The sequence below is a fragment of the Phymastichus coffea genome, unplaced genomic scaffold, assembly GCF_024137745.1.
Source record: "Phymastichus coffea isolate CEN01 unplaced genomic scaffold, Cenicafe_Pcof_1.1 PCOF00069, whole genome shotgun sequence".
Classification (NCBI taxonomy): domain Eukaryota; kingdom Metazoa; phylum Arthropoda; class Insecta; order Hymenoptera; family Eulophidae; genus Phymastichus; species Phymastichus coffea.
This window is the reverse complement of record NW_026706880.1, coordinates 1,365,342-1,492,771: the sequence shown is the minus strand read 5'-3', so window position 1 is coordinate 1,492,771 and position 127,430 is coordinate 1,365,342. Positions and strand designations below refer to the sequence as shown.

Genomic DNA, 127,430 nt, shown 5'->3' with positions numbered 1-127,430 from the left:
GCTGTAGGTGTGAGGTACCGTTGCAATTCGGATAGGTTTGTGCTAAATTGCAACGACATTTGCACTCACCACAAAATGAACGGTCTCGACGACACAGCTCAGCAAGTGGGCGAATGAGTCTTGAGCCTAGCAGACGAAAACTTGCACAAGAGCTGAGCTCTTTTTTTCAGAGACCCGCTTGGGACTCTAAACGGCGCGTGCTTTCGCACTGCCTCGCTTTCCCCTTTCCATTTCTCTCTTCCACTGTTGCTTGCTCTCTTGCTTACCACCCGACCTGTCCAAGGGTTAGCCATGTGCTATCCCTTTCCGTTCACGTGCCACCTGCAAGACCCGGGAGGATCATATCCCTCGCGAGGTTCGTGAAGCTAAAAGAGAATTTCACGGCCATGATATCGCATAATGCGCTCGTGCACGTTCATGGGCTAGAACGTCGAGCTGCGATAAAAAATATCACGTGGAAAGAAAAGCTCGAGATACAGCAGCAGCAGCAGCAGCAGCGCTACAGGCCATCAAGTCGATTAAAAATTCTCAAATTGTTGTTGAGCGGCGACACCAAGGTAACACGGGTTATCAAGTTGATTCCGCGAAAAATAAATAATATCAAAGTAGATATAAGTTCAGTGACAGCGTCACTTGTTTGATGTAAAGGATGAGGTCGGGTGGAAATCAAGTATGTGGATTTTGAGATTTGGATTACACTTTATTAACTACTCGGCGCACGCAACGAAGTTGCTACATAAAACAGTCTAAGCTGTATTTCCTGCCGGTCTTAGATTCAGTTGCATACGTAACTGTCTCTTTCCATCTTAACTCGACCTACAGTGCCTGGAAGCAGCTTCCTGTGAGCTCTAATAGTTTTCGGGTATCACGTCTTGGAACTATCTCAATTTTGGCTATTACGGTGTCGACTACGCACACTACGTTCATTCCCGTGGGTCGAGTTCCAACAAGAGTAGGCGCGAAATTTTCGCTTATTATTTATTTCGCCGCTGAGCTATCTTAGTATTAGTCCAAGTTTTACTTTACCATTATGCGCACTTGAATCCAAACAAAGAAGTCCGAAGGCAGCGTCAGAGTTTTACTATCAAGTAAGTTTTACATGTTGGAGAAATCTGGACGTCAGACAATCGATAGTGTCTAAACACCTAGGCCGGATGGTTACGATAGACGATTACGAAGAAGAAAACCCGAAAACAGCAGCCAATCAAAGTTTCTAGTACAATAATATGTTAGGGAGGAGGATAGTGTTTTCGTATATCAAATGGCAACTCTCATACGATAACGACTAGTCAAAGTTTTCCAGTCCTCGACGGATCTTATTATTCAAAGAGCTAATTACTCTAATTGCACTCTCATCGCGAGCGCCAGCAAGCTCCTCACGGGGCTACTCTCGTACAAAAAGTCAAATAGAACTCGATCTACTCGATGCGTCACGCGGGTTGAATAGATGTTACTGTGGCGAGGCTAAACTTAATATCGTGACGTTTGAATTTTTAACGAGCGAGACCCTGTCGCGCGCAATTCGTTCATTAAGTGACACGCGGATATTGACTAAGACGACTGATTGCGTTGCGGTTGTTTATTCAAAACTGCAATTTCACCAAGTTAATTATCAGAATTACATTGCCTAATTAATTTAGTAGGTGCACTTGCTGCATTATGGACACGCATATCATCATTCTGTTATAAATGAAGTCGATTTCATCATCGACTCAATTACGCTCTGTATTTTTATGAAAAAATCGTTTATTTTCAACATTAAAACACCGTCAGCATTGAAAACAGAAATTCGATCAATTAAAATTGATTGGAATGAATTAAATTGGCGCTCTCGATGGCAAATTGATATTCTATTCAGCAGATGCAATCGAATATACCGCGAAAATAACAACATTTTAATAATCCTACGCATTTGGGTATCTAGTCTGCATATGCGCGATCGCCACTTTGCCGTTTATAAAAAAAAACTTGAATTTTGGCGCATCGAGCTTTTCGATTGCGAAAAAAATTTTTTTTTCGCAAAAGGCAACATCGTCGGAGATTTACCCATTTAAATAAAGATAGTACTCACCTCATAAGTAAATTTGTACACCGAACTATTGTACTCCGGATTTGTCGTATACTCTACTAGTGATGTTTAACGCGTTTCTCTGCATTTATTTTAATGCACGAATATAGATCTTGTTTTTATTGGTGAAATAGAACACTCGAAAATTCAATGTGCATTAAATATTTCTTTGAATTGATATGAAATATAGCCGACGATATTATTTATTAATAAATAAATATGTAGTTTTATAGGTACTCATGATATCAAAATGTCAATGAAGTTTTAAGTTTTTATCATCCTAAATTCAGTGTTAAGAAATCATCATTCAAAAGTTTGGAAAACACGATAACAATGTATTATAAGTTCTCAAAACATTATAGTTTTCTATAATCATATCTTTCACGATGTAAATAACATACTTCGTCATAGAACGTTCACAATTGTAATTCATGCTTTTTCAAACAAATTTTCTAATATTTCTGTAACTTAATAAAGACAAAACTGTACAATATTTTATCGTGATAATCTGTCAATTTATATCTATCCTTTTATGGTTAATTTTGTTCATTTAAAGTTAAACTTTCGCTTGTAGTAAAATTCAATTAATTTCTCTACTGAGGTATCAGTCGGTCATTATTTTGCGGTTAATATAATTCATATGAAATTCATGCTCAATATCCGGATGTACTTTTCAAACAATTAATTATTTACAAAAATCGGCGATAATCTTTCATAAACGTACACAACGTATATATATAATTGCCCAAAACAGCTGATCACGTAACTATCAGCCAATCAGCTCATAAATAAACTGACTTCACTTTATTAGGTTCACCTTTTTGCAAGAGGATTCAATTTTAACACTGATAAATCGGTCATATTGATTCCATAAGATATTTGTCTTTTAATATAATATTACCAAATATTGATTGCACTGTATTTTTTGCTTTGAAATTCTTTAATTATTTATTGAATAAACAATTGAACGAAGCTGTAATAACAGTTGTGGGTAAAGTCGATTCGAGTTACGTATTTGAATAATAAAAATGGAACATCGAGAAAAACAACATCAGCTCGCTACTCCCGCCTTTCCAACTATACATTACACGTGTCGATTTTTACAATGCTCTCAGTAAAATGTATCTGCTTAAGTGAGATAGAATGTTAAAAAATACGAACGAGAGAAAGTCGAGGAGTTGTGCCGATGAGAGAAGACGGATGGTATTAGTGCGGTGAGCGAGCTTTGAAAAGTCGACGGCAATCGACGGTAGTCGTCGACTTCTTTGCGTTTATGCAACAGATTTTTTGTCATCTTCTTTTTGCGCCTTCTGGCTTTGCCATGGGTACTGCCACTGATTATGAGTTCACACAGCGTGCGCGCTTAACGTGTAGCGCGCGACTTGTCACGTGCCTACAAACTTCTTTGATCTCGACAACAGCGAATTGCAAAGGCTCAAAAGAGTGAGGCGACGCCACACGCACACTTTTCCTCGTCTTTCGTTCATCATCTTTATAATCTCATTCACTTTACACACGGGCAGCTCTCTCATTACTATCGCGTTGTTTGAATCGCGATGATACGACTCTTTCTAATTGACGCGACTACTCACTGCAAATTTAGCCGATTTTAATCTTTCGCTCACCTAACGAACTTACTGCACAAGGCATTTTCTAGTTTTCTCATGAGGAACAATCGATCAAATTTTCTTTTATGTCCATTTCCATGACTGTAATCCGAATGCAAGTAAGCGCATAAGCTGAGATATAAGCAAGTCACTTGAGGAAGTATTTAGTTTAGCCATTTTACGTAAAATGTAATAAAACTAGAGAGTAAAGAACATAAATGCTACAAAACTTGTACATGATAAAATTTCTTGTCAAAAATGTCTAAATGTACCTAAATGCTTTGTTTCGACAAAATTTTTAATAATATTTTATTGAAACAATTTAGCTCTCGGTTTCAAGGATACTAAAAATCAAATTATCGAAATGTATTGTACAAATATTTTAGAGTAAATGTAAATGATGGTATTATTTTTATTTTATAAATTTTATATGTCATGGCTGAGAAAAGCTTAGAAATACTTTTTCATGTTGGAAAATTGAGATTATTACAAATCGATTACGCTCCGTGGGAAGTTGACGAGACCATTGTATCCCGAGAAAAAATCACGTGAATTGCACGTATGTATGTAAATACCTTGGCACGAGTCAAAATAGTCGTCGTATCGAATGGAAAAATTTGGTGACCGATGAAGTGTGAACTATATACATGGAAATTGAGCTTGCGGCTCGCTCAGAATATCAATTTTCATTTTGTTCTGCCTGTATTTCTGAAACAGATATGCCTTGCAAAACAACGAAAAAAAACTGACAACTTTATCTCGATCGTTCGTGTATTTTGATTCATTGTTTTAATGAAAATATTGTATATATTGTAATAGAGCCGAGTGAAGAAATAATGCACATGTAATTAAAAATTTTCTTTTTTCTTGGACTTTGTAAAATAGTTATTTGTAAATACTTCTTACAAATGATTTGGCATATATTAGCCGAGATTTTGTTTAGGAATCTCTCTTTATAAATTTTTTTTCTGAGTTTCTGCGCACAAAATAGTGCGTGATACCGTTTTATGCTACCATCAGTATACGTCTTAAGTCACGTGAAACGAAGCATGCGTTGACGAATTTGTGCGGTAGAGATTGATTTATGTGAGCTATTGTAATGTACTTGGAAATGGAAGGCTACTATCCTATTCGAATAAATGCAAAGTCATCCCCGTGATAAATTTGCTCGTTAAAGACATGTTTTCTTCCCAAGGATACCAGCCGAGTAGCAGGTCAGCTTAAACCTGTCAAGTAATGGCATGAAATTGTATGGTCGAAAGGCAACTTGAAAAGGTTATTTTCAAAGCAGTCGCTTGAAAACGCTCAAATGACGATTCCGCTTATGGGATTACGCTCTATTAGTGGAATTATTACATGAGGTGTCCCATGAAGCTCCAAAGAAAATCCATCAAATCTATCAAAGCCATCGTGACCATGACGAAGAACATGCTGCTTTTAATGTGTTTAAATAGCTCAAGTGATCAGCGATTGAGGAAGATCTCATACTCGTACACTATTGAAACAATCCGATAGCTCGCGTATATTGGCGCTGCTGCTGTTCTCTGTTTCTCTCTCTGTCTCTCTCTCTCTCTACATCCTCCGCTTTCTCGCTCTCCGTTCGCTCAGTTTTGACTATTTGTCCAGATCTAAGTGCTTGCCCCACGCATTCTGCCTTTTACTTTGTTTTTCCACTCGTTTTATTTACTCGGATTACAATATGTACCTCCGGCCTGTCTTTTTCCGCCGTTTTATTTCTTTTAGTATTCATTTTCAACTCGACTACGTTCGCTACGCGCTTCTTCTTTGTTTTCTCCATTCGAGTGTTTGTGTAAATCATCTCTTTTATTTCACATTTTCGAAAGAACAAGAAATTAACTTTTATAGAAATCATGCACAAAGGATACCTCTGAAAGTTTTACCTGCCAGTGAAGCAACTGTAAATGAGTTGTAGAGAATTTTGGATTTGCCATATCATTCCGTACGATGTAAATCACAATAGCAGCCAATAAACTTGAAACTCAATTCGTAATTTGAAGAAAAGATAGCAGCATCATATTGCATAAAAAAGTAGAACTGTATCAATGGATAATGTGATTATGTGAACAAGAGTTGCCGAAACCATTCGACTTGATAGTCACGGGTGACGTGATACATGGCGAAAATATACGACGAGGACTGGAAGCTCAGTTGAACAGAGCTAGAGTATCTTGAACGATCCTAGTCACCATAGAATGACGAAGAGGTTTTATCGCTGTAAGCTTATTCGTAATGCAATTGTCGAGGTAAAAATAAACCAAGCACTTGATACTTTGGTCAAGTTAACATTTCACGCGTGACATTCAAATATTATATCGTTGATCTCCTCTATTGCAATGACTACTAAAGTTTCTGCAATCTTTCTCAATTTACTCCAGTTTTTTTAAGTCAATTTTGTACGTTTTAGCTCATTTAAAATTTAATTTGTTTTTTTGAATGCACAAACTGTTACTTAACGAGTTAATAAAAAGAAGTGTTTGTTCATTGTTGAAGATTCTAACCCACTCAATTTCGAATTTTACGCGAGCAATCAGCACAACATGCACAAGGCTCTCTTAAAAAAAATTATATAAAAGTATATATAGCGAATGAAAATCGTTATGTGTAGATCTATTTATTCATGTATGTGCTAGTATCTCAAAAAACATCGCTTAACATCGCTATATTATATGTGTATATTCGTTGGTAATTCATATCATCGAAATCATAGAAAGTAAATTCAAATAATCATCTCAGCGTTACCTGCTTAAGTATAATAAGAGACAACACTCAACTATACCAATGTATACGTTATAATATACGTTACAAGACAGTTGAACTTAACTATAGCAGTAATATTTTTATATGTGAATTATTCGTATGAAATAATTTTTGAATAAATGAAATGATTTTTGTTTTGCACGCTACAATTGATTTCTAATAAATAGATTACTCTGTCAGAAGTGAACATCTACTCTATCAATAATTCTCGAGTCATAAAAACTTCTAGAGTGTGCATACGTACTTGATATAAAACCTTCAACAGTAACATCTGGCTGGAAAATACGCATCAAAATTTACCAAAATTTATTTCACTTCGAGGGTACCTCAAGCCACGTTAACGCGTTAGCCTCTGAAATGCTAGCTGACAATCCGTAATGATAAGTGGAGTATCTAGTCACTCCGGCCCGGAGGAATAGCACAAGCAAGTCGGTAAACAATTTACATGAGCATTGCATGATGGCGCGCGATCATGCAAGCACCTATCAAAGCGCTACAGTGTAGAGCTTTCGCTGCAGCTGCAACTGCGCTTGTAGTAGCCGAAATAACACAATATATAGTCACATATCTGACACTTTGTGTATGTCACGTTCTTAATACTTTATTGAAGCTTGTGTTGCATGAGTTGTAAGGTTCACGAGGAAACGATTGAAAATCAAAATAGACAAAGCAATCGAACAATACCAACGTCACCAACGTCACCAACGTTACCAACGACCACGTGCACGCGCGTGCGCGTAATCATGAATATACTTGCAACTATTCACTGAATCTACTGTACTTGTGGGAATCGATGGAGCCGAGGATGCTGCTGCTATAGCTAACTGAGCGTAGCGCGGGATCGCAAATCATATGTGATTTATTGTGTTTCTCTGTCCCTCTTTTTCCATAAAAATTTGATTTGAACGCGGCTCAACACTTTGCACCGGCATGGGCTCTGCTACTGCTTCTTATCTAATTAGAATGGACGTTGAAAAACGCACCGAATATCTGGACAACCTGAAAACATAGCTTTATATTGGTTAAAGTTTGTCTTCAATGATAATCATAAAAAGAGTCATAATTTGCGCTTGAAGTAAAGAATTTTGCCCCTATTACGATATCGCGTCTCGAGAGAACTACTTTGATGGCGCGTAAAACGACGGGTAAATGTGCTGAGTTGCGCTACGAAAATAAAAAGAAAAAAAAATAGGTGACAAAGCTGATTGTGCAAACCATTACGAAATACACTCACTGCACTCAACGTTATTATTTCGGGCCTGATGCTGAAAATGAGTAAAATTGGCTATGCGAGATTAGAATTTAAGTGAACGAGCCAAGTATAACACAATAACAATTGAACAATTAGTCTCCCGCAAAGCTCGTCTGATTTAAATTATAGTCCATTTGCTATATACGTTTGCACTTAGACACTGTCAATTCGCTTATAATAGTATTGTATCGCGAGCGCCTCATCGTCGTATATTTGCATTTGGCAAATAGCTCAGCCTTGGTATAAGTACAATAGCCGTACAATAGCCAGGTACTAAGTTCCGTTTCATAAAACATAACAAGATCTGTCCTGTTTTGTTTTACGATGAACGCGACGGTAACGGGAATGTTTACGAGCGTAAAAGGTTAAGCTCTCATCGACTGTGAACAGTAGTTGGGATCGATTCATGTTTTCGTTCATGGCATTGCACTGAGAACCAACTTTCAGTGAAAGACTCGAACTTTTACTGAAAGATGGTTTATAACAACTGTTATAATTAAAAACAAACAGTCTTGCCAATTTCGAATATTTAAGCCGTATGCTAATAAATAACTGATCATTATTTAACTGATTTATTTAACTAATCATTATTTTGATATCGTTTCGAAATTATATTGTATGCAGAAATCGAACCACATTTGATAATTGGACAAATTAACCGCATATCAGAGAGTTTGTTGGTGTAAGTCGATTACACATTACTTCGTTTATCTCCGAATGAAAATTAATAACTCAGTGATGTTTGTTATTGTATTACCATCCATTAGGCACACATCGCCATGAAATTAAGCCAAAACAATAACGAACAAATTAATTAAGGCGTCGTTCGTATTTTGTTATGTACACTTTATAGATAGGCCGACATGCCTTGAATTACTACCGTTCTGTCAGACCTGATTTTTATGTTCGATTACGTAAAGTAATCTATGACCGCAGTGTCGCACTACCGCAAACACCTCGACGCCCTCGAAGCAATCACCGTAAAAGGTCCGATTGAAGAGGAGTCGTTCAATATCTTGAGTTCTTTCATGTTTAATTTTCATCTATGTTATGTACATTAAACGCCAAACAAAGTCACCGAATCGCGACTGAATTACGAGTTTTAATCGAACGCTTTGGATTTGAAGGTATGCTTTGAAAATCTCAAATTTAATTCGGTCTTTCTACAATACAATTATTCTAAAGCTTTCTATATAATCTTCGCTTTCATTTTCCGTAATCGCTTCGATTGCCATTATACAACGCCTTCCAGTAACGTAAGTAGTTTAAAATTTGTAACGGCACCGCGCTTTATATGATAACCTCACGGTGTCGTTTTGAACTGAAAGTCACGAAAAGACGAGTCGTAAGTACGGTTTAAGGGCAGCGTTAGAAAATGATGAACGATACACATGCCACAAGTGACACTCGATGGTGTTACGGTAACGGGCTCGCTATGCTAGGGCGTTAACTCGCCGTGTGCCATTAACTCTCACTTATGGCACTATGCAGTCTCGTTATATACACTACGTCGACTCCATTATTCGATACTGGTTGTGTATAATCTATTTGGAGTTACTTGCTTATTTGTAGCTCGAATAAAACGAAAACTTAAAAAGACTTTTATTAGCGTTTCCTACCTACAGGTCTCTTGTAAGTGAAGAACTATTTGTGTGTTATTGAGCGAATAGTAGACTAATTCAAGACAAATCTTTAATAACTCATCGGATGAATGAGTGGACTGATTGACGCGAAAAACACTTCTGAAGATCTTTTGTCACTGTTATTTTTGTCAGAGAGGCACATTTTTTCTAGCGATAACTATGCGTAGAGATAGTCAATCGAAAATACGTAGATTTACAATAAGAGGTTTTTCTTAAAAATATATCTAGATTTAATTATGAAAATTGCAACTTGGTCATCTATATCAATGACTTTGCTCGTTTTTATAATAGGCCGATTTGTAACAGAAGTGATTTTGCAAACGCTATTGTTAAAAATTATTTTTCAAACAAAAATAAATAGTTATATTATACACGATGAATAATAATTTTGAGTTGTTTCTATATATATATATATATATATATATATATATATATATATGCATGTAAAAGAAAGATTGCAATTAATTTCTTGTTATTCAAACATCTACAGAATGATTTCTTCAGACGAGGCGGCGAAACATAATTGAATGATCAAACGAACTTACCTGGCAGTAAAATTCGATCGCAATTATGAGCCACCTCCTAGTCGTAAGAAATCACTTTCTCACCCTACCTTCCAAGGCGACTCATATAATTACGATCGGACTTCACTTTCAGGTAAAGTCGTTTGATCGTTCAATTTTACGTACGTCTCTAACAGCTGCTAAGTTTTCTATTGCCGTCCGAGCTTTGATGAGTCTTGAGCACGTAGCTTTTCTTTTGGGTGCAAATTCTATTTTGCACCCATTTTTCACAAAAACCGATGAATTTTTATTTATTTCAAGATATTTCGGAAAAATTATCCAAAAGATTAATTAAATCTATAATTGATAAAATATACTAAGTTATTTTTCTATTATACAATGCTAAACCTTACATAACTAATAGTAATAGTTACGGTGCCAATCTTATATTAGTATGAGCAATACATTTAACACCGTGTGCTGTATATCTTTGTTCTTGCCTCGTTGGGAATACCCGTGAACGTTTGTACATGTCCAGAATTTGAATCTTGGAATCTCGTACGAGGAACTTGCTCTTCTTCACATAGACATCGGCGAGTCGGTGAGAGTGAGAGAAAGAGAGAGAGAGAGAGGGCAAGATGCCGAAGCTAGAGAAACGACCAACGTGAGAAATTGACAGATCAGTCGCGACGAGAGCCGCATCGTAGCAACATATGCTCTCGCGTGTGAAAAATTTTGTCCGATTTCACTACGACTTATACTACTTAATGGTAAAACATAGTACAGCGAAATCTAAAACAATTATTAGAAATACGTATTTATAATAAGCAAATCCTGACAGACTCGCCATGGTGACAGTAGTTAAATCCAAAGCAGTCATGTCCTTTAGAACTAAGAAGACTCTTGTTACTGTCCTTGGGGAATAGCTATAAGATGCAGCAATAAAGGCCCGCACATCAATTATTAGTTTACCGTAGGTCGTCGTCGAGATTATACTCAGTGAGTGATTATCGCGTTGTCTCTTACTGGTTCCTTTAGTTTGCTTGTGTATACATATATGGTGTATTGGCTTAAGTGCTTGCGTAGTTTGATATAGGCGCCCAGTGATCATTCCATTAATATAGAGATCGCTTATTAAAATATTAATGCTATTAAAGTGATCGCATTTAATATATTTTTTCGTGTAAATGTATGTATAAATATGTATAAATAATGACCAAGTTCAACGTTCGTTGAACTTAATACTACTGCTAAGATGTTCTTCAAGTAACTATTTTTATTCACCATTTAATAATAAAAAGAAAAACTATTTGAAAGAAACTTAAAAGAAATATTATATTCAAGTAAAATATGTGAATTATATGTCGTTGTTTTTTAACGAAAGCTCGTATCATAATTTAGTCTTATCTATACTTACACCTATAATTAATAGTAATCTGGTAGAAAGAAAGTCTTTTGTATGTCGACGTAATTATAATAGACTGACTTATGAAATAATTAAATTACAATAGGAAAGGTCAGCCCTCGGGAATAACTAAACACTCATACGTTTTTTGTTCAAATATGTTTGAAGGAAGAAAAATTTGAAAAGTGGTCTGTTCTCAACAGCATTAGAAATGTACTTTTTGAAAGAACGAAAGGAGTTACGAGGTTTAATTATTTCTAATGCCTTGTTTTAAAGTGTCGCTTTATTCGACTACGCTATAGGTTGGATAGAATTTTTGTGCGTTTTTTTGCGAGATTAGGTAGAGGCAAATTCCAAAATACTAGCATAGTGTTGTATTTGAAGATTCCATGATGGAGGCAGCAACAAGCCGGTACCGACTGTCTGCAGTCACAAAGAAAGGGTACAGTTGTTTGCATTCGGTTAATTATGATGATGATGATTTGCGTCCGAGAATCAACATTCTCGCGATACATTTATTCCATATGCTATTTATTTTTCTGGCCCCTTTGATAACCCTCCTAAAATTACAATATTATCATTGGAAAACTCAAAATTTATGCTGAAGATAAGGTATCAGTAAACAAGCTCCAACAGCATCCGATGACTTGGTCATCCAAATACTCTACCATAACAAGCGCCTTTCTGTATATTATGTATACGAATAATAGTCTTTTCTATTCTTATTTTCAAGCACTCAATAAAAGCTGAGCAAGTGGCTAAAAGCTCGTCAATTATTTCGTGCTATCTTTCGCGACCACGGCGTATCATTTCATTGTCATTACGCGAACAAGTTGTAGCGTTTTAAATTGGAAACTTGTTTCCAACAGCCTGGAAACCATAGAGCTTGGTAAACCATTAATTATATAGAGATTTCAAATATCTGTACTTTGTTTCCACTCATCCGCAGTGTGCACATAGACACCGGAAGATGTTTATTCATGTCGAATCAATATTTCTTCGTACTCACGAGCAAAAGCAAATTACAATGATACCAAAAACATCAAGAGAGAACGAGAGAGAGAGAGGAAAAGAAAATAATCAAATATTAATCGTACACATGCTTTGCTTTCCTGTCCACACTGTTTGTATAAGCTCTGCCGCTCGATACAATTAAACAGTTTATGAAAATTGCTGCTGGTGTGAAAAGTAAAAGCCGGTTAGTGAAAATTAAGTAAACTATCCCGTTAGCAATTAAAATACAAAATTATTCAAAGTTAGGAAAGTCAGTCCCAGATTACACTGAAAAAACAAAAGAATCACCAACATGTCTTCAACAATGTTTCACTGGTTTGGTTTCGAGCCTCTTCAGATATTTATTGGTTCTTAATATAAATACATTATTTTATAGTTAATCACTATTTATTGTAATAAATAAAATATAAGTTTATTGATTGACTTTAAACAATTTTTTATTTTAATCATATAATATGAAAAGTGGAACGAACTACGCTTTATCTCGTTACCAGATTGTTTTCAACGCACAAACACGTAGACACTCGCGCGCGTGCACAAGCAAACTCTGAACAGCGAAATATAAGAAAACAGGAACCTCGGTCACAGTGACCAAGGGTGTGTGTATGCCAAGACAAAAATAACAGAAATGGCTTTGAAGGTTAAATAAGCCAAAAAAGAGATCTTTAAAAGCTGTTTAATCTCGTAAAGTGATATATGCGACTGTTTCACAATTGCCACTGAACTTTTCATTTTTTCAAATAAAAGTCAGTTTATTAAAACGTTATAGGTCGTTGATGACGAAACCTTTTCTAAAAATCTTATTTGTAGTTATGCTGATAAAAGTCGACTTTTATTGTTTGAATACCATACAAGTAATACAGTTGGTCGTCAAACGCCGCGGAATGTCATGAACTTTATTTAATGTGGTTTCAAGAAAATTGAGCAATTGTTGTATTTTCATTTTCCGCGGGCTGCAACATTTTGCTTAATTGGAGATTATTGTTTTATTATATATTATTTTTCGCTATTCTTCATAATTTTACTGTATATTCAAATTTTGATAAATTGAAATTTGTCAAACAATATTACAGAAATCCTGTTAGGGAATGGGAAGCAAAGTAGTTAGAATCAGAAGATATCGTTTTATTCGCATCGAAGACGAAATAAGACAAAATGGTACACAAGGGGGTTACTGACGCACGCTTGCTTACAAAACGACACTACTTGCCTCGTTAAGGTCTTTCGTTAGTATGACCGACGTTTTCGGCTTTTCCTTGACGACTCTCTCCGCTTCGGTCTCTTATTTCTTTCGTCTTTATAAATAAACCATAAAATTAGAGGTGGAAGCCTTCGTCGGTTGTCGACGCGTCATTTTTACGACGCTAGAACGGCTTCGTACTCGACCATCCGTGCCATATCTTATATTTATAGGTAATTATCGAGGCCTGCTCCACGCTTTTCTCTAATAAATAGATGTCTTTGAGAATGCTGCTTTTTACGCTTGTCATCCGTAGCAAATTCAGATCTTACAAAATCATTAATTAGCGTTAACAAAAAAGCAATTTAGCAACGCAACTATAATTCACAAGTAAAATAGACCGGACAATGTAAACGTAAGTACTGGATCTGTACAAAATAACGCAGTCATAACGGCTGCGAATAAAAGGTTAGCTGAAAATTTGTCTGCGCTAGGGCATATTCATCGGCATTTCAATTTTTAAAGAATAAGGCTGATTACCTGTAATTTTGCTCATGGCGCACATCAAAGCATCCTAGCAAATAATAAAATCGATGAATCGTAAATTAAAGAAAACATGAATTTTTACATCAAGTTAAAGCTTTTATATATTAGTTTAATTATAATCTATTCCACTCAGCTTTTGCGCACATTCCATTTGCCTAATAAAAGTTAATTGAAGGACAAATACATAACATTCTTGCAGTCTTCATGCACAGTTAGAATATTAAAATTACATGGGTTCTTCTCCCTTTCACTTAGACGATTGTAATTTTATTTTTAAATTAGTCTCCAACTTCTATCTACATCTTTGCAAATGCTGTGATTCTTAAACGATTGCGCTTCAAAGATCTAGTGCACGTAATAAAGTTCTATCTTCATTTATTTTACTGTAAATAAATAAATATATTCTGTGATGAGTAAAAAATTTCCAGATACAGATGATATTAAAGTAAAATATTTTTCCTCTGCAGTGTAATGTCTGCTATAAATTGAACTTAATCAAGTATATATTTCAAAGAAAAATGTTAAAAAGTATTGTCAATCTATGGCTCCATAAATTATACGTATACACTAGACTTCGCATACTTCCAAGCATGAGAAATAGAATAAGCATTCAAGTACGTACGCTTATCTTTTGCATACAAGTCATGTGCTTTTCTCTGAAACAAAGCAATAAAACCAACCCTCGTAGTAACGTTTTATCTCATTTCTGCCTCATAGCTATAGTTTATATTGTTAGTAAAATCACGACAAGCTATCTCTTTTCGTTGTAACTCAGTTATTTTGGGTATTTCAATTTTATATTTTACTTGCTGAAATTATTTGCATTTAACCTTTTATCGACCTCTATTAATTTAAACTCACAAATAAAAATCACAACTGATAATTATTGAAACGGATAATTTACGTAATATTGTTTATAAAAAGTAGACATTTTCAGGATAAAGTAATTATTCTTTCCTTATCATTGACAAAGTTTGTCTGGCGTTCGCCCTTTTATTGTGCTATGCGAGAGAATCGCTTTGTTACCCTCTGACTCCGGTCCCTTATCCCCTGAGATAATTATTGGTATATTAACTGTTCTTTCTCTGAATTACTGAATTACGCTTCAATTTTGTATCTTGACTGCGTATTGAACTGACATAAGACTGCATTTTCATGACCTATCTCTATTGATTATTTTAACTATTTGAATTATATATTATCAGTTATTCCTATCCTTGTTATGAATATGGATGAAATGAATCTATACCGAATAAAATTTACAACTTAAAATGTAATATGTTACTGAATACTTGTTATATCTCATAATTAATTAAATTATATGTGAAAATACATACAGTAATATGTTAAGCAAACTTATATTGATATTTTTAGAAAATCCAAAGTTAGTTTCTTAATGCAGTTCAACGTAATCTACCCAAGCCTCCAGATGTTGATGACGACGAGCTGTTTGATGATAGCGTTAACTGACACATCCAAGAGAGTTTTGACTTGCTAAGATTCCAGAACAACAAAGGCACGGTGAGATAGGAAAGGTTAGTTCAGACTTTTTTTAAATGCTAGGAATGATAAGAAAGTTAGCTCAAAAAAGATTGTCGTTTACAGTGCAAACAGTTGTCGGCCTTGAGTTGACGTACAAGATTAATGGCAGCTGCATCGCGACTGTGTCGAAAATAACGAACGCCGAGCGATGCGCTATTCTCACTTTGTGGACGTATAAGCAGGGATTAACGTGCTGCTCTGCTGAAGTGCCAAGATGGGCAATCGATCAAGTTCATTTATACAACAAGAAGAACAATAACGAAAAGCACAAAATGTATTTTTCTTAAATAAAAATCCTCACGAGTGGACAGACAAAGTAAGAATAAGCGTCATACTTGGCACTTTGTCCGAGCAAGTAATAAGATTAGAAATAGTTAGTGTTAAAAAGTTGGCGAGCACTCGGGGAAAAAAGTTGCTAAGCTTGTTACCGCGTGGCGCCATAAGACTCCGATAAGTAAAACTGTAATTTTACAACTAAACTTTTGACATCTGCTGAATTTATTCTCTGAATTGCAATGATATTAAATGTATCTAATTTATTTTACTATTGTGCCAAAGTTTCTTAGGCAGTATCAAACAGAAAATTATCCGTTTGATATTTGATCTTATTACGCTTGAACGTGCGAAAATGAGATGTTATCGTATGTTACAAACAATAACGATGATAATGTAACGGTCAGCAGATAATTAGTTTTCAAGCATATCGCCACAATCGACAGATTAGTCAATTGCAGTCGATCGCTTGCAAATTCCCATTTATTTTACTCGATGGATTAGTCAGGGGATCACTAGTTATTATATTATCACTAGCTATTATATCAGGAAGTTATTATATTAAAACGACGGTTGCTGTCGGAATTAACATATTTTTTTATTGTTGTAAGCTTCAATTGTAATTGCAATTTTAAACTCCACCTAACATTGCAATTTCGGATTCCGTTTCATTAGGTTCTCGTGCATTTTTTCAAATAAAAAATTATGAACGACGGGAGCAAAAATTGGTATCTTTCTCTTATACAGTGAAGCATTTAGAAAGGTCGTCGCTTTCGTTTATGTAGTTGTATTAGATAGTGCAATATATACTTTCATTGAGGCTTTATATTTTATTCACAGACGGTTGCACTTTGGTTGAGAGTCAGGTAAATAAATACCGAAATATATACTCTTATAAGAAATTTCATCCCTTAACATAATTTTAAAGTTGCTCGAATATCAAATATTTTTTGTGCGCCGTTTTAACCCAAACTTACTTTCTCTTTTTTCGTTTATTTGTTGCAACAAAGTCATTCAATTAGCAAATTGACATATGAAATACCGATGTCTTCATTAGACTAAAGCAAAATCAAAGTGAATTGAAGTGAGTTGAAACTCCACGACAAGCGTTAAAACAGATTATAGCATAGTCCAAGCTTTATCAAGATGAAAAATTCTAGTCGAAGAAAGTTGTACAGGTTGATAAGACCACAAAGCAAATAAGTGATTTACGCAAGTCGGAATAGCGAGAGAGAGAGAGAGAGAGAGAGAGAGACGAGACGAGACGAGACGAGAACTCGTGAAGGGACATTCTTCGCTTTCTTGAAAATCGATAGCCTTTGGATAGCGGTAATTCGATGTACCTGCGGCAGAGCTCAGCCGTGTGCGAGTTGCGGCTTTTGGAATCCCGAGAGGGTTTCACACTGCAGCGCCGGCGAATAAATTTGTATCCATCCTTGTGCGCGCGCGATTCACTCTCACTGTCAACTTTGCATTTTATAAACTAAAAAAAACGGACTCTTCACCGTGCGATACGCTGTTTTCTTTTTTCAACTCTCAGACTCTGAAAGAGTAACGAGTATTTTCACGAGTTTAATGAGCAGATGGATCCAATGTGGCTTTTCGTTTTTCCTTTAGCAACATTTCAGTCCCTATTAATTTTCACGTAAGCTTTCTTTTGCGCCCCTGACTTTTTTGTGAAAAATATGCTTCGGAGCTTTTTCTCGAGTATTTTATCTTTATCGTATACTTCTTTTTACTCTTCAATAGCAATTTCAAAAGAACATTTGCAGTTTCAGTCTGTTCGCGACTTGTAGAACAATGTGTAGCGTTTGCTGGGATATAATGTCTTCGGCAGGTACATTTGGAAAAGAGAACAGAAAATAGTGAGCTTAAGTCAAGCGATTCCTTATTGTGAGCTATGCTCTCTATCCCGAGTAACTGTTAACGCATAATTTATAAGATATTTAGACAATATTCCAACGCATCACCTTGTTTTTTCAATTGAAAATGAACAATACAAGTGATTTCTAAAACTTTGTAAAAACTTTGTTGGTATAAACAATTTGGAAATAACACAGGACATTTGAACAAACACTAACATTGCCTGGGTCGTAGATGAGGAAAACGCTAGGTGGAAAACCGATAACGCTTAAAGATCACATGTCTATTAATATGTATAGATTTCACATTGTCTCTCGGTCTCTTTTCACGACAAAGTATGCCGCGCAGGTGGTAACACTAACGCCAACTTTTCGAATATCAGATGGTGCGCGAATGTTGTCGACTGTTCACGTTTGTTTTGCTGTAGGTTGGAGATATGTTGCGCGGGCAAGAAGCATGTGCTGCTGAACGGGGCTTTTGTTCGGATATTCCGCGCGACAAGTGCCCCCGTTTGGCTTTTCTGTACGTGGAATCGCTACAATTATATTCCTCTTGACGCGCTGCGGGATAAAGATTGAAAATAAAAGCTTCCGTCACTCTGGCGCTTCGTGTCGCCAACTGATATCCGTTTTTTATTTATTTTGCTTCATCTTTCATGGATTTAGCTCTGCTTTGCGTTTACTCTTGCAGAAATCTACTTTTTTTTATTTTTATCCACGACATAACGGTTATTACGTTTCTTTTACGCGACAACGCTAATGCGTTCTTTTCTCGTGTAACATTTCTTCGTATAACATTTTTTGTTTGAGCTTTACCTAATCTTATTGTTGTGCGCGCAAGGGCAATTTAGTGTGAGCGAGAATTTGCATTTTTTCTTTTCGAAAGATGACAGCGTGAAAATGGAGATATAAAAGGCCGCTTTCTCATGGCTCGTTTTCTTCGAATACAAAATTACCCCCAAAATTTCAGTCCATTCAAGTATCATCTTACAATAAAGCGAGGTCGGCGATATCTTATAAGTCATTGAAATCCTTCAATCAATTGATATTTGTCTTTTATTTTGTAGTTTGTTTTAGTTTGGTTTTCAGTCAGAGTTACTTTTTGGCACTAGAGAAAGCTCATTAAAAGTTGTGATTTACAAAATGCTCTTGGTTCACAAAATACCATACCTTTGGAGCTTTCCATCTCGTCTTGTTATTTGTGGCAAATAAAGTTCCATTCCAACGTTCCACTCCAGCTGCATTTCCTTCGCAGAGATTACGATAGAAAAAGTTTATCGTGCAATTTATTGTGATTCCATAAAACAAATACTGCCTCTGAGATATCCGTAAAATGTGATTATTACTTGTATTCTTTAGATTGCGCATTTAGTAGCATGAAAATTTGGCCCGAGGAAAAGAAAAAGGACCAGACAAGATCTTATACGAGCCACGATTCAGTTATTGGAAAATTCTTCGTCGTCGTTCAGCTGGAATTCCGCGAATCGCCTGGCTGTGTGATAGTCGCCGTCGTCGTCGGAGAAGTCGGTCTTTTACATACTTTTTGCTACATATATACGAGTGGCTCGCGAGAGTTGAGTGAGACAAGGTGCGCGGAAAAGGTGCAAATCGTGCTTATGAAAAGCGGTTTAGTTCTTCTATCCCGCGTGCAGAATCGTTGAATTGACGCGCAAGCACTTGGCGTAAAGGGGATTGAAAGCGTTTTCGGAGCTTATGCTTTTTCCTTTCACTTGTACACGCATGCACACGTGAACGCGCAGCCGATGAACTGAAAAATTGTATGCGTCTCACGCGCTATGCCATTTCTCTTTTCATACAGACTGCGCATCTTCGGCACATAAAAAATTTCAAAGCAACTGAGTGAAAAGGAGTTTTTCTTTTATTTTGGCTTATTCGACGCACGACGCGGCTTATAACGAGAGCTGGTTTTTACACGGTCTTTTCGACCAGCCTTTCGGTAGAGAAAACCTGCACGAGAGATGAGATGTCTGCAGGGAGAAAGTTGCTGGCCTCTTGTACTGAATTTAAATTACGTTAAATGCATTTCTACCTCCATACATTTTTCCAGCTGCTCGATGCACTAGCGTAATTGCAATGACCAACAAATTTATGGAAAGAGTATCCAGAGGAATCCATTTTGTGGATTATTCGCTATGTATAGTGAATCTGCTGGATTATGATTATATACATGTACATTTTCCTCTGTAGGATAATTATTTCCATAATTAGAAATCAATTTGTAAGATTATTGAGCTCTTCAAAATTCTAATTCTTTACTATCAATCTTCGTTCTTGTTGAATGAATACTCAGAGCCAATTTAATCCACAACACAGCTTTTTATTACTGTTCCCTCTTTTATTACTAATTTTCGGATTATTTTTGGAATTGTTTGCAGGGAAGCTATATATTTTGGTTGAAAACTAGTGACGGTGATTATGTCACTCTAATGTAAAGTCAACTGAATTATCAGCTCCCGTGTAATTTTCTTTTACCTTGCAAGGTCTTCGGTACGGATTTTTCAATGTCGACATATATACATAAGTTTTGTGCTGGGATACATGATAGTAGCTTTAAAGTAGAGACAAGCTTTTACGTCGATGAAAATCAATATTAGACGACTACTGTTTAAAACGTTCTTACAGCAGTAAAAATTTTAATATATATAAGGGTTTCATGCGTTTTTCCTCGGCAAATTTACTATAAAAATAAGATAAATCTAATAATGTTCAATCAGAAAATATTAATATTGTCTCTGTAGATATAGCGTATCGTGAAAGTTTTTCAAAAAAAGCAAACAGTTTGCGTATAATTCTCCGCCTGAACTTTCTCGGTTTCATTCTGCTAATGGTAAACAATCATCCATTTACATTTGCAGATATCTTTGCGACTCGCAAACAACATGCTTACCGTTATGTATCCTATGGATTTCTAAATAAAAATAAAAGTCCAATTTATAACACAAGCAGCTTTCTTCGGTAAAATTTGGTCGTTGCCAAAATCAACAGACACGAGGGATTACGTATCAAAATGAACACACGATCAAGTTTTACAGATTGCACGCGTCAGCAATGTGAAAGTCTTCAACTGTTTGTGTTAACTTTGTCTTTCGTGCAGTGTGGAAAGAGTGGGAAGAGTTGTTGCCACAGTTAAGTTTTGCGAACAACATTGCCTCTTTCCCTACAGCAACTCTATAATTCAAGTTTTGTCAAAGAAAAGTGTAGAGATCGTTCGTTCGTGCTTCCGTATCGTTGATGCGTCGAAAAACTAATGCTATGACCGTTATAACTTCTCAATATCTTTATTCGCCGATACAGGAAAGCTTGATTTTGTAAACTGATTTTTCAATATTTAGTGAGATGAAAGTTATTTAAAAAAGCTCGAACACTTGTTCTCCCTCCCTCAAACAATAAAAAACCAAAAAAACAAAAAACAAAAAAGATGAATGTTCTGAATCAAATTAATCAGTTTCTCGACCGGACTTGTTTGGTAAATGAAAAATTCAGTGCTGACTCGTGGGTGAAAGCCGAATAAATTTTTCGCTTTAAAGGTTCTCGCTTTATTCCGGTTTACATGAACCTACGTTGTACAAGCCCAACATTGAACGGAGTAAGCAAATGAAATAGTACTAGAGGAAGCTGTTGAAGGAGATGAGGTTGCGCGGAAAAAGGCGATCCGAAGGCGTTTTAACAGAAAATTTATTTGACAAAGTGAGATAATTCGAAAGAGAAGGAAGCTAATCTTTCTTTTTTTTTTAAATCACTCTTTTTACGCAGGCAGATCGCAATGATAAAATTTGATGCGCATCGAGCAAAGGCTGAACTCGCAGTAGCGATGCAACTCCAAGCAGGCCAAAAAAAAAAGTTTGCCTGAAAAGAAAAGCCTGCCGAGGCTCAAGGCCATAGTTCGTGTGATTTTGATTGACAACTGTAATTTTTTCTTCTTTTAAAGCGCGTCACTCTTGCGTTTCTCTACTCTCTTTAAAGCAACGAGTGGCCTAGGCACATACGTTGATATGATTACACCTTCGATCTATCGCAGCATGTCGTGCAATCAATTGAAGTTGTAATCTACAGCTCTACCTCTTGTTCAAATTCGCATTTTTCAGTTTAAAAAATGTACCCATTATCTCTTACAAACTACGTTTACAGTGTTAATCGTTAACCGGACAATCTCCAGCACAGCTGCGTTATTATTTGGCTTGAACGACAACGGGCGTGCTTATTTTCAGCGTTTTTTACAGAAGCAGTTGGTATACATGCTAGCGCTTGGCGGAAGCAATAAGCGACTCTCCGCGAACAAACGCGCGTGAAAATATAGCGCCAAAGAATTGTCGAAAATGTGTAGGTTCTTTCAAAGAGTTATGTATGCTTATTTTTCTTGAACGTCTCGTACGCATAATGCATTCGAGGCCGACTTCGGTAACCGCGATGTTCTGTTAAATCAAGTAGCCTTGTAATGTCCAATTAACTTGCAAAATTCTATACTCATTGCAAAGAAGGAATGAAAAGTCGTACAGCCTTAAAGAAAACAAGCGCTCATTCGCGACTGACCCTCGGCCGGTAGCGGTAAAAGTGCCCTGGCATTAAAGTGGCGGTAATTAATTATTTGATGAAAAATTAGCCGAGTGGCCGAACAATAAGCGAGCAAGAAGGGTGAAAAAAACTGGAGCGATCCGTTTGTTAGGAGCAGCAAGCATCTGCGCGCCACGTGACTCTATCTGTGAAGCAAATTCCATGAGAAAGAAAAACAATGAAACAGAAAAAGTCAAGACCTCCTTTGTATTTGCTAGCATCGAACGCCAAAAATCCTTTTTTGTTTTTTACCGTTTGGTTTGCCACCGTGTACACAGCAAAATAAAGGCGCTCGTGGCTTGTGCGTCTATATGTTCGCTAAGTACCTCGAGAACTATATACGAGGACCTATATAGGTATATATAGCCTTTTTCCTCGCATCTCTCAAACAAATCTACCTATCTTCGCTAAACTTGACAGATACTGCAACCGCGGACACCGTTCTCGCGCAATATCCTCGTGACTGTGTCGCCATAACGAACAAAAGTAAGTGATCTTTTACTTTCTGCTTTCTTTCCTCGATATACGAGTGGGGCGAGTGGTAGAGACTTTACACTTGCCGGATGCGCAAGAAACGTTCGTTGCGCAAGATCGTTCCAATCGTATAGTCCTCTATCGCAATTGGCATCGAGCAAGGGATCTCTCTTTCTGACAATTTTTACATTCGTGTAATTGCGGTACTAGCTTGTCGATATCTCATCCAACCTCATGATTTATTTCTTCTTATTTTCCAGTATAAATGCTAAGCAAGGTCTCTGAATAAGGCCAGTAATAAAAATAGAGGTAAATACTTGACTCTATACAGTCTTTCAAGTGACAGAGATAAGCCTGATTATACTTTGTTGTCACATTTGGTTCTTTATCTGTCTTGAGCCATCGCGCATACGTACTCACTGCAGCTATAGTTCTTGCCGAAGTCAACAATGCGTTTGAGGATTCCGCGAGACACTATTCAACGTATAAGCCCCAAGGCAAAAAAGAGAAGAAGATAAGAGTCACGGTAAAAGGCTGTTTTATGAAAATGAGACCAGCCATCGGCAGCAGATGCCGAACATTGCCTTGCATTGAGAATTCAAGCCTTGCAACGTCGACTTTTAAAGAAATGCAGTTTTAACGAACTTGTCAAATCCTGATCGGATTCGATGTGTATTATATTTATCCAAAAATTGTCTGGCACCAAGTGAATATACCAAGAATAGATAACCAAAATAAGCTTGGTAGGCTGAGTTTTTCAACGAAACAGAAGCGGAAAAACGCGGGCTCTAAGATACAGCTATTTTGTTAACAGAAAACTTGTTTAATGTTATGCGAAAATTTGACTTGTAGTACGATTATCTCGACAATTATCCGTGAAATTCGCGAACCCTCAACTGTAACGTGTATAACTTCGTCATGATATAAAAAGCCAATCTCTTCTTCTTCCACTTGGTATCTTAATTATTCCGCTTAATCTCTCTCTCTCTCTCTCTCTCTCTCTCTCTCTCTCTCTCTCTCTCGGTTCCAAGCATCACAGTGGCGCAACTTTGCGTCTTATTGCTCTCAACTCTTCCACGCTTTAACTGAGTTTAATGCATGAATTTTATTACGGATCTAACCTTCGAGAGTGAGAGAGAACTTATTCAATGGTGTCCTCAATAGAACGGTGAGCAATCAATACAGAATGGCTTTTGAAGCAACTTGTTAAACTGCAGTTCTGTTCCGCCATCATCCGTTTTGCTCATTTGCATGTCTGTGCTCTTTTGAACAACGTTAAGCTGAAGCTTACCTTGTCGTACGTACGTACGAATCTAGTTTACGGGTCTCTTATTTTATTACGTTCAATGAATTGTCACGTAAACTCGAAGCGCTAACATTTCTCATAATATTCGCTGTTTCATTGTTTGGACTTGATTGTTTCGAAGAAAGATTTCGAGTCTCAATGAAATGCCAAAACTTCCTTCATTTGCATCCATTAACATATACCGAGTGATCGGATCTCCTCGAGTTTCTACGCACAGTAAAGATGCTCGTGTTGTCAGCATTCAATAAGCCGCCCGTAAAACTTTGCCGTTCGTCATTCGTGTCAGGCTGAATAACGTCGACTGTGTGCAATTGAATGTTAATCTCGATGCTCGCTATTTGGTTGATTACCATTATGCCCTTGAATATCTGCGACTAACTTCTTCACACCTTTGATTTTATCGTCGACATGCAGAGCTGCCGCATGAAAATAATGACCAAGCCGTAAAGCATCGAAGACTAAGTTTGTCCACAAGCTTTGCGTGTGCGTCAAAAGGAATATCCTTATTTTCTTTTTTCATTCTCGCATGCGTCTCAGATTCATAACTCGATCGAGGCATCGAAGCAGCGCATCTGCTTCCGACGGCACACGCTATAGCACGGCCATTTACTATCTTTGTCTAATAGCTGCTTCTGGTGCTCAAGATGCTGGAATATTCATGATCTTGGTTTGCTGCTGTGCGATGTTGCAGCTTTCACTGGATTTGCAGCTTCGGAGGCTAACCGCCGTGAATGTATAAGCTGATTTATTGCTCTTTTCCTCTCTTCCTCATCTCTTTCCCATCTCTTTCTCATCTCTTTCTCATCTCTTTCTCATCTCTTTCTCATCCCTTTCTCATCTCTTTCTCTTGTGCTCTCGCTTAATTTCGGTCTCTATTACACAACACCACTCGACGCCCACCTAGACTCGCCAGCCTTTCTTTCTAGTTGCCTTTATTTACTGATCTTCAATGAGACCGCTCATCAACCGCTAATAAACTTACAGCGCTCGAGCTTCACTAATACTTGACTTTGCTGCCAGTTGCTTTTTCAATTGCACTTCTTGTTTGCTTGCTTGCTCAGCGGAAAAGAAAAAGATGCACAAAACGAGCAAGTATTCGCGCGCAAAATCAATTCTTTTCAATTTCACCTAACTCCGTCTGTGTAGAAATGCGAGCTTAACATTGTTTTTCCTGTTGCTCGCACTCAAATTTGCATTATACATCCACCTCATGCACTAATCAACTTTTTTCGCTTACTCTAGCGTGCGCGTTGAAAAATTGCACGTTGAGAATGGGGCTCTTGAAAAGGGCGAGTAACACGATAAATATAAAAACATTACTTGTCAAATTTTTCTCAAAAATTTGCTAGCTAATTAGAATACCAATTACAGAGGGACTGTATTTAAAGTCCCGTGTTTCACTTGCCAGTTCCGTAACTTCGATTTCACACCATCTGGCGAAACTTTATTCCATAAACTTTTTAAACGGGAGTCTTGGTCTTTTCTTAATAGCGGCTGGACCAAGAGTACTTTGACTAAAAATTACACCATTACTTGATTAGATTTTGATACGGAGATTGCATTTCTTAATTCAATGCTGCACGCGCATACAATTTAATGAAATTCGTTAGAAAACATATTTACATATTTCAATAAATTCGACATCTGTTACTGTAAATTTTAGCATTATCATTTTATGCACAACACCGGAGCTAGGCAATAAGTGAACATTACTTTCTTTTCGAAATTAACGTATAAATAGCTCGTGCGATCATTATAAAACTGAAATTTACATTGCGTATACAAATACTCGAGATCGATAGAAACTGAATTTGCTTTTTTCGTAATACATACAAGATTCAAGTGCAATTAACTATAAAAACTTCATATTTCGTTCAATAGACAATTGTAATATTACTAATTGAAAGTTTTAGCCTAAATAGAAAATTGCTTTCAAAAACCTACCTTGTATTTTTGAATTTACAGAGTGGTGAACGATTGTCTTAATATTATTCAAAACCATAGATTATAACGAACATTATGTACAGGGGTATCAAACTATCGATATTGAAACAAGTAATACTACCAATAATTAATCTTGTTCAGAAAAGTTCTTATCACTACACGTGGAAAATAAGCAAAATTGTTAATTGGTCGTATTGGTATTTTGCAAATATGTTGAAAAAGCTATAAAAAAAGGACAACTAATGGGTAGAGCACTGCGATTGACGGTACATGATATGGTCTAGATACAGAAAGAGATAAGAAGTATTGTAGTGTATAATCAGAGTCAAACTCCATGCAACTTGTTGAACGCGACGCATTACGTCAAAGTTTGGTTGGAAATGGAAGCTGTGTATTGAGTTTGTCAACTCCTTGCTATTTCCTCTGGACCAAGTCTCGTTTTATTTTTCTTTTCTTCCGGACCAAGTCTCATTTTATTTTTCTTTTCTTCGGTATTAAAATGCTTATTACTCGATAAACTAGGCTATAGGTTTTCGTCCTTTACTTTCAGACCAACTTTTTATGTAAACTTAATACTCGAGATTTATTTCCGAGACCTAACTTGTAGTGGAATTTTCTTTGGAAAATGATCTATCTAACCATGGCTATTATTTTGGTAGCTTATTATTTACAAGTTTTGGAATTCTTATTAATGCCTATTTGAAGCATATCTTATATTTGCTTTCACATCAAATACATTGTTTTAACGACCAGCGAAAGTAGTGGGGTATTTATATAAATGTTGCCGCGTTCATTTAGAAACTATTGGATACACAAATCTGCGATATTAACTTCAATGTCTGAAAAATATATAAAATGCATTTTTAAAAAACCTATGCAATAACAACTCCGCTGAAATCGAATGTGAATGTCAATAAAATATCCCGAGCTCAAAGAGGTAAACAATATTGAATGTACCAGTGCTAATAAACTGGCTCACAAAGGTCAGAAAAATTTGATATAAAAAAATCAGCACAATAGATGAAACTCGATGTTTAATTAAATTGTCGCTGTTTACAAGGGATAAATAATACTGAATTTTAATAAACGAATACTTAAAATGAAATCATTTAGCCGGCATGAAAAATCTTAGTCATTAGCGACGTAGGAGGGTTGGGTTGGGTTCAAAGTGACAAACTCGTAACTACGCACGCTCGGCTACCTGAACTTTTTCTTAAGACTATACGGCATCTCTCTCTTTCTCTCTCGTTCAGAATATTTACTGCTATGTGTGTTTATATACAAGCTCGTGAGAAAAGCTCATGCAAATCCAACATAAATCAGTTTAATAAGAATCTGGTCAGAGAAATATTTCACCAACAATCTTGACTTTCATCGAGAGATTGTCAAAGATGCCATGAGGTAGATATTGATAACTATATATATTGGGTCTACAAGTATTTATGCTATATATTCATGCTATATAAAAATAGAATTAACAATTTATTAGAAGAATGAACTTTAGCTGAAATATTAATGATATATAAATTTCAGACGAAACAATGTTTTGCTATTATGATTCAGTAGCCTCTTTAGGTAATAATAGTTTATAGAGTCAATGCTTATACATCAAAATAGGATTAAGTTCGTTAATTTGATTCGGTACTTGGAATTCGTGTGGTCTGAAACATTTCCAAATAAAAGACTAAATAAAGTTAGAACAAGTAGAGCAAATAAACAATGCCTCATCTAAGTCCCTGCTTTTATCTAATCTATGTGGATCAATACAAATATTTCCATCGCTGATTACCAACAGTGTCTCGTGATATACAATTTGTTATTCTATTCAAGTGTAGGAGTATTTTTTGAGTGCCATGCTGTCAATATTATTATTGATATTGACATCGAATTAGTTTAGGATTTGGTGAAAATTCGGTGGCTGTGCTTAGTATGTGGTATTAAATTCGCTTGCAATGTCAATAAGGAAGCTCAATATTAATCTGCATCTCTGAACTATATATATCCAGAATTGGATTGAAAATTAATTTCGAGTGAAACTATTTTGTCATGTTCGGTGTAAATGTCCATATTGATAAATTTTTATGAAGGCCGCTAGGATTCAGTTTAACATTTTTCATTTAACGTTAAAATGTATATAGCAAATGGCATGAGGTTCGGTAACTCGAAATCTCACAAAATGCAGCTTGATTATTCATGTGATAGCGAATAGCAGTTATATCAGCTTTTGCACTATCGGCATTTGCAGCTACGCCAAGCCTCTGCCTGCCAGAGTTCATTACAACTTTCGTTGCTTGCACCACGCTTAGATGCCCGGCTTCATTAAGTTAATATTGGCTTGCTATATCGGAAATATTTTTGGTGAGCGTGACGTCGTGAATATAGCGAACTTGTAATTTATAGCGAGTGTTTTCAAAGTTTTTAGCTTGTTGGTTATGCGCAGCGCTTGGGGATAATTAACTATGCCAAAGACGACGTTACAGAAATTGCTCTTTGCATTTTCTTGTCAAAAATAAACTTGTTTCGAAGTGCTTAAATGTGCCGGTTAATTAGTGCATTTTGTAAAGTTTCACCTCGCGCCCCGGATATCGTCAAAAGGGATCATTAAAAGCATGATATTTACGATGTCCTGTTCTATTATGGATTTGTAATATGATCAGAAACTTATGGATTTTTTTCAAGTAAATGAGGCTACGAATTATGAATATTGATGTGAATGATAATATATTTTTAACAACTGCACAAATAGATATAGGTTATGTATATAGGCGCTCGACTTCTTGCACAAGTAAAATTTGTTATTGACTAATAATCAATAATCGAAGTCAAAATCATTGCTAAATGACAATATTATGATAAAGTACAGTTTCATATTACACATATACGATAAGTAATGAGTGGTAAACGGATGTCTCGGTGCACAACCAGATTCCATGATTAATTTAATGTTATACATTAAAAAAAAACGCATTTTATTCCGATTAGAAAAGAAAAGTTCAGCATACGAAAAACATTATTTATTGTTTATTATTGAACAGTTTACGAATTATTACAGCAATTATTATTTACAATTAAATATTATCTTGTTCCTCTTTTAGAACGATCAAGCGGATAGGATACAAACCCATGTGGAAAAAAAACGTTTGGTACTTTGTTTGGGACTTTAAAAAAATGATTATGTTCAATTTTACATAATTTTACAAAACTATATAAAATTCGTAACAAATTTTATAAAACTTATAAGATTTAATAAAATGTAATAACATTTTATAAGATTTTTATATATTTATATACTTTAAAAATTTTGTTATAATTTTATAGTATTTTTTATTATTTTATATCGCATTATATATATCGATATCTATCGATTTATATCGATATATATAATGCGACATCAAATAATAACATTTTATAAAATTAGATATAGACCAAACTTTTGTTTTCCACGTGGGAATTTAAATAGACATTGAGACATTGATCTACGCATTTCCTAAACAAACAACATTAACAATATCAGTTCTCTAATATTTTTATGTATAGAATCTCGATATGCGACTTTCAACGCTTAATAAATCTACCTAGTAATTAAATCAGTAATAGACCACAACAATTAGGTGTAAAGGCACTATTCATTAGTTGCCGTGCCTTAACTGAGACAAGCAGCCTTCGTTAATCTCTATATTGATTGTTTCTCGTTCCAACATTTGATGGTCAACTTAAAGTAAATTATAATAAAATTTAAGCTAATATAATTGTTTTGAATTAGCTAGAAAGTGCTCTAGGAGAATAGTCACTCAAAAGTGAATTGCAAAGACATCAAAGTTTATCAAAGTAATTTGTAAATTGAGAAAGTTATATGTACACAATGTACACAATAAGCTGCGCTAGAGTAACGAGAAACCGGAAAAAAGTATATTTCGTACATAATACTTTGCCTTACTCCCCACAACAATTGCATGAATTTCACGCGGAAACATTAAACTTTACGCGAAAATTGGCTCTTATTTGGAAAGCAAAAGCTACTTTTAAAAGAAAAAATCTGCTCGATTCTCCCCACGTTAAAGTTGACGTTTACAAAAAACACCGCATCTATACGTTAAATTATGAAGCAGGAGATTCAAAGGTTTCTTTCTAGATCGATTTGTCAGACTTGTCAATGCGATTTGGACGAGTAAATTCTGCTATAGACTCTGAAATTGCAATAAAATTATTCTAATTTTAATTTTTGTGATTCAATTGCATGAAATAAAAAGCCCGCTGTCGAATTCGCGCTTTCCCGCATGTCATACCTTCCTTTCATTTCGGACTGAAATAAATGGAAGTTTGTTTCGCTCTGAACTAGCATTTAATTAGCAAACATTGCAACATTCCACCGCAACTAAGCTCTGCAATAGACAGCTCTGTAGCATAATATCACTATAATTTATTGTGGAGAAAATGACTTCCAGAGTAAATACTCCAAATAAAAAAAAATTTACTTGATACAGCTGATACCGTTGGTTTATTGATTGACACTACGCGCGCGCGCTCAAGTTTTTCATTTGTTTTAACTCCTACTTTTATGGAATATATATTATTTTTTATTAGGACTTTATACACGATATTTTATATATTTTATATACGAATTGATGAATTCGATGTCAATTTTATCGTTAATTAACTATAGGAGTATCATAATATGTCCCAGAATTTAATTTATCAGCGCTTTAAAGCCACTTGAATGTCAAATATTTTCGGTCTTCCAATTTCCATTGTCGCCCAAGTTCTCATATGAGCTTGGATAATCCTCGTTAATTGCATACTATCTTCAGTGTTACTATATACGTTTCATATCTGACTATTTATGAACCACTATTTTATGAAAATTGATTCATACAGAATAAGAAAATTTTAACTGCCTCCAAAATTAAAAGATTAGTCAATATTTTTGGGCGTCTATTGATTTATCACGAAAGAGAAATAACAATCGAATTAGCATACTTTATTCGCGACTTCTAGAAAAAAAAATGATTTTAAGTATGCGAGATACATATTTCGAGTAGAAAAAGCAAACAAGTGTGAATTTTGAGTTCCCTTGCTCTCGAAAATCAAAAGTCTGCAAATTCTGTGAATGACATACCTTTATTTTTATACTTATAATCATAGATGACTAAAATAAATCTGGTTAAACTAAAGTAAAAAACTTTAGTACAAAATGATGTGTTTATAAATATTTTGAAAATTTTACAAACGATATTTCAACATTTATCTCAATTTATCTCAATTTTCAATTGGAAACCTTTTAAAGATATTTTAATTTAAAATCAGTGTTCAAATTGGGTAAATTTATAAGTATATTAATTTGTAAGTATATACCTTATTTTTTAATAAACATTTGAATAAGTTTTTTAAACAGATATCATGAAAATCATTTTTTCAAAGCTATTGCAGTATTTTTAAACTTTATTTATCATTATTTATTTATTTTTATAGATTTAATCGTGGTCAAAATGTTAATTTAAATAAAAATCATCAACTTTCCGTTTGAAAAGGGAAAAAGCATAAAAGCTTTCACATAAATTTCTCTTGAAACATATATAAATTAATAAATAAAAATTATAAAATAAACGTAGCAATAACGAGATTTATAACCCCGTAGAAAAAAAAAACAAATTAAGCTACCTATATTCATTTACATTCACTATTCGTATGTTCATTAAATTATTTTTTGGGCGTCGTTCATGTCATTTTAAGTTGATAAAGCCTGATTTTCACAGTTAGAATGACCCGTTACTACTGTCGCATTAGGTTATGACTTTATTAAAAGTTATGTATAAATTATGGTGACTTTTCTCGTTAAGCTTTTAAATATTTTGTTTCCTTAAAATCATCTTCATTTTTGAAAATAAATATTTTCAAATAAGAAATTGCGCCTGAGCCTAGTTTTATTTGGAAAAATGGTGGTTTATACTACAAGATTCCTTCAATGTATTTTGAATATACAATAATGTTATTTTAGTGCAAGATGAAGAGTCGTCACTTGTCAAATAATCTAAAACGTCAGCCAGCATTGACTGTGGAAAAACAACTTTTACAAGCAGATTTTGGAAAAACGGTTAGATATATTGCTATTTTTATTTTTATTATTACTTTAAGAACAAAGTTCACGTGGAATACTGTAAATGTATCTATACGCATTAGTCTTGGTTCTTATATATATATATATATATATATATATATATATATATATATATATATATATATATATATATATATATATGTCTCCAATAGAGGATTGATCGCTTTTAGTAACCCCGTTACGAATTCCAATGACTTTTCGATTCAACCCCGTAACTCATTGTCTGTGGGAGCGCGACCACGGCATCGATTCCGCGGATGTACATAAATTAGCTTTAGTCTTCCTATTACTACGATGGTGAACTGGACCGTAACGGTTTATTCTGATGTTAAAAAGTTTTATGCTATCTCTGGCTTTTCCGTTCTATTTTTAGTTGTAACATTCTTTATGAGCTCTCATTTGGTTCATAAAAGATATATAGTCTTTTTGTATGTACTTTATCGTTAAGCATTTACTTTTTATTTTGAAAAGTTGGTTGCTGCAATTCGACTTCTTAATCTATTAGAAAGAGTATCGGTGAAATTTCTTATCATCATTAGGTTTGTTGAAAAGAATAACATCGTTTATTAGGCCAAGCTCATCTCGGCTTACCTTGCTTTTCCGATGACTTTTTTTACGATACATTCGTCAAGATCTTTATTACAGTTTAATGTTTATCGAAAATTTCACTTGTCGACGTTAAATCGTTTTAAATCTAGAGTTCTAGTGTTTCCGTGCCAAACTTGTCTTGGTTTATCTTATTTTACATCATAATTAGGTTCAACCGCACATATAATTTAGCTTCAGTTTTGCAAAATAGTTTGTGCTTGCAAACTTCTATTATTTCTCTCTCCCTCTCTTAAAATAAAATAATGCCTCTTAAAATAAAAAGATACGTGTATTCTTCAGATTGCCTCAATGTAGAGTGAGAAAAGTCATCGGCATTAACAAGACAGATTTCCGAGCCAGTAAATACATCAATACAACTCTCGAAATAAAAATATTGTTAGAAAAAAAATGACGCAAGCTTGATTTGCAGAGTTGCACGCTGTTGTAATCAGTATCTTTATTATTTTTTCGAATTCACAGGTAAACCGAACAAAAGAAAAGTGATTTCAAGCCATTCAAAAGAGAGAGTTTGCTCAAGAGACATAATATCCATAAGGGAAACTCACTGCTCATTCATACTGAACTTTAATTAGGCTAAATGCAACGCCTTTCTTCTCTGCTTTTTAGTTTCGTCAGCTCGCGGGATGTCTCGTTCCTATTACTTAATCGATGTGGGCGGAGTAGTGTGAATAACGTGCATGCTCCTTTGGAAAATTCCACCTAAATGTAAACCTCCATACAATTGTTCGACTACTAAAGGAACGAGTATAATTACTGGTAACTATCTCTTGAAAGAATCTCGTTGAATGCGTTTTGTATATCATTTGCTATCTGGCGCAGCTGTTATAAATTATCATTCATCAACGAAGCTCTTCTGCATGCATTTGAATGCTCTTCTCCGGAGAATCGTTATTTTCATAATAAGCAATCGATTTGTTATATAACGAGCTCTTTGTCATTTTACTTTTCTATTATGGTGAATGAATATTTAGAGCCAATTTAAACCTTCGTCTCTTCAATATATTATCTAACGTTATTTTTATTCAATTATGTTCTTTCTGTAATTGGCGTTTGAATAATAGCTTGATATTATGAGCGTCAACTTTCTGACTGTCGTGGACAATGAATGTTTGAGAAAAGCGAGTTTACTTCAAGGTAAATGATGTCGAATTGTTATTTCTTCATTATTTAAGCATATATTTATCTATTTCCACGTACATGCGATACGCGTAGTTGGTATAGAATCAGGTAGCTTGCAACTGCGTTTGACAATTATTGTTGTTATAAATCTGGAATTTACCGTCGGGAAATAGGGTCATTTGGAGTTGCAATTTACCACATATAGATAGATAAATGCTCCATATATAATGCAACCGCTAGTCCGCCATTCCATTCCCTCATCAAACTCGAAGCGGCTGCTGAGATCCAGACAGCAGTGGTCGTGCGTCAAGATAGGCAGTTAAACACAAGCAACAAAGTTGTGCTATACTTTTACTACGCTGCTAGCAAGTTAATATCTGTTCACGATAAAATTATTTTGTTCGCGAACTCTTTTGCCTTACTGTACTAACCTGTTATCAAAGCTCTAGTCTAAATTCAAACTGTTATTGAGTTTTAAGGATTGAGCGGAAGATTACAGCAATATATGTCAACTAGTGTACCTTAAGTAATTATATATTGACATATTTGTATTTCATACAAACCATACTGGCTTATGCCTCAAAAGTTTAATAAAAAATATCTAATTCCTTTTTGCACTAAAAATAGGTTAAGTGTTTGTTGCGTTAATTTGTGTGTCTAGTACGGAGAGGAGACATCGTCAATAGGGTTGCGTGTTAGTCAAATATCAAATACTAATTCTCATTCGACGCTCAATAATTCAAGTTTTCCAACTGTCGACTCAGATCTTATTAGTTAGAGAACTAATCAGGCTAATTATACAGTACACTTGTATTCACATACACTTTAAATAATCTCTCTCAAGCAAACTTTACACGGGGATACTTTAGCTAAAGGAAAAGAGCAACAAACGAGACCGAATTGAGCAGCGTCATATGCTCAATATCCATTCTGATAAGTGTTCATATTTTGTTTGAACTGTTAACGAGCAAGATCCTTTCGCGCGAAGCGTCGCTACGATCTCGCATCTTGTTAATTAGTTCATTGCGTCGCGCGCAAATATTCTTTATGACGGTTGATTCAGTAAAATTTTATTTCTTATCGAGTAAATTATCATATTTATTGTTTGCATCATTTTAACATCATGGCTCATTACACTACAAATGTGCAGTTAATTAAGTATTCAGGCTTCAATTGAGTTTATCAACATTTTATTAAATAAGGAATATTGCTTTAAATGCAATTTCGTACGCAAAGTTGTATTTCAAAAAATCGTTATAATATTTGAAATAACTCGCGATTACTTATTATGCTAATGAAATATGCTTCTTTGTTGTGCACTCTTTTTGCAAAAACAAAGATTTCATTTCAATGCCAAATAATAAAACTATCGAGATAAAGAATCGATTTATTTGACTTTTGTGATTTGGTGGTACATCAATATCCGACCAATCGGATACAATCAATCACTCTTTTGCTCGTGTAATAATAACATTTATAGTACTGCGTGGCTTATATCAGCACTCAAGTAACGCCTATCTGTGAATTAAATAGTTAATTTTTTATTCATGTTTAGATGCTCTAATCTCAGGATCAATCACTGTCACGGATAGATGAATCGTAAGTCTGATTTAAGATCAACAGTACTATAACATGTTATACGATACTTGTGACTCAAGTATTCCGTTGAAATTACGAAAAGAGATGGAGATGTGTGTTGTGATAATATCTCATGGTATTGGCTGTATGCGCGCGTCTTGAGGTTGTTTTGAGGGGAGTTTTTGACGAATTTTGCACGCTGAACACGATTCTAACCTCGTGTCACATTATTAGTTATATGTCTTCCTTTGCGTTTGCCGTCCGCAATCATTTTCAGTTGCAAGTCACTTTTATTTTGACCAGCTGTATATTACGAAACATTTCTTTTCGCTCCAGCAAATATTTTTCTGTTGTATGCGTTTACGAAGGCGAAGTGATGTGCGTCTACACACGTGTATCTTATTTCCCATCTACCAATGAAAGTCGCAGCTCGGTAATACATGTATGATATAAAAACTGTTCGCTTGGAGACTGACTCGCTATTCATACAGAGTATGAAGCTATTGAATCGGATGCCATTGATTTTTTCCTTTCTTTTGTTCTTTCTCTTCACATTGAAAAATATCGGTGGCTGCTAGCTGCTGCAGAAGAAATAAGTTCAGTCCCTATTTTTCTGCTTCTTTCTTTCTTTCTTTCTTTCTATCCTTCGCCCTGCTACTTCCTCTCCTTTTTTCTCTTTTCTTATTTGACCTAAGGCAAAATGAAAATATTTAGGCGCGATATAACTTATCGCAGGAACACTTTGTAACGGAAATTGTGAGGCCATAATTACTGCATTTTCTTCTTTTCTCTTTCCTGTCTTGTTATTCGCAATTTATAGAGTTAGTTGTTACTTGCCTACTATCTAAATCAATTTTATTGGAGGCTTACTAACAACAAACTCTTAGTTAGTGCTGGTGATATCAATCAACTATGAATTATTCTTTGAACCTTTCAAGTCTTTTTTTTTATAATTATGCGTTAAAACATTACTCAATTTTGGAATTCAAAATTTTTTGGTTCAACGTTTAAGTATATTTTAAATATTTTTTTCATGACGAAGGATGTATCAGATAACATGTAAAGGTTTAAAGGTACTAATAAATTCAATGAACAATGTATTAGGCACTGGAAAAGTAAAAACATTTTCATCGAAAGCGATATTATAACTCTGTAAAATTGCAGTATAACATAAACATCGTACTTGGAGAGTTATCGAATTAACGAAAATCTATAGAGATCAGCAGGTCGGACATGTATAAATAAGTGAAAGTGAAAGATGAATAAATGAACAGTAAAATTAACGTGACAACTGTACTCGATGATTTAGATTTTGTGAGCATTTTAAAATGTGCATACAACTCGGAAGTCTTTTTTTGTAAGAAACTCAGCGAGTCGCATATCTTGACCTAGCGATCTTGTGAATACTCTTTTTATTCCAGTTTTATTTTAAGTTGTTTTTCATGCACATGCAAGATCAATTTCTAATGTTTTTTTCTCATTTTTTGATTATTGATTTCTGCCCATGTTCTATATAGAAAGTGAAGTACAGTTAAATAATTTTGTGTACCAAATTGTACATCTTCTTTCCAAGTTCAAAGGTATCTTGTCTCTATACTTTTCGAAAAATAGGCACAAAAAATAAACACTGATCAGAAAAATGATCAACTAGAACTGGTAATGAAAGAAGCTCTCATTGTAAGTAGGAAATAGAAAAAATTTCGGTTTTCACAGTGTGATTCCACGGTGAACTTCTTCGCGAAGCAAAAGATTGAATAAAACGTGAATAAGTTGCGCTCCGATAACACAAACTCTAAGATTGAACTATATTTTGTCAACAGACAAGTACTTTCTTATTACTTCGAGAATTCGGCCCTAAGGACTGATTATCTCGACGGTTATGCGCGTCACTTGCGCTCACAAGCTTTTGAACTCAAACGCGCAACTTCTATAACTTTGTCGCGATAGAAAGGCCATTATTTTTCTTATGCTCCATCTCATAATTATTCCTCTATTTTCTTTCCTTGTCTCTTGTAGTTTAGTTGCGCAACTTTGCCGTCATATTGCTCATAACTTGCTCGCGTTATGAAATGCATCAATTTAGTCTCAGATCGAGCCGTCAAGAGAGAGAGAGAGAGAGAGAGAAAGAGAAAACTTATCCAATCATATTCTCTGTAAAACAGCAACCAATCAATAGTAGAATGAATTGTGAAACAAATTGTTGTATTGCGATGAATACTGTAACTCATGTCGCTCATTTGCACGATTATAAAGTGAAAATAAGCAAAAGAAGTTGTTTATTACTGTGTGCACGCAAGTAAAGTAATTTATGTTCATTGTACAGTCACGGCCATCTTTCATATAACTAAAGTAAAATATTTTCTTTGAAGTACGTTATTTTCTCTTTTGTCTTTTGATTATATTAAAGCTCGCGTGAAATATCACAAGAAAACTTGAAAACTAATAATAATAAACTTGTTTTTATTATTCTTATTATTATTATTATTATTACCGTGTTTTTTCTGTATCGTCATATTCGACCCTTGATAATTGACTTGTCGCTAATAGATTAAAATTAACATTTCGATAATCTCTCACTATATAATTTTCGCTATTTTTTCTCATCGAATCAAATTACAACTGCAATAAAAATCGTGCCTGTTTTACAAAAATAGTTCATATGACAAGTTGTAAAGTCGAACGCGCGAGGATGTCCGAGAAGGGTAGCTGTATTCAAAGTCACGTGTTTCACTTACGAGTTTCATAACTTGGATTTTGCACCATCTGGCGAAACTTAATCTCCTAAGTTTTTAGATGGAGTTTTGAGGGAGTAGTGATTATACCGTTTCCGATTAAATCTAAATCCGCGTAGCACTTTATAATTCGATTGCTCGTGCACAATCTCGAGTATGATAAATCCAAAGTATAGCGAAAATTCTTGAATTAAACAGTTGTGGCTCTTTGGCATCGTTGTAAAGTGGGCTACTGAGTCCCTTAACGAGATGAGGCATACGAGTACAACTGACAATATCTAACATCGAGCTATGACTCTCTTGCTACCATGAAAGTACTCATTTTGATTTTTCGGCTAACGCAGCTCATTGATTATTGCTACGTCAGAAATAATTTCAAGTTCGCGCTGTTATGCGTAATTATAATGAGGTATCGTCGCTGAAAAATGATGTTTTGAATGCAGCTGTTTGCAGTAAACCTTTTCAATAACCACATCTATAAGTCGACCATCTTCCGTTGTTGACCACTTTTTTATCGACATTTATCTTTAGAATCCGACCACTTACGTTGACACATACACATGCGTTGATCCTTAAGTGTTGAAATATTGAAGCGTTGATGCGGAAAATGGTTAACGTCAACAAGTTTTGCTGCGTTAAAATAATGACCGTCGATATACAGGGTGGACCATTTTAATTGAAGCACCCAGAAATCTTTTTCCAGGTAAGGATGCGTGAAACATGTTTCAAACAAAAGTTGCTGGACTCCGAGGGGGACATAATCGGGTGACCTTGACTCTGATCTTGAGAGTCATTTTCAAGGTCATCCGAAGGTCAACTTTTTTTTAAATAGAAATCCCCATTTTTGACCTCGGATTCAGAAAGAGCGGGAAATTCTACGTTCAGATGACCTATTATACGTGGGGTCTGGGTGACTACCAAGGTCGCCCCCAACATCACGTAAAGTTCAATGTTATTTTTTTCTTAAACTTTCCACCAAACTAACCTAAGATCGGTATGGTTTAGAGAAAAATGATGTAGACAAAAGTTATTGAATTTTGAGAGGGGCATCTTGTGGTGACCTTAACTTCGACCTAACTTTTGTCTGAAACATGTTTCACGCATCCTTACCTGGAAAAAGATTTCTGGGTGCTTCGATTAAAATGGTCCACCCTGTATACAAAGAGCACACATTTCTTTTCTTTATAAAGACTGACGACAAGTGTAAAGTGGTTTGAGGCGTCCTCTTGACTTCATATTCTACGTGTGCATGTTAAAAATGCGTCCAGCTCGACCGAGGCGCGCGTGTGACGTAGAAAACAAGCGCGGTGAAAAAACAAAATAATTAAAAAGCCAAGCTGTTAACGTCAACGGATCATATTAGCGTGGCGAGTGAGCTTTGAAAAGTGAACAGTAGTCACCGCGACGCAAGGGAATTTTTTCCATCCTCCTTTTGAGCTGACACAATATGCGCGCTTGAAACGCAACGGTCGGATGAGGCAGTCATGTTTTACTCCTCTTTGATCTTAACGACAGCAAATCGTAAAGGCTCAAAAGCATATTTAAGTTACTCTAGGTGCGGACGCTCTGTTTTATCTGTTTTTTCGTCTATCCTTGTAATCTCGTTCTGTCTTATTAGATTATTAAATGTATGCTCGCCCAACACTTTCCAATTGATACGGCCATTTTTTGAAAAGTACGTTTCAATTTTGAGTTGATATCTAATTTTTTATCATAATCCGTTTCTGCAACACACTCTCTGCTCGATTACGTCATGCATCTTTACTTTTTTCTGAAGCTTATTTTTGTTGGAGATGAAAAGAGCATGTGCCGCGCTAACGCGGGCTGCGCATTTTATTTCTGCGCACAAATGCATGATTGGGACACGTAAGAGAAAAGAACTTTGAGGGCTAGAATGAAAAGGTCTAAAGTGACACTTATATTACGTATGTATTATATGTCAATCAGCGCTTCCGCCGCCGCACTCTTCTCTGAAATTCTTTAAAATTCAGAGGCTTCTGATATCTCAGTAGCGGGTAGTCTTATATTCAAACCAGTCTATCCTTGGCTCAGAAATATGGATTTTCATTATTTTTGTGCGTTTTTTTCTAAAACGTGCTATGCTCAAAACAATGAAAGAAAAGAATTGAAGATTTTGTTGTAATAAAATAAAAAAAAATTTAATTAATTTGCTTATATTGAATTTGTTTTTTCGAGTAGTAACAGCAAAATTTACTATCACTGTACATTACATCGGGCATAAGTTAAAGTAGGTCACACAATAACTTCCTTGCTGAAAACGCAATGTAATCCCTCTGTGAAATTTGCTCTTTGAAGTCTTCTCTTATCGAAAATTGCGTGCAACAAGCCATCTATAATATTAAGTATAACAAACAATGAAATTATTCTGCTGTAGGCTTTCTAAAGAACAGTGAAATTCAAAGCAGTTGCATTTAATTGATCGAAAATCGCACGCTCAACAGCAAATTTCGCTTGGAAGCTTTCAATGGCTAGCAGAATTTTCTGGCTTTCAAGGCTCATGCAGAGTCTTGGAAGCTGTTCAGATCTCCTTTTCTAGCTCCACGTAACAGGAACGAACATTTATACGTACAGGCATAGATATTCTCTTTGTCTATATTTTTTCACTCCCATTGTGTTTGCTTTACACCTATTGTGGGGTTTGCTCACTGAATTTTTTCTTAAATGATCTTTATAATCGTCATTTTTTTTTGTTTTTACTAATTTGTTCTCAGTTAAAAATTCAACTATAGATATAAAAAATATTTAAACACCAACGAATAATTACCATAAAATTGAATAGAAATTACAATTTTCAGGAATATCTCCTTGGTATTCATAAACATATACATCCGCCATGAATAATAAATTATTTTTAGTAAAAAATTTAACAACAGTTAGTTATAATAAATTAAACTTCACTTATTAATCTAATATTGGATTTATGAATATATCATCAAGGTTTGAAGCTTCATTATAAATGATTACACAGCCAATAACAATATCATTTTTACGTATAACTGAATGTGATGCGTTCCACTAACTCATCATAATTTATATTACGAATATGAATATCGAGCTAGTGAATTATTTTTTTCACAAAAATCATACTTGCATCCAAAAAACTCGTGTTTCAATATGATACTATAAAAAAATGCAACTGCAAAAAATGAGCGTAACGTCAAACTCACCCGTTTTGCTCGAGGTTAATATTTGACTGCACAACTCAAATTGATACTTTCAGTGGAGTGCGTAGTGGCATCAAAAACAGTCTGGCTGAATACAGTGGAAATCTGATTATCGACGAGACCGATTGAATAATAGTTAATTTGCCATGATACTCCTCGATTGCTTGCAGTATGATAAGGTTATATTATAAAGACTGACGACTTGATTGGACCAACTATCATGAGGAAGTTATGCTAAGGTCCCTCAAGCTCTGTGAATGACTTTCTTTTTTATAAATATATGTAATTCCTCGAAAGAGTCTGTCCGACAGTTTTTTCTCAAGAGGTGAGTAGTCTCTTAAAAAACTTTTCAATCATTTGTTTAAGGCAAAGGATATCCTACGAAAAGTAAGGCTAACGAATTTTCTATTGGTAGTACTCAGATTATCATAAACTTATTATTTTGAGAAATATTTTGAATTGAAGATAAAGTTGATTTAGGAGATCAAATGTAAAATCCCATGAATCTCGAAGAAAGCATATACGATATAAAGTCTTTCAAGTGTTATTGTTTCTACGAAAAAGAAATCCGCTCACTATGTTTCAGCAAAATAATGACTCAGAAAATAATCTCTCTTAAAGAGTGACAAGTGCTACATTTTCTTAATTACTCCAGACCGAAATGGAATCAAAAATACGAGATGACCATCTGAAATTTCATGTCTGATTTGCTCAGTCGAATCTCTTTCTTTTATTTCGTTCTTTCAAGTTTACTTTTCTTTTTCTGAAGGGGGGTTAAGCAGCTTATTTCTCTTTTTCAATTCGATGCAGTTCTTTTGTTAACTTTGCGAGAGAGCAATAGCAGTAAATAAACTACTTGATGCATTGGTGAAGAATTGGCGCTTCATTGAAAGCCCTGCTCGAATCAATATTTTGAACAAAAAATAATCCAAAATATACTTTGAGATTTTCTATCTATGTTCTAAAAAACCTCAAGTTAAGTTTCAAATAACTTTATTTTCTATTCCGATTCATTTTAACATGGAAACAACAATTTATTAAACTTTTCTGCTTATCAATTAAACAATGTATTGCACAAGAAAAATCAATTAAGGGAAACTTCATGGTAGATGTCTCGGAATTTCATTCCTTCCACAAAATTTACAAATGTAACGTTACTAAAAGATTTTCAGAAATCTTCACTTTGCACAATTGAATAGATAGATCGTATTCGTGGTGCGCTCAAATATTTTGAATATTTCACATTAAGTTTCGCAAAGTATGTAAATTTAGGCACTCGATCTTACAATATATCTGTGCCTGTGTGTCAATTTAGTTACAATCTTTGCATGAGCCAGTTCACGATGAGAAATGTTTACCGAGCAAAGTACAATAAATACTACTAAAAGATAGCAAGAAGTTGTCATAGTTGAGGTGTGTTTATGTTGCACCTTTATACAAAAGCACAGAAAAATGACTAGAGAACGTCGTTAAATAGAAGATCGTGTCAAATATATACATCGATCTGTAGGAAAAACGAAAGATGAAAAATGCAATGTAAAAACAATAGAGTAGAGGATAAAGAATCGAGTGAATAACGTAATCACAGGGTAATTCCGTTGTTTAGTTAGCATTAATCCGTTAGTTCTGTGGAATCTGGTTGTTTGTGGTTTTGAAAAGACTCTGGGAGGTCATGTGGGATAGAAAATCAGCCTATCATGTGAATTTTTTCATCCGCACTCTTTTACGTGCTAGTGCTGCCACTAGCTATTATTCATTCAATAGCAGGACGAGGAAAACCGAGAAGAACGAAGAAAGCTAAAATTCTCTCGCTTCAAAAAAAAAATTATTTCTTTCATTCTTTCTGGTGGGATGAAAAAAAATAGTAGTGTCCCAGTAAAATAACAAAGTAGAGTGTCCGAATGAAAAACCCGAATAAAGATTTTCTAAGATAAAGAATCAAACTCTTTCAATTTAAAAACATCTTCTGTTAACTCTACGAACTTCGTTCAAGTTTAATAAACTGCGTTTCATTTCTGTAAAATTATTTTTGAATCAGCTTTTTATATACGACGCCAGATCCCTTCCTTTGCCAGATACCTCACTCTAGCAGTTCTATTAGAGCTTTATTGAATTTACAACAATACCGGATATAAAAACTTTTATAACGTGTGTCACACTTCATTACCTTCATATGTATGTTTTAAAATATTTTGTAAATTAAAAAGACTAGTGTAATGTTCTTCCTTTAATGTAGCAATAATCACGAATTTTCTTTGAAATATTTGGCTCATATAGATGCAACATTTTTCCGAAAAGATAAGAAAAAATAAAAGATAATTTCACGGTCTTATAAAAAATTCATTTATTCGAAACACCACCAAGTTAAATTCTGCAGTCAGGCGAGACTTTCGCATGCGGTGACAGCTCACTTTAAGATGCGCATAGCAAATGCTATACTTGCTTGCGTTTTCATTTCGCTATATAATTGATATTTATTTATATTTATGAAGATTGTTGAAAAAACACTTGTTTCAATTTATAAAAGTACTAATCTTTGTAGATATAACTATATCTCATTTATTGCATAGTTTAAGACTGAGATGTATTCTCCTTTGTAAATGTCAACAATTTTTGCGGCATATCACCTTCATTCTTTTATTCAATGAATTAAGTTAATTTTTTTTTCATTATATTAAAGTATTAGTTTAGATAAAATTCAAAATTATACCTTTTGCTTTACGTTCCTTTTTGAAAATGTTATAACATCCTTTCTTTTGTGATTTGCCTGATACATCTATTTCGTCATGGTCATTGTTGGTACTCATTTCTACAATGTTTTCGCATATTACATTCAACGAAATAAGTATTTTCGTCGTTCACTTTCCCCGATTCGATTATTGTACCTCATTAAGTATACTCTCGATGTTAAACGTTAGACAAAATGAATATAGATGACCTGTTTTCTATGCTGTCAAGGTTTTCTAGTAGTTACAATATACGATCAATGCAATTTGAGCATCATTTGCGTAGGAATTTACAAGCTTTATTAAAATTGCCTGTGTATATTTATAAGGTATGTACCAAAGCTGGAAAACGAGGCAGACGGGACTAAGCGAGTATATAGTTTCAGACCATTCGTTACCATCAAAGTTTCCAATCAAATATAGCAGAACTGTGGACAGATATGCTGAAGGAAACGAAGAAAATCATCGATTGTTTAAAGTAAACGTAGTTTGTATGGATTGCAAGGTATTCGGCAATAGAAAAAAAAAACATTAAATTTTAGGTACATGAGAAAAGGTTTGCGTATTCGTTAGCGCGTGAAGTCACTTTAAAAGGTACAAATCCCCGACAAAACTTCCTCACAAAGGGAAAAAGAGAATGGTGGTTAAATACCAGTGCTTGTGAGCGCGTGCACCAAGAGAATATTTGACAATGAGTTTTTCTTATGTAAAAATCGAAAAAGTGAAAGAGGAAGAGAGATGGAGAGCGAGAGAGTGAAATTGCTGACGGGCATTCGATTCTGCTTTTTTTTAATGCCTCGACCTATCTCGCAACAAAAATCTCCTTAGCAGAGCGTTACATAATTTGCCGACAAGAATAAACTATGAAAGGAAAAGAATAACCAAAATTGATATTCGAAAGACTATTTTTCGATAAAGTAACGTTTATTGCGATGAAATGTAGCTTACATCGTAGCTGTAACGGTGTATTAAATAAATAACATTATTTAACGCCATCTGAGACTATTTGTTCCGCTGCTCGTCGATCTGCTGCTGTCGTACTCGGTGCTGGTTTCGCGGGGCTGAAAACGAGCGCGAAAAGACGAAGCAAAGTAGAAGACAAATTAGTTAAATTTCATTACTGGTTCTTACTGCGAGCGAGGATTAGCAGGGTGTTAATATGGGTAAGCATTAAACAACTCTCAGCAACGACAAAGAAGTGTTTGAGCCGAGAGGTTTGGGCGTACGCAAGATCGCAAACAGAACGAACGGCTAGGGAGAGAGAGAGATAGAGAGACGGAGAGAGCGCGAAAGCGCGTGCTGCAAGCAAAGAAAATAAAAGTCGCTCGCGAGACAAACAGATTTGGCCTACCTTCGTTTAGACATTGCCGCTCGCACCGGCAATGTCTCAATCTAATGACGTGATAGTTGCAGGTGGGCCCATCAGTAGGCGACTGAGGCAGGCGTCCACTGACTGCCCTGCTGGATGATGGACATCCGGAAAGCGATGGTCCGGGCGACCAAGCTCACGACGGACGCTATGGACCAACGCTCCCCTTCTTCCACTTGCACCGCACGTACCTCTACTCCAAACTCCTGAATTTTCAGTGCGTCTCTTTCTCTCACGCTCTTCGTTATACGCGCTCGCTCTAACTAATATCTATTCGTTACACTGCAAATTTTTTATTCAAACTTTGGATTTATTTCCAAACCAATTGTTTTTTCAATTAGAAACTGAAGTGATGTACAACTATAAATCTGCGCTAATATGAATCTAGCCTCTTAAAAGAAATTAAAGATTTTTATTTGGAAATTAATAAGCTAATTATCCGCACATGACCGAATGAGCAGTTAGCCAGCACGCATCGTCGAATAAGGTATCAATTGTCTCGTTTGATGGCAACAAGACTCAGGTTGGCAAGCGTAATATAATATAATGAGAGGTACTAATGAATAACGGTGCCCATTAACGAGGTAGAGTGAGTGTGCGTCGATTGGCAACTAGACAAAGGAGTGTGAGAAATTAACCCATAGTTGGCTGCAGGGCAGACAGTAGCCAGTCAAAGGTCGCGTTACACACATTGATCTTGCTCGAATGAAAAATACGAAAAGTGCATATTTAACTAAGACAGACGGTGATTTAGCTATTGGCCGGAAATTTTTTCTAAGCACGCAAGCAATCAGCAATCTTGTACTCATAAAAATTAATAAAATATCATGAAAATTTTATTTTGATAATTAACCATGATAATGATGTATTCCTGAGTGATTTTCTTCAGTTCTTATTACTTTGTAAAGCAACCTTAAATTTTTTTATGAGGCACTCACCGAAATTTTGCGTCGCCTTACGTCAGCGCAAAAACACTCGATATTACATACAGATAAATGCATAAAAGATATCATCGAAGAAATTGTTTTAAAAAAGTGTAATAGCAGATTGTGGTTTTGAACGAGAAAAATACTTGTAGCCGGTCGTCTTAACACCAGATACTCAAGTGTACTGTTTGCTTTAGTCTCAAAAGTATACGTAATAAGAATAAGCTCAGTCTTCTTATAGCTACGGAAAAGTGAATTTTAATGATCGTGCCATCCTCTGTCGAGTTTCGCGTCTACTACTTGACAGTTTACGAGTCATTAATAATAGGCAGCTGCTCGAAACCTTTGTTAATGTATTACTCTTTCGACTTCGCTCTACTACATAAGTACTTCGAAACAAGTAGCACATTAAGATCCTCCCTCATCAATTAAGACTTGTTGGATCTTTCTGGAGTGGAAAAGACTTTTTAATGATCGTTATATTTCTCAAAACTTTTATTGAGTATAACGTAATTTATGAAATTACGGAGATCGAAACTTAAAAAACATATTCAAAAAGATAACAAGATTATTATTTCATTCTTTACAAGGAAAAGCATAAGCTCAGGGCTTTGACTGCAAATCTAAGAGTTTATTTAAATTACAAATTGATTACATTATACTGTAGTTAAAAAACTGCATCGTGGAGTAATGAAATGCTCTGCGAAAAATACAATAGTTTCCATACCAAAGAGATTTGTTTCATTTAATATTGTTGAGATAGGAATGAGGTTAAGTGAAGATAATTATCGTATTTAAAATGATTAATTTAATGAATGAAACAAACCCTATTAGATAACTAGGTAAAATAGCACAGCGGCGGAAAAATAATTTAAGCGATACACCAAGTATACGAATGAAACAGATAAAAGTACGTCTGTACGAGAGAAAAATATTAAGGAGGTTCTAGAGTCATGTCCAAATGCACACATAGCGGTAACATTACAAATTATCATAAATTAAAGTAGTCGGAAGGTCCTTGAATTTTTTCAATATTTATGACCGTCGATATTCCAAAGAAAATGAATCACAAATTTCACCTCCGATACACGGGTTTTCATGGGTAAGAGACGTTCACTCTTCTCTCGCTAGCCTACCGGTCAAGGGTTAACCATGTGCTTAACCCTTTTTGTATATGGAGATCCGACCCGGCAGTCCTGTAGTACCGCGGGGATTACAGCTTCCAAGACTAGACTAACCCCGGAGCTACAACTTGACGATATATGGCAACGATGACACACAATTCGCAGTTGCGTCTTATAGTACAGTACTTAATCAAACCATTACATACTTTAACCCTTATTTTCTAATAGCAAACACAGTCGCAGTTCAAATTTCTTCGCATCGCATTTTATTAACTATGCTGATAAATCTTCCTCTTGATTTACACTTTACTCTTTTTTTCGCTTATTTAAAAATCTCTTGTAGCCGTGACCGCAAGGCATAAATTGTAAACGTATATGCGCTGCATCGTATTTCCTAAAAGTGATGTTTACAAGTTTTCGTAGTGTAGGGTAACGGCGTGCTACGTCACTCGCCGGTCCTAGGCGCTCCGTCTCTTCAGTTATGTATCGAATTCCCGCTGTTATGACCAATAGTTCTCGGTTCTAGTTTTCATTGTGTACATTTTCGGCGTTTTCTACAAGTACTATTATTTTACTTGATTATGCATTCTTTCAAATAATTCTGCCTTTTGATTATGGCATCCGTCCAAGATCAAGTATATTATTACTTAAAAGTTGTGTGGTTTTCAACGTCTATTGTCACTTTTCATCGAAAATATTTTATGACTGGATAAGTATAGATTTAGTGTAGCTAACGTCAATGAAGTTTGTTTATAAAGCAAAACTTATGAGTGTTGTTGATACATCAGTCTGGACTGCCTTCCCCCTTGGTCCTTTCACACGTGCCGTGCTCGTGTGTATATTTGTGCGTTGCCGTGCAACATTAAAAGAGATATATCGACTTCTCTATCTGTCCTGCCACGAGAGCCTATGCTTCGTTTCATGGAATTATTGTGAAAGCGGCGTCTATATGTATATAGTACACTCAGCATCAATAAATTCTACCCATCCACCTGACTCTCTTTGCTTTTATGTATGGCTGTGTACGTATGTGTTCTGCTACGTGTGCCACGGGCCTGTGTGCAATTTCATATGCTTTGTTCTCCTACCTTTGCTGCGCGTTGACTTTTTTACTTTTTATAAATTTTACAGCATTTAATATGCTCTTATTTCTAAACTTCAATACGACCCCAAATGATCTTACATTCAAATATATACATATATATACATATACGTTAAAGCCCTTTATCATAGACGGTTTCGGTTCAAATAAAATACAGAAATAATGTATCGAAATTCACAACAGAAAATTATACCACAGTAACAAAATGATATTTTCGTTCGGTGCAGCACAATATAATATTTTTTTCATAGCAACACCAAATACGGCAAAACAATTATTGTAACAATTATGAGTATTTTATGACAATAAAAGTGACTGAATCTTTGAAAACTGATATGAAGATAGATTGAAAAATATTATGAATCTCGACTGATATGAAGAGAGGTTGAAAATTATTACGAATCTCGTGTTATTTTAAAATTAAGCGATTAGAAAATAATATTTCAAACAACCGTAATACTCAATAAACAAATTTTAAGAGTCTTCAAATTCTTACTTCCACTATAATATACATGAGGTAGAAGGTTTAGAAGATTACAAATGAATGTATTAAATGCTGTAGGCAAAACCACCCCAACAAATGTCTTGCTAGCAAAATCAAAACTGCCTGCCATTAAAGAGCGTCAGATTCATATGCAATTCGTTCTTAGCTAAAATCTTCAACAATAAAAATCATCAGTTCACCAAAATGGCAAGCAATACTATACGACCAAAAACTAGATAAAAACACTAAAATTAATCCGGAGGTTCTGGCAAATCTTAATATATCATTAACAGATTTTAAAAAATACAAAAAAATTAAGAACCTAAAAATGAAAGCAATGTCAATGAAAGCAAATGTCACTTCTAATTTTATTACAAAGAATCTTCTCATACGTGGTTTTATAAGTTGAACTTTTTCAGAAAACTTATTGTTACGATCAACCGCTGTCGCATAGATCATCACTACAATCTGACTGCATATTTGGCTAGAGTGAACTTATTGTTAATCACGCATAAAAAATTCACTTATCAATGTTATTCCTGGAACTTAGATCATGTTGTACGGCAATCTCTTTTAAATAGTCAACGCATTTTAAGCGATTTCCAAAATGTTACAATTAGGCTTGATCTACCAATGAAAATGTTTTTGGAATACTAGCTGAATTAAATATACTGGCATGCAAGTGTTGAATTCCTCGATAAATGTAAAATCACTAATTCATGAGATCGAATGAATGGCTAATTGTAAATTTGGAACTGATTTTTGGAATGCATAAGTGTAAAGATAATAAAGTACGAATTAAGTTAAGTGGTCAGGTAAAATATATTAGAGATTGTTGATTTGAGATACCGTAAGATTTATGCAGCCGATAAAGTTGATGGGAAAATGGTAACTGATGCATCGGCGCAGCGGTACTCAAGTTCTTATAAAAGTTTATATCTCGGTGAGTCGATGAACGTTTGGTAAAACTACAGCAACCAAAAACTGTAGAGTTAGAGTTTTGTTTATTGCAACTAATCATTATGGTTGTCTCAGTTTACAACCTTCAGTAGAATCCTCACTGCTATATGTATTATTCCATAACTAGTTAATATAAACATATTTGTAATTAATTGCAAATAATGAACCGAACTACAAAATTCGTAGACGCCTATTGAAACCGAAAACAAAGAAAGAAAAGAAGTTAGAGTTTTGAAAATGAGTTGCTGATGAATACTTGTCACAGGGAAAAACTTTACTTTACAAGGCAAGTGGGCACCTCATTAAATCACCATCGCCTCCCTTCTCTAATTGGTACATCTAGATTGAGTTTGTAAAACTTTTCTCTTTTTCTGACTGAGAAACGGAGCGTACGGTCTGCTTCTCCCCTCCTGTTCTTTTTCATTGAAGCGTAGCTAGTTCTCTCGTCATGTTGATTATTGGAATCGTATCGTATACGAAGTTGTGCTAATTGTGCTATTGTAGTTGAACATAGTAAAAATTGAGCGGAAGTAGAAAACGAATGATCAAGATAACTCGTTTAAAAGTATGTAGCCAGTTTACCTCTATCGACTCGACGTGGTCTCACTTGCAACAGTCATACCACAAACCTCTTAATTTTTTTACTGAAACAATGAATATTGTGCCTTTCGAGATAAGAATTGAAATTAGTCGACTATGATTGTTAGAGAAAGAATACGAGAGCCCAGACTTGAGATAAAATGCAAATGAAGCTAAAAACGAAGATGGAAGAGAAGAGGAGAAATAGGTGAACAGAACTCCGCGTGGCTATTCAGTACACTGGCAAGCTTTATATTTTTTGCGCTCGCTTCGTAATCAGCGCAGATTCAAATCTGTCCAAGAAAAGAGCTTCGTGAGGGTTAGTGCTCGGGAGAGGAGAAAAGCAATTTGGGCTCCAACAATTGCTAGGCTATTCGACAAGAGATATATACTTGAGACAATTGCAGCAGCAACATATCTTTTATTACTTTCACAAAAAAAATCAATGTAATAAAGAAGTGGCAATTTGTAATAAGGTGTTGAGCTTCGAATGGGCGATAAAGACATCGATTATTCCGTCAAACTGCTACTACGTTGTTGGTAATGATTAGGCTTAGATTACTGGAAACTGTCCTAATAATATTAACATTCGCTTTAGATAGTGGCGTACGCGAAGGTGTTGGCCAATTGACGGGGAGACGGCTTAAATGTGAAATGTGCATTTATCATGACTGATTAGGATGCACCTCACCGTATTTATCGCTACATATGTAAGCATTGTTTAGCCTTGCAATGATCAATACGATAATAATGCTATGTCTAATGTGAGCGCTGCTATTCGGACCAGTGTTAATGTAATCGTAACTCTATAATTTGGCTTTTGCGTCATGCTCATCGTGCAGCTTTTTTGGATGTTTTCCTTTGCCATGAAGTCAAGCCGCAGTGAAAACTTGATCGAAAATCTGGTGGAGTAAACTAGTGTTAAGTTTAAATGATGGACAATATTATTACAATGTGGAGTTGGCTTTATTTCTTAACGATAACAGGTGAAGAGCACAATCTAATCTTTTTAAGAACAAGGGGAACCGCTGATCGCACCGGCTCTAAAATCCGTATCCTTGAAGAAAGAGGGTGGGTGTTTCCAGTTACTCGGTTGAAGTCGAGTCACAGAAGTCGTCATAGGCCTGAAGATCCTGTATCTTGAAGTATCTCAAGGGTTGGAGGCTCCTTGGTTGAAGCAGCTCGAACAACTGGCCTGGAAAGCCTAATGCACTGCCTTTTAAAGTCAGATTTAGACGATGAGAGCGCTCACCCCCACGAAGTCCCTTACAAGTTGACAAACATTCAACTTTCTGTTAGTACCTATGCGGATATTCCAAAAACAACATAAGGCAAAATTCAACTGATGCCGACATCCACATTCCTCAAAGTAAAAATTCGATTTATTTGACTCGAGTAAAACAGCTGCTGATAAATTGATTTAATTGTCAAAGGCTACACGAAGAGAAAGTTTTATGGCTGCTTGAAACAGTTGCGGAAATAATGTAGCTGCTACATAAGCGCGGCATCAAATCATTATTATGCACGTCACATGTATAAAGTTGAGCGCAACAATCTTTCATATTTTACCTTGGCAGCTAAGCCATATAAATGTACGCAGATCGATAATATGTATTGGATAGCAAATGTAATTATTGCTACTCAACTAAAACCTTGCTACTTGATTATTTACCTATATTCCCTTCTTGCATTATCTCTTTCTCTCTCGGTCGGCTGAAGTTAGAATGTAATCGTATATGGCGTATGGCGAACGGCCTGGTATTTCGGATTCCCACATTACGCAGCTTGATTATTAAGGTGATAATACCAGATACTAGTTATATCAGCGATTTACTATATCGTACCTCTCTTCGCAACAATATTATAACTTAAGTTATTTACGCCAGCTTTGAATATGATTGTTTTCCATGAATTAATATTGAACTGCCAATTTTTTCAATGAGCACACTCTTATCAAAATAACAATGGTAAACTTACAATTTACAGCGCTTTTAAGTTTTTAGCTTTATTTACGCTATTATTAAATAGTGCTCGGGAAATGGTGATTTTGCCAAAGACAAACTTGTAGAGATTCTTCTTTGCATTTTCTTGTCAATAATCAAATTTTCTGAAATCCCTTCAATATGCTGGTCAATTTGTACATTTTACAGAATTTCAACACATGAAAAGGAATAAAATATATTTTATAATTACAGTTGTATTATATGACTAGTGATCACTGAGTAATTAAACCTCTCTCTAGTAATTTCAGAATCAATCAATATCAATTACGTCTCTCCGGATATCGTATTTCCTGCACTGAAAATACGAATCTTCCATACACTAACCTGCTAGACAACTCTCGTTGATTTCTGAATCGATTGAGAAATTAACAATGAAAGCGGTTAAAAAATATTATAGAAAATATGTAAATTTTGTACATTACCTTGATTGATACACGGTTCTTCAATAGATAATCTCGCGGTAATCGAGTCAAGCAATAATGAATTATTAAAAAAAACGATAGGGTGACGATTCTACTCGATTTTTATTTGATAATATAGATTAAATACGTTAGAATTAGATTAAAAACGTTAAAATTGTTCTCGGGAAGATTGTTAGAAATGAAAAAGCAATTAGAGAAATCCGCTCGTTTGTTCCTTTTCAATATTTCTTTGAATTTCTTCACGAAAAAAGTTACTTCATTCTTTTTCAAAAAATCATTGATTATAAGATCAAATTCAAGTTGAAAAGTTAATAAATATTGTTTACTGGAATTGATAGATGGACTGAAAAGAATGATACATTAGAATAGCAAGGAGTAAACAAATAAGCGACAAATGGAATTATTACTTTTAATACGTTGTCTATTTTTTTTCTCTTTTTTTATTTAGACAGTAGAGCCTTGGATGCTGCACAACCAAGTAATTACAAAATTTATATAAAAACCTCTTTTTTTTATACATGGAGATAAGTGTTGCCCCAACGATTAGACAACGAAGAAAGTTGTTCAATGTTTTTGATCTCGTCACTTTTTTACGTAAAACGGACATGTGCTGTATCAGACCAATGTTATATAGTATATTTTTGTACATAGTTATCATATTTTGTGTGAAATACTATTTTAAAACATGACATTCAAGTGATACAGTATAGACGAAAAATGGTATTTTAATCTCAATAAATGTAGAAATAAAGAGTAGCGAAGTTACGTGACTCTTAATTTGTTCTCCTTTGAATCAATGTTACATTTACATTTTCAGATACGTCAATTGTTCATATACATTAATTTTTCGTCTTCACATGCTATTCCAATAATTTTATTTGATTTAATGTTCTGAATTCCCATGGCTTCAGTAGCAGCAAAGTGTTTGTGTCCAAAAGAACAAAAAACATAGTAAAAGATATTTATCATTTTCCGTAACAAATCAGACTTGTTGGTGAGTTGTTCTCTTTTTGGGATCTGAGATATGATTATTAGAAGTAATTCTGACGATAATCGATGATTATTTGTATTTGTATTTATCATTTATGCAGGATTTGTTTCATACAAATATCGATTCTACGTAATTAGAATCAATATAAATTTTTTAATTTCATTTATATAACGTAATATTTTTTTATTGAACACAAAAGAAATAGCATTTTCTAAAAAAAATTAAATACTATTTGATATTATATCGTTCTACAGAAAAATTAAGAGCAAAATTCTGCACGACATAATCGTACGCTAGATAATTTTCTAATAATGTACAGAACCTTAAGCAAATAATTATTCTAAATATTAATTTATTTCTGTAGAAATATTTTATTAAAATAATTTAAAACCACTATTTTCAAACGAATTTTCTGCAGAAAGTATGCATATTCAATAATATCTTCTTTCTTTTCTAATGCATACTATTTTATATTTCCTGTTCAAATAACAAAAGCATAATATTAAATAAACAGAATTTTTTAATTCGTGTAGAACTTAAGCCTGCAGAATTGATATCTGTACCAAATGAATCCGACAATTATTTACATAATTATTATATACACAGAAACTGTATAAATCTTCCTTTGTTCATTTAAAATAAATTACAATAGTTTTGAAAAATATATTAAATTTTACTTAACGTATTGAAACTGTCAATTTAAATAAAAGTCAATGTAATAAATAAAAAGAACCCTAGTGTTCCTTACTATATTTTTTACAATATCGTTGTAATTTTAGAATTATGAAAAAATATGAAACTCTTTTCGAGCTGTTCTAGAGAGTTGTAGTAGACTATGTCGATATATTAAATTTACCTTTCTCATATTAATAATAAACAAAACAATCCAACAAATGTCTGTGAATTTATTTTATATATTTACAATTGGTTTTATTAAATAATATACCTTAATTTTTCTATAACGATTATTACCGGTTGATCCTCAACATAGTTGATTTCTTTCGAATTTATTTCCGCGTTGAGCTAATAAATTATTTATCATAATAATCTATTATGAATATAAAGATCATACACATTTTCTCTTAGTAATTAGGTAGAATACACTTTGCAATGAGCAAAATTCCACTAAATTAAAAACTCTAGTTTTAATACCACATCTCTTTTATCATATATACAGAAGACTCAATTAAAACAATTTTATGATCATTGGTAACTTATTTCATATTCATTTCTTAGAAAATTTCGTTGTAAACATTTATACATCTAATGTTGTAATGAAATTGGAATAGACAAAATAAAATCTAATCATTTTCAATTATTTCTAACTACTTACATATTAACAATATTAAAAACTATCAAATTCAAATAACAACAGTTTAACCCGAGACATTCGAATCCAAACTAAAATTTGGCATTGTCTCAATACTAAAGACTGGAGCTTCCGAATGGTTTAGCTACTTGAGTTTGAGAGTTTAAAAGACATTTTACAGTCCTTAATTTTATATTGAACTTTCAAATCTTGCTTACTTTTTGGAATGTTTAAACTATTCAAATAATTTTACTTTTCTTGCTAACTGAAAATTCGATATGAAATAATTTCAAAAAATCAAGAATAGCTCGAAAAGCTCGAGTTGACACGAAAGTCGAAGGGTTGAGACGGTCCTAGAACTCTAAGGCTCGAACAAAAACAGAGCTCAAACCTCGATAATTTCTAGTAGCTCGAGCTTTTCTCAAATCCTGAAAATTATATAAATACTAAGAATGAAAGAATCTTTGTTAATGTTCAAATTATTAAAAATCAAATGTAATATATTGTAAAATATATTTTGTAAGCTACGTAAATAATTCCGTTGTAATTGTACCCTGTTTTTTTGGCAATCATTGCATTGCACGCGCACTTCAATTGATATTGCAATCTTTTTTTTTTATAATAAAAATTATGAAAATAATTTAGAAGACTATTGAGTCTTTCTAAGCTTCATCTCTAAAAACTATAAAAATTTAAATAATAAAAGCGCTCCGGACAGTAAGCTTCTGTGACTGAAATAGTAGACCCTAAAATTCTTGGAATTATATAATTTATATTATTTGACGTGGTACTTTCAGGTATTCATGGTATACGAAGCAAGCGATTAATTTTGATTAATAAAGAATATCGCGATGGAAAAGAACGAAAGTATGACGAATATGTATATATAACAAATGAATCTTTTGACGATTTAATATGAGTAAGAGCTATGTACATAGTGTGGCTAACAAAAAAATCCACTGAACGGAAATTCCAAATGAAAGAGAACGAGAGGCACGAGGCTCAGATGTCCTCTTTGGTCCGGTTGAGCAGGTAGTCGAGGTCGTGTGATATGCGATCGAGCATGCCGCTAGTGCTGAGAGTGGCGTCGTTCGGATCTTCGGTTTCGAGTTCCAATTGCCTAAGAACATCTTCGCCATCGGGTTGCTTGCGTTCCATTGTATTGGCAATGTCGGGCGCCACAAGCAACACTCCAGGCTTTTTCAGCAATAAGCTCTCCGCCTCGACTGTGGCCAATGGCTGCTGATGTTGTTGCTGCTGCTGGGGCTGCTGTTGAACCGCTAGAGTTACGTCCGGCATCGTCAAGCACACTTCTATTTGGTCAGCGCATAAAATTGTCGTTGCCGTCGGGCATTCACCTCGTCGTGGCTCTTGCAGGTTCGTCAGGCTTACCAGTTCTTTATATGGCTCCTGTGAACAAACAAAATTAAAGAACTACAGAGTTAAGAGATTAACGGTGGCTGACCTTATCGTAATCAGTTCTTTGTTTCGATATCTAGAGGCATTGCTGTGTTCCGATTCAGTAGACCACAACCTTCTATAGTGCATCAAATTATACGTTTGTTTACTGAAAAAAAGTTAATTGAATCAATCGCGATTTGACTGATTCAGCAAAACAGAGAAATTGCTTCATTAACTTCATGTCGTCATTTCAATGAAAATTCCCACTGACTAAATAAAGTATGTAGAATGTATAAATTTTAGGATTCAATGAATGAATCAGACAGCTGTTATAATAAAATATCACATTCATTTTATGAAATATTTCTTAAAAATAAGATAATTTTCATTAAAAACAGTTAAATATATGACTGCACCAATAAATTACGTATTTTTATCTGAAAAACGTACGAATTGATTTGATTTAACCGTTTAATGGATTGTATACACCTAAATTAAAGCATTGAATCGATTGTGTTTTTACTGACTCAATTAACTTTTTTTCTAAGGCTTCAAATAACCTGGAATGTTGAAAAATGTGTGTATTCTCTAAAATGGCACGAAGAAAATATAGGTGAATTTAATACGGGACAGTCATGCGCACATCACTGTAACTTTTGATTGGTAATAGGTTTGCTATCGGCTGGAAGATCATTCTAAAGCTTATGAAAGCAAATTGAAAATTATTTTAAATTAATCAATCGTATAATTAATTGAAATCAACATTTCTACTTTGCTCAATAATATATCTAAACGTAATTTTGGTTACCGGTAAGTTTTTTTGCGCATAAAAATTAAAAAACCTAAACGTTCAGAAAATTATTGCAAAGTTTACTCTCAAAATTCATGATCGATAAATGAATTTTGGGTATAGTTATATTTTGGAGTAATCTAACAAAAAAATTTAATTAAACGGTAGCCGCTTTAATTTCTGACGAGATGTCTTATCAAGGAATAAAATAACATTAGCCTATGAGAAAACAGCAAAATGAAAAGTCGAGGGGGCAAGAGGTATTAGACATGTTTTTGCCTAACCTTAGCTTTTTGAGTCGATAATATGAGGATCATTGAAGAAAATCGAAAGTTCAGCTTTTGCAGCGTCGAGTAATTTATTTTATTTGAAGCCACTTCGCCATAACGAGGTCTGTTATACTTGTTGCGCGAATAACAATCTCATCCATGCTTTTTCCCAAGGCTCATTACACTTCTGTCATATGAATCATTTATAGGATGTGTTGCGAGGTGGTAACGATGACATTTCATTCCATTACGATTACGAGGACAATAACTTGTAACACTTTAAATTGGACGAAGCTCGGTAAATCATCGACTGGCCAGGGTCGCGGATGCATTTTATCTCAGTGACTGTCCATTATCGGATTTTTCAGATTTTTGTTCTCTCTTAGTCGCCGTGTGTACAGCGATAGAAAGGTTGCTATTGATGCGTTTAAGCAGTATTTTCTCCGCGCCCGTCTTTCAAACTAAATTGTAGAGGTATCAAAGTTTGTCAAAGCAATTTGTCAATGGTAAGAGTAGTGCACATACAACACAAAATTAACTGCACATGACAACAATGAGGCAGAGAAGAACAGAACATTATGTATACGTACAAGCCGGCCTTTTCCCTATCACATTTGTATCAATATCCGTTTGACGAAGAAATTTAAAGAAAATAAGCTTTGCAACACCCATTCAGTCATTCCCGTGTGTATACGCGCGCTTGTGTGCGAGCGGCCAATCTTACTAAAATATTTAAGCTTATTTCAGTAAGCCAGCCCTTTGCAGATAAAAGCCAATTTGTATCTATATACAGTACATGCTATGCGACTACGCGGCTGTTACTTTTATATGCTTAGGTAAGCGCTTTTTGAGGGTAGTGATTCAGCGTATTCGTAGTTTATTCGCAAACATGTCCTTAATAACCGAGTGAAAATTAAAGTAAGATCCTCTGTTTAATAGGCATAGTTAGAAACCATAGGGGAAGCATAGTTTAATTGTTAAGTCAAGATTGTTATGACGGCCGCAACTCGCGCGTAGCTTTACACGAGCTACGCCCCGCAAACTTGGCGACATTTGTCTTCGAGGTGTGCTGTACTCGTATTGAATGATCGACCAAGCGCGTGCTGAAAATTCGATGAACACATTTGCTATACTCGCGGAAAAAATGCGATGGACAGGAACGGTCACGCGTGGATAATTTAGCAGGGGCAAATGTTCAGAACACGTGATCGCGGATGAGACTTACCGCGTGTTCGGTGAGGTTGGCGAAGCTGACTGGCGGCGGCGCTGGCGACTGCGGTTCGTACCTTAGCTGCGTCTGTCTCGCGGCTTGCTGGTAATTCTCAAGATTAATGTCGTCGACGTGGTGCACGTGAATCTCCGGGAGCAAGGCTCTCGATGCGGCCACGTACGCGCCCGCTGCCGCCTCGTTCACATAGTCGCGCGCGTCGATTCCGACTGCCACGCCTCTCACCTCCGGGTACATGCCACATGACACTGTGCGCGTACCTGCCACTGGCGCCGCCGATGATGACGATGACAGTTCTTTCTCCAGCTCTCTGTCTGTATTTTGATTGTTTCATAGACAATGCCCTTCTCATTTTCATTGGTTTCTATGCGCTAATGCTGCACTTCTGGCCGAATTTGCCTGTGCATACAAAATCTCGCTCATCGTCAAATGCTGCGGGATTTTATTGTACATTTTTTTCCTGCATTATTTGTACTGTACAACGGCTCACTCCAATCATCAGCATCATCGATCTAACTTCAATGAGTTTTAATTTTCTATCCAATTGTATCAATCACTACTTGAAATGAAAAACCACGATCAACTGAAGATCATTATGATGTTGCCGTATTGTTGTACTACATTCATTGTATTTTTTCCATTATTTTTCTTCCGTTTACTTGTTGCTCGAAATTTCAAGCGAATGCAATTAAAACGCGTGGTATCAATTAAAAATAATAATTGACTGTTATTTATCACTTTGGATAAATTACAACTCATCTTAAAAAAGAGCCAGATAAATTCGAGTTTTGCTAGGTAATTAATCAATGTAAAGCAAATAAATAAAATTAATCTGGAACAATTTAGCAAAGGAAATGCAATCCACAACTACAATTTATCAGAGGATATACGTGTATAGTAGATTTGCAAAAAATATTTTTCCGACAGATGCAAACAAAGGCACCGCTAAAATTTAATGCATGTATGCCTACCTTTTGTCTGCTCCGAGGCACATTCGTCGTCAGATTCAGATTGACGTTTGAATTTGTGAAGAACAGGGGCGACTACCAGTACTTCCCCGCTCATGACGTACATAGCTAAAATTAAAAAACCCTAGAACAAAAATAGCGTCGTAATTTTTCCACTTATCTTCGTGCTTGATATAGACGGAAAACATTTTAACAACTGTTGTCGTTAAAGCTTTACGAAGTAACGCACCAAACTAATAAAAAGTTCAAGGTTTAGTTACAATTTATTTTATCTAAGCTTATTTACGTGTTTCGCTTACGCATGAGTTCTACCAGAAAAAGCCGTTGTGAATATCAATTCTAAACGTACGCGCAGTTTTGATTTACAAATTCTATCAAAATATAAATTTTTCTATTCTGTTAAAACTAAAACATTTGTCACTTTATCTTGAGAGTCCTCTAACTCCAACATCATTACAAACGCCTTTATTCATGAATAACATTGTATATGATTGGCAGTTACACCGTTATACATCGATTGACGTATGCTTCACGAATGCCTTAGCGACATTTTCATCTAAAATTTAGTAAAAATTTAGTAAAAATCCGTAGAGAGAACTGGCAATGTTCATCTTAATATCTGATGGTATGCTAAATTAAGTAGTTCAATCTAATTGGAAAACAATTTTTTACAACCAAAAATTAAATTTATTTCTAACTCTATGTGAGGTTTTTTGATATCATATACAATTAATAATCGAGAAAAAAAAAATGACGAAAAAATCAAGTTTTCTTTGATGGCAAATTTGTTTTGACATATTGTTTCCAATAAGTAAATTCCACATCCCTTTTTCGGACAATATGTCCGAAAAAAATAAGAGCGTAAACGTGAAACCTTTCCGTTGAAGATGGAAAGGCGTAATTTCGAATTTTGTCGTATGCTATAAGAACGATAAAAGGGCTTACTTACCAAGAGGGCCGCCTGGAATGCGAAGAGGTATCGATAAATAATCGACGCCGAGTTGACATAAAAGATCGATGACACCTCCATTGCAACTATGCCGAAAATGACGATCGCCGAGCGATGAAGCATTCTTATTCTGTCAGTATATACAAGTGAGGATAAATGTTCTGCACTGGTGAACCTTAACAAACGGTGATTATAAATCTAATACAAAAATGACGAAAGGCATAAAGTTGATAGGTTAAGTAGGTCTGTTAGAAATTTTAGAAAGCAAGAATAAGTGACTGACTCAGCACTTTCTTCAAGTAATAAAATTAGAAATGTTAAATGTAAGAAGCTCTCGAGTATGCGGAGAAAAAGTTACTGAGATCGTTATCCTGCCGCGGTGTGAGTGCAGCCTTCTTACAAATAACACTACGATTCTGTAGATAAAGTTTAGCTGACCTTTGCTGAATGACGTCCTTCTTAGTGAATTTATACAGTAAAGGCCTAGTCTTGTGAATAACGGCTATGTACAGTAGCAAAAATGTGACGAGCATTGTTATCGAACATGTGACGAAAATGTTGTATACCCCGGTGTCATAGAGCAGCCACCAGGACTCGTGTTTCCAACCGACGGTCTTCCTCGTTAACTCCGTCGCGAGTATCGCCAAAATTGGAACTCCTGTTTACCACACAGAGACAATGAGTGTCATTCCATTGAGTTAAGTTTTCTGGCGTACAAATTATTCAACACTTCGTTACTGCAAAATTTATTGCTCTTTAAATTACAATCGCATTAACCCTTCCAAACGCATCCATTCGATCTTACAATTATTCACGTGGCTGTAAACGTAAAATCATCCATCTGACAGTTGACATTACTACGACTGACTTTGCGAGAGTAAGACAAGTAATTACGAGATTACCTGTTATAACGGCTACTACAGTCGGTTGGAGCTGCTGACTTGGATAGACGTTTGACAGCTCGGCGTAGATAATGAGCGCTTGCGAAATGGGTGAAGATGTGCCGATAAGCAGAAAAGCTTCCAAGCACATCGCTACCATTGTCAGGTTGTCCTATCAATAGATAGAGTCAATCACGCTTCGCAAATCACAATTCAATTTGAGCGAGAATTTCACTTAAAATTCAATTTTTGAAACTTCAACTATAATCACTTTCAACTCAAAAACTTTGATATTTCATTCTACGTTCAAACAAACTTTATTTCCACTAAAAACTCTTATAGGATGCATAAAATGACAGCAAGTTCAAAGAAAAACAATTGAAAAAGAAAATGGATATCGAACGTAAAACTACCTCTGGTATTTCAGAGTGTATTGCGTAAATGAATGTCGACATGGCAGCGATGACGGCAACACTGCACTGTATTTTTAAGAAATTTAGCCACGTCCGGTTCCTCCACCAAAATGCGGTTAATATTAGCATCGAAACCAAGCTTTGCAATAGACAGCTGCCGCAACCTAGTATCACCACGAAATTTGTTTGATCTTTTGTCGCGAAAACAATCTGTAAAATAAATTATTCAAATGAAAAAGGAGACAAAACAACATATCATGCAAAATATTGATCTTATTCGTTGATTAATTGATGGGCCTTCATCGGGTTTCTCGTTTTATTAATGCAAGATCATTTCATGATCCGCCAAATGGTCAGCTCTAACGGGAATTTGATCATAAGTTAATCAATGAAGTTTCAAGATAAATGCCAGAATTTAATACATCAGTGTTTAACGGTTATTTGCATATCAAACATTTACTCAGCTACAATTTTAATTTTCAACTAATTTCTCTTGAGCCGTAGTAAATCTCGTTGATTGCATACCACTTTCAACATATGCTTCTATAAATCGAAATATCTCACATATAAATATTTATGATACACTATTCACAAAGTTGATTAAAATGTAATATGAAAAATGGAATTGACGCTAACACTATACAATTAGCAAAACCTGTGATCCCGTACGCTTATCGATTCGCCGAAAAAACTTAATCAACCAGAATACTAACAGCATTTATAGCTTAAAAAGTAAATAATTAAAATGATTGCAATTTGAGTAAAACCAATAAATAGACCTTTATATAAATCTCGAGTTCCAATTTCATCACGTGCTAGAAAAATATCCCAGGGATTTCGAAGGATTTGGCGAAAACTTCCAATCAAGTAAAGTCACAAAGGTACCTCGGTAAAAATAAAGTTAATCTACAAAACCAAAGCAGCCATTGCCAGTTGACGAGAACCCGTAAAAGGACATCCCTTACTCTGGTGAAAATCGAAAGCCTGTGCGTAAGCTGAAAGGACAACGCATTGCTGTGGTAATTTGATATACCCATCTACAGCGCGGCGTAGCTGTCTGCGAGTTTTTCGAATTTCAGAAGTGCTTTATATCGTGCCGCTGTGGAATAAATTTTTATATATCTCCGTATGTACGCTTGTTCTCTCTCTCCCTCTCTCTCACGCTCTCTGGCAACTTTATTCAACCTGTCTTCTTTTTTTAACTCTTCAACTAAAGAAAAGTGAGGTATAATAATTTTTATGTTTTATGAACAAATCGGATCATGTTTTTTAATTCTTTTTTACTTTCATCTGCTTTTATAGAGATTTATTTGTTTCAGATTCTTTGAAAAAGAATATGGCACAGAGCTTTTCCTCAATCACCTTTTCCTGTCGTGTATTTGTTCGTACTTTACAATATAACAATCTGAAATATTTGTATTTTTAACAAAATGATCGCCTGTTCTTTATTTAATAATAAATTACTCGTGATGGATATATTGTATGGCAGAAATTATTATGAAATTATTTGAAATTATTTGAAATTAATTTTTTTATTAATTTAGAGTTGAAATAAGCAATCAATTAATCAAATTAGATGAATCTTGTGTAAAACTCAACAAATTTATACGATGTACGTGCACCAAACTTTGACATACCTCATTTATATAGCTCGTTATCAAGGAATGCCGTAGTCAGTAAAAACAATTATTTATCAGCATTTGTCGTCTGAGTGCAAAGAAATTTCAACTTGAAAATAACGCACAGTATGAATTCGAACTTTTGGAAATATGCCATATCAGTAAGGTGATTTCTTGCACGTACAAATGAAAGTCCGTAAGTTGAATAAGAAGCAATGTTAGAAACTGACCTTTTCCGCGCGAGTTGTGAGGAAGGCAGCGAACGTGCCAGGATTATTGCAGTGACAATGCAGGGTCGCACTGTCGGCGAGTAGTCCAGGCTCTTGTAGGCTGCAACTGTCCAGATTCCAGTCACCTTCGAAGTCCAAAACACCGCACGATGCGTTCCAGGCTCGCGAATGGTTTCGCGCATCGGCGAACTCCAATTCAATGGAGAAACGATCGTCTCGCTCGATACCACGATACGATGTTGTGACGCTTACCACGCGTGAACTTATCCGGTACTCCATATCTGTACCATCGCTGTAATGATTTTTTTATATTTGTTAGTTGCTCGTGTTACAAAGTTAATCTAATCAATTATACATGTAGAATGTCAATTTTATTTTACTATTTATCAAGAGTTAATTTTACAACGATAGCAAATTATTACATTCTGCTTCGTAAAAGTTCACAAAATTAAATTATTTCTCAACCCAATCACACTTTAGTGATAATTCATATACTCACTTCAATTCCATTACATATGTATCTGGAAAAAATTTAGCTAAATTTCGATAAACAACGACGATTCCAAATATTGTATTGTTGATATTGTGCAATCTATGTAATCTACTGTGATACAATCGAATCGTCACCCTTTCGTTATACCAGTCGGGATATTTACTGAAAAATAATGAAACATTTGTCTTAAATATGTATTATTTCATTTCGTTTTATAGGTTGTACTGAAAATCTTTCAATGAAAAGAAAAACGAACTACTGCAATAAAATATAACAATGAAAACAATTCGTATAAGTAATGTTTTATCATTTTTGAATAAGGCTAAAATAAAATAATAAAATAAGACCATCATGGATGATTTTTAAATTATAAAACTGATGTAAAATTGTTACCTACTTTTGATTGTCTTGCGGTATTTTTAAACTGTACATGATAGTGGAACTAGAATATACTTTCATTGGAAAAACATCAACAACGACTTCAGAAAGTGATAAGTGTTTGTTACTTTCTCCTTCATCTTGACTCCAATAACCAAGATTCCGAATAAGTAGTTGACTCAACAATACCAGTTTCTGAAAAGGACAATTATTAAAGACAACATCTGCACAAAAATTAAAGATAAATAAGCCAGCAATTAACCTGCTGACTAAGAATGGAATAGTCATAAGCGAGAATTTTATCAATGATCCTCATCACAGCCTCGGCCGAGTTTTTCAGTTGGTCCAGCTCGTCGACATTGTATTGGTAGTGCTCGACTTCCTGCAGCAAACTGAGTATACGATCGCCCTCGCCCGGATACAGGCGCGTTCGACGATATTGCAGCAAATCCCAAAATGTCTGTATCGTCGATGAGGCGTTTGTAATCTCGTATCCCATTGTTAAACTCTTGAACTGAAATTTTCCGCAATAAAATCGCGAGATTTACTTCTTCATCGATAGTAGAATGTAGGAAATTGGAAATTCTGAGGATGGTTTGCTACTATCAGAATTTCAAAGATAAAAAGAAGTAAAGCGCAGCACGGCTTTATCTAGTGGAATTCGGTAAAGCGGTACGATGCAAAATGCATTGAGGAAATTTTTCGCGAGCTAATCCAAACAAAATAAGAAGAGTGTGATTGAAAATAAGATTGCTAGCATAATGGTCCTCGACTGAACACGCTAAGCAAACGCAGCCACGTAAAGGAATTCTAATGACGCAGGCTCGCAACGAAGCGCGTTCGAAAAGCTGCTTGACACGTGCAATGTCGAGCTCTTACCTCGTTGTACGGATGAACAAGCGGCTCATAAATGCAGTTGGAAAAATCAGCAATCTCCCATTCGGAAGTTTGCGCATCCCTCATAGTACACTGTCGAGAAGCATGCCGGCCAATCGAACCCTGAGGACAAGGCAATAAACATCTGGAACCTGGTGCTGTTTCAGGCCATTCCAAGCCCCAATCGTCCCGCCGACTCAAGCACAATGGTATAAGTGTGCGATTCACTACATCCACGTGGGCCGAAGCCGAACGTTGAGCTACGTTGCACGTATACACGGCCGACTTTTGGGCGTTGCTGATCGTCAATAGGCTGCCCGCTGGATAAAGATCTTCCCAAACTTCTTGACCGGGCGCGAGGCGCAGCAGCGCACGATTCTTTGACCAGCCGAAACCGATGCCTACGTCTCGCATATTCGGTGTGGTGCACATCAATCGCAAAGTGCTTCCCTGTGGACAGATTAATGCATTTTGAAATATCTCATTTTCAATGGCGAATTGTTGAAATGCGAATGGACTATGAGAAATGGTTATTGACGAGTCGGCAAAATACGTTTATGTACGTATATGTATACTACACACATACCAGAAATGCGCGCGTCGTAAGAGCCATTTCAGCGGATTCGCAATGCGCTAAACGACTCGCAATTGCCATTCGCGCAATTTTTTGTTGCCGCGCGCTCTCAACACGCTCGTATAGATTTAGCGGGCTAATCTTATTCGAATAGTACACGGAGATATATGGCCAACAGAGAGTGAAGATAACGGCTTAGGTATAAGTACGGCTTTTGAACTGTCAACCTACAGAAATATAAATAGCTTTTTGCCGTCTTTCTCTCACCACTTTCGTATATATATATATATATATATATATATATATATATATGTACATAACTGAAATTGAAGTTTACGTCAAGGCTCTGGAAGTTAAAGGCTTTTTTCCTTAATTCAAATAGTCTGACCGTAAGCGCTTTTCTTGCTAGGAAAAGATATTTTCCGATTCCGTTCATACGTGAAAAGAGCTTTGAAGAGTTGACTCTGAAAGCCTTTTCTCAAATTTCCATATGTACGATGCTTTAGAAAGATTGACGATTTCATGTTTCCTAATGTAACATCTCATTTGAATCAATGAATAGTCATTCGAATAAATATCATTCGTCAAAATAACAGATGACATTGATATTTACGATGAAAATTAATTTTGACTACTGCGTCTATTATTGAAATGACATCTCACGGATAAATTAATATTCACAAAATTAAATAGCATACTTTCTCAATAGTACTGCTCATTGGCATGACTTTGACGTTGGGGTCGTCCCTGATGTTGATGTGTACATCCTTACACTGCTGCACGCCCCAATCGACGACCTGACAGGTGAACACGCCCTCGTCAAACAGCGTGGCCTTATCCACCGTTAATATCGAGGTGTGATAGTCGGAGCCGTCGTTCGGCAGGTGTCTGTACCAAATTTTTCTGAATATGGAATAAGATTGATGCTTAAGTGATATGTTTCAAGAAATTGATTTTCATGTCCCAATCATGGTGACTTGATAATGGCAGATTCTTTTATGAGGAAAAAGTAATAATTGTGAGAGAGAAAATGGTGGTTTCATTCTGTATTATTCTGAAAGCAATTTTCTTACTTTCAATTCACGGTAAGGTAGTTTTAAAAAAATGCTTTTAACGTTTAAAATGCCAAAATTTGATATTCAAGAACTGCACTCATTTTAAGTTATTGGAAATTCATTTTTTCGACGAATAAATATTTTTTTGATTTCAAATATCAGTGAATATGACAGATTGGTGGTTTGATTGATTTTTCAATCAAACATTTCGCTACTAATTGGAAAGATTTAAATGTTTTATTGGATTCACTGCTGTTGATATAGTCAATCATTTTATGAAGTGGATTTAACAGACTAAAAAAGGGGCGTTCAATCAATTAGAAATAAAAGAAATCTGTATTTTCCAACTCATCTATAATTTAGTTAAAATGCTATCTGTCTTCATTATGAAAATTAATTGAAAAGTTCGGAGAAGGCTAATAAAATTTAAAGCATTTCTCGATTGTTTATTTAGTAAACATATCTGGTTTCATTTTACTTTTAAAAAAATTTAATCATGTAATAAAAAACTAGAAATCTTATAAAAATATGCAACTAACGTATTTATATGAATCTTTGAACTAGAATTAAAAATATTGTAACGGTGCCGGTGGATTTGACCTGCACCGTGTGTCTCCTATCTCTCTCTATCATCGGCGTGGACTCATGGCAGACCTATAGCGCATAATTCACATGCCTGATGCCTGCCTTTATGTTTTCAGCATCGCCACCGCAACGAGTAAGAAGAAGAAAGATAGAGAGAGGCAGTGGCATTGGTCGACAAGAGCGCATAGTAACAGGCGCTCTTGTAAGAGAGAAAGAGAGAGAGTGAGAGAAAGAGAGAGATAAGAGAGAAAGAAAAGAACGCGACTAGTGCAGGCAGGCGCGTGACACTAGCCGCACTTGGCGGTGCCGCGTGCTGCCGATTAGGCAAGTGAGTGGGGAGAGCGTGAGAAGCAGTCTCTCACGCACTCGGAAGCATACTCGCGGCGGGCAGTAGAAAGTGGCCATTAGCAGAGAGAGGTGTACGGACCCCCTGCAGTCAACTACAAAGAAAGATACGAGGAAACCGAGACGGCATCAGTATCGGCCCGGATCCTGCCTATCTTTCGCCGAGTTCTTCCGACCACAGATAGATTTGCCTGCAGTTAGACGCTATCACCATCTTCGGCGAGGCCCTGCATCGAAGTTCTTCAATCGTCAGGTCATTTTCCAATCTCTCTCTCTCTAATTCTCACTCTACGGCTACTCACGGCTTGTGCGCTGTGCCAGGCTCTCACGGGCCGGCACGGCTAGTTCGGTAATTAGCATAATTTGGATTGTATCGTGTCGGTAGCGAGATGGCAAGGCGCTAACGTGCCGGCCATCTCTTTTAGCGATCGGAGATTGTTAGCTTAGATAAATAAGGCGCGTGATAGAATGTCCGAACTGTTACGCTCAGGGTAGCGTGCTGTAATAAAGGGATTTACTAAGATAAGAGGAATGATTATTGCGTTCACCTTTCTCTTTACCTTGTCAGGAGCAATATACCGCCTCCCTTGCCTTCCCCCTTTTAAATACTTGGTAATAGCGATATATTCATCGGCGTTGTAAGCCGACTCTATTACAATATTAGGCAGCATTTGAATTTTAGGTGAACTCAATTCAAACTAATTATATTTATAAACATATCTAAACCACAGGTTTTTTTTAATAGAAAACAAAGCCTAAAAACCGCAAATTATTTATAATTTTATAAGATATAGAAAATGTTGGATATTTTCAGAATAAAAATTTTATTCGTAACGAAACACTAAAATTAAAGTTAACTCAAACAAGTCACTATTCGATTCAGTTTCTGAAGCGTATCATTGAACAAAAGGTTAAACAAATGATTATAATTTCAAAAATTTACGTTTTTTTTAATAATTGATTATTAGTTTTATACATAATAAGAGTAAATGAACAAATTTTTCCTCGAGTTGCTGCTTTTACAACAATTTGTGATCTAACTACTTTAAACTACCACTTTCCTCGTGTTGAAATGTATTGAGAAACGTTATAAAATATTTGTAAAATATGTATGTTTTCAGTTTAGCGAAAAATGGATTATATCATGAGTTAATCACAGCTTGAATTATTACCTTGTCGCTTTGCTCATGTTCACCAGCATATCATCTTTAAACCATGCAAATTTAAGATCTGAGCTGCCAATCGCCACGCAAGTCAAAATGAATTGATCGCCTAGCTGAATTTGTCGTTCATTCATATGATTGATTCTTAGAGTCTGGAGGAATGGTATTGACATTTAATATTTATTATTCATTTCAATTTTAACTGATATTGAAATTTAAGTTTAAAAGTCCAAGATTTATAACATGACATATTTGACAGCGCATAAAGTGAAAATTACTATTCGATTTTAACTGATGCTACACAAGCTCAATTAAACAAACAGAAACCAGTAATTATTTTATATCATTCATAATTTATCAAGTTAAAAAAAAGTTTTTAATGGATGCTTGTAAAAGAATCGGTAAAGAGAAACAATTAAAGTGCATACGGAATTAAAAGCAAAAGATAATGATTCAAGTTAAAGGGCACAGCAGCTGTAGAAGTTTTTGGAAAATATTCAAAGAAATAAGTAAATAAATTGCCACGAGTCTTTTTCTTATATAAGCGAAAAAGCGACTGAAAAGCGGAAAACGGAGATGCAAGTATTATCAACAAAGTTGTTTGATATCTCGCTTTTTGGTGGAAAAAGGGCAAAAACTGGCGCTACCAGTTTTATTCAAATTAATTTAATCAGTCTGTTGAAAGAAGTTTGAGAAAAGTATATCTCAAGCTACATTTATACTTCTGATTTAATTATTGCAAACTACAAGAATAAAAAAAAAGAGAAAGAAAAAGAAATAAAAACTAAAACAAAACAAAAACAATGAGAGCTTGCGTAAATGGAAGTAAGGAAACGTGGAATAAAAGAAACTTAATCAAGCTCCGCGCTACTATATAGGTACATGTATAATGTGCTCTCGCGCGTGATCTTGTACGAATATGTAAAGTTAACCTTCCTCTCTTTCTCTTTCTATGGCACACGTATCAGCCGGAAATTTCCTTTCTCTGAATTTGCGCGTGTGTCGAATTTGCTAGCAACTCAAAAACTGAAAGGAAGAAAAAGAAAAGAAAAAGATTACCTGCAGTCGAAGAGCTGGCTTTTGCTGAAAGGTAAAATGCGACGGTTCAAGAAAAAATTCGCCAAGTCGTCGTCGTTGTACCAGTCGATCGAGGGCGCTACGGATTTTGTCGCCATCTCTTGAATCACCGAAAAAGTGGAAGTTCACCTCGAGGGCAGCGCTGTGGGAAAATAAAAGATGGAATGGAGAGTGAAAGACACCAGTGCTGGAAAGTCGGTCCGAGAGGCATAAAAAATTCAAGCCGAAGGCCTACGTAACTTGGCCACGCTCTCGGCAAAGTTTCAAATGCAAGCTGAGTAGTTTGGCTCTCATAAACGCGTATCACTTTGTTAATTGTTCGGTTTGGCCCACCCTCTCCCTTCTTTATATCGCCATCGGTAAACTGAAAGAAGTGCCAAGTTATCCCAAAAATTAAGACAATTATCGTTTCTTGTAATTTCGTACCGAGCTCTACTACAGTGGCGTTTTACTCTAATTATTCGATGAAAAATGATTATTTTCTACAAAACATATGAAAAAACTACTTAAGATAACGCTCAAAATGGAAAGAATGACGTATACATTTTTTTGCTATATCGGTTTTGTTCCAAATAATAATTTCTTTAAAAACAGTTTGTACAATAACTTGAATATAATAAATTAAATGGATATATTATGCGATGAGAGATTTGCAGAATTATCGTTATTTATTTAGAATCTTCGTGATGTTTATATTTTACCGTATTTATTCATGTTTAAAACGCCTCCATATGTCAGATGCACTACTAATTTGCAACGAACAGTGAACAAACAATATGTATAAAACGAGTCCCGGAGATAATACCCTCCTCGATTTTTCAATACAGGAAAATTGATTTTTGATACGTTGTATATGTACAAGTCAATTGGTACAGACAATTATACATTTGTCGTGATTGTATGAGATGAAAATAAATGATATTTTATTTTTAATAAATTTCTGTTCATTGTATCCATTTATTCAGTTTTACCTAATGTATTAAAAGAAAATCTTTACTTTCAGCAATTAGTCAATACTGGATGTAAAAAGAGAGCTAGCTGAGATAATTTGGTAACATTGACAATCTAAACACTTCTTAAAAACTAGAAAACTTTGTCCTTATGTGTTTTTACTCACGTTATACTCAAAATTTTCATATCCTCCATCGTCGTGATCTTAGAATCCCATATATACTTGGATAACTGCAACAAAAATGTATAATTATAAAATATTACAATATAATTCTCAAAATGTAGTTTATACGTAAATTCGTCATCTTAGACTATTTAAAATATGTATTGAAAGAATGTACTTTGCTCTAAAAATGTATACAACCGAATTCCTCGAATAAATCATGTCAGTGTTAAAAGGCAGGATTTGACAATTATCCTCTAAAGAAAAGAAGTGAATTGATGTACCTATTTGGACTAGATATTTAGGATTATATCAAAATCTTTTTGGCTCGGTTTTAATCTTTATTACATGTTTTCGGTCATACAAACTTTGAAGATACTCTTCAAAAATTTTTGAACGGTGAAACATTATTGTTGCCAGTAGTCAGAGTAAAAGTTGCATATACAAAATATTTCTATTGAAAAATAAGTGTTCAACGGACCGAATTATTTGAGAAATATTTATTAAAATGTTATGCAACGCGCATAAAGTTTACTAAGTAAAAAAATAAAAAAGAACACCCAATCGCAAGCTGACCCATTGCGAACAGTCTACGTCTTTCAGCTCAAGTATACCATGAAAATGAGCATTAGGGATGCTGGAAAAACTCATTAAAAATTGATCCAGAGTTTCGATCACGTGCAATATATTTGCAACTTGTATTATTGGCAAGTTTGTCAAGCTGTCTTCGTAACATATACAGCTCGCAAGCGTATTTGTTTGGGTGGAAAGTTATTCTCTGTCTCGCTATCGTGTAAGCATGAAGAAAAGTGACATTGAGCCGCAAGATTGCGAAGTATCGCGAGTACACAGTTCTCGAGTGCGACGCGCGTCTCGTGATATTAAACTAGAAACCGATTGGCAAATACGTAGAAGCAGCAATCCGAATAATCGATCTAATCAATTTTGGCAGAGTAAGAGAAAGAAGACTCCTTACAAGCTTTATTAGCAACCCTCTTCGTCGTTTATTGAGCTTCGATCGCTCCCGTGGATTGCGCTAGGCATACACCGACTCATCATCTGTCTCATCAATCCATAATTCCTTCGACGTTTCAACTATGCCCTTCCAAGTGCTTGACGTTTGCTATACGGAGTTTCGATCTAGAATACATATGGCTAGCCCTTGCAATGCTCCTTAACCTGCGTCGGAAGGCAAGAACTATCCTTGAGTCATGAAACACTAATCTATGGGTCGTCGTCATCGTCGTCGTCGTTTTGCAGATTGTTAGCTTCAAGTCATTTGTTTGAAATACTATTACGCATGCGCTAGCAAATTTAACTACGGAAGGTTATGAAGGTGTACGTTGCACTCGCACCAAAATTATTCGGCTGTATAAAGGATTTCGCCTGTAAATCAAGTTACTCTGCTGCGAGTGTAATTCGTTTCTCTAATAATAACTGATTTTGCCGGACTTGACCATGAAACATTTTAGAATAGCTCGAAAGTTTCTAATAATACATATTCAAATGCCTGATATCCGTTAATGTGTGAATGATGTAATAAGGTGACTTAAATTTGGTTTGTATGTAGCTGAACGCCAGAACTGGAACTATAAATTGATCGCCAAATGAGAATGCCGATATATAGGTATATATCAATCCGTCTACGCCGATGCGCTAATTAACTAACTAATTGAATTTTAATGAACTTATCGAAAACGTCGGGATGAATTATTTGCTCACGTAGTGAAGTTGTTGCTGCGCGAACGAAATTGAAATGTCTGCAGGTTACGTTGAGCGTCGGCGTCATTTAATTAACGATAAAACGGGAAATTGAAAGGCTAAGAAGAAAAAACAAAGCAAAAGACAGTTGAGAAGTAGGGCGCGCGGCGCCGACTTATCGCGTAGTAGAGTGCTTCGCCACTTTAAAGTTTTATTTTCCAAGCCGCTCAGTGACAGGCACAGAGGAACGGTTGCAAATCGCGTACGGAAAGCAAGTAGATTACGGGAGCGATCTTAATTTTAGCCGTTAACACTTGTCTTTGAACGCGAACAGCTTTCTTTTCTTATTCGCGCGACCGAGAGCCTTTTAGCAGTTACCGTAAAGCTTCGTCTTATGTTTTTGCGTGTTTTCTTTTTTGTTTGCCGTGTAGAACTTGGAGTATGCGGTGTGTTGCGAGCTGGCGTGGTTTATTTCCTACTGCAACTGAGTAAACACTAACGTGCCTTCGCTCGCGAACGAGGCAAAAAACTACGAACAAGTACACTATTACACCGCCACTACTCAAAGGACGCGTGTCTGAGTGTACGTACCTCTTTGATACTCCCTAGCTCTATTGGTCTCTTTTTAGTGACTTGGTGGTGGCGGCCAGGTGGCGGCAATATAAGGCTCGAATGTCGTGTGGCTTCAAATGGCCTCCCCACCGATGCGACTACATGTACTATCTTGCACGGGGAAGACGCGTATGACGCTGAACGCGGGCGGAGCTTTTGTTTGGATATTTCGCGCGATAAGTGCTACCGTCTGGCTTGCCTGTGTGTGGAATTCGCTATAATGTCTCGGGCACGCGGCGGAGCGAGAGATTGGAAGTAAAAGCGCGCTTCGTGCTCAATTCGTGCTTCACATAGATAGTCTGCTTACGTACAGCTCCCCCTTTTTTCTTGAATTTTTTTCTGCGAGCATACCTTCCCTTGGCATTTTATCTTGCCAAAATCTTACAATGTTTAGCCTCTTTTGCCCATATTTAATATAATATCAATATTTTTTTCGCAATGTGTTATTTTCCCTTTTTCAGCTCTTCCTGTAATCATTCCTATATACGCGACTGAACTATTGGTCGATGGCAATTTTCGTCTATAGATGACAACATCAACATCAAAGAGCGCTTTCATACGTTTTGTGCCCTTTTTTCGAAATGCAAAACTACTCTCTAAGTTTTGGAGATATAGCGTTCTCTCATACTCTCTATACGAAGATATCAAAAGCTATATTGGCGTGTCTGTTGACATCATTTTAAGCTTGCGAAGCCTGCTTTTCATAGTTGGATAACTTGCTGTAACATTACTGCTTGCACTAGGCTATGTTACCTCATTGAAAATTATAAATAAACAGTGAGCTATCTCGGTCAGTTTTTACCTAAATTTACTGTATGTAAACGTCGACGATACTCTTCATTTTATTTAGTACGCTTCAGTTTTGAAGAATCCTAGTGAGTATGTGTGTACGCATGCGTCAGTGTGCATATGCGTATGTTCATAATATATTACATCCTTTCAACAGACTTTGCAATATTGAACATGATTTGGGTCATGGTCGTGAGAACATGGTCTTGGGATAACCCTGGGATAAAATAAAGATTTCGAGAAGCTGTTGCCAACGAACTCAGCGGTAGATAGGTAAAGTTGCTCTTTAACCAGATAAGAAACACGGAACATCCATGCGGCCACGTGATCGGTAAAAGCATTAATCCAGCATTGCCTTCGAGTTGGATTTTCAAAACTTTCCATTATCTTTTCCCATTGAATTCCACCATTTTCGTTTGTCATTGATCCCGCGATAGTGGAGAGTCCATAATAATATTGTATGAAATACTCCGTCGGAAGGACTTTCTTCGAGAGGGAGAGAAAATGGTTGAAATTTGCAGCGGAGTGTGATGCATTATTTCAAGTCGAAAAAGTCGTTGGGATCAACACAACAGACTGGATGCTTTTCAATTCGTAAAAACGTCAATACCATCGAATTGATAGAATTTAGCAAAAAAAATGTCTACGCGTAATCTATTGGACAGCACTCTATCACGGTCAGTATTTATTATTATTTTTTCAAACTCACAATTCAAACGATTGAAAAAATAATTACTTCACGATAAGTTTTCTCGTCCTATCTTTCGAACCCAGCAAATTTTATTCAAGAAAGCTAGGAAAAATATGAAATAAATCATTAGTTTCAAGAAAATTTGTAGTCCTTGTTCAGCTGAAATTCCTAATTGCTTGGTTGCGTTGGCATTATAGTCGTCGTCAGACAAATTGGTACCCTCATGAGTGCGTGCGTGTCCTTATAAATGACGTACTTTGAGCCAGTTAAGGTGTTTGGGAAAGGTGCAAACTAGGCGTATGAGAAGCTGTTTAACCTATCTCTTTTTTTTTCGCGTCTGCAATTGCACTCACGCGCTCACATGCAAGCGCGTACCCAATGCCCTGGAAAATCGCATGCGTGTTGCGCGGCCTTCCATTTCGCTTGTTATACATGCGGCGCACCTCTCTCGTGCAAAAAAAAAGCTGAAAGACAGCCAACGAAAAAAATGTTTCTCTCATTCTTTATTCTCGCTTATTCGACGCGTAGCGTGGATTCATAGTGAGAGCAGATTTTTGCTCGGTCTTTTTAAGCCTCCCATTTGGCAGAGAAAGCTTGCACGAGAGACAGAATACCCACAGGGGGAATCTCGCTGCTCTTTTATACTCAATTTTAATTACGCTAAATGCAACACCTTTTTTTCTCTCTCCTCGTTCTGTCAGCTCGCGGAATTTCGCTGATTTTTCTTCAATATGCAGAGCAAGTCATGCGAACCACGTGCACGCTTATCTTGAAAAAACTCAGCTCAATACAATCTGTTAGCTGCCAGATAGCCGAGAGCAATTGTAATTATCGTCGTAACTGCGTAACTGTCTCTTGAGAGGGAATCTCATTGAATGCATTTTGCGTATTATTCAATATCTATCGCAGCTGTTGAATTATGCGGGAACGCGGGAACGGCGATGTATCTTTATCCTCAGGAGAAATGTTATTTTCGTGACAAGCAATGACTTTGTTGAATCTACGTGAACCGGTGGAGTATGTGCACCAGCTAAAAATGTCACTGTGGCTAATTATATTTTTTATTGCGCACTGTAAGTTCCGATTATCATCTCCGTCGTGCAAACTTATCGAGAAATTTTGATAATGAAAAGCAAGTAGGCCGTCGATATAGATAAGTGCATCATTCATACTGCAATCAACACTCCCTCATTAAAACTGGTGCGACAACCATGATCAAAAGACGTAAGCGCGGTTAAAAGGTGCCGTCGACACAGCAATGAGCGCGCCTGCGACGGAATTCTACACGTTGCGCGCGTCGGCAGGGCAAAAGCCGCGCCTTCAACTTCCCGTGTAAAGCTCGTCACTCTTGTGCGGCCTGATGTTCATTAACGCGTTCCCTTCAGCGGAATTCGTAGGGGCGAAGGGGTAGAAAAGAACGGTAAGGAAAGAGCTTGACAACGATTGCGCTTTGCGAACAACACTCGATCCCTTTCCCCTCTACGAAATTTCGTAATTTAACTTGCTTAAGTATGCTAAAATCAAGCTGGCGAGCCAGCAGCGTGAGAACCTTTCAGACTTGTGCTCTCTCGAGCGCTAGCCTTTAACTTTGCTCTTTGCCAGACCAGCGCCGTCGTCGGGGTTGTCATTGCGTACAGTTTAAGATTTGCCATGATTTACGCCCCACCTAGACCTTTCGCTGCAATTTCAACGTGGCCATTTCACGTTGGAATTTCAGGTGAATTTCGTAGGTGAATTTCCTACTCGCCTGCGAATCGTGCTGTTCGTTTCGTAAAACAGCCAATGCTGATAGGACCGTGGGATAACGAAATAACCAGTTAACGAAACAATAGGCAAGACAATGTCATCGACGATCTCAATAATGAGCTCTATTTTTCATTTCACAACAGATTTGAATGAGGATTCGGTGTCGTTGAATTTTCATGCACGTACTGCTGTTTGTCTTGCTCAGCTTGTATCAGTGACAGTATTATTCGTATTATTATTCGGCAATCAAGAGCTCAATGTGCACAAATCAATCTAGAACGAAAAAAGAAACATAAATAAAAGTTGGTTAATATTAACGTTCGCATTCCCAAACTGATTTTAACTTTATTTGGCAAGAGAGAATCATTGCACGGCGAGGAGGATGTCGGTTCGAGATAAATTCACTGACTAAACCATCTGTACACACAAATATTTGCCGAAAAATTAAAAAGAGCCTTGCGAACAGCAAGTCCAACTGAGTACAGTGGATTGAGCTTGTCTGTTCAATAAATATTTAGTTTGGCAACGCGTAGATAAGTTTTTTCGTTTGAAACAGTCGCACGCGCATCGTGCAAACGTAATATTCAGCCAAACAAATAAGATGGCAATAGAAAACGTTTGGCATATGAAAGCGCTTGGTGAATGCAATAAGCGCTTTTCTGCTAGCGAGCGTGCGCGAAAATACAGCGCAAAAGAAGAGATGCGACCTACTGTCATATACTTTGTGCACAAATCCCTTGGGGGACTTTCCGTTCGCTTTTCTTTACTGCGACATGATGTATCCAAGCTAAGTTGTTATTTTCAGTATTATACTTGAATACTTATCTTTTCGCTGATCGTATGTTACAATGGCATGATTGTTCAAGCGAAAGACTATCAATATTTACATCTTACCGTATAATACAAGTATATTTACTTCGATATTACCTGATCAATGAACGTTTACGTGATACTAGTACGGAATTGTTGTATAAGCTTTTCATTCCGAGAGAGCACTCTGTTTCATGCAAAAATGTTTACTCAGCTTTGTTTTTTCAATTCCAATACCTGGAATATTGATTTTTCCTTTAAAAACATTTCATTCGTCCCCAAAGAGAAAGAATAAGTTACAAAGCGGTAACGAAAACAAGTGCACATTCTTCACTTGTGATTCCAATTCCCCTGGCAATAATAATGCAAAGAATAGTGCCTTGATTAAAAAAAAAAGAGCTCAGTTTTTGGAAAAAAAGCAAGCACGTTAAATCTCTACGAGTGAATAAAAACTGTTCATGTTATGAGAAGAAGCAACAGTACGTCCGCGCACATCAACTAAATCGAATTTTTCGCTCTCTCTCTCTCTCTCTCTCTCTCTCTCTCTCTATCTCGAAATCTCGAAAGGGTACGGATTATCACATTAGCATATCTGTTAGGTAAATCTCGCAAGGAAGAGAGAAAGAGAGAGAAATTGAAAGAAAAAAGTCAAGATTACTTTTTGCATTTGCCGCCAGTGAGCGCCAGTAATTCTCTTTCTCTTTTTATCCATTGTGTGTTAGTTCGGCTTCATATAGACAGCTAAATAATGGTATTCTCGTCCTCCACAGGTATATACGCTCACCAAGTACATAGAGAACTTGTATGCCTATGTACTTGCATCAAGCTTTGAGCAGTAGATAGAGCTGCAATGTTTGTCTTAAACAAGAGAACCTGTCTTCGCTTGGCAGCCCCTAACAATCGAGATTACTTTCCTCGTGCAGTGACCCCGTCAGTGTATCATCGTATCGTAATAGCATACTAATTAATCGATTTTTCACAAAACTCTCCTTTTTTTCAATTTAGCGCTCGATTATTTAATCGGTAGAGGTAGTAAGTCGGTTCTTCAACGAGTAGCTTACTTGGCTATTTTTCCTTTTTATGTGAAGAGAACAAGGCACAAAAGAACAAGGCACAAAAGAACAAGGCTGAAAAGATTTTATGCTCGCCAGAAGCAAAAGAAAAGTTAGTTCTTGCTGTAAAATTAAAAGTAGGGGCACTATCGTTCTAATGGTCTTCTGTCGTTTGGATTCACGGTGAAAGAGCTCTACTTGTTCTCACTCCTGGCGCTATTTTTTAATTATGAAATTATTCTAACACATGTCGACTTTGGTCCTGCGGCAGGCGCAATCGATAATAGATTTTGAGAATTGCTATCGGATTTGTGATATTGAATTTGGATTGCGCTTATTATTTGAGAAAAAATATGAAGAAACAATGATTACATTTGTCTGGAATTGCATTGCTTGGATAGGCCAATTCGAACAAGTCATATTTTTTAAGCCGCTCGATCGTTAAATATTTTAGTACTTCTCTCTTTAACAACGAGTCCTTTTTCCATCTTAAGAAGCGATCTTGAAAATTGGTGCTTCCGTACTTCAAAAATTAAAGTTACGGCTGTGACATTGCAACCTTATGCCAAATTCAAATTGGGCGAATTTTCATAATTTTATAGAGGATACAGTGACCGTATTGGTAGTCAATTGCAACTACAGCGCGTGTAATAAAAAGAACAAGAGTTTCAAATAGCAATAGTACTGCCAAATTCTGCTCGATACGGAGATGATTCAGATGAACAAAAATAGTTTTGGTTCTGCGCACCATCGTTAAAATACTTGGACAGTTAAAGAAAAGCAGCAAAGGAGCACCGGAGAGTTCTGAAGCTTTGCAAACGTAGTTATACAGCGCAGCGCACAAGCATTATAAACCTATAATGTCCCTTTCTCTCTCACCCCTTGGTAACGCGTAAAGTGCCTCTCTATGTGCTGCTTGCTGGCCAAAGTTCACGGTATAACAGTGTTATAGGGCGGAGGAAAACACGTTGTCAATGTACTTGCATGTATGTCGAGAGACAACTCTCATTCGATCATCAGCAGTCGAACTTTTCCAACCCTCGACGGATCTTATTATCTAAAGAGCTAATCATGTTAATTACATCGAACATTCCTGTAAATACACCTTAACGTGACAATTTGCACAAAAATGCTTCACACCTTATATTCAGAATACTATTTCAAAAATTTACAAAGTTTCCTTTGAACTCATAATGAGCGTGGACTTCTCATCGATCTTGCTAATTAACTCATTAAATTTCATGCAAATATTCGTTATGACAGCTCATTGTTTCGATCTTGTGTGTAAAAAGAAGAGTAAAATTGGACATTTTCTTGAATTAATCATCACATTTTCTGCACGCAATTTTAAATTCATCGCGTGCTGCATTACTACATACTTTGTAGATTCAAAATATACTAAATGACAACGTGTACGTCATCGTCATGTCATCGGTAAAAGTCGACAATTTTTCGAACATCTAGAACGTTTATAAATTTTAAGTGAAATGTATTATGTGATCGTGCTGCTATTTTTATTGTCAAAATTTCGTTAGTTTTCTGATTTTTTAAAACATATAGATTATACGGTTAAAACTGATTACAGTTGATTAAAATGATAACGAAATCAATCGCTCTCTCCCTCTCTCTTTCTGTAATAGTACAACAAAATAAAAATGTAGTTTACACACATCCATGCGGTATATGTATATGTATACCGGAGGAAAGAGAGATGCAATTTTCCGTAGAAAAGTATTGCCTGACATTTTGCATACAACTCACGTAAGAGATGTTAATTCCGTTTACCCGATGTGTCTGCAGATGTATGGTTTATGAAAAAGCATAGCGAGAATAAAAAAAAACGGTAGAGCTTTTTCGACGCGTCGAGGCAATAGCTCATAGCATTTAGCACCGGATATATGCACGCGTCTTGATGTTTTGCGCCACATCTCTGGCGGGCCAAGCATTGGATCGCGGAACAGAGCTTTTGACTATATGCAATATCGTCGAGTTTCGCATGCCGAGCACGAACGTAACCTCGCTGGCTCTCTCTTAATTGCGTTTTCGATTCTCGACTGAAGATCACCTTTGATACATATGGCGAAAAACGTCTTTCCGCACGAGCAATCCATTTCTATAAAACACACTTGCATACAATGAATCTCTGCTTCAGGAAGCTACAATAGGACGGCTTTTAAACAGAAGGGTCGCGCGATCGAATGCGAAAGTAACGTACCATCGGACGATCCGCGCAAGGCACTTATCGTCTCGACAGCGCGTGGTAAAATGTAATCCCCTCTTGGCATCTCTCTTTCGCTCTCGCTTTTCTCTCTTGAAGGAAGAAAGAAAGAAGACAAAGCAAAGCAATCGTACAAGAAGCGGATGATATTTAAGTGGATAAAGCTTGCACTGCGGTAGGGAGAAGCCGCAATAGCGTCGACTACAGCTATATATATTTGTGTGTGTGTGTGTGTATCGGGGAAATGCGATACACGTACAACGGCTCCTCTCCAGCTCTCGTATCAATTTGTGTCAACAGACCGAAAAAGCAAGCTCGCCCTGCAACTGCCTCTCACGGGTGATGTGTGCATAGATACGCGGTCTTTACTCCTCGCCTGCCATTGATTGTCATAGCGTAACAAGAGCCTAGTTATGTGCGCTTTTTTCAGTGCTGGCTCGCCTTTCGAATATAGTATAGCAGCTATTAAACACCATTTCATCGATTGTTTTTGCAGGCTTTTTGCCCTTTCTTTTCCCAGTGCAAAATATTGCTGGCGGCGCCTGCTGCTGCTGCTGCTGTGCTTACTCCGATGCTGCAGGGGAAATAACTTTAGACGCCGTCTTTCTATTTCTTTCTTCTTTCTATCTTTTGGCCTGCTTCCTTTTCTGATACTTTTTCCTCCTCTTGTTTGACCTAAGAAGAAGTGGAAACATTTGTGCGCACTGTAGCTTATCATGCGGATGCGCTGTGGCGGAAACTTCCGGGCTAATTACTGCGCTTTCCTTTGTCTCTGCTCTGCCTCGTCATTTATAATTTATCAAATCTTTCCCTGCCAACTCTTATTCGACATTATCGGACTTTTACTAATAGTCAGCCTTTCAATGGCATTCAAAGCATTCTGCATCAATTTTCCGTGCGTTGCAATGGATAAAGCTGCCAAGCAAATTCAACCACTAATACCTAAGATGTAGCCAGTATATTCGGAAGAGCAATTGAAACAAATGAAAATAATATTATTCATAGTATCGGTTAGTAGATCTTAACAGTGTACACCAAGCCTGGACTTAGCCAGCATTGACCGTTCGTATTGGAAATACAAAAAAGTAGGAACTTTTTGCGTTTTTATGGTTGCAGAGTTTGAAGTGAAACCATCGATTAGTTGCTTCTGCTTAATGATGCATCAATTCTATATTTTTACGTATGCGAGTGCAGCACTTATGTTGAACCAGCAATTACGTTATACATTTATATTATTTCCTATCTTACAAAAATGATGAGTCGCCGACAACATTGTTGCGACTGATTCATATTAAGAAAGAGCGCGAAAATTAAAATTTTCGTATACTTTGAAGTATTTGTCTTTTATATCTAACGGTGCGAAATTATATTACAGCAGTAAATTTAATTTGTGAATAATTGTCTATAATAATCTGCAAAAATGGAAATATACCGTGAATAAATCATTTTAAGAAAATAAGAAGTTATCATTTCAAATGATGCTGGAATCGTTAGTACGAATCAATAATTTAATTCCTATCTGTGAAATGCAAAGTGTCGCTTTCAAATATAATTGGATGAGAGAGAACGTGAATAAAATATAGTGGAGGAAATTGAATTTTTGGTTTTTTACAACGTAAAGTGAAAGATATGCGGGAAACGGAAACTAATTATCAAAATATTAAATTGAAAAGAATGTTCATGAATGTTTTTAACGATGAAACAAGAGAATATTCGATGTTGAAATGTATTACTAATAGTAATAAATTTCAACTAAAGCAACTTCTATTGAGTGAAATTATAATTAGATACTAATTATAAATAACGCTAGTAGAATAAAAATTAGAATTATACAGTTGCTGTCTCGACGAGAAATTTTAGGCTCGCGTGTCCTAACCTTTTAAATACATACGTCTTCTTAAACCTAATTGTTTTGCTTTTAACACATTTGAATGCATTTCATCTTTGCGGGCATTCTCGAGATTTCTACTACGTATAGCAGCAAAATATGAATTATAGGGAATTGAAGTCCTTGATAAAATATCAGTGATAAAAGTAGCGAAATTTTAAACAGCTACCGCGTGACAGAGATGAATATGACTAGACTTTACAGGCACATTTAATTGGCCTTCTTTTTTGCTTAGATGCCTATATAGTGTGCCTACTGGATGCAGGTGTTGCTAAAGTCAAACACACGTAGGGATTCAGCGAAGCACTTGTAGGTACAAGATTAAAGTGGAGAATTTCACGTGAGCGTGATTTCAAAATAAACACCAGCCGGCAAACTTGTATGATGTAGACACGACGTACACATACATCGTGCGAATCGCATTTGGAACTAAAGAATCGTATAATTAGCGAAAAGCTTGATAGATCGCCAGATCGCAATGAACAGGTAATTAAAATTAAGTGACTAAGCGAGAGAGCATAGTATTTGCGCGCGAACAAAGCTAGCCACGACAGACTAGCAGCAGACGGCGACGAATAAACAAGCAGTAAAATTCGCGCGATAAGTGCCTTTAGAGATTTCAGCCTTGCGACCGTTTTACAAGCGCCGCGCCGTGACTCTGCTGCAGTCACTAGTTTTAATCAAATGAGAAAGTGCGCAAACACTTTAACAAACTCAGCGAACCGCGTACATTTTGTCCTTCCGATCTTTTCTGCACATGTCTTATCTTGGCTTTAATTTTAATGTTTTTTCATCATCGATTTTACGGTCGATTTTCCGTTGAAATCGTAAAGATGCTAGAGCAGAGTTGAATTGTTTCGTTTATCGAATTTCAATAGTTATCGCAAAAAATGAAACCACGAAAATAACCGCCAAGTCAGATCCTAGTAAAAGAGGCCTGCACAGCTGAAGACGGACTTGTTTCCATTTCCGATTTTGTTGGTGGGATTCCATAATGGAGCTGTCTTCGAGGTAAAAGTTGAAAGTTGTTGCATTATAAACCGCAGGACAAGTTGACGTTTAGACAAGAAGGGCTGTAATATTGAACTATATTTCGTCACCGGAGAATTTGTTTCATGTTGCGTGAAAATTATGCTCCCGTTCCTAACAATGTTATTCTCACAACTTGTTTTACTGCACCACAATTTGATGCACCAATAACTGGCTCGTGCTCATTTGTACAATAGTAAATTAAAAACAATGCATACATCAGTCCTTCTCGTTTTCAGCATTGCATTCGTCCTCATAGCGTATGCACGCGAGCAAAGTGACATCATTCATCCTTTCTTCCCTAACGTCAAGTCCCATCTGTCTTTCGTACTGTCGAACTGACAGTAAGATATTTTATTTGTCAATCGATCAAATTCATAAAATAACATGTGAACATGAATAATAAAATGTTTTCTTTTCCTCATTATCACCATCGTCGCACTCAACTCATCCTTGTCAGCTTCCGCGATAAGTATATTCTTTGATCTTGCACTTTATGACTATACATCTGAAAGTAACGATCAAGCTGCTCGCGTGAATCAATTAAAATTTCCATTGCAAAGTGCTACTACTCTTGATAATGTTTGCTGTTTTTCTTTCTGTCTCTCTCAAGATACGCTAGAGTGCTCCTGTAAACGATGCAATGCGCAGCTTTGCAATCTGTTTGAGGATTTAAATAAATGCGAAACATCATAGTATACAAAAACTCGTTGAATAAACGTGAGGCACGAGCATGGCTGATGTTTACTACTTGAGTTATACATTCAAGAAAGTCTATTTCATTCGAAATAGCACGTCTTGAGTAACGAGCTTTTTTCCAATGTTATTGGACTTTTTCGTTTCACAAAGCATTGGCTCGAGGGTCGATCCTCATTTATAAAAAGCGCGTGCCAATCCTTTTTATCCGCGATGAATGATTCCCTCGCAGAATACTCATTAAAAGTTAACCCCAACCGATTGATTGAGTGTTCTCAAGTTTTTATGCACATTATAAAAATCGCTGCTTGTGTTGTTTGCACTCGGCGCACCGACCGTAGAACTTTACAACCTTTCATTTTAACCCTTTGGCTTATTTCGATTTTTTTTTCTTTGTATCGTGTTCACGACATTATTAAACTGAATGTCATTCTCAACTTCGCTATTTAACGAGAGCCCTCAATTTATAAACCAGAAATGTTGTACGGGAGAAGCATCGTTGCAAACGACAAACACTTGTGCGCCACACGCATGACGTTCAATAATAGCAAATGATTACTCTCTTTTTCATACAACTCCAATTCGCTTTCTCTCTTTCTCTCTTTCTTTCATGGTAGAGTACACTTACGGGCGTCTTTGTCTCGGCTCGCTCGTGGATATATTCTCTTTAATTTACGCAGTCAGCCCTCTAATCTGTGGCTAATTTATCAGACCGTTCTCTTCGCCAACCTCTTCTTCCTCTCTCTATCTGCCTGTCTGCCTGTCTCTCTCTCTCTCTCTCTCTCTCTCTCTCTCTCTCTCTCTCTCTCTCTCTCTCTTTCTATCATCCTAGCTAGTACTTGACATACAGTGCTACATTAAAGTAATTAAAAAAGTAAAGTACTTGAGTCAGAACTAATTTTGTCCACAAGTTTCCGCTGTCTGCGATGCTGTCAATTTTTTGTATTCTCATTCACGTCGTAACTTCGTGGAAGCATCGAAATTCATCGGACTCCGGTGCGGTAGTGGCACGACTTACTTTCTTCTATCTACATTTTCTTTGTTTTTTTATTGGCTGTTACTGCCGCTCAACATGATAAAATTTCAATTTTGAAAGCTAGTTACTGTGGCAAAAACTCTCGAAACACTATTATTACCGCTCCTTTTTTAATGACCGAATATGTCAAATGAAATTTTGTTTTTCAAAAGGAAATTCCACTGCGTGCGGAGAAATGCAAGATTAATTTTTTTCTTCCTTCTACTACTTGAATTTTAGCATTCAAATCAGACGCTAATGAGCTTTTTTTAGCTTCCTCCACTTTCACATTCTATCGTACCCGAAATTAAATTCCTCTTATTTAATTCTTCCAGAATTTTTATGAAGATGCTATCACTGTTAATTTCAATCAAATGAGATTACTTATCTTTTTTGCCTTTTTTGGCTCTTTGGAAGAAACAAAAATATCAAACGTTAATGCGTATAGCTTATGTGAGTAGTTTTTCGAAAGTAGCTGGTGAATCAAGAGGCCAAGCTCGCGAGGATGAGAGGAGCAACAGTATTCCAAGTCTGGCGTTTTACTGACGAGTCTTGTAACTTCGATTCTGCACCATCTGGTGAAACTTTATCTCATAACTTTTTAGATGAGGTCTTAAGAGGTGGTAAGAAAGGTAGGCGTGGAGAGAGTAATTTAGCTGAAAATTACACCATCCCCTGATTCGATTTTGATGCCAAGATTGTATTTTTAATTCAATTCTTCGCTCGTATACGAAACCTAATGGAGAACAGGAAATTATATTACGTTGTTCTGTATTTGATTTTCGATTCATTCAATGAAATTAAGAAAACCATTGAAACGAAATTTCGCTTACAGTTTGATGAATCTTGATTAGGATTTTCTTCGCAAACTCTGCGAGTGATTAATACTGTTTTTCGCATGTTGACGTACAGTATAATCGCAGAACAATTCATAGCGTGCCAATGTTAAAGGTTATTCAAACGCCATAGCGTCGTCGTTAATGCGAAGGCTAATGTGGCATCGACCGCGTGCGCTCAGCTTTCAAATCTCATCTAAGTTTGAACAATTGCATTTTCTTTCGCTTGCATTACACGTTTATGAATCTCCCCATTAGCATGCGGCTCGAGTCTGTTAATAGTCAGAAATTGCTTGACGGTGCAGTGAGAAATCTTGAACTAAGCAGCCGCGACTCTGGTTTTTGCAGAGTTAACAATTGCGTCCATTAGCGAGATGAGTGAGAGTGAATCGATAGTCAAATCGATTGGCACAGACGGCTCAACCGACAACATCTATCCTTAGAGCTACTACTTAGGCTATTGCTACCAGAATGGATGCTTTTCCTGTGCCAAAGATCGAGAAGCAAAGCGTTATCGGAGAGACTTTCTGGGCGGCCTATTGGCCCTCACTCTTGATCAAGTATCACGATTTTTACATTGAAAAAGGTTGTGTGTATTTTTTTTTAACAGTCGACAATTGTTGCTGGCTATTGCTTAGAGCTGTTTTTCTTGTTGTTGAGCTTTTTGAAACTGAAAATGTGTCTATCAAGAATATCAGAGTTTATTGTTATTATGTTTGTGCTTTTTCGTGAAATATCACGTTACACATGTTGAAAAGGACCGGATATTGAATACAATAAACCAGTGAGGAGCAAATTTTCTTTGTTAGGCATGTGTACTTTTTTCTTGCTACTATTTTATTTTTGTCTGCGCGAAAATGGCTTTTATCCATCGGAAATAATCAAGCTCTTGGCATTCAAATTGCGCTTTCCGTTTTCACGCGTCCGTAAATAATTCTCAAAACGCATTTCGAATACGCATTCGGAATAAAGCATCAACGAATTTTTCCACTTTTCGACTAATCAGCGATACTTATGCGATGAAAATATTGAAAGTGTTTATAACAGCTAACTATTTGAATCATAGCCATTTATTCCAGATCGATACGCGCAGTGAGCAAGTTGCAATTTACGAAAAACTTCAACAAATTCAATTTCAACAAATTCAATTTCAACAAATTCAATTTCAACAACTTTACAAATTCGACATTTAATGTAATAGAAAGGGACTATCCAAACCCCGTGCTAAATGAATTGAGTTTCATGAATAAATTTCATGATAAAAAAAAATTTCACGTTAATGAAGTTTTATAAAAGTTGTGTACCTACTTTTTTCAGCCACTGTAAAAGACATTTCGTGTCACATTGAAGAAATAAAAACTACAAAAAAACAAGAACTTCAAAATGAATTGCTTCTGTGCTCATGAAAAAAAATTGAAATTTATGTTGAGTTAATAAGGAATTTAAAAATGGCAAAGAAGTCACTTCAATTTTATTACCATAACGTCCGTTATAGATTAATAAAATCAATATTACATTTGGATGTACAATCAACTTTAGAAATTTGCCACGTTACAATGAACGTAGATAATTGTGAGTATAAACTGGTCTGTTGACGAAGCGATCGCTCCCACGTATCATGGTACCCCAGCCTATTCCGAGCGTGATTTATGACTCGGGGAAAATCCAGCGGTCTTGGGGAAATTTTAAGGAAACTCGGCTCAGATCCTATCAAGTGTGGCTTAATGGCACGTTCGTTGTCCAACGCGTGTCGTCTTCCACAATGGCAGGCCTAGGTACTCTGGACGTGTATCTATCTAGGCCCAATTTCCTGAGGCACTAAAAACTTTATCCCCCACTCGCTTTGCAACGAGAAAGGAGGAAGAAGTGTAGTATTATCAGCAATAGAACTCTACTCGCTCGTTGGTTCGACGAGTCCGAGCAACTACTCAGCACGAGCCTGAGGACTCGCTTCGTCGCCGAGACTAAGACGGTACGTGATGTTATGCGTATCTGTCTCGACCGCTGTTCGTCCGAATAGAGACTGTGTTCTCTAAGTGTACCTATTGTATGAAGGTCCTTTTTTTGTATTTATTTGTTGAAATAAATTTCAATCAGCGATCAACCGCACTTTATATTATTTTAGTTATTACACCGGCCTCCTTCATCGATCTCGAACTCATAAACTCGTCTTTCTTTCTTCATGATTATCAGTCCTACCGCTAAATCCTAACAAATTTAGTTCATGGTCATTTGAGGATTCTGATGATTCAAGGGTATGCCAATTCGAATCAAGCAACTTGATTAGCTGCGAATCGAGGGACACTGATTAAAGTGGTCCTCTTCTAACAAGAGGACAACAGTTGCGACTTGCAATAAGGCAAATCTCCTTGCTACGAAAGAAGTTGTCTTTGAAGATATTTCAATTGACAAGAAAATATTATTGGAAAAAAGGGGTATTCTGCTTTTACGAGAGATTACGTTTTGCACACATGAATCAATAAGCTATATTTCCAGACAACAGTCAAGGGAACTTTGTCGTGATTTCTGAAACTTGCAGAATTGCGATTTGACCGCGTCCGATACGAGAAAACAATTACGAGCGAATATATAGCATCAAATAATCGGATTGTATGCTCGTAGTCGTGGTCTAGCATTGGCCGGGAAATCGTAATTTCTGCAAGTTTCAACAATCAGGATACTAACTTATGAGATTGTATGCCGTGATTAACCAAGAAAATTAAAATTTTAGTGCGTGCTTTAAAATTAAATAAATTTTAAGTGCACATCTTCGTTAAGACAATTTTTAGAAGACTGCAATTAAAAACTTGAAAATGTTATAGCTATAGAGCTCATTCTGCGCTTTAACCTCTGTTTAGTGAAATTTTTATGAATTCCAAAATTTCGTTCAAAGATCACAGCGATAAAAAAGAGATATAATACTACGAGCGAAGGTAGGCGATGTGATCGAGAGATAAGATATATTGGACAATCTATCAGCGTAAAGCGTGCTCTGACAGCTCGTTGAACGCGATAGATTTCAAGTTTGGACGAAAATTCTGTATGAAGTTTGATTTTTCCGAAAAATATATATTTTCGGTTTTCTTTTATTTTACTAATTATTATTTGTATTTTGTTTTTTGTTTTTTGTTCGCCAGTACTTACAAGCTTTTTACCCAATTATAATACATGGATAATACATGGTTTTATCTTTTTTATTCGTAAGCACATTACGTAGACTTGATGTTTAAAATTTATGGATATCATTGCAACGACCAATAAACGAAAAGAATATACAGAGCTTTTTTTATGGAAATATTCAGAGACAGGCAATATGCGATGAAACGATGCCATCGAAGACAAATGTGAATAAAATAGCAGAATGGTTCCAAGTTTATAAGGGTATAATGGTAATTACATCACGCGTTTAAGAACAATAGCGAATGAAATAAATATAAATAAGTATATAGAAACGGTATAATGAAAAATGAAGGGTAGCAACAAATTGAAAGAACAATCAAGAGAAACACAAGAGAGATGAATCAAACGCGACAGTATGTGTGTGTGGCGACGATTAATAAAGCCGATGAACAATGAGGGTATAATCAGTTAAAACTTTTCATGAGAAACACACCTGCACTCGCACGGCTGCGAAGTCACAGATTATTTAAACAGTAGCTACGTTATAACGGACGATGTCTCATAACTCGCGGTCGCTAAATAAGTACGCACTTGACACTGGAGAATGAGACAGAGACAGCTTCTGACAGATATTAATGCGGTTTAATTAAATTCTCGCTGTGTACGCGTGCATAACTTTGACTGAATAAAATGAGCTAAATATAAAAGAGAAAGAAGAGGGAGTAGCCTAAATGTAATTAGGGCTTGGTCGACTGGTGAAATTCATTCAAATCGCTGCTGGAAACGTGATCCCGCTAGCTACAAAAACGGCAAGAGCTCAATGACGAGGCGAGCAGCTGCCGGCTAATGCACACGCAGCAACGTACTTTAGCCTCTCTCTCTCTCGGTTGATGAATTGCCAGTGTACACTGCAAAAAATTAACCCAAATGCTAGAGCAAATTTCATCCTTCCACCGTTCAAAGTATACACGAGTGAGCTAATCTTAGAATCAGCATTTGTCGCAGACCCTTGTTGTTCTGACAAACTAAACTGCACTTTTCACAAGTCTTACTTGTGTGCAAACAGCCTAAATCCAATTGAGCGTGTCAAAGTACACGCGAATTATTGGATTCTAATAAGTGTGGACTACTTTTTTCAATCGTGAATTCAGTAATGATAAATACATAAGTGTGACAGATGAAAAAAGCCGCTGTTTTCTTACAATGTTCATCGTGATTTAGAATTGACATGAATTCGAAATGGTTGATGGTTTTGTCAGTTCGCTGTCATGTGTAATGAAAATTCGTGCTTTTGGTGAATTGATCAGAAACACATGATTTTCGGAAAAGAAAGAAAAAACTAATGACAAACGCAGACTCATTGCGAGCGTCCGCATCTCTAGCTTGGCTTCGTATTCCTCGTGTGCATTTTGACAATGCACTCAGCAGAGCGTAGCTACGAGTATAATGTGAAAAGCAAGCGCAGCTAAAATAGAGAAAGCCGAGTTGTTTCGACGTGAGAAGCCGGATCATATTAGCGCGGCGAGTGAGCTTTGAAAAGTCGACGGTGGTTGTCGCGACGCGGGGATTTTTTTTTTCTATCCTCTCTTTACGCCTTTTGGCTTTGCCATAGGTGCGCCTATTCAGTTGGCACAATATGCGCGCTTAATACGCAGCGGTCGAATGGGGCCGACGTGCTCTTTGATCTCTCGACTACAGCAAATCGCAAAGCCTTACAAATATGTAGGTAGTCGCTTTAGATGCCGACACTCCGTTTCTCCTGCTTTAACTTTGTAATCTCACTGTTTTAATGCACATTAACAAGCTTTCTCATTAGGTTATTGAGACGGCGATGGTTCAAACGCTTTCCAATTTACGTGGCTATATGCTGAAACGTACGTTTTCATTAAGCCAAGTGACTTTCGCTTGATCCCACGCTGATGAGCAACTCTTCTCTTCCCAAGTATTTTTCATCATCATTTGCTTTCGTAGCGAACTTTCAGCGCGATGAGGTCATGGACCCTCTCGACTCGTACCTTATACAATCGGAATGCAAATAAGCGCGTAAGTTGAAAAGTCAGTGTGAAAGATCGTTTACTCTAAATCCAGTGTAAAGCTGCTATCTGGTTTGGCGCGTATGCATTTTTCATAGTTGAATTGCCCTTGGATGCGAGCTCGTGAAACTCGGAGATACGTATACGTATAGAAGTATCGAAAAGGCCAGAGGAAGTTGTTACTAAACTTTCAAAATACAGATAGCGCGAAGAAAGCTCACGTACATCCAACATAAACAAGTTCAATAACAGAATCTAGTAGTCGAAGGAAATATTTCACCGAAAATCATGGCCTTTATTGAAAAATCGAAAAAGATAATATAGTCAGAAAATTCATTCGTAGTGTAGTAATTTATTACAAAATTAGTGGTAGATCGAAATAAGCGGATGGAAAAATTATTGTAGTAATATGAGAAGGCCTTTTCTTTGTTTCACACGTAAAAAGTCATTTTCTTGAGATGAGCATTAATACAATATTCGCTATCAAAAAACTTGCAAGACTTCCCAAACTTGTGCCAAATTTACGTTTGGATAAAGTTTGGGACAAGTTGTCCGGTGAGACGATCCCAAACTTCGGAAATTTTCTTACATTTTTGAAGAAGTTTGACACAACTTTAGACAAAGCTAACTTTATTTTTTTTTTAATTTTAACCAAAGTTTGGCAGAACTTTTTTACGCGAGGCATATAGGAAAAATATCGATCAAACGAATAACTCTGAATCAACAGATTCATTAGAATTTTCCACTCTCTTTGTGCACTGAGTACTCATAATTCGGCAAACTTATTATAAAAGGAAGCTTTGTAATTACAAGCGTCTGATAAGTTTTTTACTTCTGCTATCACGACTTGTCGTTTTCTATATTTTTTGACAGGAATAAAAAAATTCTTGTTTATCGCGTATGCACTGGAAATATAAGCTGTAAATTACGAAGGTGTGAGAAAAGTGCTAATGAGCCATTTTCTTTAAGTATCCGAAAAGTCGAAAGAGAGAGAATCGTCTTATCTGCAGCAAGGAAGAGAAAAGAGCACGCGCCGCGCAGATAACCTCTACTTTTTATTCCTTTCGCCAGTGCGCGAGTCTTGATTGGAACGAGTAAGGGAAAAAATAAGATTTGATTGGCACGTTTATACATTTAAGAGAAAGAATAGAATGGAATTAAGTCAAAAGTAATCGCCAGAGATGACACGTCTAACGTAAGAAGATGGTAAGATAGGAATGAGAGAGAAGGGGAGGATTATATAATTATGAAGTGAGACTATTATACGAGTTGGGAATCTGAGTCGGGAGAAAAGTGAATCGATTAACTGGAAAGAGGTCCCAGCCCGAGCAAGTTCTTAATTAATTTGGAATTTCAAGCTAGACGGTTACGATTGGATTTGCATCGACGCAGTATATTGTTCGAGACTCGAGGTGATCGACCAACCATCCTTTGTACCGATTGTTCGAGCACTCGCCAACATTTCCCAAACTCACCGGTCGTCCTTGCAGCCGTCGTCGCAGATTAAGAGGTGTTAAGTGACACTTGCATTGGCATCTATTATTCATCAATCAGGGCTGCTACCACCGCGCTTTTCACAGAAATTCTATAAAGTTCAATGAGTTCTTACGTCTCAACGGATACACTGATTGCATTCTTGTGAACTATTATTAATTCCTTTCCCGTACTTTGTCCGTACATCTTATAAGTTTTTTATTTACACATGTATAGTCTTATTCAGACTAATATTTAATGAAAATAATAAATGCTTGATAACAATTGGCGACGTAGCGGGTTTCTTATTAAAATGAATTTTTCGTTCAGGTTATTCAAAGAGGCGAAAATTTATTTCCCCCTCGAAAAGAACTTTCCCTTGAAGTTAGTAAATTCGCTGGCTTTTTCGTCCATTTAATCGCTCGTATCTTGGCTACGTCAAACTTTTTTCATAATGTCTGTAAAAAATAAACTTGAAAACGTATCATTCAATTGCGTTAACGCTGAGCTTATCAATTGAATATAATACTTTAGGAAAGGCAGTCAGTAGATAACAAGCAGTTACTTATGGAAATGTTCATAAAGCCACTAAATGATTCAAGTATAATGGAAGAAATGCCGCCGAGTGTCGAAATATCCTGAATAGATAATTGGAGGAAGAAAATATTTGCATTATTATACTCATAAATAAATAATGCGTAATTTTGAACTCACGACAATCAATTCGCTATTCATACTAGTCTCGAAATGTACTATCCGCAACAGCGCTCTGAGGGTACAATTATTATGATAAACGCATCGGTACCTGCTAGCAGTTTAAAGCATGGTTGCTTAAAACTAACTATACGTTAACCAGATTACACGTGAGAGATTGATCGACGTGAGCTATTGTTATGCATTGTACATTACACGCTGCGTAAGACGGAAGTGGAGGGTTACTGTACTGCTCAAAATGCAAAATCATCCCCGTGTTAAATTTGATCTTCAAAGCGATCCACTGCCGGCAATGCTGAGTAACGAGCCAGCTTAAAATTGTCAAGTGAAAAAATGGAGAAATTATTTGGTCGCAAAGGCTACCGCGGACGAAAGTGACTGGCAAAGCAGCCGCATTCAAGCGATCATAAACCGTGTGATCGTTAACGCGTCAAATTGAATAACAATAGCAGTAGCTAGTTTCGCTTGGAAGCTCTCACTGGACTGGCATAGGTACGTATATCTTGCATACTCGCTTGCATTTGAAAGCCCCCGCATAAAGTCTTAGATGCCGTTCAAGTCTGCTCTCCGAGCTCCACGTTACTTAAACTCACCTCGTACTTCTCGCGAAAAAAGATCAAAACAGACACACAGAGAGATAGAGAGACGGGGGGGGGGAAGTAGTTGCACAGGAGTTGTGTAGGTGGGCTGTATGCGAACAGAGTGCATAGCACGTCTCGCTGAGATTTCTACTACGTGTACGTGATCGCACGTGGCTTGATATCAGCTAGCGCCTCAGCGGAATTTTTTAATGAGATATCCAGCGAAGTCTTGCGAGCATCCCAATAAGGTCACGACGACATCGACGATGGGATTTTCGAATTTCCTCGATTCTCTATACGCTGAATAGGAAAAGCGAGCAAGGAATATCGGAAGAAGTTCGTTAATCAATTACACGTGATCGCATCGAGAGTGCTACTTGTAGTTCATGCTCTTCCGTCTGCGCATGTATCTATTTTCAAGTCGGGACAAACTCAAACCAATCGACCTCGCACTCCGGTGAGACTGGGTACGAGAGAGAAAAATCTATGGTTAAGCGAGATTTATTCGACATGTCGCATTGACAAATGATTTTCCGGGATATCTTTACCAGTGGGTAAAATCCGACAACTCGATAAAAAATTTTCTAACTCTCTCGCATTCTGCTCGCTGAATTTTTACTATTTCTCTAGACCAAAGAAACTTGCTCGAATTCTATTTTCGTTCCTCTACTTGTTTTATTTACTCGAGATTACAATATATATCTCCAAGCTGTTTTACTTGTTTTTTTTACACCACACATGAATATTTACGATGCATATGAATTTACGTTTGTGCAGAAAGGATAAAAAACTTGGAAACTTTTTTTATAGAGACCGTACACATTCAGAGTTACTGAAACGTTCTTCTAGTCTGACGAAACTTTTTCTAAAGTCTTCTACATACGTAAAGTTATCAACGAGCTGTTACAAATTTCAATTTTTAAGAGCATTTACTAGGTATTATAGGCATGCTATTACGTCTTGGAACAGTAATTTCTAGTAAAAATCTGCAGCAGCAATCGAATAGTTACATTTAATTAAACTTCTATTTTGAGGCTGATATCGATCTTACGAATATTTCGTCGGTATATTAATACTCGTTGTTTTAATCAATCCAATTGACATAACTAATTCGGAAATCATTTGATGATAATTTACTTTAATTATAAATACTGCTTCAGCTAATAGCATGTTATATGAAAATTTTCTGATTCTTTACTGAACAAAATACACGGCAAGATGTTTAGTACTCCCTATTCGATGATTGTATAAGAATTGAACTCGCATACATCCCGTCATACGTACCAAAATCACCGCAGTAAAAAACATACCGAAAACTGGATAAACGTAATTCAAGCTTTTGCTCGTACATCAGCTTAGCAATGGAAGAACCCCTGGCAAACAGCGTAGGAGTTTGATCAGCGAGACCGAACGAACGAGCGTTCCCAGAGTCGTTCGACTTAATGCCCATTGGCGACTTACTGAATGACAAGAACGTACGAAGAAGACTGAAAACTTGGTTGGGCCAACTGAGTTGCAAGTGCGAGATTTTCTTAGCTGGCCCTGGTCGGCATAAAACCGACCGACAGGCTACGACCTAAGTTCATTAGTCTATATCTGTAGACTATCGGACAGCGTTTGTCGTGACAATCACAAATGCAACGAGGCGACCGTCTGGAATACGCCGTCTGACTCGCTCAGCTGATAAGTACAATTCAATTTAGTAATTAATCTTGTTTAGGTTTAACTCGATTCTCTCGTGAATACAAATAAATTAGTCTGTGATTGATAAACGAATAGCAATGGCATATCGGTTCGTGTTTAAAATACTGAATGAAAAATATGAATGCTCATTTAATGAATGATAACACGTTTTCCAAGAGCTGGTCTTTTCAAATAGAACGAGAGACATTCGTTGCAGAGCAGCCCGCAATTGGCGACAAAATATTCAGTGCTGATAAAAGTATAACTTTATTTGCGAAACTTAAAGCAGTGGTGAGAGCAAGAACTGAAGAGGAACGTGCAATGGCCAGAGGAAAAAATTTGTCGTTACGCGCGCGGTATTAGCATTTAAATTCATGCGGTTGTAAATGATAGTGATTTGTACGAATTTCAACTAGTTTAATTAGAGCTTAATTTTGAATTGTAAATGTGTTCCGTAGCTTTGCTTTGGTTATTTTGCACGACCAAACATTGAAATGTTATCTATGTATACAGCTGAACTTCTTGATCGTAATGACCAGTAAGCCAGTTCTGCGAATCTCTACAATTAAATCTGTAGACTTGTACAACTTTAATCTTAAAAATTACACGGTTTCAGATTTTCAACAGCTACACATATTGACGAGTTCACAGTTCCTCCAACAAATTATTTGTAAAATACAAATAAACGAAATTTCATCCATTGTATACCGAAGGCATCAATTTACCCAATTTCGTATTCCATGCGCTAAACCAGCGCAACAAACACAAAGCTCAATATCAGAGTAACCATAACCTATGCATGAAGGATGAAAATAGGTTCCCGCATATTCTGGCCCGTTATATGTAGATCAATTTAATCACGCCAGAGGTATGGTATTAGCTTGAATCATAATTATCGAGCAATATCGTAAAAAGCCCCTAGTATCCCTATGATAATTCACAATATAGATAACTTGTAAATTTAATTTAGGCAATAATCTGTTATACGCTTCTATGTAATAAGATATTCAAGAATATGATTGTATTAATTAATCAGAGGGAAGTCTTACAGAACACAAAAGGTTAAAAAAGGTAATGATATTAATTTCCAAATCAAAGTACATCGAAATCCAACAATTGTGTAATATAATTCAATCTACACATAGAAGAGTCACCGAAGAATAAAAGTTTCACAAAATTGATTGTAAGATTAGATAAGATTAGAATAAATTAAAGAAAGTAAAATGTTTTACTTTTCGCTCTCGGACTTTATTTGCAATATTATGAATCTTATCGTTATCATTTCTTCCGAACTTTTACAGTACACCAGTCATATTGCAACAACTGCTATAAAAAGCATATTTTATTCCTAATTCGTCATCTATTAAATAATAGATTTGTTTAACTATTTAATAATAACCAAACGTTTGAAGCTTATCTGCCATGCTTTTACACTTTCACCTCTATGTATATACACGCATACGAGTATGTGTGGGGGTATTATTAAGAAATATAAGTACGCATGTGTGTGTGTGTGCATAATCGATGAATGCAAATGAATTAAAGAAAAACCACAATGTTGATGCTTTTTGAAACATGCTAAAAGGTATCGATGAAAAATGTTGTGGAGGCACTCAGAAATGTACTACTGAATTAGAATCATCTAATATGAATAGTGAAAGGGACGTGTTGAGCAGGAATAATATTTGTTGAAGCCATTTTTGTTATTCTAAGGCATAAAAACCCTGTAGGGAAAAGCCGGAAAAATAATTGCGCATATTGTACATTATAATCTTAAAAATTACTGAGCTGAATAAAGAAACAAGCAGAAACACAAAAATCAAAACTTAGAAAGTATTTGACGCACGCAACGAAGAAAAAGAACGCGTCGCTCGTTCGACTCGATGAAGAAGAAGCAAGAGAGGAAAATGACGCGCCACGTACAATTTTACAACTGACTCGACAGCTCTCACTGCCAAATTTTCGTCGCTACCGACTAAACGGCTGTCGTCCCAATCGAGCCTTAACGGGTGCGCGCTCAATTAGCCACGCCTTTTAGATTTTTTTAAATTTTCTCTGTCTCTCTCTCTCTCTCTCTCTCTCACTGTCTTATTCTTAGTCTGTAGCCTACCGGATCATGGGTTAGCTTTGCAGTTTCCCTTTCCGTTTTTAAGTGACCCTCAAAAATCTGGAAGCCGTACTTTCCGCGAGGTCTAACAGCCTCCAGGAGTAAACTCCTGAAGCAGACGGCTTTCAAGGCCACGAAATCGCCTTTGCGTTCGTGCATATGTAAGCGAAGAACCATAAGAGAGAGAAAGAGAGAGAGAGAGAGAGAGAAGTAGAGTTACAAATTTTATCGATCGTAGACTTAATTCATTTAATCGCTTAGAATAACAAATACTTAATTTAATTTTCATATGTAATTAGACACATTTAAATTACAAAATAAATTCAAATTAAAACTAAAGAATGAGAATTGCAATTTAAGCGTGTCGAGACACGTTTCAGACAAACAACGACGGCGACAAAGTGCTGCGTGTCCAAATTTATAATTTATAAAAAAAAATTTATGGCTTCTCGAATTACAGAATACAAACTAATTTTCTAATTTTACAGCACGCCGGCATCGAAACTATTTGCGTTTCTTCAACCTTTATAAGGGCGGTTATCACAAATACAGTCTTGGGCACGATCGAGAAAAACTTGTATTACAGTGACAATATTTTCGGAAAATAAATTATATTACATTTTTAACAAATAGTGGAGCTTAATTACTTCCATGTTTATAATTAAAATTTAATGGATTCTCACCCTACATAGCTTCATTTATTTTATAAAAATAAAAGTAACAAGATCTTAATAATGATAGTAATTGTCAATAGCGCCCAACACGTCGAAATACATACTCAAACAAAAGTTGAAATAAACTTGCCAATGAAAATATTTCGATGGACGGTTTTGGCGAGTCACATTCTAGTGCGATCAAAGTGATAGTCCAACTTTAGCTTGCGCTCTTGTTTTATGCTAAAGCACCGCTGCAGAGCTTTAAACGACGGTGTAATGTTACAAGGCAAGGCAGTCAGCTGGATAGTCATTGGCAGCACACTAAAACCGCAGCCAATACCCGATCTCAATTTTGCTGATCACGTGTTTGCGCGCGAATCTGCAAGTCAGTCGATAAAGAGCTACTGCTCAAGTTATCCGCTCTGCTTGATGTTATCTATACAATGAATCGTCGATTACATTTCGGGATTTAGTGGAAACGTATTTATGTGGTATTCAAATTATTATCACTCAGTCGTTTGGCAGTTATCGATTAAACGTATCTACCAACTCTGTTACAGAAGAAAGCTCAGCGATACTCGTAACGGAGAAGTGCGTGCGTACTTGACATCAAAACTGCAGTGGCTGATGTCAAGCTGGAATACGCATCAAGATTTACCGAAATCCATTTCACGCTAAATTGCGTAGGTAAACCATAGCTCTCCAACGCATTAGCCTCTGACGCGCGAGCTGATTAATTCGCAGGCATTGCTTGCGGAATAAGCTAAATTTATTTGGCTGGAGTCAATTCGTTCCATTGGCCTATCGACTGATTTTTCTCGTAAAATACGCGATAGCGATCTTACGTACAGCATTTTCCGTGCAATTATCACTTTCTCGTTTCTGCTATTTTGCGGGCTACGCCATGCCGAGTATATTTACCGAGGCCTAGAGAAAATGCACGACGATAATGAATAAAAACGCCAAATCCGGTAATTGGAGCGTCGAGCCCCCGAGGGATGGTGCAGGCAAGTCGGAGAACAATTTGCACGAGGCTTCCAAAACGCCACGGGGCTACGGGGCCGCTGCTGCTGCTGCTACTACTGTCGCAGCTGCGCGAATAATTGGCGCTCGCGCGAGCGACACTCGCGCTCGCGAAAGCTGGAAAGTCGGCGGGGGATAGGCAACAGAAGGATCCCGGGAATAGCCCGGACAGCCAAATGAAAAAGGAGCCGCCGACAAACTGCGCTACCCAATAACGCCGTTCTCGAGTATGCAGTCACTCACCTGCTTGCCGAGGTGAGCTTCCAAACTGACATCCTGGTCGATGAAGTCGACGCCTCTCGGGTACGTCACGTTCGTCAGCTTGATCCGACACTCGAACCTCGTGCGATCTGTGACATTCACAAACAAACGACTAAGTCCAAAATAGACAGAACGATTGAATAATGCCGCGAGTACTCGTGTACATTTATGCACGCTCAACAAGCCAAAACGAATACGCGTGCCAATCGATCGAACTTACATAAGCCTCCACGGCAGACTAACCGAGTTCAGCCTGCATGCCGGATTACAAATCACGCGCGATTTATTGCTCTCTCTCTCTCTCTCTCTCTCTCTCTCTCTCTCTCTCTCTATGCAAATAAAAGTCTCGACTCACCGGTTTGAACGCGGCTCGGCACTTTGCATTGGCACGGCCTCTGCTGCTGCTTGTCTCCGGGGAATGGACACTGAAAAATGCACTGGCCATCTCGGCAACCTGAAGACAGAGTGATATCGGTTTACATTCAGCTAAGGAATGTACATTGTCGCTGAAAGAAAGGCACTCGCTGGGGAGTAATCGTTCAAAATGTTAGGACATTTTACCGCTATTACCGTCTCGTCGAACCCACGATATTACGTCTCGGGGGAGGTATTCTGTTGACGCGCAAAGCTATCTAGAGAAGAGGAAGTGTATCAAATTACGCGCTGAAAATAAAGCAGTGTAGGCGATGCGGCTGATTGACCATTGAGCTGTATCACTAGTGCCGAGCTAAAAGTTGCTCTACGCGATTGAAAACCAAGTGAGCTCGTCGCTGTTGTAAATTGACACATTGAATTGAATTGTTGTCAGCTATAGTCTATCGATCGGCTTATAACGTGTCCCCTCGCACGCAGCGGGACGTAGACGCGCACACGTACGCGACGGAGAGTTCAAACGGTCACACTACGTTCCACGCTGGACACAATGATCGAGTAGGTGAATTTGGCGCGTGCGGACGCGTCTCGAGATGATTATTCAAGGCAAGAGCTGTCGGGAGCAAGAGAGGCTTATGGAGCATAATATGATTGGTACCGGACTGCTGACTGCTGGACTCGGAAATCTGGCACAAGTCGCCGGTAAAGTTGGCCGGGCAATGGCAGCGTACCGCCGCAGCTCCGACGTGCCTGCAACATCGAGACACGAGGCAAGAGAGTGAGGAGAAACATCAAAGCTAAACCAAGTGTTATAACGAGCCACTAAAAATCTCATCAGACGCGCGCGCAGCAGGAAGTGCTAAGTGCTCGAGCGCAAATTGACTTTCTTTTTCGAGGCGTACAACCCCTACCGCAAATTGACTTTCCTTCTTCGTTCTTATTCCCCCTGTTTTTTCCGCTCTCGAGAAACTGCGTTCCTTTTTTGCCATGTCGAACCCGAATATGCCTTGGCCTTCGATGAAAGGTTTTCTTTTCGAGCTTCTATCACGCGCCCGCCATTCATTCGCTTTACGAGCTCATTTCGAGAGCGAATCAGCGCTATCGTTTGACATGCTTTCACATGCACTACTTTGAACATGACCAAACTGCCCAGTGGCGAATTGCGATCCGCGTGCCGATCGAGCTTTCCAATCGATACCGTTTTTAAACTGCATATCCGTTGACATAAGAAAGTCTGCTAACCTGTGCAGACTTTGCGCAAATTATTAAACGAGAAAAAACTAAAGAAATTAATTCCTAATCAATTCGTTCGCACGTTATTCCTGTTGTCTTGAGGGCATGCTGCTCACGTATTTAATGGCATCTCATACCTGCATGTACCACCATTCTGACAGATTGGATTTCCACGTTCGGTTACGCAAAGTGGTCCATGGCCGCAATGCTCACCGCCGAATCCTTCAAAGCAATCGCAGTAAAAGGTCCTAATGAAGAGGAACGGTTGGATGTTAGTGTGCTTAGCAGCTGATCTTTGTCACCATTAAGCCTGTAAACAGTCTTATAGATTGCTTCCATCTTCTCGCTACGTATACATTATAAGTCATCGATATAGGTAATAAAACTGGCGAAGCATTTCGTCTTTATGGCATTAAATTTCTTTTACTCGACTCGTTGACCAACTCGAGCGACCAAGTCCATGAATAAATAGTAGATTGTGCTTACATAATAGCTCGGCAAGAAAATTTACAAAATACCATTGACGCCTTACCGACAATGCAAGAAATTAGCCAACTTGATTGCAACGTCGCTTGGCAATTTTGCGACGCTTCCATCAGGGTTAAACTTCGGCGACTTGCAGGATTTGTGCTTCGAAGCACTTTCTTTAGCAAGCCATTGTTGAGTTTCTACCATTGTCATTCATTAAATGCTTAACAAAGCAACTGCAACGATTGAATTATGACATGTCGCCAAGGATGCGTGCGATGTCTGCAAGTGAATTTCGCTCTCGGTCTCTTTCTCTTACGTTCGTATAAATTTCACTGCGTTCACTCCAGTAACCAAATTAATTATGGATACAACAGTACTTTTATTGAGATAATCGACGACAATTATTAATCAGTTTAGATGAAGCTACGCGTAACGCTTGGGCCCAACCATAAATTTACGTAAAAATCTTAAGCTTACATAATTTTTCACATGTTAGCCAATTTTTCTTTGGCAAACTGGATGCACGACAAAAACCAGATTTTTTGAAGATACACGTCACGTAAAATGCGTTATAAGCTTGTAAAGCTGCGTAGCTAATTATTCTATAATCCCCTTGTCCACGGTATCTTCGTTGTCAGTTGTGTATGAACCATCTAGGATTACTTGGTTATAAAGCTTTAACAACATTTAAATTTCAAACGACTTTAACTGTTGCGGTCTCTAGTAACAATTTAAAGAGAAATTTCTTCTTTAATTTTGCTAACTCATCAGTATGCTTTTTAATCCTTTCCGCTCGTTATTGTAATGCCAGTCTTTAATTTGAATTTTTCGTGGAGAAAAGCGTCTGTCAAAGAATCCACAATGCTACGCATAGTAGTACTATATAAAGCTCGACGACGTACTGTACAACGTAGCATTGTACAAAAAACTGGGCGATTATTCGGAGTAGCAGTATAAAAAAAAAATGAATAAAAGCTCGGCATTACGCCGAGTACTTTCTGCGAATATTTACTCGGTTTAGAGTAGAAAAAAGGGAGATATAGCAAGATCCTGGAATCGTAACGACAAAGTAAAGCGAGTCGATCGTCGGGTATACCCACGCTCTTGCGGACGCGCATAGTCGAACGGTAATGCAGTACGAGTGTCGTGCGGCTCAGTGTATCGGGGCGATCGAAGTGGTTCGCTGCAATCAGTCGGATTCGAGTACGATTGTAAACATGAGCGGTATTCTACAGCACGTAGCATGCCAGAAAAAGGATTCGTCTCGCCGACGACGCGTTCCATTCGTCCGAGACTCGATTATACCTTTCGAGAGCTTGCATTGCTCTCTCGCAGGCACGTTTCGTATTATTTATTATTATTATTATTTGTTCAATTTCTTTCCTTGAGTCGACTACAGATGACTTATCGACATATTGTTTTGATAAATCTAGAAAATACCTTGTTTACGTGGCATCGGCTTCAAGTGGATTTCCCCTGGAGAGGCCATCTGTACGTGGCACTTTTGATTTTCTTACTTGCTTGTCGTCGCGAAATCTTGACGCCGCTCCTACTCGAGAGAAAGTGATTTTATTCAATAAAAAGGTAAACATCAGTAAGTAGTAGATGACGTTCGAGGGAACAAGTACGACAGCAAAGTATGTTCTTGTACGATATCCTTCTGTGAAATATACGAGGTCATAACTGTTTAAATTGAAAGTCACGCAGTTTGTGCGATGACACATAATAGCAATGACTAGAAAACGGAAAGTTTAAAGGTATACATTAGATCGGATACAATGTACTCCTGAGTGAACTTTTATCGAAGAATCACAATCGATTTCCGAGAAGAAAAATGCATCGAAGCTCCCTGTACGAAAATTGGCTAAATCCAATAGAGAATGGATCGATGGAAATTTCACAGCGGCCGGTTAAGAATTACGGGTCAGTAGGCGCCGCAGATAATAACCTACAGAAGATAACCTAAATTGGAAGGTTTCGCACTTGCCTGGGCAGTTTCCATTCTCTCTCGCTCACCCTATACTTTTTTGTTCGACTTGTTCGACTCCGCGCTTCGTTCATTCTTGTCACACAGGGAAAGCGATTATTTGAGCCGCGCCAGCTCTACGGGTCATCCAGATTACATGCGATAAGTAGCACTTCGCGAGGATCCCACTCTAGCTGCTCATGCAGCCGTATGAGGCAAATTTCCAAGCCTTAGATTCACAAATTCACACCAACGAAAGCCACAAATATCTTTTGTACACTATAAGATCAGTTTTTTGTTTCCTTTACGTTTCACGATAGAGGATGTGCTCTATGACGAGTTTTCTTCGCACAACTGTTTCAAAATCTAAAAATTTGCACATTTATAACATCACTAATTTTCTCTATTTTTGACAAAAGCTAAAGGATGATTTATCAACGTGTTACGTTAATTGCTCGAGGGGTGACTTTTCTAATTAAGAGCAACTATGCTGGAAATGGAAATGTTTTTGATTTGAATTTCTTCTTCGAGATTCGCGCATGGAACGATATATGTCATTCAATTTCAGAATTCTTCCTTTGGACCATTCAATAAAGCGTGCGCAAAAATCCAATATTTTAGAATGTGTTACTTATACTAAAAACGAATGCGTAGATACTTTTGAATGCGCATCATACAGTGTTGAGATAAAAACGCGACTTTGCTCAAACTACATATTGGTTTGTTTGTCGTCAATATATCTAGTTAACTTTGATGTTTTTGTCATGGTGATCATTTCGAAGAAAAAGAAAAATAAGAAAAATTCGATACTTTGAATGCATTACAAATAAGATTTCTAAACTTACGTAAAATCTATAAAGACGTGCGTATTTAAAAACGACTGTTGCAAAGTGCCTAAATCGAAGCATCCAATCTTACTACGCATCATATACCTGCGAGTCCATTAATTCGCAATCTTCATAGGAGCTGGCGCACAGTAAGTAATGTTTAACGATCAAAGTTAAACAGGATTTATATGTATTTTAAACGGGCAGCGAGCTGCTGCGGTCGTTGATATACTGCACATGTTGCACTTTCATTGGAAAACAAAGAGAAACGACTTGAGAAGTTGGTTAAGCAGAAGATAGTAGCGAAAATAAGCATGAGTCCGTAGAAAAGACAAAAGTTGAAGAGTGCGGTATGAAAGAAGTAGAAAGGAGAAAACAAGTTAGAGGGGTAGTGGGAAATGTAATTACGGAAGATAATGCATTTAGTCTGGTTCAGCGCTCTATATTAGCGTTAATCCGCTGATTCGGGATCTGCCGGTTTGTTTTTTCAAAAGGTTTTCCGAGGCGGAGCCGCGATAGAGAATCAGCACGAGCAGGAGATTACCGCGGAAATTCCTCCGTAGGCTCTGTTTTACGCGCTACTGTCGCCACTAGCTATACTTCACGCCGTACAAGAGCCGCGGAAAAATGCGGTCTCTGTGGCGAGCTAAAAAAGTAGCAAACAGTGTCCTAATGTAAAAGCAAAATAGAGCTTCTCCGAGATAAAGAAGAAAAGAGGGGGGAATGCCCGGCCACCAGCGAGAGAATTCGGTACGCGAGCAACACGAGAATTACGGCTAGTCAGCGGGAAACAGCGGCGAAAGTTTCGCCTCCCCGTATCTTATTCATTAGTGCCAGACTTGCAGCAGCCACCATAGAGGCTTGGGTTACCTGCTCACTTGTTCACTGCGAGCGCCGGAGAATCAGAGACCGAATGATTTAAGGACAGCACTCTCTACCATGATACATGTATTCTCGCCTACCTCGCACGCGATGATATTTTAATGGCACCGCGTCTCGCGGCTGCCTACTTGTAGATTTTTCCATTATACCACGGTCTCTCTCCCGCTTTCGAGCCTCAAACTTTTATCTCCTGCCACGCCCTGAATTCTACATTAGATTTACAATGAAAATTTTCCACGAGCGGTCCCGAAAAATTACCGCTCGAAAGTCCTACTGACCATTGTTGGGCGTTGTCTTCTAATGAAAGCGCGCAAACTAGGCAAGTTTGCGAAAATGAGTTTGCGAGAGTTTTGCGAAAGAATAGCAAAAGAGACGTGTTGAAGTGCGAGAAAAAGCTACTGTTGTTGGAATAGTTGAAATTGGCAGCGTTTAGAGAGTTGAGCGATGAAAGGAGTTCCGCGCGTACCAAATATAATCGGCTGCTGGCTTAATAGCTCCTTTTGCGGCCATATCTTTTGAAGTGGAACTACCATGAGAAAGACTTTGATTCTGACAACTGTCCTGGGGATAATCCATTTTAGACGCTCAACTGAAGCTGGATGGCGTTACTCACTTACTTGTAGACTCAACAGAAGACTTTCTCTCGTATTCTCGGCTAGAAGACGTTTTCCATCAACTGCTAACTTCCTTCCAGCTTAGTGGAATACAATTTACCTCAGCCAAATTATATCCATGTCAGCTATTTGTACAGTAGGCCAGATGCAGCCTCACTCTGCCATTCCTAACAGATTTAATGAGGGATTATCGAATCTGCGATCTCGCGTAGATTAATCGCGCACTTAAAAGCTCTTCTAAAGTCTTTCCTACTTCATCATCTGCTTGTACTCGACAAGTAGGAGATTTTTTATAGCATTACTTACGCCTAGATAATCGATTAAAAGAACTTTCTAGAGCAGAGACATAAAGTTTAAACTACGATACAGCAGTGCCCACGTAGCCTCTTTGGAAAATTCAACACCTATAGATAATACACTTATCCAAAAAGTTAAGAGGAAAAAATAGAGACCAATTTCACGCTTCTATAAAAAATTCATTTATACGAAACTACCACCAAGCTGGATTTTACCGCTACGAGACTTTCACACGCACGGAGACAGTCCAATTTAAGTTGCGCATCGAAAATACCACATTTGCATGCGCTATCACTTTGCGACATAATCTATATTTATAACGATTATTTAGAAACCGTTCACCTTCTTATTTCTATGAAAACATTTTGTTTTTTTTATTTTTTTCTGTTTTTTACGAGAGTTTTCAAAAATGAATAATTCATATGAATGTATATAAATCATGTCGTTACTTTTTACGTTCACTTGGTGTATTTGTCAGAAGTTCTACAGAAAAGCACTCCCATCCGGCACTATTTCTTTCGAATATTCAAACTGCCTGTACTTGTTCAATTTTACGAGTTCATGCTTCTACGAAGTATCAGTGGATTCCCATTTTCTCCTTTCTCGAAACCATCCCACCTATTATTTGTTTGTGGAAGTGCTGAAATTGTGCGAAAGCATTGTGGTCAGAAATTTAATAAAAAAAAAAAAAGAAAGAGAAAAGATTCTATGTGGCTTTATGAAATTTAATTAAAAACGAAGAAAAGTCTACCAAATCTGAGCTCCTATTTTTATTTATCGCAGCAAAATATATCAAAAATATATTTTTTTTAAATATTCTGCCCGAATGTTCAATTCGCAAAGTTTTGAAACTAGAAAATTTTAGTAATATATTAGCCGTGTGCATATTTTAAAGTTGCTCTAGTTTCGAAGCTCAACTAATCGGGTCAACTATGTATTTTTTTACGAATTTGGGCTTCGATTAAGGCTATCTCTCTTTTGTTTTAATTAAATTTAAAAAAAAACAAAGAAAAGACGAAACATTGCTTATTTTATTTCTATTATTTTCAAAAATTTTATGGGCCAAAGCTTTTTCAATTTTAACTGTAATTATGCCAAAGTGACTCGAGTAAAAATACACACTTGATTTGAAAATGTTCCAAAATACCAATACAGTGCGGTTTTAAGTCTTTTTCTTTGTGAAATTCTTTATTATACAAACCACTACAGATGCTAAAAGAGCTTGTAGACGAATAGAATTGATGATATCAAATAGCAATAAAATTACAGGTCAGGATTTTTCGGTGAGCAAGTTCATAAATAAAGGATAAATAAAATTCTACGGATAAACCCGACGTGCGTAAATCAGACGTATCAAACACTTGAAATGAATATCTATCGATCTAGCTGTGATTTCATTACCCGATCTACTGCAGCCCCACTTACAAAATTTATAGTATGTTTATTGGAAAAATTGTTACATCAATTTATTTATTTATTAGCAGTGTTGACTTTGAAAAAAATGAGCGAAATAAATTATCGATCGTTAACAGCAAACTTAGCTTACACAGACTGTAAGAAAGTGTTTGGCGAAAGAAAAAAAAGAACAAAAACGTGGAAATTTAGGTGCTGCAAGAGCGCTTGCATATGCACTGGCGCGTGAAATCTTTTTAAGAGGTATAAGCCCCCGGCAAAACAGCCGCACAGAGAGAAAGAGAGTGAGGGCAGGGGGGTGCGAAGGTGGCAGACTGGTGCTCGCGCGCATGTGCGTCAAGACAATATTTGCGAATGCGCTTTCCTTGGACGAAAATGGAAAGAGAGAGAGGGAGAGAGAGAGAGAGAGAGATACAGAGAAAAGGCCGGGGGCGTGCGATGCTGCTTTCCTTCATGCCTCTATCTCTTCCTCACGGCTAAGTCTCCTCAGTAGAGCGTTATTTTTTCGCGACAAAAACGGACGGAAGAAGGAAAAAGAATAATGAAAAATGAAACGAGCGTATCAGCCGCAGCGTCATTTATAGAAAAATGCAGAATCGTCTGGCTGCGAGAAAACAGCTTCACTTGAATATGCGCGCGCGAAAATTGAGCGTCTTTCTTTTTCATGGCGTGGCATTTTTTTCCGGCTGCTCTTTTTTTTTTTTTCTTTTTGCAGGCAGGAATAAATTTACCAAAACGTGCCGCGCTTGCGTACGTGCATAAGTATTCAGCCTGATAATTGTGCGAGACACATGCTTACCGGTTTTATAGCTCAGACGAATGCAGGTCGGTAGATCGTTAAAAATAGAGCTGTGCTTTTGATTGAAAAGATAATATGTTGACTCGTTACCGTTCAATTTTGTCAACAATTTAGTATCTGCGTTTTGTTTGTCATTTAATCAACGTTGTTATTTTTGCAACAAGCGGCTTTTTCTAATTGACAAGATTTATCCCAGGATACTTTAGAAAAATAAAAACTACAAGCATCGCAAAACATAGGATAGAAGAGGTCCATGCATATTTTGGGCGAAGTGGTACGTGAATATATTGTTGTTGTTGCTGCCTGGCTGCTATTGTTATTGTTAGTTCAAGAATTACGTTCACAGGCATATGCACACAGTAGCATACGCATCTTGCAATAGCATAAAGAATAAAAAAAATTGATATGTATGTTTTGGTCTACTTTAAAGTGATAAATCGGAAAAACTAAAGTATCTATAACCGAAAAACGTGACTTACAGCGAGAAATGCTTCGTGACCATTTTTCTTCTGTCAAACAACTTAATTTTATCATGCTAGAAAGCTCGTTAACTGTAATTATCAAAAAGAGAGTACTGTTGACGACGGTTTCTCTAAACGTAAACCTGCTCTCATACGCTATAAACTTGAAATGATCGCTTCACTTTGAAATGAAGGTTCAAACTAGCCGTACATGAGCGAGCAGAGCAGTTATTGGACGCGTACCGCCGGACACAGCATAGATTGTATCGCTTGCCAGTAGCAGAGTTCAGTTTGATAAAAGCAATATAATGAGATGAACCATTGGCAAAGTAAAGGGGAACGAGTGCAATGATGTGATTAATTATTCGCTGGCAGTGTCACCAACGAGCAGCGTAAGTGTATACGTTAACGAGAAGAGTGAAGCGAGCATGCGCCGATTGGCGAATGCACAAAGGAGCGAGAGTGACTTACGCGTAGTCGGCAGCGAGCAGACAGTTGCCAGCAAAGGAGCAGTTCTTGAGGGAGCAAGACTCGGAGTCTTTGGCAGACTCGATGCCGATCTGGTAAGTGATGTTGAAGCCGTAAACGTCGAGCAATTTGTCGAGGACTCGCACGTGGTTACCTTCGAGTCTGTCGAGCTCGAATTCCAGCACGAGGTACGGACGGTAGGTACGAAGCAGACGATTCTCGAACACGTTGCTCTCGTCGATCTCGCTGACGAGGGCCTCGCCAAAGCTCGCCGACTCGCCCTCGTAGTAGGCGTACTCGCTGAAACGCAGACCTCGAAAAGCATACACCTGACTCAGATAGACAACGATCGAGCTGTTGGCCTGATGCTCGGCGAATTCCGACGCGTCCAAGACCCAACGGCAACGGATTGGCACGGTGAACGCTCCTGGGAAGTTGGGCGTCGAGATGACACCGCGCCGTGCGGTCAGGTGGCCGCCGCATTCCTCTGATAAGGTGCTCCCAGCCAACAGTAGCAGCCCCAACCACACCAACACCTGCAGACATAAAAGCAGTCATTTTGTCATTATAGGCTCCGTCTCTTCGTTCGCCGCTGGAATGCCTGATTAGATGTACACCATCCGTACTCCTTGCAACTGTACTTTAAATACGTAGGGATAATTATTATTCAAAAGTAGTAGGTTTCGTCAACCCGCATAACAGCGCAGTCTTTCTGTTTGAACGAAAGAAATAATCAGACATCTGCGCTGTAAATATTGCGAGTACTATTGTTTCCCTCTAGTCTCAAGAGTACATGCAAGACAACTAAAGAAAAAAAGTGCTTTCGCGTAGTCACGGAAAAACCAGTTTTTATGCGCTGTCAAGTTCCGTTCGGCTACTTACATATCTACGAGCCATTAATAATAGATTAGCTGCTAGAAATCTTTGTTGATCTTATATTCTTGCGACTTCGATGTACTCTACAAATACTTGAATTGCCAGTAGAGCATCAAGATCTTCGCTCATCAATTATAACTTGTTGAATCTCCATGGAGTTGCGCAGAATTTTTAATCGTCGTTACGTTTTTCCGAAATAGAATATGGTGTATTATTTAAGGCGCTTGTATTTTACGAAATCAAGCATAATGTAACTTTGGAAGAATAAAACGCTAGATTTCTATAATTTGAAATTATAGTTAATTATTATTTTGCCCTCGTACTTTGCTTATACTTCCAAATTTTCTTTGTTCTTGCTCACAATTATTTACCAATGCATATCGTACAATTAACGTTCGCCGTTAGCTTTGTTTCTTAATTTTATTTTCCTAAGCATACGAGCTGTTCGCTTAATCTCTGCATTCTCTGTCTATATGAAATTAAGTTTTTGAGTTGACCATTACTCCAAAATCATGGCTACACACTGCAACTGATTTCCGCCTCTTTCTTTATAAGCAGTTTATGAGTTTCTAGATGTAAACTAATTAAAACTTGCCTCAATAGAGTTGTAAAGTACTTTTGTTGAAATTTGAATTGGAATTTGAATGAAATGAAATGATAAAGAACATTTTTTCTTATTATAATAGATGCAAAGAATCTTTAATACTTTATAGTTTCATCATACTTGAAATATGCAGAAGTTATAGACTATAAGAAACTGTTCGGTCGCTGATAACTTTATTAACTAGATTATAAAGATTTAATTAAATGTTTTTTATTGTTTAAGTCAATAAAAATATATGAAGAAAATTTAATGGAGGGGGCGGGGTGAAAAAAACTGAGAATAGCAATTCGTCAGAAAGAATAGATTAATGGAAAATGATAAAAGTGAAATTGAAGCGGTAATATTCGATAAGACGTCGGTATATGAGGAAAACTGGGCAGGAAAAGGGCAGGATGAAAGGAAGCCAAAATACGACGCGCCGACTCAAAGTTTTTGCCTAGATTCTCGCTTCGTTGGGTGCAATTTCCAGAGGAGCTTCTTAAACGTGATTTTGAAAGCGGCTCCGATGTCGTCGGGAATTCACTCGGCCGAGTAGCCGGCTGAACTTGCGCCGCAGGCTAGTGTTGCCGACTCTGTGATTGAGGGTTATCGGATTGGCTCATTGTTGTGGTAGGTTTTGAGGGGTAAGAGGGGGCATCGGTGAGGGTGAGAGATAGCCCGACCATCAGTGCGTCAAACATCGCTTCAAACACACTATTAATTTGCTGCTGCTGAAGACGATCTTCGACATGATCTATATCGTGCGCACAAATTGATTAGAACTCGGAGCAATTGTGTTTCTCGAGTACTAATTATTGCTGTCAATTTGATAATCTTTCTCTTGAGACGGATAGAAGCAGCATTTCTTTAGTTTCACTTTCATAAAATGTTACATCTTCAGTACTCTCATGATTTTGAACAACTAACGTTGTCGTTCATGATTGAATTCTCGATTAATCGAATATCTTCAAATACTGAAAAATCAGAAGAAAATTGCATGGCTAACTTAACGTTGATATTACTACTGTATCCTTATTCTCACGTACAAGCTCTCAGTCAAGCGGATACCTCGAAACAAACTACAATGATAAATTTATAACTTTGAAACTCTTGAGATTTTCAAGTAATAGTGTCACTTTAGCATTTTCATTTTCATAGACCCCGCAGCTATTAATCTCACCATGAACCCACTGCTGAAGTCGATTAACTCACAAGATTGCTTTCGAGACTTTCCATAGCTACTGGACAAACCACTGTCGCGCTTCTTCCATTCCTCCTCCTCTTCTTTTCCTTCTCTACCTTATAATGAGTTTAGTTGTTATTCAAACAGATTATTGGCTTCATTTGAAATTCATTGTGGAATATCGTAAGTAATGATATGACACCCACTATGGAAAATCAATTATTGGTGCATTTAAACTAAGATCTCAAAATATTCTGTTCGCTACTACAATAATAATATCGTTAAATGCTACTTTTTATAGTTTCATTCAAAAATTGTATTCGTAATTTTAATTAATATCACATAAATTATTTCGCGATTTTGTATTAATCGTGCTTGATACGCCAGAAAAACTTTGGACAACGTATTAGTAGAGACAATTAGATGTAGTGTTTACTTGAAGCTGACATAAGACTGATCTATTCTGAATATATGTAAGGAATTCCTATAAGTAATAAAATTTTTCTTTGAAAAAAGCAATTGATGCGCTGATTTATGCAATGTTACACATTTACATGAGTACTCAATGTTACTTTTCAAAAAAGATCATATAACACTTTTTAGTTAACACAAGTAGGGTCAAATGCTGAAGGGTGCATTATTGTTGGACGATTGGATTGTTTTCACATAATATGATTAAGTTTTTGTTATTTATAATCTGTCAAGTGAATATTTCAAGTAGGAAAACCATATCAAAAGAGTTTTTTCAGATAATTGATTTCAAAATTTTACATAAAAACAATTCCCTATAAAAAGGTAAAATTTTGTTTGAAAAAGAAACTTTTCAAAATTTAATTAAATTTGCAGCTCGAACGAAGCTTACAACAAGTAAAACTCTGGCGAACAGTCAGAAATACGGTTAGGTTATAAAAAATTCTTTCATTACAAAAATATCCACAGCATTGAAGTGAGTAATCTTTCATAAAAATGGTATTTTTCAACTCTATTGCTCTTCAGCATGTGACCTTTATTTTTATTTTTGATTTGAAAGTTTTAATGGGTCGTTAAATAAAAAGCATTCCTGTATAGTTTCTTGGCGGTTAAAAATTGATGATGGTCGTTATCCGAATGGTAAATTCCTAATTTGTCGCTAGAGAAAGAGAGAGAGAGAGAGAGAGAGAGAGAGAGAGAGAGAGAGAGAGAGAATAGTTCATCTCTCTCGAGCCTACGTGTCATAACTAATTTATAAATGTTCGCAACTGCAGTTAGCAGAGCGTGCCATACGCAATAGCCATTAGTCCGAACAACAAAGTGGTTAATGCAGCTAAAGAGTCATTCCAGGCTGTTATCTACAAGATCTGCAATTGAGAACGAGCGAGCTGCTGGAAATATTGAGCGTTTCGTCGGAGTGGAAAGTAGATAAGGTTTGTGTTATGTATCAGTATGGAGAGGTAAATGCAAACTGGAATTCGCCGAGTGGTCGGTTGTACACCGTCGTGGTGATAAAAAACAAGTCGAGAAAATACGTAGTGAGCAAATTAAAGTATTGAGAATGGAAATGCATCGGCGAGTGCATACGTAAAGAGAAAATTGCGCAGGTATTTATGAAGCAGAAAGTTGTAAAAAGTGTTTTTGATGCATCGGGCTAGCTTAATCCCGCGCTCGCTCGCGTCACTGTGTTTTGTGCCAACAATAAAGAAAATACATCGACTTTTCTATCTGTTCTGCCATGAGAGCGCGTGCTTCGCGTCACGGGACTGTTGCAAGAGCGGCGTCTATTCGTATATTCAGTATACTCAGCAACGATAAATTCCATGCATCCGCGAACGCCAAGCGAACGCCAGCGTGAGCTCGAAAGAGTCTCTTTGCTGCTATACCCTTCTGTGAGCGCCTATGCCATGGATCTATGCGCTCTTTACTCTGTCATTACTTCTTTTTTACTTTCTACACATTTATTAGCACTTTCCATGCCTTCATTCCTGAGCTTTATCACGAACCTTTGATTGTTCAATGCAACCGCAATTGGCCGTGATCTTAGAGTTATTGTTTCTCTTTGCGTAGCTAACTTAACATCTAATGGAAAGCCTTGGTATTTTTAATTCAATAGTCTTAATTAAATACAATAACAACGTATAACGAATTCAAGCTCAAGATAATTTTTACTGCTGCTATAAGACTCTATTTTCATTCGAGATAGCGGAACACATTTTTTTCTTATGCAATAATAGCAGTATTTGAAATCCATATCTGCGAAAATTCTGTATTTGTTGTGAAAATAAAAAGACTAATAAAAAAATAAAAAGTTAACCAGATCCAATCGAATGATTTTCAAATAAACGACCTGACAAATGATATCTCCAAAAAGAGCCCTTTTTTGAGAAATAAAGCGAATGATTCGAAATCATAAGATTTTCAAAATGATTCTTATGCTGCTTTTTCAACTAAAAATTTTCTCCAAATACAAAGTACGTACAAATTTGTGAAGTTTCTGAAAAGCATATAAATATATTAAAAAAATCTGTGATCCAACGTACAAAATTTTAAAATAGACTAGGTCACTGAATTTTTGCGACATTTGTGAGACAGCATGGAATGGCAAGAGTGCAAAAACTTTACATTCTCAATAGACTGCGCTATCACAAATCAATAGATATTTAGTAGACTACCATTTTCATCTAGATCCACTTGTCGTATTTGCACTTGAATTTGCTGTGAGCATGTATGAAGACTGAATACTATCGAGATAGATCATATAGGGGAAATTAAATGATTAATTGAAATATAAAGGAAACGATTCAATAGCCACTTGTCGAGATGGACCATTATCAAGTTTTTCGGACATTCCCGAGTTAGAAGAGGCTTTGTGCATAAATATACTCGTGAAAATGCTTAAACTCACCTAGATCACCTGCATAGAATCGTTGAAATAATAATCAAAAAGAGGAAAAAAAGAAGTTATCGACGTAAAATAAGAGAAAGAAGAATTTGCTTCATATTAGGTGCATGAGTGGATATCACTGCTTTTTCCACTAATTGGTACATCTGAATTAAGTTTGTAAAGCTCTCATCTTTCTCCGATGAGGGGAGAAAGAGGCTCGTGCTGTCTGTCTGTTTCCCCTCTCACGTTTTCCTTCATCCAAGTACTGCTAATTTCCTCTCTACGAAAATTGGAACGGTATCATCCTCGTGAAATTTGCGAAACATGCGCGAAGCAGCGGGCAACAATTATTACTCACGCCCGCTTCTTATTACTTTCACCCAGAATCTATAGATATGACCTATAAATCACTGTGTCCGAAAGCCCCCTTTTTTGACGAGTTTCTCTCGCAGCTGCAATGTTTCTTGCCTATCAATCGGTGACGCACTCTCATAGCACCTCTCGTGAATAACGATCGTGCCAAATTAATGATCCGACCGAGCTGAAACCTTTTGGCATTGGAGTATAACGACTTTCGCCGAGTGTTTCAAAAGATTTTGTTTGACTGTGAGTCGAGGTCTAAAAAAACCTACTTTCGTGAATTTTCTGTTAAGCGAACCATGTTAGTTTCAGTTGGAAACCCATTTTGAATCCTTGGATATTTACGATTTTTTCACCGAGTTCTTCCCGTTCTGTAAAATCAAATGCAGGTATGGAAATTTCGTTAATGCAATTTCTCTGCACGCCTCTTCCGCGTATGCTCTCTACTATTCTGGAATTATCTTGCGCAGCGTTGGATAGATTGAATTTGAAGCTGATGAAGGTGGACATGGCATTGACTTTGAAAGCGGAGACGTTAGAAATGTGCTTAATTCTCACGCATTACAAAGATATTGATGAATTTACAAACTTATTTACAAATGGAGCACGACTCGGCCATGTGCGAAAAGCTTGCTCGTGAAAATGGCTGGTCGAGTCATTTTCAAATATTCAAAAGTATTTTAAGCACGCTGGCGGCCAAGAGAGGGAATTAATGTTACTCTCGTGCGTAAACTTGCAGCATGCAGCAAGTAATGTAATTTTTATAGGAAAAAGTTCTAAGTTATATAAGCTACTTTGTCGGTTGTAGTGTGAATTATGTGCCATAAATCTAGCTTTTCATTCTGGCTAAATTTTAATTTTTAACTATAGGCTATTGGAAGAGCTCAATAACTGGATACACACTACACAGCCATCTTCATAATGTATTAATTCAATTTACCATTTATTACGTTTTATTTCGTAGCAAGAGGGCAAATACTTTTATATATCTCAAAGAAAAAAATAAACGAGCTAAGTTCTATTATTAAAGTTTAGCAATTTGGTTTTTTGATCGAGCGCTTTTGTGTTGAGCTTGGCAGTAGAAAAATTTTCGAAGCAGCAATATTGAATAATTTTAGTTCTTCTTGAACTCCGACAAGCGCAAGCAGACAACATTTAATAAATATTCAATATTTAGCAATAATTTCTTTCAAATTATATCCTAATGATATTGGGTAAGATTATTCAGCAAAATAGTAAACATTCAAAGGTGTAATCGTTAACACAGCAAGAGCGAGCTTACAATTGCAGAGGAGTGAAGTTGGAGAGTCGTATAACTTGGCTGTCTTTACTTAATATTGTATTGTTGTACAATATGTTGGTCAATAATGCGACTTTTTCTTTTTAACAGGGGCACTATCCTCATCGACGAGATATACGTCGACGTGGCCTCTACTCGTTTGCGAGAGTGCGAGGACAAAATGTGACAATTCACTTTATTGTTTCATCGAAACAATGAATATTGCACCCTCGCAGTGCAGTTGATAATTGAAAGCAGGAGACGCGAGGAAAGAGAACGCGAGAGCCGAGACTCAAGACAAAAGGCAAATGAACGAAGCTGAAAAAAGAAGAAGAAACAGAAGAGGGAAACAAGGTGAACAGCACTCAGCGTGGCGATGCAGTACCCTTGCAAGCTCTATATTTTTGCGCGCGCTTCGTAATCAGCGCGAAGATTCAAATCTGGCCGAGAAAAGAGCCTTGTAGTGGTGGTTAATGCTCGGGAGAGGGTAAGAGCAGTCTCGGCTCCAACAATTACTTTGCTACCCGACGAAAGACGTGTACTCGAGACGGTTACGGCAGCAGCACACATTTTACTATGTTTTCTCGAAAAACGAAATAAAGAAGAGCCAGACCGTAATTGTGCCTTCGGATTGTAACAAATTCACGCGCCTTTCTCCTCGAGGCATTGACTATTTCGCTATGCTGCTGCTACTACTACCTTTTTGGTTGTGATTATGCTGTACGCGCGCGAAATATTGTTGTGAGCTCAAATTACCGTGGGAACCTACTAATTGTATTGTTGTTCACTTTGAATTGCAGTGGGCGCGGATATGCGGTGGCGAACCAACGGTGAGATGGATTAATCAATGAAACTTGCATTTGTTATAGAACTGATCTACACACGCGTCCCCAAGCTCGTCTCTATCTATTACAAACATTGCATTATCCTTTATCAATGAAGATAATGCTTCAACGAAGCTGTCCGATTTGACAATTGCAAGTTGGCTTAGCTCCATTCATTCAGTCGTAATAACAGTACAAGCATATTTTCTTTTATTCTCAATTTTTAAAATGTGGCACTTAAACTCGCATTCAATACACGATTATGAATTGAATGCGAGTTTACTTGACTTGGAAAAATAGCAGTAGTTGATTAATTTTGTTGTCAAAGGATATCCCGAAAGATATTTTTATAGCTGTTTGAAATAGTTAAAAAAATAATCTAATAAATGTGACTTTTCTAAAACTTCGCTTTACTACAACTTTTTCAATATAGCGCGCGCATTTGATAGATTCTTGATGTTTGTACAGCTGTCATACAAACACATAAAACTTTTATGATGTTTTTGATTCCAAAACTTTTCATTATGAGTTCGATTCAAAGGATAATGCAATGATAATCCTTGTCTACGTCAAAGACTACACGGTGCAAATAAATATAATTCAATAATCATTAAGGGTAATATAATTAAAGTTAATTATTCGGACTAATGCGCGTTACAAGCTCGTCACTTCATGACTTTCCTTTTACTCTTTATTTCTCTCTCTTCCTTTTCTCTTTTCAAGATGAATCAAACTATTTGGCGTTACTCGTACTGTTTACATTTTTTATTGTATTATAATAATTATAATAAAATTATGCCAAATTCCAATGTCATATTGCATTCATGTGTGAAATCTATCAAATAAAGAATAATCTATCAATTTTTTTTTAGTTGGCTAAAGTCAGAACGCAACGTATGTGGTAGATGGTGCAGCGCACGATCCAGTAACTCAGAATCCCGTAAAGTATGCAGCTTGATTATTAAGGTGATACCGTATGCATAAGGTTATATCAGCTTTGACCATATCGACACTTACAGCTACATCGTCTACGCCGAGCCTCTCTCCCGAGCCGAGAGTATTTAATTATAGTTTTGGTTGTTTACGCAATGTTTAAATAAGTTATTATTTGCTGATGTATTGGGGATCGAAGATATTTTTAAGATATTAGCGCTACGCTTGACATTTACAGCGTATTCAAAGTTTTTAGCTTATCCACAGAATTTGATAAATGGAAGCTATAAAATATTAACAGTCGAGAGAACGCGCGAGAGCTTATAACTGTATTGACCACGAATGTCGGATTTGTCCTTATTCTATTAGCGTGTGTAACTTCACTAGCAGTGGCGAAATTATTCTACCGTTCGAAAGACTCAAATTTATATCAACCATTTTAACAAATTTTTATTCCGTTCTGAAAGTATTGATATATTTTTTAAGATTAAATTATACAAAGTAAATAAAGTCAGATACACAAATGATGTGCTTATAGATGTCCGACAAGTAATACAATCAAGATTACATAAGTGAAGTTAGCATAATATAGTGGAAATAATGGTTGTTCCGAGTTAGTATATAAGGCAAAGGTTAATTATTGTAGAGATTTGCGGTCGATATACTAGACCTGCGGCATGTTGGTGGTAACTTGGACAATATGCGAGGCCAAGTCAGTCTTCGCTGGACTTGATTACGTCAAAGTTAACTTATAACTAACTGTCACAAACTCGCATTAATAGCGCTGCTAACTTGTCGCTTTTCAGTCCGTTATTCGTAGGTAGCTTTTGCAAACAATGTAACGTGCATTCGTCGTGCATAAACCGCTACGCAAACACTGACTTGTTTCGTCAAAGCGGCGTCTTTGCTTCTAGTGTTGCGCAAACTACTTAATAATTCGGTTGCATTTTCGATCAGGTGTGGTACGATAACTGCTGAATAAGTTTTAACTAAATGAAATATTTAGTGACAATTTGAATTGTTAGAATTGCCAAACTTGATATGTTTAACGTGAATTCGACTGGTAAATGTGGAAATTACTTCCAGGAGTATGCATATGTATAAGTTAATAATGGAATTAACTAGCACTAAATCATTCGTACAATAACAAAGTATTTATAAAAACTAGATTGACAGCCATACTGACCATTACAAAAATTACTTGATTATTTGATAAATGGTAATAATAGTAATAATAGTAGATAATGGATAATAGTTGGGTGTTACGTCATAATAATTTTTAGAGCCTCACGCATTGATATTTATCACGATTGCGTTATATTACAATTTTTTTAAGTATAGTATTAAGAAAAAAAACTTAAAAAAATATTAAAATCAGGATATCAGGAGCTCGGTTACCGAGTGGCAATTAAAATAATGTCATCGTGGCTTATAATATTCACAGCAATCTAAATCATATTCATGAGGTCTAAATTTAAAATATCGTTTGATACTACGATAAATACTCGAGTTACGAAGGCATGTTGTATCAATATCCAATAAAGCTTTAATAAAGGCAAGCATGCGTAGTAGAAAAAAAACCTCGTCTACAACTAGAATGTAGGTATTTTGTATAAATATTAATAAGAGAAATTCAATGTATGAAAACTGAAATTTTTGCGTGTGCTGTCAATTGTTAAATAAAGTTATCAGTCAGGAACTTATGAAATGCACGAAAGTACAATAGTAAATTATAACGAATATTCGTAATAAAACTATTTTAAGCCACTGCCGCTTTGCTTTCTCTTGCGTACACGTTTTCAATCAACTAGACACATCAAGCGCACTTCACGCTCCGATCGATCTTCATTTGATTTATTTTTCTTCGAAATTGTAACTTGGAAAATGGATATTTTATCGAAGTCGACCAGTTAAACTTCTAGAAGTGTACATATATATATCTCACACATAGGATCATTTAATAGTGGTTTGACAGAAACAAAGAAACGCTATTTATAATTTGTTTTAAACGTTTGATCAAAAATATTCGGTGATTCAAATTCGTCGGCGAAATATTACAGTCGTATTTTGTATGTGCAGATTAAGTAAATTCGGCAGTAAAGGACTACAAGGCAAGCGGAAGTGTGTACATATATGCAGAGAGAGACAGAGCGTAGCGAAGAGAATACGCGATGGTAGTACGTGGCATGAGTATATATAGCTGAAGCGCAGAGAGAGCGAGAGAGAGAGAGAGAGAGAGGGCAAGGGAAAGGAGAGAAGAGGAAAAGCAGAGAAAACGCGCGCGCCCCTGTAAGGCTGGAGGCAGACCGGTGAAAAGCCCGGCAACTCTGCGGCGTCGAAAGTGCGTCCTTATACGCGCGCGCACGCATACACACATATGCAGGATCCAACGATCCGAGTGCATTACTGTGCAGATTAAGCACAACGATCCAAGTGCGCTTCTAATGCATATGTATATACATAGACGCGTGTGCCTTTACTATGAAAATGGTGGATTACATAGCCATGACTCTCCGCGCTCACCTCATGTAAGCTCGCGCGCAAATGCGTCTATTCTTACGGACTGCACACGTGGCTTGTTTGTCGTCGCAATTATAACTCGTTGATTATGGACGCGTACGAGGAACCCCACTGTCATTGCCTTTCGCATGGTCAATGTCGCATTTACGCGGTGAAATCCTACTTGTTCTCTGTACTCCTCTCTCTGCTTTTTCTCTGGCGCGCTCAATAACAATATCGATAACGCTGCTAGTCACGTTTCCCTAGCTTCAATCGCCATCTTATTGCTTTTACAAGCGCTTTCTTAGAAATTCAGTTCCGAATCCTTATGCGGGAGCACCTGGCTTTCCACTTCCTTATTCTATTTTACGTAAGATCCTTTCGGACCGTTCGAGCTTGTACAACTGCAGCGATCCCCTTTTTGCGTGATCCAGTCCTCATACCGTTGACTTTCTAAAGACTATTCGACTAAGCAAATGGGAATGCTGATATTTCGAATCTGTTTTCCCTCTTTGATTGTTTTATTATTCTTTGGGTAAAGTTATGAGAGGATAAATAAAATGTTGGATATTAATTTATTATCATGATGATGATGATGATGATGATAATGAGAATGAATGGCTTTTACATCATGACCAAGTATTTAGCGGTAAGTTTAGTGCAAGGAAATTTGAAAAGAATGCTAATTTGACTGACACAACAGCTAATTTGGTATTCCCTAAGGTATGCACATTAGTCATAAAGCATACCAGTAGACCAACTAAGAACGTGGAAAGCTTTAATGAGATCATAATAATAGTATTACGTTCAAAGTACATTGTCCATGATCTTCTGTTAACATGCGTATCGCGTCAAAGTTGGAAATTAATCAGATCGAAATGTATTTTGTTGTTTTGGTAAAGAACTTCTTATTTTACTCGATATCAGAAAGTTACGTCAAAGTCTACTTCAGTTACGATACTTTGAAATTTTTAAGAGTTATCTTCTTATAACTCTACTTTTACTTTGGTAAACTTCCTTATCGGGAACTCCAAGTGGATATCAAATATAAACTGAGCAGTGAATCCGTGAATACTAGATTAATTTTGTAATTTTCAACGAATTACCATTGTCATATTACAAGCGTAAATTCAAAATGATAAATGCTTGTTTGACATTTTCATCAATTCATTTAACTTGTTACAATGCCTCTGTTGAATAATGATAACTTAATCGCGGCATATTTCAGCGTTTCACATTGACATATCTGTTTACCAGCCAATGACATTGCGTACGAATGAGCGTGTGAATAAGTGATCCAAAGGTACTTTGCCATCGCGTTGCAATTTCAAAATCATTTTCACGACGCTGTTTATTTTATTGACATTTTTCTCAAGCAAAAATCTCTCAACTCTATATACAACATCCACTAGCGCGTGTAGTCAATAAACGAGTCATTTTCACAATAAAACGCCAACAAGGCAATGAGGTAGAATGGCCTTTCAAATAAGCTCAGTCCCATCGAAAATCGGTTGAACCGTTTCAGAGGTATGCACGAACATGCATGAAAAAAATTGATGTCGAATGCAGAACCTCTCCAGTTTGGAAGTCGGCAAAAGGCGAAAATATTATTCTCTTGGACACAGAGCACGATGGTACTTACATTTATTTTGAAAAAGAAATCGTGAAAATCTTGGCAATCAGTAATATTAGAAATCCACGAGGGAGAGCACGACATTGCAAAAGTCTCGTGTTGAAAGATGACGTCCAAATCCGCAAGGCGAAATCGGCAATCTGCACATGCATGGGGCTGCGGTGGGACCTCGACAGCAAACCACACCAACACACACATGCACAGCACACGAGTAAGTTGGAGGAACGAGCGCGAACGAGGCGCGAACGAGCGCGAGCTGGCGCGAAGATCACTCACCGAGCACAGTCGGCAGCGACTCGTCGGCGGCGTATCGCAAACTGGCAGCTGCTCTGGGCCGTTGGCGCGCACTCCTCTCATTGCTGCATCCCGGCTGTTCCCTAGGGACAGCGGCAGAGGCCTTCTAATTCCTAGCGGTCATCGGCGGCTCGAGCCCGGCCGCCGGCTCGACGGCGCGTGCCTGCAGAGTCTGCCGAACGTCATGACCGTTGGGCACCTTGCGCTGCGCGTCGTGGCAGCAGGGGGCTGCGCGAGCAAGTAGCACGAGTCGACGCTCGGTCGGACGAATGCCTGTCTCGCACGCGGCGCGTGTGCTGCTGCGGTGCGACGCTCGCCGCGACTGCTGTGCCAGTTGCGCTCGCTGGGCGTTTCTCCGGCTTCGGCCTCTCTCTCGCTCGGGCTGGCTGGGCTGGGCGGCCAGAAGGTGGGGGTGGCGAGCGAGCGAGCGAGAAGCCGCGCTCGAGCGCCGCCGTCACCTCTCTGTTGTTGGCGCGATGCCGATGCACTCTCCTCCTCTTGCTCTCCGAGTCTCGTCTCGCGCATCCTTGGCCTTGTCTCTGCCTCGCTCTTCTCCGCTCGCTCCATTATTCCTCGTTCCTCATCTCCCCTGCCAGTGCTCTCTTTGTTCGCGCGGCATTCCTCGCGCGCCCGCCGCCCGCATCTGCATCCACCTCGGCTGCACTCTGCTCGATTTTTCGCCTCATTTGCTCTCGCTCACTGGCCGCCGCACGGATGCGCTCCAGCTCTTCCAGCGTCGTATCTGGCGCGGCCGACGCGTCGACCGGGCTAACCCGATCGAGACGCCCTATCGCCTTGTCGCCTTGGCACGGCCATTGGCGGTAGTCGGCTAGGCCGTGGAGATCGAGCCTCGTCGCCGCTCTGTTCGGCGAAACCAGCCGACCGGCAGACGCACGCGTGGCACGACAAATGGCGACTGCTGCGAGATCGTCGATGGGGACTTGCTCTGGACAGCCGGAGCTCCTTATGTGGATGGCGCGTATGTAGGCTGCCGCTGCCGTGCTCGAGATTTACGGCGCGACCAAATCTATTACCGCGATTCAACGGCTTCTCTCGGTCTCTTTGGGAACAAAAAGCAATGGCTGCTCCCGCCGCAGTTGCGAGCCGATATATAATAGAGCTGCCAGCAATTGGCTGTGGCTTTTATCAAGCGATATAACGACAGTCATTTCTGCTATGTTTGTGCGCGTGCAGTGCGTATTGTGCGTGCAACCTCTGGCTATTTATTGTCAATCGCGCTCTCTCGCGCTACAGCCTCGCGTAGCGGAAACGGGTGATCAACGGCACGCGATTACACGGGAGCTTGCTCTCTCTCTCTCTCTCTCTCTCTCTCTCGTCGATGATTTGCCGGAATCGATTGTTCCTCTGCTGGCTTATCGCTTTTTCAACGCCATCCAGCGAATACGCGCTCTTTTTTTCATTTTTTTCTCTCCTTTAAGCGAGATTCCAAATAACGAGCTGATTTTTTATTTCGTTACGTGATTTTTGTAGCTGGTCAGCCGATGAACAATTCATTTGATTGATACATCTATCTCGTATCATTCAACTATGTTCAATGAAAAATGTGAAAGTCACTTTTGAATACCCCTCAGAGCAGCACTGAAGAATATTGAATTTAAAAACTCTTTTCATACGTACGGGTGGAAGTAGGAAAATTACGTATGCGATTGCGCAGTGGTTACTTTATACAAAGAAGTCGGTAATTTTCGTGAGATATATATCTTAAAATGATAACGCCGAATGGTGTGCTTAAAATGCGCCCTTGCTACATTAATTTTCGACGTAAATCTTTCTTGACGTCTAATGGAAAAATCTGACTCATGCAGAAGTTCATAAAAGATGTAAAAGGTATGGTGCATTAATTTTACATTTTTAAGCTTGTCTGCTAAAGCTAGGTTTACCTATTCAAATTTTATGATGGCTTTTTTTATTTAATACGGCGACTGATAGTTGATTTTTGCCTGATACCTGGTTCAATTTTAGATTTTAAAAATAGCATAATAACTCTTAAAAGTGATTCGCCAGGTAAATGTTGGTTAACTTCGAAGCGAAGAATATACATTTCCTTATTAAATCATCAGCACGATTGTCGATATTCTATCAGAATGTTCCGCTCACAAAGCTTATTGCTTTATTAAAGTTTGTTCTGCTCTTAAATGTCAGTCTCTGCAAGCATCACTTTTTGCTTTCGTTATGAAAAACTGCAAGTTGGCGTGTTGGTTAATGGTATAAATTCCAACGATTAAACCAAATTAATTAAGCCAATCTAAGCTTTCGAATGTACATACTACAACCAGTTTCTCCTATAAAAAGTATGCAATCGGGAAGGTTCGATGCAAATCTGCTGAATGTTTACCATAACGGTTTACTACGGCTTTCATCGTCCCAGGGGCTTTTCTTACAGCAACGATATCGGATAGTTTACGCTTTTACTCATACTGGAAATTTTATCTATTACATTTTCTCTCTTGTGTTAAAATACATTTTTGTACAATCATCAATTATCGTATTAATAAACCAAATTTACATTACAATTTTTTATCAATTTTTTATCCTTAAAAAATTATAATCTTATGAAAGCTTCACGTTGCATTATAAAATGACATGAGCGCAAGTGTCATATATTCTCTAAAATTGTTAACTCTATAAATCGTAATAAATATCTTAATAAATTTTAGCAATATCAGTTTCTAACTCGATACAGATTAGATATTTTTGAATTTTCCGACATGAAATTTTGACACTCTTGCGTATATCAGAACGTTCAACAATGAAATACTTAAACACGTCAGGTATGAGAATAGTCTAGATTTATTTTTTATATTCAAACACTTTCATTTATCGATATTGCAAATTTCTAATATGAAATTGTAAAAAGTCATTTTATACACAGTATTAAAGTTCTATATTCGTATTGTTAGTTTGCAGAAAATGATTCATTATATATGAAAAATTTACAGTATTTTTTGATAATCTTAATAAAAGTAAACTCTATAATATTTATATATTAAGCTAAGCAATGCGCTCAAATTGTAACAATAAAATAACAGCTTTTATAATATTGCAACTTTTCGATATTAAATTTATTTACATAATCAAGACATGAAAATGCAATGAAATTGTATATCAGATATTAAAATGTTCTTTACTCAATAATTAAAATTTTAATATATACACATTAACGAAGTCAATAAGTAAGAGCTCAGGCTTTTGTGCAAGTGGTCGTTGATTTAAGCCCCGGAGTTACATGAAAATTTTCAGAAATGTGAAATCTTTATGTTTGTTACCGTGACTCCGGTGGTTTGTATTCCACCGTAAACTGTAGATCTAGTCATAATGCAATGCTAGTGTAAAAACTTCTCTCTCAACATTCGAAAAGTGGTGGGGAAAGAAATGACTATAGTGACATGCTAATGACTACAGGGAATTAAGAATAATGCTTACAGGTAACTAGTTCTGCAGCGTTCCACATAGAAGTAGTTCTTGAAGTAATAATAACAACAACAACAACAACAATTACAATAATTTGTGTGTGTGTGTGTGTGTGTGTGTGCGCGCGTGTCCATAATTAAACAATTTTAACATACATTTGTAATATTACCTTATACTTAATGGAGGATCTGATGTGGTTGGTAAAATTATTGACTAAAGGTCACAAAATTGAAGTGTTATTATACAGCAAATACTCCTCAGACTTTAGCGGATTGTTTTTATTATTTTTCGTGATCCAATCAAAAAGAAATTTTTTATTTATATAAAAAGCTTAGAGCTACATTTCAAGAGTTGTATCGCAAAAAGAAAAAATTAAATAATAAAACGTAAAGGTTTATACATCGTGGCAGTAACAGCTGCATTAAATAAA

The 127,430-nt window shown here is 36.8% G+C and overlaps 1 protein-coding gene across 3 annotated transcripts; it reads right to left on the bottom strand.

The window, feature by feature from the left end:
- Nucleotides 1-53,445: 53,445 nt before the first annotated feature.
- On the bottom strand, nt 53,446-123,871 carry LOC131667632 (uncharacterized). 3 transcript variants are annotated; one of them, XM_058941179.1, is made up of 22 exons: nt 123,551-123,871; nt 110,251-110,783; nt 102,187-102,297; nt 101,475-101,566; nt 100,800-100,898; nt 100,427-100,533; nt 71,714-71,778; nt 70,579-70,738; nt 69,529-69,671; nt 67,070-67,274; nt 65,801-66,247; nt 65,184-65,435; nt 64,941-65,116; nt 64,550-64,705; nt 64,051-64,342; nt 62,202-62,411; nt 61,810-61,960; nt 61,346-61,565; nt 60,908-61,082; nt 59,962-60,082; nt 58,988-59,304; nt 53,446-56,712 (listed from the first exon to the last, which is right to left on the bottom strand). In XM_058941179.1, the coding sequence occupies exons 1-22, from the start codon at nt 123,629-123,631 to the stop codon at nt 56,305-56,307; spliced, it is 4,521 nt and encodes a 1,506-aa protein (XP_058797162.1). In that variant the 5' UTR covers nt 123,632-123,871; the 3' UTR covers nt 53,446-56,304. The 3 variants fall into 3 exon arrangements, with proteins under 3 accessions (XP_058797162.1, XP_058797163.1, XP_058797164.1); XM_058941180.1 differs by having other exon boundaries at nt 60,908-61,037; XM_058941181.1 differs by lacking the exon at nt 123,551-123,871 and having other exon boundaries at nt 110,251-110,339; nt 110,402-110,718.
- Between the last annotated feature and the right edge of the window lie 3,559 nt (nt 123,872-127,430).

What these genes read in the sequence shown, in the direction of transcription:
- LOC131667632 (XM_058941179.1), bottom strand. Translation starts at nt 123,631, where the DNA reads ATGAGAGGAGTGCGCGCCAACGGCCCAGAGCAGCTGCCAGTTTGCGAT. An exon ending in GCCGAGCCGCGTTCAAACCG is followed by an intron (nt 100,534 to 100,799) that starts GTGAGTCGAGAC and finishes TGAATGTCACAG; the next exon opens with ATCGCACGAGGTTCGAGTGT. An exon ending in AAGGACGTCATTCAGCAAAG is followed by an intron (nt 61,083 to 61,345) that starts GTCAGCTAAACT and finishes CCGTTTGTTAAG; the next exon opens with GTTCACCAGTGCAGAACATT.